This window comes from Mus musculus, chromosome 12 (assembly GCF_000001635.26).
Source record: "Mus musculus strain C57BL/6J chromosome 12, GRCm38.p6 C57BL/6J".
Taxonomy (NCBI): Eukaryota; Metazoa; Chordata; class Mammalia; order Rodentia; family Muridae; genus Mus; species Mus musculus.
Window position 1 is genome coordinate 8,496,391 of NC_000078.6, and position 144,179 is coordinate 8,640,569.

The window sequence follows — 144,179 nt, forward strand, 5'->3', positions numbered from 1 at the left end:
CTTAAGTGGGTGAAAGGTCACCACAGACAGGTTTTTCTGAGCTCACAAAAGTGCTTCAGAGTCTGAGGGAAGACAAGGAAACAGAAGCCTCCTCTTTGAAGCCTGCAACTTCAAAGGAGGCCTCCCCAGCTTGGACCCCGGGGGGTGGGGTGGGGGTGGGGCATAGAGAGGGTGGCAACCCAGCGCGAAGAGCCCAGAAAGCAAAGCTGTCAAAAGCAAAAACACACCCATGAATGAGATGGGAGAGGTTGGCACGCTTCTCTGGAAGCCTCGGAGCTGGCGGGTTTGAGCCCTCCCGTCTAGAGCAGGGTTTTAATGTGGGCTCTGAAGAGCAAACCAGCCAGTCTAGCTGGAGTACACTGCAGAAGGAAGCCTGTCTGAAATTAGGGGGCCTCAATATTGAAATCTTAAAAAAAAAAAAAAAAAAAAAAAAAAAAAAGGGTCTGCTCTAGCTTAAAGTGCCTACCTGTCAAACACTGGGTCTTTCCTGGTCCTTAGAGGAAGGCATCATGGGTTCCTTTGTAAACATTCAGGCAAAAGTTCTGTAATTAAAGAGCCAGCTCCTTATTTCAACTCCCTCCCTAGGCTCCCACTCAAGAGATACACACACACACACACACACACACACAAACCTTTCCCAGAGATACCAACTTAGTTTCTGGGAGTATTGTCTATTCCTTTGCTTGTCTGTTCTTTTTTCTCTGTGTAGCCCTGGAACCCACTCTGCATCTGTAGTCCAGGCTGGCCTATAACTCAAGAGATTTGCCTGCTTTTGCTGGGACTGAAGGCATCCGCCATCACTGCCATGCTTTCCCCATCTCTTAAATTCTAGCCTGGTCCACACATGTGATTAACCACCCCCCTAAAAACATTTTAAATAATAATAATAAAGTCATCTATGTTTAACATTCACAAACAGCAACCTTTCTTATTGTTGAAGTGAGAGTAGTAGAGCCCAGAATAAACTTCAGACACTTCTTAAAGACCTATAGATGAAGTCAAACCAAGACCTTTGTCCTCACCTAATGGGACTAAATTCACAATAATTAGTACACTCTGGGTGTCTGATGGACGACAAGCTTAGCCTCCTCCGGGAATCTGACAGGAATAACCTGGCCTCTCAGGGTCACCCAGCCCCTAAAAGGTGCCAGGCTCATGGCCATATTTACTACTATAGAGAGGCTGCAGTTACTGCCAGAAAGGACCTCCACAAGAACTCTTCCCTTACCCCCAATTCAGACATCTTCTGACACTATTAAGCCACAGGAGCTGTTTATAAATGTCATGATCATAGTCTTTTAATATTTTACATAAAAATCTGTATACACAGCTTATAGAACTCTTATGTAAACATCATAAGTTCACCATTTGTCATCTGTCAGTTTATTTAAAAAAAATAAAACAAAAACAAAACAAGACAATTTAGAAGTACCACTGGGCTGGCGGGGGGGAGAGGGGGGAGGCTTTTCTCTGCACATGGAACGTACAGAAAATTTCACACAGAAGAGACTTGTCTTGTGGGAGGGGGGGTTTAAATAGACCCCAATACCTGTTGCCTTCCTTTACCAAAACTGCGTATGCTACACAAATTTAAAGAAAAAATTCACACTGTTGACATTTTTTTTTCAAGAAAACAAAGCAAAAGTTAGTTGTTTTTGTAATCTTAGAGTCATCATAGTTTTAAAAAAACCATCAGAAGTAGATGAGGTTACAGCATACAAGTGTGGTCAGAATGCTGTCTTATGCAAATGACAAGTACACTGGGTGTCAAACAATGGGACAATTGTGCAAAGAACTCTTTCATCAACAACAAAAAGCTTCAGCGTTTAAATAAATTCAGTAACAATAGTCTCTTGAGCTGAACAATGTTCATTTGTAGGACAGGCACAAAGTTCGCTTATGGCAAAAGTGACCCCACTGCACACCCTGGATCCTCTGCCGGAGGTTCGCTGGGGGTTGGCCCAGGAGACACTGTCTGAGCTGCTTCCTCTCGACCCCAAGTCAGTTGCAAATGTCTTCCCCAGGGTGTGGAAAGATGGCCAAGTCCAGTTCATGCTTGGATGGGTGGGCGCCTGACCCAGCCTGGGAAAGGAGCTGCTCTGGGCCCTGGTCGCCCCACACACCACTAAACAATACCATTCTGCCTCCGAAAATAAAATCTGTATTTATGTAACAGCCCCATCCTCCCCCCAGCCCTCCCCTCCCGCCATTCCAGGGGTCTATGTTACAGACATGGAGCAACAGTAGTGGCTTGCTGGTTACAAGCAAACCTGCTGGGGGCGCAACCACTCTGCGTGCCCCTGGGGAAACCAGAGGCGGGGGTGGGGCAGGAGTCGGGTGGGGTGTAGGGAGTCGTACACACACACAACCACACTTTGAGGCCTGGCTCTTTAGAAAAGGATGCTCAGGAACCCCTTGGCACTCAGCAGGGTGCCCAGGCCTGTGCCACACAGCTGGACACACACAGACACTGGGAAGGGGGAGCTCGGTGCCCACGCTAATTCTCAGCGTGACCAGCCAGAGCCACCAGCAGATGTCAGGCAGTCTGGTGGTGTCCTTGGGGGCATGGGTCTCCCTTTCTCCCGGTTCGTGGGCGACCGGGCCAAGGAGGGGGAGCCACGCTGGCAAGGGCGTGAGGCAGGACGCGTCCCTCATAGCACCTTGCAGCAGTTGATGCAGCCATTCTGGGATCCGTAGCGCTTCTGCAGCGCGGCGCGCGTGGCCGTCTCAAAAACCTCGCGCACGCCCTCCTTGGTCTTGGCCGAGCACTCGAGGTAGTCATAGGCTTGGATGCGCACCGCCATGGCGCGGCCGTCATCCGTGCGCACTGGCTCCTGCTTCATGCGGGCCAGCTCCGTGCGGACATGCTCGTCGCTGCGCAGGTCTTTTTTGTTGGCCACCAGGATGATGGGCACATTGGGGCAGAAGTGCTTTACCTCGGGCACCCACTTCTCGGGGATGTTCTCGAGAGAGTCCGGGCTGTCCACCGAGAAGCACATAAGGATGACGTCGGTGTCCGGATAGGAGAGCGGCCGTAAACGATCGTAGTCCTCCTGGCCTGCCGTGTCCCACAGCGCCAGCTCCACCTGCTTGCCGTCCACCTCGATGTCCGCCACATAGTTCTCGAACACGGTGGGCACGTACACCTCGGGGAATTCGTCTTTACTGAACACGATCAGCAGGCACGTCTTGCCGCACGCGCCGTCGCCCACCACCACCAGCTTCTTGCGGATGGCCGCCATGAGCTCGCCGGGCGCGGGCAGCAGGAGGGGCCCGCGAGCGCCTCGCCGCCGTCCCGCTCCCTGTTGCTTGCCGCTCCCCGCTCTCCCGCGACTGCGCGCTGCGGGCTAGGCTCGCTAACTGCACCTGGACCCCGCGGCGGCGCGGTCTCTCGGGGCGCTCCGGTTGCCTCGGCAGGGGCGCAGGGGCATACGGTGCACTGAGTGTCGCCGCGCCGCTGCCGCGCCGCTGTGGTCCTCGGCGGTCCCGGAGCTGCGCTGCTTTGTGCGAAGTGATGGCTGATGCTGCGGACCCGGCCTAGCTTCTTTCCCGGGGCGGGTTCACTCTAGACCTAGGGTACAGGGGCGCAGACGACGACAACCGAACTGCGGTGGCAGATGCGGGCTGCGGCCCTAGCGCCCGCTATTTAAAGAGTCCGGCCACTTTCTTAATATAGCCACCCAATGGGAAGCCATAGGGCTGAGCTCATCGCTGCGGAGCTTGGCTCCGATTGGTCGCCCGCTGCAGTCCGAAGGCGGGTTCGCCTTAGCTTGATTGACTGCCCTGTCCGCGGGGCTGGGAGAGGCGTTGACTGTGGAGTCTGCGCGGCGACCCGCCCCGTGGGGTTGTGTGGCCGCCGGGTCCCCGCCTTCGTCGCAGCCTCTCTGAGTGCGACATCGTGGAGCAGGCAGCCTGGAGCCCTCCGGGTCTGGGTGGGCAGTTCCGAGACGAGCTACACTCTTGTGGGGCGTTGGCTGCTCCCAGGGCTTCAGCTTTATCTAGCTTCCGAGCGAACTACGGGTGATCAAGCATGGGGGAGGGGCGGCGCCTTTAACGTGGTTTTGTTTTCACTTAAACAGACACCGGTGCACGGTTTTGTTACCTAGCCAAGGGTTTCGTTCTTTCTTAACTTTGTTTAGATAACTAACCCCTCGTGTGCTCTGGGCCGAATTCTGACACTTACCCAGGGCAGCCTTTTCACTGAGAAAGGCTAACAGTAAATTGTGTGGGCCTGGGTGAGTCCCCTCTCGGCTTTCTCTTCAAGGCCCACACTTAGGTCTCCGGGTGAAGAAGATAAGGGGAGGAATCTAGGAGACACACAGCTGTAGGACAAAGGAAAGCGAGGTGCAGGGCACTCCGCTGAAAAAGAAAGCACCCAGCTTGGGCAGGCAACCTTCACCCAGTCCTACCACATTACATCTGATTCTCGCCCTAAAGCCAGAGAACTGCTTGAAGTACACTGTGCAAGGAAACCCATCTATCCCAACAACTCTCATGGAGCAGATGAAAAGCTTCAAGCTGGGAAAGCAGGCATGCGGCCTCGCAGGGAACTTGCCGGTGGGCACACGGTTTCTGTACAGAGGATGGAGTTTCTTCATACACACCAGGTCTTAACTCGTGAATTACCACTTCCTGCAGGAGATGACACCTCTTCCTATCTTAAAGGATTTAAGCCAGTCCACTGTAAGAAATAGGAAAGACAGAAAGCTGCAAAGGGCGTCAAAGAGGGCCTTACCCCGCCCCCAAGAGAAACTGAACAAAGAAAAAGGAGGAAAGAAAGTGGGGAAATGGCTTAACATTGCTGCGTGGGGTCCTCATGGAGGGCTAGGCTAGGGGTACCAGCTAAGAGAAAGCTTTCTCAGTGACCATGTCATGATGACCTTATGACCCATTTCTTTGTCTCTCTCTCTGGACTGTGAGTTGTCCGAGGGCCAGGATTTCCTCCCACCTGAGCATCATGAAGACCTAGCACTATGCTGGGCCCTAAAGAAGCAGTAAAAATGGTCCGTGCAGTGGTAGGCCTGCCCACCTGTAGACCCAGCCACACAGGACGCACAGGGGTTGGCCTTCCAAGTCTAGGCAGTCTGGGCAACCAAATGAGACAGAGAGAGAAAACAACGGGGAGGGGTAAATGACTTTGGGAGCTAACCCAGTTTTTCAAAAGTGGAACTTTTTAGTTCTTAACATCAGATCCTGCTATAATCAGACCAAACACAAGCAGCCAATGTTTTCACATATAATCCCCATGTTACAGTTTCTGTGTATCTGGACAGATATGATCAAGCCATAGTGTTCCATCAGTGGGGGAGAGCTGTGTTCCCTGCATTCTGGATTATCCCCACTGCAGGGCCCAGTCTCTGTTTTTCTCTGCTTTAGTTTTTCAGACCTAAGGAACTGTCACATGGTTTGGTTTGTCATTGGTTGAGGAAGTCACTTTGCACACACACACACACACACACACACACACGCACACACACACCCCACACATGCCTTTTAGGGGAAAAATCTTATCTACACATATTTTTCTCCTCGTAGTTAAACCTTTTGATTGCTGTGTTATTAGCTCTGCTCTCCGTGGTCTTAATATAGCTTGGGAATCTTGGCTATGTCCTTCAGCTTTAAATATTAAGAAAATATAAACCAGAGCTTTGTCCCGTGTGCTTCTTTCAAAGACTTAAATACAAAGAACCAGGAAGCAGGATTACGGCCACCGGCTTCCTGATTTCCAGACGTATCATACGGGGTGTTCCAAGCTCAAATCTCTATATCGAAGTAATTGCTAAAAATACAAAGTGGGCAAGTTATGCCGAAGTAAAGAAGGAGAAGAATCGAAACGGCGTTCTCTCAAAACAGGACTGGCGGCCTCAAAGACCTAGCTCACTGCTTATAGCATTAACTTTTCCAAACTTGCTGATGAGTTTTATAGTATCCCCTTGTCAGGCCCCACACCCTTCAAAGTGCACTGTCACTGCAAGGCAATGACTAGATTTAATTCTCCAAGAGTTATTAACATTCAGTGCATGAAGCCGGGCGGTGGTGGCGCACGCCTTTAATCCCAGCACTTGGGAGGCAGAGACAGGTGGATTTCTGAGTTCAAAGCCAGCCTGGTCTACAGAGTGAGTTCCAGGACAGCCAAGACTATACAGAGAAACCCTGTCTCGAAAAACCAAAAAAAAAAAAAAAAAAATTCAGTGTATGAAGGAGAACAAAGTCATACTTACCTTTCAAACCGATCTATTTCTAGTCTGCAACCTAATTTATCTGCCCTTTGTTTGTTTTGTGGGTTTTGTTGTTGTTACTGCACCTCCCTCCCCCAGGGGCGGCTGTAAATCACACCCTACTAGATCAGACCAGACACTGGAATTTTTCACTAGATTTTAGCGCCACCTTGTGGCAGTATTCATAACTTTTTTCTTTTAAAAAATATGAAAAAAGCACTTGAAATTGGCATTTGTGAATATTTTTATTTTACAATCGGTTACAGCAATACCTCTCCTGGGCATATATCCAGAAGATGTTTCAACCAACCGGTAAGAAGGACACATGCTCCACTATGTTCATAGCAGCCTTATTTATAATAGCCAGAAGCTGGAAAGAACCCAGATGCCCCTCAACAGAGGAATGGATACAGAAAATGTGGTACATTTACACAATGGAGTACTACTCAGCTATTAAAAAGAATGAATTTGGGGCTGGTGAGATGGCTCAGTGGGTAAGAGCACCCGACTGCTCTTCCAAAGGTCCGGAGTTCAAATCCCAGCAACCACATGGTGGCTCACAACCATCCGTAACGAGATCTGACTCCCTCTTCTGGAGTGTCTGAAGACAGCTACAATGTACTTACATATAATCAATAAATAAACCTTTAAAAAAAAAAGAATGAATTTATGAAATTCCTAGCCAAATGGATGGACCTGGAGGGCATCATCCTGAGTGAGGTAACCCAATCACAAAAGAACTCACACAATATGTACTCACTGATAAGTGGATATTAGCCCAGAAACTTAGAATACCCAAGATATAAGATACAATTTGCTATACGCATGAAACTCAAGAAGAACGAAGACCAAAGTGTGGACACTTTGCCCCTTCTTAGAATTGGGAACAAAACACCCATGGAAGGAGTTACAGAGACAAAGTTTGGAGCTGAGACAAAAGGATGGACCATCTAGAGACTACCATATCCGGGGATCCATCCCATAATCAGCTTCCAAACACTAACACCATTGCAGACACTATCAAGATTTTGCTGAAAGAACCCAGATATAGCTGTCTTTTGTGAGACTATGCCGGGCCTAGCAAACACAGAAGTGGATGCTCACAGTCAGCTATTGAATGGACCACAGGGCCCCCAATGGAGGAGCTAGAGAAAGTATCCAAGGAGCTAAAGGGAACTGCAACCCTATAGGTGGAACAACAATATGAACTAACCAGTACCCCCCTGGAGCTCGTGTGTCTAGCTGAATATGAATCAGAAGATGGCCTAGTCGGCCATCAGTGGAAAGAGAGGTCCATTGCAAACTTTATATGACTCAGTACAGGGGAATGCCAGGGCCAAGGAGTGGGTGGGTGGGGGAGTGGGGGGGGTGCCTGTGGGGACTTTTGGGATAGCATTGGAAATGTAAATGAAATAAATACAAATAAATAAATAAATAAGAAAGGAAGGAAGAAAGAAAGAAAGATAGAAAGAAAATTGGTTACAAGATATAAAACTCTAAAAAACACTTCACAAGAAGATTCTTTGTGATTTTTTTTTTACATTTAGTGTGCGTGCGCGCGCACGTGTGTGTGTGTGTGTGTGTGTGTGTGTGTGTGTGTGTGTGTGTGTGTGTGTGTTGCCCTCCAGCTTCTCTGTCTCTTTACTTGAGACCTAGTTTGACTTGGGGGTTTCAAAAGAGATTAGTGAACTCCTCAGAGAATCAACACAGTTAGACTATTAAACCTGGGAACTTGGACAATGGCCTTTTGGTCTGACCTCTCTCCCTGCCTAACCCAGAATCTGAGGAAAGAGCTAAAGGGCTGTGGGCTGCTCCAAAGCTGTGCTGCAGCCTCCAACCACGGGTGGCTATAGGTACTTGGAGTGTCTGTTCCTCATACCATGAAGGAATTAAATTTCTGGTGTTTAATTTTAACTAAAATATTTAAGACAGGTGTTAGAAGGTCAGAGGTATATACACAGTTGGTAGAGTGCTTGCCTAGCTCGCCAGAAGCCCTGAGTTTGAGCCCCAGAACCAAGTAAACTGGACATGGTGGTGCACATGTGTAATTCTAGGACTGGGGAGGGCAGTGAGAGCAGAGAGCAGAGAGCAGACCGGTCGCCATTGTTGAGGTCATTCTTGGCCACAGAGCAACTTCATGGCCTGGGACACGGAACTCTTTCTGTAAAGGCTTAGCAGGTGGCCATGGGATGGCTCAGTGGCCAAAAGTACGAACCATGTTTAATTCCTGGGATCCACATGATGAAAGGGGAGAGATAGCTCCCTAAAGTGGTCTTATGACAGCCAGTGGTGCACACACGCACACGCACGCACGCACGCACACACACACATACACACAAGAGTAGATAAGTAATGCCTTTTTATTTAAGGGCAGGAGAGATGGCTCTGTGGTTAAGAAAACTGGCTGCTCATCCAAAAGACCAGGGTCCAACCCCCAGCACCCACGTAACACCTCACAACTGTCAGCAATACCAGTCTCAGGGGATCCAATATTTTCACACAGACACACATGCAGGCAAAAAACCTAAAAAATTAAGTGAACCAAAAAAAAAGTTTTAAAACTTTTTTGTGTTTTGTTTTTTCAGTTTGCTATTTGTTCTTTAAAGAAAGTCAAAGTTAGTTGAAAAGAGAACGTGAACAGGAAAGCGGTCCTGCCACGTGGACTGTTTGTAAAACACTGGGAGGTGAGTCTATTTTTCTACTGGAAATTTTGTGAAATCTAAAAAACAGATTTTATTTTCAACAAAAACTTAGTAATCAAATGGAGATGTGCCATGACTATGCAGTGCACAGTGGTATCAGAGCTCGTTAACCACTGTTGCATAAGTCACATATCAAAGGGGCAACTACCCAGGACAGAGTGGAGCTACTCTTAAATAATTCAAATTTAATGTTAAATATATTTGGACACAGTATATAAATTACTTTTACTTTTTTACATTAAAAAAAAGATTTTCAGATACATCAGAAGAGAGCATTGATTTTCATTACAGATAGCTGTGAGCAACCTTGTGGTTGCTGGGAATTGAACTCAGGACCTCTGGCAGAGCAGTCAGTGCTCTTAACCACTGAGCCATCTCTCCAGCCTCCCCCACCCAACTTTTACATTTTTAATATGATAGTTTGATTCAGTGGTGTCCTGGTTTCTAAAGACACCAACTCAGGCAGTCACAGCATGTCTGGAATCCTCCTGTTTTTACCTGTAGAGTTTGCTTTAATTTGGCCCAAACTCATTGTCAGGTTCAGATACTCTTAGGGACTCTGCAGTCTAGGAGACAGGAGCTTCCTTCCCACACTCTCTTACTGCTTACCTGGTGGTGGGTGTGGTGGTGGTGGGTGTGTATGTAAATATTCATATTATGATTTAGATTTAATTTTATGTATATGAGTATTTTGCCTACAGGTATGTCTATGCATCACACACCCGTGAAGGTCAGAAGAGGACGTTAAATCACCTGGAACTGGACTTATGGAGGGTTGTGAATCTCCAACGTGGTGCTGGGAACAGAACCCTGATCCTCTGAAGTAGTGCTCTTAACTTTCTGAGCCATCTCTCTAGCCCCCAGCGTGTGTGTGTGTGTGTGTGTGTGTGTGTGTGTGTGTCTGTGTCTGTGTATACGTATACGTATACGTATACGTATACGTATACGTATACGTATACGTATACATATACATATACATATACATATACATATACATATACATATATATATATAAAGTAAAAAGTAAAGATTTGTTTTCTTTTTCTTCAGATTGTAGCTGGGGCTGGACCTAAAATTGCCACACCTAGTTTTATGTAGTGCTGGCTGATGATCAAATTCAGGGTGTATGCATTCTACCAACTGGGATGTACCCCCAACCAGAGACAGGGTCTTTTTTATGTTACCCAGGCTGGCCTTGAATCCCAAAGCTTCCTCTCTCAACATTCCAAGTTGCTGGGATTAAAAGTGTGTCCCACCATGCTGCCCTCCCTTTCATTGTTCTTTCCCCCTAGTGTGGACAGTTGAGGTTGTTTAGCTATTTTGGCTAATTTTCCTTTTCAAAGTCAGCAGATGAGGCTTTCTTGTCCTTCCCTTCTCCCCCAAACTATCTACCTTCCCTGCTTGTGAAGGTTTATAGCTCTCTAAATCTTTCCTGGGGTCCTGGGTAGTTGTCCTCCAGTGCACCCAACACATGCAAAATAAACCTACATGCTTATTTCTTCTATTGAGCTGGGTAGGCTGTGCATTTCAGCAAACCTTAAGAGGATAGAGGGAAATGGGTGGGGGAAGGAGGGAGGGAGGGAGGGAGGGAGGGAGGGAGGGAGGGAGGGAGGGAGGGAGGGAGGAAGAGAGAGAATAGCAAATGCCAATATCTTTGTTCAAGCTCAATTTTAGGAAAAAACAAACAAAGCCTGACCTCTGGATGTAGATTGTCCCCAGGAAGTCCTCTCTGAACCTCTGCCTTACCCATTTTGATTTAATAAGCATAGATTGACGGGGTGGGGTTGGGACAGGACTGTAAAGCAATTGTCTGAGACTTTACATTACGTTACAGTGTGTAAATACACAGGCGGTCAAGGATGATATCACAGATATGTGAATAAAGAACAGACAGTAAATAAAACACTAGAACCAGACCTGGAAGAGCTCCCGACTGTTTTCCCAGGGTGGGGGTGGGGGTGGGGTGGCAAATGGAACTTCTGAGACATTTGCTGTTGACATTTTTGTATAAAGTTTCTAACCAAAGCTGTCCAAGGGCAAGAGAGCAACAGCCATAGGCAGAAGAAGAAACCCCCTCTTTCCAAGGGTGAGGTTTGCCTGAGGAGAGAAGAGTCCAAGCTTTGCCTCTGAGGACTGAGGACATGGAGGAGAGGTCGGGACTTGCTGTTACCCAAGTGCATCATTACGAAATCCACCCAGCAGGCGCCTGTAGGTTCCAGGGTGTTAGCTGCAATTGCACACACATTTAGTAATTCAGCCAAGCTACAGACATGTGGTTCATCAATGCATAGCATAAAAGAAGGAGCCTCACGTCAAAAGCCAAGAGCCACTCTTTAGCCCTTCCACTTCCTAGGTCTGAAGCCCAAGCGGGTCATTCCTTGTAGGTCTTTGTAGGTTTCACCACTTCTGTTAAAAAAAAAATTAAGATAATAGGCATCTCACATCTCTACAGGCATTCTACCAGAGCATATGAGATGGTAGATAGTGGTAGCAGACTATGGGGTACTTGAAAGTGTGGTATAACAAGTCTATAGAAACTCAGAATATTTATTTGTTTGATTATTTAGTTAATTTTTAAATTTTTGGTTTGTTATTTGTTTTTTCAAGTCAGGGTTTCTCTGTGTAGCCCTGGCTGTCCTGGAACTCCCTCTGTAGACCAAGCTGGCCTCGAACTCAAGAGATCTACCTGTCTGTGCCTCCCCAGTGCTACCACACTCTGGCTAGAAATCCAGAAGTTACAAATAAAGCAGGTTACTATTCAATGAAAGCACAGATGGACCTGGCTAATTCCAACAGAGCAAGTTTGATCCTGAGCTGTGTGAAATGCACTTACATGGAGCAAGGGGGAGCTGGCCAGTCAGTCCTTCTACTGAAACACTAACTACAGTCAGTGCCTGCGAGGCCTAAGCAGGTGAAGATGCTTAGACACAAACATGGGACCCGAGTTCAGCCAGTCATGGAAGCCCAGGGAGGAAGAAGAAGAGATCCGACTCCACACAACTGTCTGCTGACAATATTCACAACAATGTGTGAATATTAATTAAAGGAACCCCAATAATAGAAGGGACTCTAGCCAGCCTGAGCGTGGCAATGGTGGCTCTGTCAGGCCTTGTTGTCCTTCTCCATTCTCTCTGCCTTAATAAAAACCATTAGATCGGATTCCTAAAGCTAGCCCCAAACGTCTATTCCCTTATTTGGCTACTTCCTCCTCCTGAGGCTGACTACCAAGGTCCACCTATCAAGGTATTTAAGTCCACCAATCAAAAGCCTCCTTTGGTTCATCACCTGATTAACATGCTCAGTTAAAGTTAAGCACCTCATGCTAACTCTGTGTTTCCCATTTTACCTTTATAAAGTGCCACTTGCCTATGGGCCACATCTGTCTCCTCTCTATCCAAAGGCAGTCCTTTATTGTGTTCTAGGACAAACACCCCTCCATGCCTCCCTTGTTCCATTTTCCTTCTTCCTCAACCCCTATCTTCGTCTTTATCTATTTGTCTTTATCTTTATTCCTGTCTTTGTTTTTTATTCCCGGTCCTTTGTTTCTCCAAGGCAAACAAATCTCCTTTGTTCTAAGAACTTGGTCTTGGAGATCCTGAGCCCATACCAATCCTTTCAATAATAAGTAAAAACTTAAAAGTAACAACAAAGTCGGGCAATGGTGGCACATGCCTTTAATCCCAGCACTTGGGAGGCAGAGGCAGGTGGATTTCTGAATTCGGGCCAGCCTGGTCTACGAGTAAGTTCCAGGACAGCCAGGGCTACACAGAGAAACCCTGTCTCATAACCTGCCCCTCCCCCCAAAAAAAGTAACAACAAAGAATCTTTTATAAAACAGAAAGATGATCTTTTTATTTTATTTTTCTTCCTCCCCTCCCTTCCTCTTCTCTTCCTTCCTAAAATTGTTTAATTTTTTTTTTTTGATTTTTCAAGACAGGGTTTCTCTGTGTAGCCCTGGCTGCCCTGGAACTCATACTATAGACCAGGCTGGCCTCGAACTCAGAGATCCACCTGCCTCTGCCTCCCAAGTACTGAGATTAAAGGCATGCGGCACCACTGCCCAGCCTTTATATATTTTTATATATTATATTTATAAATATGTATGTTTGATATTATAATTACATCATCTCTTCCTTCTCTTTGCTCACTCTTAATCCTCCCATATGCCTCTCCTTGCTCTCTGTAAAATTCATGGCCTCTTTTTTTTTATTGTTATTACATATATTTATACATATTTCTAAATATAACCTACTCAGGCAACTTGTTACTTATCTATATGTTTTCAGGGTTGACCATTTGGTATTGGATAGCACTAAGTCAAATCTTCTTTTATTTGAGTTTTAAACACTGCATTCCAAAGGCAGAAGCTGGCGGAGGTCTTAAGTAAGGGGTCGTTCCCATAGCTGACAGGTGCCTACAGTGGGGTAGAGAACCTTGTCCCAAAGGGAAACACAGAATAGAACATCAACCTCTCTCTCTCTGGTTCTTAAAAAGTGAATGATGTCATTGGCGCCTCTGCACAGGAATGATTCACCCCTGCTGCTCTCTGATGAAGTCAGAATTTTGCAGTAGGGAGGAGCTGAGTTCACAATGGATTGCCACACTCCAGTGTGTTGCCACTGAAGACGTGTCTGTGACTATTTATAGATGGAGCCTGCATTAGGAGTTAAGTGCTCAGAACCCCAGAGTCTGGGAATCAGAGAACACGTTCATGGGCTGTGCCTCGTCCTTTCCTGACACAAAACTGTGTAGCATGATTTAGCAAATGAAACTGTATTCCTAGGAAATTGTCCCAAAGAGAGGCCAAAGAAGCCTCCTAAAGACAACTTTGATGAACTTGCTTCATCTACGGAATGTGTGTTTTTTCTCATCTTGATCACAGTGTATGTCTAAAAAAACAAAAACAAAACTGAAAAGACAAGATACAGTGGAACACACCAATAACCCTAGCACCCAACGGGGCAGAGGCAGGTGGGTCATTGTGAGGTTTAGGGCAGCTTGACCGACATGGTACCTTCCAAGCCAGCCAAGGCACCAGAGGGAGACCCTGTCACAAAGAAAAAGAATCTGATGCATTTACAACGTGGAAATCTCAATGATTAACTAGGAAGTTCACTCTGTCGTGTGTTTATTGATGCCATTAAGGGTTACTAGATGCTTCCTATCTGCCAGGAATCTATTTACAGCACCTGGCTGCCACACTCTGAGGACAGTGTAACTGTCTATTCAGCTTCCGAAGTCTAACTGATAGGGCTTGAGTCTGGCAAATAGGAAACAGGTGGTAATCGTGACTCCCCTAGTTTTACCATGAATCCTTCTAGCAGGGTGTACTTAGGATTGGGACAGAGGGAGAACACAGATAGTGTGTGCTCTCAAAGGAGCTCCAGTCCAGGAAAATTCTTGCAACCAAACCTGCTACTTCCAGCTGATGGGGTAAGTGCTATAAGTTAAGTACAAGGGGAGTGGCATACAAAGGTCTGAGAAGACTCGAATAAATGACATATTGCTCTTTGGCAATCTCCATTAAACTCCACCCTCAAGCACTAGTTTCTTTGTGTAGCTCCCTCCTATAATGATTGTGAGTTTGGCCAGGAACACCAGCTTACCTCAATGGTATCTCGCCATGATTGATGCAAGCTGCAGCTTGCTGTGGTCTTGCTCTTTAGGAATAAAAAAATTTCCCCTGGAACCCACCCACCACGCTCTGAAGAAAATCAACCAGTCTTACATAGAAGCCCCGTATGGAAGAGAACTGTGACCTTGGCCATTAGCCTCAGCTGAACTAACAGCTGGTGCTGCCATCTGTGTGGGTGGAGCCACTAGAAATTTCCACCCTAAACTCCCGACCAACCCCTGGGAAGCTGAAGAACCGCCTGACTCATCAACCCACGGAGATATGAGACATGATGAGCTGTTGTTGTCTTAAGCCACAGGGTTTGGAGGTGGCTTGTTCCGCAGCACTGGATAACAAAACATGCTGAGACTTGGTATCGTGGAAGTTAGCCCGGCCAAATGGAGAACACGTGAGAGGCGTGAGATGGCACAGCGATCTGGATTCTGTATAGGAGGCTGAATAGGAGACTGGGAGTATAGGTCGGGGAGAGGCATTTACTGGAACTGGAGGTCGGCCAAGTCTAGATCAGAGCAGTTGAAGGTAAGTAAATAGTCGTCTCCAAGATTTCCTTTGATCGATAATCCAGTGATAAGCCTGGAAATGTTCCGTAGATGTGATTTATGGCAGGGTACAGCACAAAGCAGAATCAGCAGAGAGGAAAGGCATATGAGGCAAAGTCTGGGGTGATCATCTGAGACAGGAAAGGGGTTTCCTTGAGATACTTCATGCATAAACAACCCTCGCCCAGTGGCTCCCAGACACAGTTCCCACAGCAGTGAGTGGCTACAAGGCCTGTGAAACACTACTAATTGAGGCTCCTTGCACTCGGCACCCTAGGGCTCCTACCAGGGACTTGGCTACACTGCGATGCTCAAATGCTCCACCACACAGCATTCATCTAAATGCAAGAGCATTTTCTGAAAAGACAGATTAACACCAAAAGCTGCAGTCTTGGAGTAGGTTACACTCAAAACTGTAGGTGGGTCTCGTCTAGTTAGTTGAAGGCTTTCATCAGTTCCCCTTAAAAAAAGAGTAGAGTCTAACCCAAGACTGTAACACAGGATACCCACCTCGGTGTTCAGCCTGTTACTCTGCAGATTTGGAGTCAAAACTACAAAATATACTGAATTAGAAGCCTTCTAACCTGCAGCTTTTGACTTTGCTGGCCACTTAAATGTTCCCAATATCCTGTGTTCGTGTGTGTGTGTGTGTGTGTGTGTGTGTGTGTGTGTGTGTGTTTCGATTCCAGGGCCCTCTTCCTGAGTTACATGTGAGAGCCCAAAAGCATAAGAGAGCTGGATTTATATCTGTGTAGGAGTTGGAGTCACTGTCTGGAGCCCTGATGTTCCCACAGACTCAAGCCCTTCTCCCACTTCCTTCTCTCCTAACAGCATCTATCTATACAGGCTTAAACACGTCAGGATGTTAGTGGGACACAAGGACACACCTAGAATGGTATAGCCAGAAGGGACTCAGTGGGACCCCAGGCAAAGTGTGGTCCAAAGGAAAGCTAATTTTGCATGCCCTAAAAGCTTTTGGAATGCAGAGGCTCAAGCCCTAACCTATCCCTGGATCTACAAAATTGGAATACAGATTTTAACAAGATCTCCAGGCAATCTGAATATTAAAGTTAGAGAAGCACTGTCTTGCTCCCTAGTTTAATAATTTATTTTAGTCTATTGGTGGTGGTAGCCCACAGATATAATCCCAGTATTTGGAAGGCAAAGTCAAGGTCACCACAAATTTAAGTCCAGCCTGACCTACATACATAGCAAGTTCCATATCAGCCAGGGCTGCATAAAGACACTCTGTGTCATTACAAGGGAGACATTGAACTAAAGAAAAGATATTTGGTCAGAAGAGAAGGGGAACTTAATGTATTTTTATCTTATGATTCTAAAATATAAAATACAGAAAGTAATATCTGCCATCTATCGCGTTTTGCAGTTAGTTGCTGAATATTCTGTACTTTTCTCATATCACAGACATACGTTCAAAGCTCTGGTGTACCCCTTCCTCAGCCCTGCCCCTCAGAAGCTCTGTCTCTCAGAGGTGTTATTTTGTATACAGCTAAAAATACAAGTGCATCCTAAATACTTGATGGTGTTTTGATCTTCCTTCCTTCCTTCCTTTCTTCCTTCCTTTCTTTCTTTCTTTCTTTCTTTCTTTCTTTCTTTCTTTCTTTCTTTCTTTCTTTCTTGTTTTGGGTGTCTGTCTGTCTGTCTGTCTGTCTGTCTGTCTGGAGACAGGATTTCTCTATGTAATCCCCCTAGCTGTCCTGGAACTCACTCTGTAGACCAGGCTGGCCCAGAACTCACAGAGATCCCCTTGCCTCTGCCTCCCGAGTCCTGGGATTGAAGGTATGTATCATCACACCTGGTTTTAATTTTCATAGGAGTAGTGTACTTTATGTGGCTTCAACATCCTGATTCTACTCAGTGATAATCATTTTGAAGTTTAGCCACATGAATACATAAGGGTCCCATTTGGTAAATACTTATCTGTCTTCCTGGTGAAGCATTTGGGGTTTTTTTGTTTTTTGGGTTTTTTTCCTACAAAATGTGCTGCCGTGGATGGGTCAGTGTATGGACGTGTAGAGGGGCTTCTAACATTCTCAGATGCATTCCTCCCTCACTGGAAGGAGCTTTTTCTCTAACAAAAGTCCAGGGTTGCATTGCAGGTATAGGGAGTATAAGATGCTTCTGGCTTATATCTTGGGGGCTTTCATGTCCCAGGGGAGCAGATGCAGCCAGCTTCCACAAGAAAGTGACCCTTGAAGATGTCCGTACATCCTGACTCAATCAGAGTTACACAGAGACCTTGTTGAAAACTCTCTGTTCTGTTCACCTTCTTCTTTAGGTCTGTGACTGGGAACAATGACTGGAAGTTTGATGACTGACACTCAGTGTGACAGGGAGACAGTGAGGTAGCAGAGCCACTACTTGAAGAGGGGAAGTCAATTGGTCCAATGGAAATCAGGACTAACAACCCATCAAATCTTCTGGGAAACAATCCGTCCAGCAGAGCTTGCTTTCTTTCTTTCTTTCTTTCTTTCTTTCTTTCTTTCTTTCTTTCTTTCTTTCTTTCTTTCTTTCTTTCTTTCTTTCTTTCTTTCTTAACTGTTTACTCTTTAGATTTATTTATTTATTATATGTAAGTACACTGTAGCTGTCTTCAGACGCTCCAGAAGAGGGAGTCAGATTTCATTACGGGTGGTTGTGAGCCACCATGTGGTTGCTGGGATTTAAACTCCGGACCTTTGGAAGAGCAGTCAGGTGCTCTTACCCACTGAGCCATCTCACCAGCCCCAGTAGAGCTTTCTTTATTCTCCTAAATTCTACCGACCTCCTTGATGGTATCTTTTGGATCCCTTGAAAGACCAGTTTTAGCTGGGATGCTGACAAGGACAGAGGCCTAGAGGACTCTCATTCTCATGTCTGTAAGTTGGGGGCGATTGTTTTGAGTCATCTTGATCACACTTAATGTGGTCTTTCACTCTCTGGGGTGCTAACCCAACTTCTTTACTCAGTGGTCTTAAGGCAAGAGTCCAGGGGGACAAAGAGATGCCATAAGAATGCAAGAGGGTGGGACAAAGATTTCCTGTAACATCACTTCGGATTCTGTTGGCTAAGAACTGACACAAGAGCCACCTGGAACAAGGAAATTGGGGCACACCTCCTTATTGTTTAGAAGGAGCAGCAAAGAATCAGTTGCAAAGGAGAATGGATTGAAACCTTTCAGCCCTTTCAAATTTAGGTTAACATGCAAAATAACAGATTTTGCCCGGACACACCGCTATACATGCACCACTGTACTTTGTTCTCATTTATTCCCTGCTGGAGCTCCCACCCTCAATTCTGCTCTGCTCTAGCCGGTTCCCTTCCTTTTCCCAACTCATCCCACCTTATGCTTTGCAACTACTTATATTCAATTACTCTAGTTTCCGCCCCCCCCCCGCCCCTTTTAAGATCTTTTCCTCCCGTTTCATGAACTCTGTCATGGTTTGAATGAGAATGCCCCATACAGGTTCATGTACTGAATGCTTGGTTCCCAGTTGGTGAACTGTTTAGGAAGGATTAGGAGGTGTGGCTTGTCGGAGGTGTGTCACTGGGAGTGGGCTTCGTGGTCTCAAAAGTCCACATGAAGCCCAGTTTACATACACACACACACACACACACACACATTATATTTGTGTGTATATGTATATGAGTATGTCTGTGTCTGTGTGTATGTATACAGCAAATATAGAAATGATGAATCCAGTTTCTACATATGGGAGAAAACATTTGTGATTTGCTTAGCTTCACATAAACAAACAGATTTCTAGTCATATTCATCTACCTGCAAATGTCATGATTTCATTTTTCTTTATGGCTGCATACATTCCATTGTATGTATGTACCATGCTTGCTTTATCCATGTGTCTGTTGGTGGACAACTAGCTGGCTCCATTTCCTGGCTATCGTGAGTATCACAGCAGTAATCATGGAGGCATAAAACGTTTCCTGAGGCCTCATGGTAGTGGTTCACCTTGAATCCTAGCACTCAGGAGGCCGATCACATTATAGATGGTAATGAGCCACCACGTGGTTGCTGGGAATTGAAGTCAGGACCTCTGAAAGACAGTACTTTTAACCATCTCTCCAGCCCCCTGTTTTCAGGTTTTTTTTCTTTTTCTTTTTTATTAGATATTTTCTTTATTTACATTTCAAATGTTATCCCCTTTCCTAGTTTCTCCTCTGAAAATCCCCTATCCCCTCCTCCCTCCCCCTGCTCCCCAACCCACCTACTCCCGCTTCCTGGCCTTGGCATTCCCCTATACTGGGGCATAGAACCTTCACAGGACCAAGGGCCTCTCTGTTTTCAGTTTTTAGGAAACCTCCATACTGATTTTAACAGTGCATTCAGCCATCTTAAAAACAAGTTTTCAGCCGGGCGTGGTGGCACATGCCTTTAATCCCAGCACTTGGGAGGTAGAGGCAGGTGGATTTCTGAGTTTGAAGTCAGCATGGTCTACAGAGTGAGTTCCAGGACAGCCAGGGCTATATAGAGAAACCCTGTCTCAAAAAACCAAAACAAAAACAAAAACAAACAAACAAAAAAACCCAAGTTTTCACTTTTGAATGGTGTGGGCAGAGACAGAACTTTACTAGCCACCGTATAGATTCTAGCTAGGACTTTCTGTGCCATAACTGTCTTAGTTAGGGTTTCATTGCTGTGAAGTTACCATGACCAAGGCAACTCTTATAAAGGAAAACATTTCATTTAGGGCTAGCTTACAATTTTAAGAGGTTTAGTCTATTATCACTATGCCAGGAAGCATGGTACCATGCAAGAAGATATCTTGTAATGGTGCTGGAGGAGCCAAGAGTTCTACATCTTGATCCAAAGGCAGCAGAAGGAGGTTATGTACAATACAGGGCATAGTTTGAGCATATATGAGACCTTAAAGCCCACCTACATAGTGACACACTTCCTCCAACAAGGCTACACCTCTTTTTTCTTTTTTAAAGATTTATTTATTTTATGTATGTGAATACACTGTCTTCAGACACACCAGAAGAGGGCATCAGATCCCTTTACAGATGGTTGTGAGACACCATGTGGTTGCTGGGAATCAGGACCACTGGTAGAACACTCAGTACCCTTAACCACTAAGCCAACTCTCTTGCCCCCATGGCTACACCTCTTAATAGTGCCACTCCTTATGGGCCAAGCATTCCAGCTCATGAGTCTATGGGGGCCATTTCTATTCAAACCACCACAATTACCAAAATTGGTGAGGATGATAAAATTATTATCAGACTCACTTTTACCAAGGGTTGGACTTTTTCATTATTGACCATGACTACTACTACTTCTCTTAATCTGAAAACATTATTAAAAAAAAATCTACCTTCAACCTATATAAATTATTTCAATGATTATATTTAAGCACTGTGTGTATTTGATGCTTTGTGTTAGGTGTCAGGGATGTAGCAGTGAGTGAACAAACAGAGATGTGACATCTACTCTGTTGGTACTTTTATTCCATAGTACCAACTAGTAGAAAAAAGGAAGCATTAAACAAACAAACAAACAAACAAAAAAATTCCTTTGCAACGTGTTAAGTACTACAGGAGAAGGGAGGCCTGAGTAGAACACCTAGCCAGGCCTCTGGCTTGAAATGAGTGTGAAAGACTTGCTAAGGAGAGATGTGAGCTAAATGTTAAGTAATAAGTACACGTTATGAGGGAATGGGGGAGAAGAAGATTTAAAGCAGAAGAAACATTGTGTGCTGAGAAAATTAAGAAGCCTGCATGTTTTGGGGCTGAGACATAAGGGACAAAATGACTACTAGATGAGCTTAGAGAATTGGCAAATTAAAAAAAAAAAAATTCCCACAGAGTCCTGCAAAGGAGTCTGTCCTTCTCTGAGAGCAACACAAATGTGCAGGCATGCACTATAGCTAAACTATGTCTCTGCAAACTTCTTACATCATAGTCATAATCCCCAAAGTGACTCTATGGGAGGGAACCCATCTTCGTCAGGGTTCCTACTGCTGTGATGAAGCACCAGGACCAAAGGCAACCTGGGGAGGAAAGGGCTTGTTTCACTCACAGGTCCATGTAACCGTTCATTCATCATTAGAAAGCACTGAGGACAGGAACTCAGGCAGCGCAGGAGAGTTCCTGGGGGCACGAGCAGATAGAGGCCACGGAGGGGTGCTGCTCACTGGCTCGCTCCTCATGGTTTGCTCAGTCTGCTTTCTTATAGACCCCAGGACCACCAGCCCAGGGATGGCACCACCCATAATCACTGAACCCTCCCCCTATCAATCACTAACTAAGAAAATGGTCTACAGGCTTGATCTTATGGAGGCATCTTCTCAACTGAGGTACCCTCCTTTCAGAGAACTCTACCTTGTGTCAAGTTGACACAAGACAGGACCCTTATAAGGGAACACAAGTGAGGTCTTAGGATGGGGACCTGGACTCAAATGGCTAGTGTTAATAAGAAGAAATAACGGGGGGACGGGAGAGACGGTACAATGGTTAAGAGCATTAACTGATATTCTAGAAGACCGGGGTTCAAATCCCAGCACCCACATGGCAGCTCACAACCGTCTGTAACTCCAGCTCTAGGGATCTGGGACCCTCATAGAGACGTATATGCAGGCAAAATGCCAATGCACACGAAATAAAAATAAATCTTAAGAAAGAGAGACAACTAGGAAGGATAGAGAGAGAGGAAGGGTGCATGAGGGTCTAGAGGAAAGGTCGTGTGTGGGTGCAGACACAAGGCTGCTGACTGTACGACAGAGACCAATCCCAACAGTATCTCACTTTTGAACTGCCAGCCTCCAGGGCTTTGAGAAAGATTAATTTCTGTTGTTTAAGCTATTCAGTTTGTGGGTTTAGGCCCAGTTGTCCTGAGAGACTAATACAGCATGTGAAATGCTGGGATTCATGCTCCTAAGAAACTATTCTCTGTCTCATGAAGACTAGGCCCAAGGAATACTGTGACACGGGGAGAAGGCTACAAGAGAGACTTGCAGCCAGCAAAGTGGTTTGCAGCTAGCTGACAGCCATGAGGGATGCTGAGAGATGGGACAAGCATCTCTAGGAGGCAGAGCCACGGAGGAAAAGGCAGGCACAGAGGCCTGATGGATGAGAAGGACCAGGGAGGAATGGAGAATGTTCCTGTTGATGCACTTAAGATTTGGCTAGGAGGGAAAAAAAAAAGATAGTAATAGACAGAGGGGAACTGGAGAGTTTAGTTTTCTTATAAGATGAAAGTTAGTGGTGGCGCACCCCTTTAATCCCAGCACTTGGGAGGCAGAGGCAGGTGGATTTCTGAGTTCGAGGCCAGCCTGGCCTACAGAGTGAATTCCAGGACAGCCAGGACTATACAGAGAAACCCTGTCTCGGGGAAAAAAAAAAAGAAAAAGAAAAAAGAAAAAGGAAGAGTCATTGAACAGACCTGAATATAAATGTCAGGTTCTATTCGAGAAGGCAGAGGGGGAGGGGCGGGGGGAAGGGAAATGTCAGAGATATGTCACAGGTGCTTCCTGAAGGAAGGAGTAATGGATGAAAAACCACACCCTTTACACTACCATTTAGAGGCTGTCCTTCAGCCGTTATCCTCTTGGCCACCCTCTCGTGCCAAGTGACCATACCCGGAAAGCAGCTGTAGCTTGGCCTCCTTCTCTTGTGCTTCAGATCCTCCATGCAGCCATGGGCCTGAACTGAGAGAAAGGGACAGTGGGCCTTCTGGGCTACCTTGGTCCCTCTGTGCTGCTCCAACTCAGTCCCAGATAGACCTCCTCTATCCTATCAGAGGCTGCTGGGCCTGTGTGGCTACAGCCGTTAATGGTTCTGGCGGGGCTTAGTCTGCAGCGGGTAGTTTCAGCTGTGTCTCCCAGCTCAAATGTTCTGTTTCTCTTAGGGCTCAGATATATGTCAGGCATCATTTTCCAAGGATTTCCAGTCTCTACAACAGAGGGCATGCATGGCCTGGGATTTATATAAGAATCACCCCCAGATGGCTGGCCAAACTCTCCACACATACCCTTTCCCATCACAGTAGGATCTCCTGGGTCATATGATTCAGGGGCAGAAACACCTCAGGCTGCAGCCACATCCTGCCGTGGAGCCTTTGCACGCCTAGTGAATGGGCCCAGCACAGCCCTGTCAGCCATTCTGGCCCTTCTGCTAACGCGTGACTCCTGATGTCAGCCACCACCAGGAGTGGAGAGCATGCACTTTTAGTCCCCGCCCCATGGGCTGAGGCATCAGAGCTTCGGCACTGTCTCATTCCATCCTTATGACTTCTCCTTAAGGTCAGACATGTTTCGCATTTGTTTCTTCTCTCATTGCTGGATGGAATACCTTAAGGTGCCATTTAGGGGAAGAAAAAGTCTCACTAGGTCACAGTTTCACAGTGGGGTGAGCAAGGCAGGGCAAGCGGGCAAGCAGAACTGGGGGGGGCAGCGGGGGGGGGGACAAGCAGAACCCACACTATGGGGGAGGGGAGGTTGAAGGGGGTGGAGCATGGCAATCTTCACTGTGGCAGGAACGGTGAAGTTCACTGTGGCAGTTCAAGGAGTGTGAAGCAGTTACGATGTGGCTGATCGGGAAGCAGAAAAGATGAGGCTGGAATGGGCCTGGGAGAGAACCCCAACAGCCCTGTGTCAGCCAGCTAGGTAGGCCCCATCTTTAAAAAGGCTCCATAATACCCTAAAACAATGTCACCAGCTAGAGATGACGTGTTCAATATGTGAGTCTGGGGCAGCTTGCCTCAGACAGGCAGTGGTAGAACAAGTAGATGATAACACTCAATTCTAACCTGATTACCAATCTCTCTGCCTGTCTGTCTCTCTCTCTGTGTCTGTGTATCTGTCTTTTCTGTGTGTGTCTGTCTCTCTTTATGTGTGTCTCTTTTTTTGTTTCTCTCTCTGTGTCTCTTGTCCCTATTTCTTTTTCCCTGTCTCTCTGTGTCTATGTCTCTGTAAGTGTGCCTATCTCTCTGTCACTGTTCTGTCTCACTGTCTCTGATTCTGTGTGTCACTGTCTCTGTCTCTGTCTCTCTCTCTTACACACACACACACTGTCTACAGATTCTAAACAGTCTCATGGGTACACCTTGACCTAGGCATCCCATGCTCTAATCAAATTGACACAAAATGAGCATCCATGGATGATGCTTCTGCTGAGTATGACCAGGCTTGTCAGTCTCTGCTTTGGGGTGTCTGTTTCCTTCCCTGTTGAGTTGAACCCTTACCTCCTCTGTCACCACACCCTCATTACCTAGGTAAGAACACAGTGGCCATGTTTCCAGGCTGGCAAGCTGAGTCCACATCTTTGTGGCTACAACCTTGCACTGACTATCATAGGGCCACACTGTGGACCTCTCCACATCCTCTGGCCTTCTGCCCCTTTAGGACTCACAAGATAAAACTCAGAATTCTCTAGCACTAAAAACCTGATCAGCAGCTCACAAGGCCCTCCCCTTAGCTGAAGAGCTATTGGTAGTTGAAGACTGCTGGGGAAGGAAGCCATTTTCCTTTGCAAGTATGGCCACTGGTAAGTTAACAATACTCCAGTGAGTGGTCCCACACCCTGGATATTCCTATAGCACTAACTGAACTCAGAGGGGGTCAGAGGGGCGGGGCTTGTTTGCATTGTTTTTTAAAAGGAGAAAGTGAACTAAATACACCATTCATCTCTTTCTGCTTCCAGACTGTGGAAGCAATGTGACCAGCATCTAAGTTCCTGACGCCTTGACTTAACCCAGGATGAACAATACCCTAAGCCATACAACCAAACTGTAAGCTAACATAAGACCTTTCATATTTAAAAAAAAAATGCCTGTTATCACCTAAAAAGTGACTTTAATTGAGCATTGTCATTTTTATCTTACTTAGTTTTTGCTAACCTTAGCACTCCTAGCTTCCTTCTCTGTGAACTAGGGTGACGCCAGAGTCACAGGACCAGGCGGTCTTTGCCAACTGAGCAGGCCTGTGCTTTCTGAGTAGCTTCAGAAACGCTACTGCAGCCCAGGCCAGCAAAGGAGAGCAGCTGAGATAAGCAGGGAGCTGGACCGCTTCCTACTAATCCTGGAAAGGGCAGAGTCACGAGTCAGCCTCAGGGGAGGGTGGGAGATGAACACAGCTCACATTAGCCACAGCAAAGCAAGCCTCCCCGCCCCCAGTAAACAGGAAATCCTCTCCAGCCGCGACTTCCTGTTCTTCTAGACGGAGTTTGAGGATCTTCTAGGAGGATTCAGTAGACTTGGTGTTTAGCAACCTCAAGATGAGTCAGCAGCTCCCCACCTTGTCCTGTCTCAGGTTTTGCATCCCCAGCCAAGAGGAGCACCCTACAACCACTCCCCCCCCCCCCCCCCGCCCTCCCAGGGGCCCAGATCCTCAAATCTGATTGGCAGGAACAGGAGCTTTCTAGCAGGGGTGGGAGAGGTGCAGGTGGGTGGGGCCTTCAGCCTGTTCACTAGTCCCTTCAATCCACATCTTCACTCTGTCGCTTCTTCCACTCTTGCAGTTAATGTCACCTACCTGTCTCCAGTGACCTCTCGGTTCTCCATGGTCCTAAGCACTCTGGCAATGGAAGACTAGGGTACATGGGACTGTCTTATCAGGCCTCTGCCTCTTCTCCCACCTCCCTTCAGGTATCCTCCAAGTCAAGGCCAGATCAGAGCCTCAAGGGGGGGGGGGGACTGAGATCCCCGCCCCTGTGTTGGCATTTAGTCTAGGCTGCGCCCCACAGCTACTGGCAACAGCCAGGTATTCCTGACTCACTATAAAAGGGGCTGCTTGCCCTCTCCTCACTCTCTTGCCCTCTTGCTGCTGCTCCCCCTCTCTCCCCATTCACCTCCCCCTTCTCTCTTCATGTGCTCATGGTCCGCCTCCTCTCTCTCTCTCTCTCTCTCTCTCTCTCTCTCTCTCTCTCTCTCAATTCCCCTCCCCATGTTCTGAATAATCTCTTATTATGTGTGGCTGGTCCCTCAGGAGGAAGGAATGCTTCAGCATGGCCCACAGAGGCACCCCCTTCCCCAACACCATACCTCACCATTCCGTCCTTCTTTCTTATCTTTTTATAAAACATAACACCTCCTCCTGTAGACCCTCACAAGGACACACGGTAGAAGGAAAGCCAGAGCCTTCACCTAAGGAAGAAACTACTTGGATGAGAACGAGGACAGGATGCTCTTCAGGATGGTTGGGGAGGTTTTTCATTGTAGAGAAGAGAACAGCCAGAGGTGTCTGGGAGAGTCCTGACAGAACATGGCCAGCAGAATAGACTAGGCCATGGGAGGGAAGAGAGAGGGTCAGAGCAACAGAGGGAGAGAAGAGGGAGGGGCAAAGGAGGTGACTAGGAGCCAAGAGCAGAGAAAACACACACACACACACACACACACACACACACACACGGGGGGGGGGCAACCAAGAGCACAAGAGAGCTTGGCTGAGTTCCATCAGAAAGAGAAGCTGGGAGAAGGGAAGCCAAGCTCTGGCTGGAGGGGTTTTAGGGTAGGCGCAAGGGTGAGAAGTGCTGAGAGGAGCCAGGACTCTGTCACAGGTACCTGTAAGACTGAGAGCCAGGTGACCTGTGTCAGCCTTTGATGTGCCCATAGGCACCTCAGGTAGCCATTTGTTTCTTTGAGATCTGATGTCACCTTCTATCACTATTTACTGGTTGGTTTTGTGTCAACTTGACACAAGCTGGAGTTACCACAGAGAAGGGAGCCTCCCTTGAGGAAGTGCCTCCATGAGATCCAGCTGTAAGGCATTCTCTCAATTAGTGATTAGTCTACAGAGTGAGTTCCAGGACAGCCAGGTCTACACAGAGAAACCCTGTCTTGAGGGAAAAAAAAAAAAAAAAAAAGAGGGGAGGGCCCATTGTGGGTGGTGCCATCCCTGGGCTGGCAGTCCTGGGTTCTATAAGAAAACAAGCTGAGCAAGCCAGTAGAAGCAAGCCAGTAAGTAACATCCCTCCATGGCCTCAGCATCAGCTCCTGCTTCCTGACCTGCTTGAGTTCCAGTCCTGACTTCCTTTGGTGATGAACAGCAGTATGGAAGTGTAAGCCGAATAAACCCTTTCCTCCCCAACCTGCTTTTTGGTCATGATGTTTGTGCAGGAATAGAAACCCTGACTAAGACACACTACTTGCTGCTTAGAAAGCTGTTTCACTTCTTCATGATGGAGCCTCACCATTATTATATACCCTGCCTGCTACCCCAGCTGGTACACAAAGCAGTGGCCTATGGAAGGATTTTTTGGACTGTAAGTTGATCTTAGTTAAGGCTCTTCCGGTTAAGAGGTGAGGACTCAGACAGTCCACAGGATGGGGTAGGTAAAGCCTCCCTTGCTCCCTGCAAAGGGAGAGATGTGCTTGTTCATCTCTCATTCTGGCATCTTGCTCTGAGCCTGGAGCCACCTTCACCTCCCAGGAGACCTTCCCTTGTCTCCTAGAACAGACCTGCACAGTCCCAGGAGGGTCTACTTGGGCCATATGTCTGTGTAGGGACTGGGGCAGTCTGTTGAGAAGCCACTTCTAGAGGTGCATACCTAGAGAGCTGGGAAGCAGGTCTGTCCCCAGGTCTGTCCCCAGGTGAGCAGGTCTTTTCCCTAGGGGAATAGTGTGCTGAGACGGTGCCACTGTGCCATGGTAGTTTTTGCCAACAGCATGGCTGTCTATGTAATTAGCATCAGAAGACATCTGACACGTTTCTCCAGTTCTGGTTGCCCTTGGGATAAATGTCCTGGTAGCTGGGGACGCAGGTTTTTGGATCCAGACGTCTGATTCAACTTCTGCTTCTAGCACTCTCTATTGTTTGACATTGGGTAGGTTGCTTTAACCCCTCAGGCCCTCAGTCTGTGACAATTAAGTGATTCGATACATGAAAGGCATGAAGAAGCATGCCTGGTGTGGGTACTTCATAAATCTTACTTACTTTTATTACCTGGGAATAGTGCCTGGGCATATCTGTCAGTATGACCTGAGAAATAATGCCTGGGAATCACACTATAAGAAATTCCTGGAACACAAAACAAAACAAACAAAACCCTGCTCTCCATTTACCCTCACCTCAATTTCCTCTGAGAAATTGTGCCTTCAGGGACTTAGTAACAACTGGCTGAGTTCTGTGGAAGCCTTGAGCATTATAGAAGTTGACAAGCGAGTCTTTCTGAGAAGCTCACTGCCAAACAAGGACACAGTTGACCAAAGATATCGTTGGACTGCTATGTGGACTGCAGTGTATAGAAGCTGTATCCATCAATGATCTCTAGAAGAACAGAACCAACAGAGTGAACACATAAAAGGGAGAGTCACTAGATCGGCTTGCACAGCACAGGCTAGGAGGTCCAGCCCAGGGCTGTCTGCATTCTGGAGAGTCTGAAAACCCAGCAGCTCTTCCATGAAGCTTCATGTCTCAGCTGTCCCAATCTGGCACTGAAAGCCTGGGGGATGCCTGCATTGCCTACATTTGAAGACTGAGGAAGCTGGCTGGGTTCTGGTGTCAGCAAAGACAGTAGCAGCTACAAAGTAGATGCACTCACCAGCAGGGAGCAAAGGTGAGCAGGCAAAGAAGAGCACTGCTTTTCCCTCCAACCTCTTCAATCTGGACCACTGCCAGGAGGTGCTGCCCACTCTAGAGGAGGGCTGACTACACTCAGTTAAGCATTCCAGGAAATACTCTCACAGACACGCCCAGAAGTGTGTCTCTTAGTTGATTCCAGATCCAGTCATGTTGACAGCTGAGATGAACCATTACAGATCCAATGCACATGTCTGAGCAGATCTGCTTGGTCCACAGAAAGCTGACTGGAAGAAATGTAGCCTGTACTAAGGCCTAGAGGATGGGCAGGTATTCCCCAAACAAGGGTGGTGGGCAGGGCACAGTGCTGGTCTGAGACACACCCTCTCCACTTGATACCTATTCCTTAAGAGCCTGGATTGTTTATTAGATGTTAAGTTCAGTGAAAAGCTTTTAATTTGTTTGTTTGCTTGCTTGCTTGCTCGCTTACTTTTTGGAGACAGGACTTACTATGTAACTATGTGACAGTGTACTCATGTGTGTAAATATAAAGTAAATTAAGTCTTTAAAAAAAATAAGCCATGAACATCAACACTGACCCCTGCCACTGCATAGCCATGGACCCAGACATGGCCCTCAGTGGCAGCTCAAGCTGAGATGTCACCATGACCCCAGGTGGTGGGCCTAGTCACTCACAGCAGGCCCTTCCTCTCCACCCTTGGTCTCCAATTCCATCTCTCTTCATAATGATCAGCTGCCCCACTTCTTTTTCCCTCCCATCTGTCCACCACATACTCACACATTGTGATGGCTCTCGCCGCAGGCTGGCCATATGTCTGGTGGGCTCCTGGGTGACATCCTCCTGCAAGCAGGTGTCTATGGCCCACCTATGCCAAGTGCTAGAGTGCAGTTCTGTGGTTGGCATGGCAGTCCACAGGTCTGTCTCCATCCTCCCGTACTTCACTGTGTGGTGGTAGACTGGGCTCTGTTTGTCTAAGGCTCACCCTTGCCATAGGGTGAAGGGCAGGTCCGTGAATGGCTTTCCCCACCTGCACCACATAGCACGGCAGAATGCAGGTAGATCTCAGCCTTCCTTCTCTCTTGCCATGCTACCTGGATTTGAAGTGATTTGGGTTTTATGGTGTTGGGGCATAAAACAGCTTTGACCACCAAGCCAGGTATCAAGCTAGGATAAACAAAAGTCTTCCATCTGCTCTGCTCCTAACTGGTATAAGAACAACACCAACAAGATGTCTCTTTGCCCATTGTCAGGGGAGATGAAATTTGTTTTGTTTTGTTTTGTTTTGTTTTGTTTTGTTTTGTTTTGTTTTGTTTTGCAAGACAGGGTTTCTGTGTAGTCCTGGCTGTCCTAGAACTCACTCTGTAGACCAGGCTGGCCTTGAACTCAGAAATCCACCTGCCTCTGCCTCCCGAGTGCTGGGATTAAAGGCGTGTGCCACCACGCCTGGCTGGGAGATGAATTTTTAACCTTGTTCTTCAACTTCTAAGTCTTGCTTATGAGGAGCTAGAGATCAAATCAAGGGCTTCAAACATGTTAGACAAGTACTCTATGCACCTCAAATCCCATTAGGAGTTTTTAGGAATGCCTATAGGATATCTATATCTATTTCAAAGTGGATGCTGCCTGTACTAGTTATTGTGAGAGGCTCGGCGTTACACCTCAGAATCACAACCTGCTTGTAACATCTGCATGTCTGGCTCACTCCCTCTTGCACACTGGTGCCCCACCCCCACCCCAAAGAGGAGATGGTGATGGATCAGAGATATCCTGTTGTGGGGTTCATTTAAATCCAACACAACTCAAGCACCAGGTCAGTGGAGAGACAAAAATGTATTGTCACCAAGCCACTACTGATTGATTAGGGCTGCAAAACAGACTCAGGAGCTAAACTACAACCCTGAGGAAATGCTGTGCAGCATATTTTTTAAATGAATCTATGAAGCAAGGGGGAACAGGGTGGGCTGTAGCATTGTCCAATCATATTTTGACATAAGGGGTTGAGCAAGGGAATTTCTATCAATCAAGATTGGAGTTGGTTCCTGGGCCTGGGGACATGAACTTAGTTTGACCCTGGCAGCAAGATGCAGTTGTCCTTGAGATGTACGGACTCAGACAACTGCTGCCTTACAAGTTGTCCCTGCGGTGTCTGGACTTGGACAATGTTTCCTTACAACAGAAGCTGTTAAGCTATTGGGAAGTCCCCAGCTCTCCTAGGGTCTGGGACCTTGAATTTAGTTTCTCCCAATGATTAAATGAAGCCCCAAAACCAAATGGTTAATACTTAGAAGAAGTTTCTTTTGCTTGATTCCAGCATTGTGGGGAAGGAGAACAGAGAAGGCGAGTTTGTCAGTGTGGTTTCATGACCAACTCTGCAGGTGATGGCCACCTGCTGCTCAACAGCCCTGGCACCTGTGAGACTCAATCACAAATGAGAACTGCACCTACTTCAGATATCATTTGCAACCCACAAGGTTGCCTGATACTTCACCAAATGAACTACAAATCAAGAGTTCCACAATCCCTAACTTTCAGCTTGATAATTTGTTACAATGGCTTACAGAACCCAGGAAAACAGCTTTTTGCATTTACCAGTTCATTATAAAGGATGTAAATGGGACTAGCATGTGGCTCAGTTGGTAGTGTGCTTGCCTCGCATGCCCAAGGCCTTGGGTTCGATCCCCAGCACTGCATGAATTGGTGTGGTGGTATACTTCTGTAATTCCAGCAGCTTGGACCAAACTCTGTGTCAGAACTGAATCAAACTGTTGAACTTTTCTGACTGATCTCTACTGTGAAACAAGTTTATGGGGTAAGCAGTGGTTGTAATGAGAATGTGCGTGATTGATAGGCTCAGATTATTGAACATTACGTGCCCTTGGTGGAGCTATTCCTGTAGGTTTGGGAGGTGTGGACTTGCTGGAGGAAGTGTGTCACTAGGGGCAGGCTTTGAAGTTTCAAAAGTCTCACACCATTCCAGCTGTGCTCTCTGTCACATGCTTGAAGTTCAAAATGCAAATTCTCAGCTGTGGTAGTCATCATGTCTGCCTGCTGCCACACTTCCCTGCCATCGTGGTGATGGACTTTTCCTATCCCGTGGAACCATAAGCCTAAATAAAGTTTCTATATGTTGCCTTGGTCATGGTGTTTTATCACACCAACAGAAAAGTAATAAACGTCTTGTATGCAAGGTGCACTAAAGCCATACATGAGTTGCTTAAATCCAGTTTTCAGGAGAAACTAAAAGATGTCCTCTGCCCCTTTCTTTTGAGTCACCCACCCCCTAGATGCCCTCAGAAGCTACACTCTCACTAACATTCTAGGTGCCTGTCAATCTTCATCTCCCGCATTCATCCCAGGATAGCGAGGTTTCTGCCCTCTGCTCTCTCTCTTTATTTTTATAATCATATTAGCTTTTATGGGAGCTATTCCAGCTCTTTGTCCTTTCTCCTGGAAATATATCTGTCTTTCCTTTTTCTCAAAGTCAATAATCAATCCCTCCTTCCTAGCAATACATCTACTGTTTATTGCACTGTTCAAGCAAATAGGCAGCTTCAAGCCATAACTTAAGTTTTCCCAAACGAGAAGAATTACCATAGACAAATTTCATCTAATTGCCAGAAATAGATAGGTACCCACTCAGACTCACCAGAGTCAATTGTTCCAGAAAATTGACAGCATTATGTTTGCCTAAGTATACATGATGCCTTGGATCCAGCTTTGACAAATAGAAGGAAGAGGAGAAAGAGGAGTAGGAGGAAGAGAAAGAGGAGAAAGAAGAGGAGGAGGAGGAAGAGAAGGACAAGGAAAAGAAGGATGTAAAACGCAAGGAATACCATCAAGTAGAAGATTATAGGACAAAAATCAAATCTTTCAGATCCTGCCTCCCCACTCTTCAGCACCATATCATTTTTTTAAGTATATCTCATCATATACCATCCTCATTCTTCATGCCATACTGGCTTTCTCTACTTCTCTGCCCACTTGATACAAGTGTCCCCATATTAATCCCAAGATATGCAAATCTTCAGCTCAAGCAACCTCAGAGGCCAAGTAAGACTACAGGATTCCAATGACAGAAACCCAAAGAAGAAATGCATTCCATGCTGTCCACTTAGGCTACAAATAGCAACTAAATGTCTGCCTGCAACTAGCACATTCCTTTGTGAAACCAGGTGGTACCTGTGTCAAAGGAGCAAGCTTTATAGAAATGGGATAGTGTCCTGGTAGATATTCCCAAACTTCGAAGCAGCTGTACTATAGCACTAAGTGCTTATTAGAATTATGTATAGTTGATCTGCAGAGAACCGTAGGAAGAGTGGGGTCTGCAGTAAAGAGGGCAGTCAGAACCTATCAGACCACCCAGTCAATGATCTTTAGTGGTTGGAGCAACTTCCAGGAGCAGCTGGAGATGCATAGTGGCCGTTTGTATACACTTGAACTGACACTGGAAGTGGAAAAGCAGGAAGTACACCGGGAAGCCACTGAGCACGAACAGGAAGATGTATAGGAATTCTATCTGCGGGTGGTCAATGATGGGTGCCAACACCAGGTAGAGAGACACCAGGAGCATGATGGCAGGGATGAAGGTGGGAACCTGCAAAGGGCACAAAGAAGTTATTTGATCCCTGAACCTGGAATGATGAGGGTGTCACTGAGTCCTGTCCTTCCTATCTACCTCTCATTTATTTCCACCTGCCACAAGTGCCTCTCCTCCAGTATCTCCTAGAATGCCAGGCTGGGCCAGGGGAGCCTCCCCTGGGCTATAGGGAGCTCTTTAAGAAGCAGAGTCTGGAACCTAGCATTGGTCTCTCTCTGTGCTATGTGGCCTCAGCGTTTGTTTTCCATCTTTCCCCTTCATGGCCCTCCAGAAGAGAAATAAATGGCCAGTACCCCTCACCACCCACCCAAATTGTGCAATGTCCTACAAAATGTAATGGCAATAGCAGCCATTGATATATGCCTTGTCTAGGCTGGCAGTTCTCAACCTGCAGGTCTCGACCCCTTTGTGGGGGTCACATATTAGATATCCTGCATATCAGGTATTTACATTATGATTCAATAACTAGCGAAATTGCAGTTATGAAGTAGCAATAAAAACAATTTTATGACTGGTGGTCACCACAACATGCAGAACTGTATTAAAGGGTTGCCGCATTAGGAAGGTTGAGAAGCACTGGCCTGGCCTTGAGGAAGGTGACTATCCTGAAAGTTACCTTGTAAGTGTGGGGGAGATTCTTTGTCTTTATTCGCAAATACAGAAGACAGGCAAAGGTAGTTCCATAGGTGAGCCAGGACAGGAAGCTGCATCGAGAAGTGGTAAAGGTAGATGAGGCCTCTTGGACGGGACTTGCCTGCATCAGGACAAAATACTCAAAGACAACAAGGAGCATTTGGTCTTCTCTAGGAGAGCCAAGGATTGCTGTAAAGATCGCCTGGTGGTTAGAGCGCTTGCTGCTCTCACAGAGGACTCGGGTTTGGTTCCCAACACCCATATGGTGGCTCACAAACATCCTTAACACCAATTTCATGAGATCTGACTACTCCTGCTGACCTCTGTGAGAACCAGGCACGAATGTGGCACACAAACATACATGCAGACATAACACACGTAAAATAAAGTTGACAAATCCTAATTAAAATTTTAAAAAGCTTAAAGATGACCCAGTGAGTCACAAAACAAAAAGACATGAAATTAGGATAAGAACTTGGTAGAAGAAAAGAGTGTGGCTTATGAGAGAGGGAGGATAGGAGAGAGTAGAGGGATGAGTGTGGCCAGAATATATACTATATACTATATGCTATATGCTATATGCTATATACTATATACTATATACTATACACTATACACTATACACTATACACTATACACTACACACTACACACTACACACTACACACTACACACTACACATTATATATTATATACTATACACTACACACTACACTACATGCTACATGCTACATACTTACACTATACACTATATACTATAGTCCATATACCATATACTATATATTACATAATACATACTATCATATAATATTATGTATTGTATATTATGTATTATATATTATGTATCATATATTATATATGAGATTGTCAAAGAATAACTGCTTCTTGCCTTTTAAACTAAAATCAAATTTGAAACTGTCAAACAGTTTATTAATTTTTAAAATAAAATATTTTGAAAAGGAGAATACGGTGGACTCTCAAGGAGGCCTGTGCTCATTGGAAGGGCATCTCACTGGAAATAGAGTTCTTCTCCCAACCCACCCTTCCTTTATGGTTGGTGACATTACATGTAAGCTGCTAAACACCCAATAAGCTCTTGCCTCTGTCCTTTCCAAGGTCTATAGTTTGAGTGGTTGCCACTATTCTGAGGGTCTGGTGAAATGACTCAGTCAGTAAGGAGCTTGCTGCCCAAGCACAAAGACCTGAGTCCACTCTCCAGAACCCTGTGGGAGAGCCAGGTGTGGTGCTATGGCTTTGGAATCCCAGCACTGCGAGGGAGAGAGAAGTGGATACCTGGGACTCGCTGGCTAGCCAGCCTAACCTATTAGGCTAGTTTCACACTTGCCCATAAGTTCCAAATTGGAAATATTGCCCTAAGTTCTAGGCCAACTTGGTCTATGTAGCATGTTCTAGACCAGTCAGAGCTACATAGTGAGATGCTATATGTGCTAACTAGTTTTATGTCAACTTGACACAAGCTAGAATTAGCTGAAAGGAGGGAACCTTAAATGAGACAATTTCTTAGTAAGATCAGGCTGTGGGGCATTTTCTTAATTAGTGATTGGTGGAAAGGGCTCAGCCCATTATGGGTGGTACCATTCCTGGGCAGGTGATCCTGGTTCTATAAATGATGCTTTTATTTCCTCAGATAATGAGATGAGATGAGAGCTGTATCCAAGCTGGGCAAATACCCAGCTTGGGCTGAGCCTAGAGCATTTCCTTCTCTGTTCTAACTATCCCTAGGCCTGGAAGCTTCTAGTCTGTGTACAATCTAATCTTCCATACTAACTGATTCAATCTGACTTCTTTCTGCTTCTGCCTGAATCACTCTACTTGGCCTCATACTAACTTTGGAAATACATTCTAATCTGACTCCTTCTTGTTCTCTGGCTTGTTCTGTCTTCCTTTGTCTCTAGCTTGTTCTCTGCAATCAGTCTTTCTAAAACTGCTATACCACACCACACCACACCACACCACACCACACCACACACCACACCCTTCTCTCCCTCTCACTGCTCTTCAGTAGCTTCTCTTTCCTGTGTTGTTCTCTTGTGAGTTGGACATATCCCATCTCCAACTCATTCTGTCAAATCTTTCTTTATCACTTTGTCTGCCCCTCAATTAGATGTCATTTTCAAATGTGGCTGCTTCCTACTATAAACTAACCTTACCTTCATTGTTAGGGATTAAAGGCGTGTACTAAGGACATATCTATATTCTAGCCATCTCATACTTTAATCCAGGGTGTGTATGCATTCTGGCTGGATCATGTAGACCTAGAGGATCTAGGATCCTCTTTGGATGTGATCGTTTGCCAGAACAGCCATGTCACTGGATTAAAATTCCTCTGCATGGTTCTATAAGAAAGAAAGCAGGCTGAACAAGTCATGATGAGCAAGCCAGTAAGCAGCACCCCTCCATGGCTTCTGCATCAGTTCCTCTCTCCAGGTTCCTGTCCCGTGTGATTTTCTTTCCTGACTTTCTTCATTAATGGTCTACGATGTTGAAGTATGACCCAAATAATACCCTTTCTTCTCCAACTTGCTTTTGGTTATGGTGTTTCATTTCAGCAATAGAAACCCTAACTAGGACATTGAGTTTTTAAAAATGTAAATGGCATATAAGAAATGACATCCAGGTTTGGTCCCCTGTCCTCCACATACACATATGCACGAGTACACACACACACACACACACACACACCTGCATACACATGAATATATAGACAAATTTTATCTAACTTGGCAGGCAAGGTCCAGAACAAGCTGTCCCTTGAGGTGATCAGGACCGTAAAGTATTAGGTCCTAACTCAATGGGTCACCCCAGGATTCTTGCTCTGTACTGAGACATTTTGGCCACATTCTCCAGTCTCTACCTGAAGACACCCACACCCTCAGACCCATAGCAGATTAGATTTTGTTATTACCATATAATGATTTCCGTCTTTCTCGTGGGAAAATATGAAAATAAACCATTATTTGTGACTTTCTGTTCCCAACAGCCACACCAAACACTGAGCGAATGAACGACCTGTTCTAGATTAGACAACAGAGCAATAGAACGAGTGATGCCTGAGAAATTACTAAAATACCCTCCGTACCCAGGTACTATGCTCATCTGATAGTTGAAGAATCAGCCCTGCTTCAGATGAGCTTAGAAATTTACAAATGGGTATCACAAGCCTGTGATTTCTGTCTGGAGGAAAATATTAAAAAGAGTCAGAGCATCCCCTTCCTATGGTTACATCATTCTCTGTACCTAAACAGCTTGCTGTGAATCTACACTGATTTCTGAAGAATTATATGGTACAGAGTCCAGAGCACTGGCTCAGTCTACAAGGGGGAAAAAAATCGTACCGTACCCAAGGGCTCTCCAGCAGTACAATGCCTACATGCCCTTTAACATCATCTTAGGAGCAGAATGGAGGACTAAGAAAAAAAATGATAGCAGCAGCAGCCCAGCCTTAGCGTGTGTGTGTGTGTGTGTGTGTGTGTGTTTGTGTGTGTAGATAAATGGTAGATAGAATAGATAGATAGATAGATAGATAGATAGATAGATAGATAGATAGATAGACAGACAGGCAGGCAGGCAGACAGACAGATGTTATTTGGGTGTAAAATAATGCCCCCACAAGTTCATGTCTTTGAAACATCTGGAGTTGCTGTTTTAGGAGATTATCAAGAGGTAGGGGGATGGAGGCTCAATGAAAATATGGGTCCCTGGGGGAGGGGAAGGCCTTTAGATTTATAACATCCAGCTTCTTGTCCTCTCTCTGGCTCCCAGTCCACTGAGATATAAGCAAGCAGCTACACAGACCTCTCATCACATCCTCCACACATTCCCATTCCCATGCCTCTCCATCACATTGGTCTGTACTCTACATGTGCCAAAACAAATCCTTCCTCTTTTAAGTTGTTTCTTGTCGAGTATTTGATTGCTATGATGAGAAAATTTGTGTGTGTGTGTGTCTGTGTGTGTGTGTGTCTGTGTGTGTGTACGTACATGCATGCGTATGCACTTGCACATAGGCATTCCAGAAGACAACACATACATTCATATGTGCAACTTTGTACATATAAGGGTATATAGATACATAAATATACATATACATACACATACTCATATACATATGTCTAGGACACAGATATCAGCCTGTGAAATCTCACTCACCTTAAGAGGTTCACAAAGGTGCTGAAGTTTCCCGGGATGACCAGCAGTAAAGCCACAGCCGTGGTGAAGATCTGGGCTGGGGCTGGTGTCAGTCGATTCACGTGAATCATGGACATAAGCTGCGGCTGGAAAGTGCAGTTGGTGTGAGAGAGGCTATTGAGAAGCCATAGGAAGTAGCCTGTGCCCTGTCACGCTCTGGACACCAGTGTGCCCAATCTGGTGGTCATTAGTACCGTGGCTTCCAGGGGATGGGCTTCCTTGGGTTGCTATAGTACCCAGGATTAATTATCCTAAAATACTGTCTCCCTCTCTTTGCGACTCGTGATGGGAATGTAGTTCTCAACCTTTGATGTAGACTAGACTCTGTCACTCAATTCATCCAATAAAACATGAGCACAAGTGACAAGCAAGGGCTTTCCATGTGTTCATCTGTTTTATCTGACAACTTGAACCCCTGACTCCTGAATTAATCAAGAAACACTCTCCAGCAGCTACCTTTGCTTTGGCCTGGATACTTAAAATATGAAGAGTCATTCCAAAATAAGAATGACCAAAACAAACAGGGCTACAAGTAACACAAGAATCAACAATTCAACTATTACCTCAAGCCACTGGGATGTGGGGTTGTCTGTTATTCAATAGTATTATTACAGTAACCACTAACACAGGGGCAAAGAGCCTCTGAGGGAAAGGCCACTATGTGTACTTTGGCCCCCTCCCTGTGGCCTCTGTACTCTTGCTGTACACAAATAGACTTTATCACTCATATCTTTCAACCCACAGAAGAGGACCATGACTGCCCTACAACCTGGAAGTGATTATGAATACGTTAGAGAGGTACTGCATGGAATGTCCCCATTCATAGAAGAAAGGAGGGTCACATCTGATTGGGAAAGCCCAGGCTTGGGCTAAAAGCTCAGGTAGAAGAAGGTATAGGGGAAAGTTGTCTCGGCCCCTTTTGCAGCACTCACCACCTTATGTGACCCCACTTCTTACCATGTGACCTTCTCTCGCAGCTGCATAGCACACGCGGCTGCCGCTGAAGAACCCCCCATTGACAGTGCCAAATGTTGAAAGAGCAACAGCCAAGGGCACCAGCCAGGCCCAGGACCCCAGAACTCGGTCCCTAGAACAACAGAGGGATCAATGGCAAGAACCCTAGCAGTAACTTTGAAAGTGACCAGAAGGAAACAGAAAACAAGGCATTTAAAGGCAAGTTCAAATCCACGTAGGAGCGCTATCCTTCCCTGTCCATAATGTCTATCTAGGGCCCAGGCGGTGTACCACGTGACTCACTCACCCCCAGATCACAGCTATGGCATCAGAGGAGAGGATCTCTGAGGGTGACATAACCAGCAGGTAACTGATATTGACCAGGACATACAGGATGGTGACCAGGGGGACGGCAGTCATCACTGCCCACAGCAGGTTCTGCTGCAGGGTCAGGGAGAAGAGGGCAAAGGTTAGTCAGTGAGGTCGTTCTAGGCCTTCAGAACAAACTCAGAACTATGCTATGCACAGGGTACTGGCCAGACCCTGGGGGTTGGAAGCTCTGTGTTCCTCCACCGTGAGGTCATGATTCCATGCATGGGCACAGAAAGACAGATGTGTGGGAACTGACAAGAGGTTGGCAGACAGCAGTAGACATACAGAGGGAACAGTGGTGGCATCACCAAAGCTTCCAGGATGAAGAGGGCCGTCACTGGGACTCTCTCTGAGGCTTGGAAATGGCTCAGGGAGATGTGAAGAGGATTTTTTTTTTTAACAAAAGAAAACAGAAGAGAAAGAAAGCTAAAGACCTCACTAGTGTGCTTTGCCATACATAGTATTTGCCCCTCCTGGGAACATCCACTTCTGATTAGCATAGCGGCCTTAAAGAAAGGACAGTTTCCAGAGCTTTCTGCCAGGACTGAGCTCTGCTCATAGAAATTCTTAAAAGTGGAGAGGGACACTGAGAACAAGGCGGCCATCCCGACCTAGCTCAGCTCTTGGCAGTCAGCCTCAGTGTTGATGCTGTCTCCTTCCCTGTGTACCCTGGTACAGTGGCAGGCTCTGTCCTTTCTGCCCTCTGCAGAGCCGTGCCGGGACTCCAGTCTCCTCTCCCAGGAGGTCTTATTTGACTGTTCTGCTGTGTCGGTCCGGTCCACCCTCCCAAGAGGACTATATTGCAAACTAGGGAACATAAAGCAAGCAGGATAGCAACTCTTGTATGTGAGTTCTCCCAGCCCCCTCCAGCCTGAAAATCTGGGACTCCAAAGGAGTTCAAAGGAAAGTTGCCTTGAGCACAGAAGAGGTATAGCAACTACTGCTTTGCCACCCAGGGTGTGGAATGTGGCTCTGCCTAGGCTCACACAAGTCTGCCTGTAGCCAAGGTGTTCTCGTTCTCACGGGCTTTATTGGGATGGCCCTGGCACAGTGAGCACCCAGTATGCATGACCCAACCTCACAGGTAGTCAGGGCAAGAGACACTTTTAAATCTAACCTCTTTCCCAGGTAATGAGCCATGACAACAGTAGAGCCCTGGGTTGGCTCAAAGACATGTTTCTGGCCACTATAGCACACAAAGAATGAGGTCTTCTGATTTCATTCTGAGGGTCCTGAATTCTTCATTCAAACCGTAAGGAGTCTGCATGGTAAGGGTGATCCTGACTTGGTAAAGTTTCTGTAGTTGCTTTGGTGCAGGAGAGGAGAATAAGAAATAAATATACCCTTTCTCTACCCTTCAGAGCAAGTTAAGGAAAAATTTTAAATACTTTGCATTTTGGCTTTGAAACCCCTATCAAGAAAGTCCCAGCTCTGGCAGAGATCATCAAGCCATGGACCATGTGACCCAATACTGTCAATGAATTTTTATTGAAACACAGCTGTGTTCCTGTATTTATCTACAGAAGTTTTCCTGCTACCACAACAGTATGAGTAGTTGCAACAGGAACTAATGAATAGAGGGCCTGAAATCCCAACTCTTGGATCCTTTCTAGAAAAGCTTTTACTTCCTTCAGTTTGAGGGACCCTACTCCTTCGACCTACTGGGAAAGCCCATGGTCTGGCTTGAGAAAGCGGGCTCTACTGCTGAGACAACCCTAAGCATGTGCTACCCATGTACTTGAGAACTTCCCAAGCCGTCTGCCAAGAGTGTACCAATGAATCCTCAGAGCCTGAGGAGTAACTCGGAGCACTTGTTACAACAGTCCCTTTTCACACACAAAGAATTAGGAGAACAAAATTATATGCAAGAAATTAAAAATCACCAGGCATGGTGATATACTCCTGTAATCTCCCGTAAAGACAGGAGGAGTAGAAGTTTAAGGGCATTCTTAGTCACAGAACACGTTCAAGGCCCACCAGGCCTACAACGAGACTCTTGTCTCAAAGAAAAAATAATAATAAAAATAAGAATTAGTCCCTAGGACTTGTAGGCATGCTCTCCCCCTCTCCCTCTCCCTCTCCCTCTCCCTCTCCCTCTCCCTCTACCTCTCCCTCTCCCTCTTCCCCCTCCCCCTCCCCCTCCCCCTCTCTCCTGCCTGTCTCTCCCTTGTCTGTTTCTGTCTCTGCTTTGTTTGTTTCTATCTCTCACTTGTCTTTGTTTCTCTTTCCTCTGTCTCCATCTGTCCCCCACACCCTGTTCTTGTGCTTCTCTCTCCAAGGTGCCCTTCTCTTCTCAATCGCTCCCTCCCCTCCAGTGAGCCTTTGCCAAATCTCTGAAAGCCAAAGTGCCCCTAAGCCAGCCCATCGGGGACAGCAGGGACAGCAGAAGACTTGCAGTTCCCATTCTGTGAGATTTTGAAATTCCTGCAAGGGAAGAAGAAAACAAACAACATCTCAGAAAATATATTTATGGCAAAGATCAGCATGTTAGTCACTGAAGATCCAAATGCCACAGCTGAGTCCTAGGTAGCCCTGAAGACCGGCTAGCACAATGGTTATCCAGGCTAGCTCACAGGTAAGGTGAGGAGGTATGACTGGTTTGTTCCCCATGCCAAAGTGGCTCCCAGGCTTCAGAAACTATGAAGTATCTACTGCAATGTTCTGGAGGAAACCATCCAGGAGGTGGCCAACAGAATCAATAAGAGTGCTGACAGTATGAGTTCAAAATAATTCCCCTCTTGCAGACTTCAGTATTCCCCTGCAAAAAAGAAAAAGTGGGGTGTTGATAGTTAACCTAAGAGGCAGAAAGATGAAACCACAGGTATGATGCTATAAAGTACTCTGCTTATTAAGAAGCCATAGTTAAAATCCCCTAAACTACTCAAGGCAGATGGGCTGCCATACAAGTCCTACGAGCACAGCAAGAGAACCTTGATTCCCATTAGATTGTTCACGACTCAGTTATTTGAGTAGTTGGAACGTCAATTCCCGAAGCTGCAAATGGTCAGAGGTTCACCCACAGAAAAGCACACTAAACTCACCTTTGGATTCTTGAGCTCCTCTATCACTGTGTTGATATTACTCCAGCCATCAAAGGACCACAGCCCCTGGTAGAAAGCCATGCCAATGCGCCCTGCCTGCTGTGTTGTGTTGTGGAAGGCAAACAGCAGGGATTCTGTGGAAGCATGGCCCTGCATCAGCACCACAGCCCCACCCACTACAATGACTAGCAGCGAGAACACTTTGGCAGTCGTGCACACGTTCATCAGCACAGTGGACATCCGTGAGCTCCAGAAATTGATCAAAAGCAGCAGCAGGATGCAAGAAGAAGCCACAATCTTGACTATGACCTGAGGGAGCGAGGAGCAGCCTGGGTAAAAGGGAGCCAGTACATACTCAGCGAAACTCAGCGAAACCGCAGTGATGCCGGCTGGTCTGCCTACCAGAACGTATACGTAGATGACCAGGAAGGCAGGTAGAGAGCCAAAGGTTCGCAAAATGTAGGCATAATCTCCCCCAGACTCAGGAACCAGGCTGCCCAGTTCAGCATAGCACAGGGCACCCAGCATGGCCAGGAGTCCACAGGTTGCCCAGACAATAAGACTGGCTCCAGGACTGCCTATGTAAACCAAGACCCCTTGTGGTGACATGAAGATGCCAGAACCAATCATACAGCCAGCGGTCATGGACACTGCACTCCACAGACCAATCTCCCTCTTCAGCATCAGCCCCGCTGTCCCACTGCCCTGCTCTTGCCCCGCGGGCTTGTTGCTGCCATCTTTCTCCTCACTTCGCTCCATTTCGAGACTTCAGCAGACACTGCCTCTGGTTGTTGACAGGTACAGGCTCTGGTACCTAATGTTCGTGGGTTTCCCGAAGGCATTAATGATTACAGTGCTGGAGGGAGTCCAAACTGAAGGGCAAAGATCCAGGGCGTGGTTTAGAAGGAGCTGATCAAGCGAGTGGTTCACCTCAAGCCTCAGCACAGACTATCTATTGGAGCCACGGGTCAGTGTAACTCAAGAAAGGTCCGGGAGAGAAGGGGTCAGAATCGCTATGGACATGTTGGGTGTGGCTCAGTGACAGGGTGTTTGTTCGGCATGTGCAAGTTCCATCCCCAGCACAGCAGATCAGAGAGAGGGAAGAAAGGAAGTGGGGAGAGAGCAAGAGGAAGAGAGGAAGGGAAGGAGGGAGAGAGGGAAGGAAGAAATTTCTCTTGTCCAGTCCCACAGCAACATTGTTAAATGACACCTGGGTGAGTGTTCTATGTAGGCATGAGGACAGCCAAGCCTCTTCCTTCCTCGAACATCTTCTCCCCCTCCTCCAACCCCCACTGTTCCCTTCTGCCTCTGGCATCTCCCTTCTCCCTTCACGTCACAGGTAGAGCTTGTACTCTTAGCCACTTCCTTCCTTCTTGCCAAGGAACAAATGCCATCCTATCTCTTCACCAGGCCTTCTGGTTCTTCTTTGAACTAGGCTTTATGCAACTGGCTTTAAGACTGTATTGGAATCCTTGTTTCCTGGTAGACTTCCTAAAGATGTTTCAGACTCCCCCAGGTGGTAAATAAACCTGCCTCCATGCATACTAACTAAAGCATAAATTGACAGAGCACATATTTTTAGGATGAGAGTACTAATTTCAAATCCCAGATCTACAGCCTCAAAGTTGTGTGAGAGATTGAACTTCATCTTACTCGCCCATCAGTTAGTGGAGGCTAGCTTGTAGAGATCCTTGAAAATTAACAATCTGAAATAGTTTGGACAGTGTATGAAGCAAAGTAAGTATTTCATCAATGTGGTCACATCCCTTACTCTCTGGACAACTTTCATTAGTTCCACTGGGGAAAAGAGGGATTGGTGTTAAAACCAGGAAGATAAAATATTCAAAGGATATATGTATTTTCATATGTTTGTGTGTGTATATATGTATATATGTGTGTGTGTGTCTATGTAATTAATATTAAATTATATTTAACAAGATTAAATTTCTCCGATCTATGAATAACATTTATTTCAGGATATTGTGTCTAGCTTTTTATTGATCACCCTTTTCCTTTAAAAACACAGTAATAGAACCTTTGGTAATGCTGTTACAGTAAAGGTAAGAAGAACTTACTGGAATTTCGGGTAAAGATGTTGACTCCATAAGTAGGCATAAAGGTACTTAGAGTTTTCTATCAGGCTTCTCTAGCTCAAGCTAGCCACATGAACAACTTGGATCTCAGGAATGTGTCAGTACCAGGACGGTCTCAGTTAGGGTTTTACTGCTGTGAGCAGATACCATGGCCAAGGCAACTCTTATAAGATCAACATTTAATTGAGGTTGGCTTAGAGGTTCAGTCCATTATCATCAAGGCAGGAGCATGGCAGCATCCAGGCAGACATGGTGCAGGAGAAGCTGAGAGGTTTACATCTTCATCTGAAGGCTTCTAGGAGAAAACTGACTTCCAGGCAGCTAGGATAAGGGTCTTAAAGCCCACACCCACAGTGTCACACCTACTACAACAAGGCCACACCTCTTAATAGTGCCACTCCCTGGGCCGAGTATATACAAACCATCACAAGGACCTTAACTGTCATGGCTCTTGAGTGTCCCTCTTACGTTTCACGTCTGTTGCAAGGATAACCTCCAAGACATAGACATAGTATTTTTTAGAGTGGCTTACAGGTTGTGGTCCAGTTAATCTAATAATGGCTGTCTATCAATGGAAAGTCTAAGAATCAGTAGTTGTTCAGTCCACAATGCTGATGTCTCAGTTGGTCTTTGGTATATACCAAAATCTTGAAGAAGTAAACTCTAATAGTGAAGTGATGGATTTGCCATTGGGAGCAAGAGCAAGCAGGCAATGAACAAGAACATCCCTCTTCCACGCCCCTTATATAGGCTGCCAGCAGAAGGAGTGGCCCAGATTTAAGGTGGTTTTCCCACCTCAAAAGATCCAGATTTAGAGTTGGTCCAGTTGCATGAGTTTTGATTAACTCCAAATGTATTCAAGTTGACATCATCAAGACTAGCCACCATGAGCCCCAAGCTGTGAGCACTAATAGTAGAAAGCTACCACCCTGTGTTGGTACCCATAGGAAAGAGAACTTGAAGCTGACCTCTGTATGGAGCAGTGACTTCAATGACCATTGAACTTGTGGGGGATTGTTTTTTTTATAATAACCTGTATATACTATATAAGTTTCACTGGGTCATTTCTTTTTGAATAGTCTATCAATATTCTCCTATCGGTCTTTTGGATAATCATCTCATCCAGGATTCTTTTTAAATAATCTCTGAAGCATTTTTGAAAATCTAGTAATTTGGATGGCCATTCCAACAAAAATCTGAACTTTCTTTTTTTGGATATACCAAGTTACTATTAGACTCCAAGGTTTTTATAGGGATTTCCTTCAACTCCTTCTCTGCCCAGTTGTACGATCATTTAGCCAGCCAGTCACACATCCTATGGAATCTTGCCAACAACGCCAAACGCTGAAGCACAGCCCGTGGATGCCTGGCAATCGGGAAATCCACCCAAGATTTGTCTTTAAATGTGCTCGGTGTATTCACACAAATTTTCCTTATAATATCATGCTAATATAAAAGTTAAACAGACGCCTCACCAAGCAGGGAACAGTTAGTTGGACAGAAAATGCAGCTACAAGTTCCCTGGAGAATCTTCTCCAGTTGAGGGGGCTTCCAAAGCTTGCAGTTTCAACCCACATCCACTGTGAAGTCCTTCAGCTCTGACAGGTGGAGACGATAGCAGTGGTGTAGCTCCAGAAGGTCTTTGAGAGTGTTGGCCAGCAACTAGGGCTGACAAGTAGCCATGTGTGAGCCAGTGACAGTGCCAGAAGCTCAACAGCCACTGAAGCCAGGGCCACACAGAGAGGCCAATCTCACGTTCTCTTGACAATGCTATCAACGCAGAGGCTAGAGAGGCGATTTTCAGAAGCATAGCAGTGAGATCTAGAGACCATTTCCAAAGTTCCAATGTTTGTATCATTTTCTGGGTGATAGTATAACAGGGCCACAGTCCTTTGGTAAGGCCCTAAGACCTTAGCACAACTCAACTCAGGAGCAAACAAAATGACGTCACAGGAAGGCATCACATGAATTCTCATGCAGTGTGCTATTCTTTTTCTCATTGTCAGATTGTTTTGTCTGAGATAAACTCTCACTATGCGTAACCCAGGCTAGCCTCGGACTCACACTCCCCCGCCTTGACTACCCGATGACAGGTCTGTACCATTAAGCCTGGCATAACAGCACTATCCTGTGGAAATAGCTCATATTTATATAAAGTAATAAGTGGATGAATTGAATGTAGCATATCTGTATAGTGGAATGTAACTTATGCATAAAAAGTATGAAGCGAGGATTCATGAAACTACATGGACAAACTTTACAGCTTCGTTTATCCTAAAGGAAAGAAGTCAGACACAGGGACTGAGGATACAGCCCAGCTGACAGTCACCGTCTAGCAAGCACGAATCTCCGGGCTCTGCCCCAAGTACCATATAAAACCAGACAGGGTGGCACACACCTGTAATCCCAGCACATGTGAGGTTGGGAGTTCAAGGGCATCCTTGGCTACACAGTTAGTTTAAAGCCAGCCTGGCTGCATGAGATTCTGTTTAAAAAACAAACAAACCAAACATCAAACAAGCAGGAAGTAAAGACTTAAAGGCTTCATAGTATCATGGCTTCCTTTATAAAAGGCGTCTGGGATGGATAAGCCCGGAAAAACAATATGGATTTGAATCAATGCATTTTCTTTGGGAGAGAGTAATAAGAATCTTCTAGCGTTGGCTACTGTTATGGCTGTACACATTATGAATATAATATTTTAAAGTACATTGGAGTCGATCTAGCTCAATAGTAAATTAGGAATAAAGTTTTTGCCCAGAATGTGTGAATCTGGGTTCAGTTCCTGGAAATGTAACACAAACTGAAAACAAACAAACAAACAGAAAAACAAACAAAAAAAAACCCTCTGAACTTAAACTGAAACCGCTATGTTATATATATTTTACTTCAATTTTTTTTAATTAAAAAGAAGATGGCGTGTGGGCTTGCCAGATGACTTAGAAGTTAAAAGCCCTCATTATTAAAGGACCCAGATTCAATTCTTAACACCCACACGATGGCTCACAACTCTCTGTAACTCCAGTTCCGGTCCAGTATCCTCTTCTAATCTTTGAGGGCACCAAGTACCCATGTGGTACACATACATGAATATAAGCAAACATTCATACACATGAAATAAACAAATCCAAACAAACATACTGGGCCATCAAAATAGCTCAACCTGCAATCAAGACTGAAGCGCTGAGTCCAGTCTCCAGGACCCACATGGCAGGGAAAGAACTGGCTCTCTCATGGTGTCCTCTGATTTCCACATTAACACTGTGGTACAAGCAAGCCCTCCCCATACATAAATAAAGAATTGAAAGTAATTTTTGAGGGCTTGGAGAGATGGCTCTGCAGCCTGGGTTCAATTCCCAGCCCCCACATGGCAGCTCACGATTGCCTGTAACTCCATTTCCGGGGGTATCTGACACCTTCGCACAGTCATACATGAGGGCAAAACACCAGTGCACATAAACTAAGAAGTATTTATAAAAATAAAGTAATTTTTGAAATGTTTTAAGGACTAGCAACAGGATTTTGAAAGGGTCTGTGTAAGCTAGGGATTCATGTTGACTACTTGGGCGTTCGCCTGTCTTTGCAGAGACTTGGATTTCATTCCCCAGCATCACACAAAAGCACCCAGGAGAAGCAGCATAAGAAGGTGGAAGGAACAGAGGAGGGTTAAAAGTTCAAGGTCATCCTCAGCTTCCTAGTGGCTCAAGGCCAACCTGGTATACTTGAGACTTTACCTCCCAGAGCAAAGCTAAGCAAAGCCACCTGTCCGAACGCCATGCTGCTGCATTCTGTCCGTTTCAAAGCCAGTCTTCCTCACTTTCCCTAAGTCGAGCAGCGGGAAGCGCACACTTCCCTGGCTCTCCCTACTAGCCCAAAGGCCCAGCGATGCTTTACTTATGTTTTTTAAGATCTATTTATTTATTACATGTAAGTACACTGTAGCTGTCTTCAGACACCCCAGAAGAGGGCACCAGATCTTATTACGGATGGTTGTGAGCCACCATGTGGTTGCTAGGATTTGAACTCAGGACCTTTGGAAGAGCAGTTGGTGCTCTTAACCGCTGAGCCATCTCTCCATCCCCTGGGGATGCTTTATGCTGCTCTTGGAGTAGGCTTTCCTGCTCCAAATGTCAGTCAACTGCTCCCCAGCTCAATAAGTACAGAGCCAAACCAGGCAGTGACTTTTCTAGAGAACACCGGTAGCTGCCTTGACTTATACCAGGAAGTGATAGTCACTCAGTGCCCAAAATTGCAATGCAGGGGATACACGAGACACTGTTTTAAAATGCATTTTTTAAATCTACAGTACAATAGCTAAACATTAACCCAAACAGGAATCACGATGTATCCCATGCTGAGCACCCACAATGCTGGCAGATTCCTGAAGATGAACTGACCCAACGCTATCTTCTTAACTGTGGTGACCTGAAGCTCAAAGCACAGCAGAGGGGAGCAAGTCAGAGACTTGATTATAACACCAGCCCGCTCTGAGTGGTGGTGACTCAGCAGCCTCCCTACACAGCTAAGTGAGGGTGCTGAAATGTTCCTCCAAGATTCTCCCCAAAACTGTATCCAGGCAACTGGGCCCTGGGTGACTGTGTAGCAGTACAGGGATGAAAAGTCTTAGTGAGAAGGACAAAGGACACTGTTTTATATCTGGGATCTCTCAACTCAATAATGACCCTTGCCACCTGGACTCTAGATGTCACATACCCCCTCACCCCCACCCTTAATTGCCATTCAGTGACTGGCAGACTTTACAGGTGGGCCTTAGTAGTCTTCCTTCTGTGAAGCATGCTTGCCCTCACTGTTCCTAATATCCAAACCCAGACTTCAGCCATAGCCATGCAGCCGGGAGCTTCAGCTGACTGCCCGCAGGAAAGGCACCACACTGCCCTTCTCCTGGCAGCACACTGACATTCCAGACAGCCACCAAGCACATCCCCTATGGCAAGATTAAGGCCATCCAAACCTGGGGCCCTGGGGAAAGAATGTCCAGGATGCTGTTGAAGCCAGTGACTTGTATCAAAGTCCCTGGACCCCTCCTCAGACCCCCTGTCCAGGGGCTTGCTCTCTAAGCACAAACAGGGCAATCCTTCCCTGAGTGGACCACGGCTGTGTGGCTATGGTGGGGGTAGGGAGAGGCTGCTGCTGAGGCCTTCAACAAGTTGTCAGGTCCAAAGGAAACTCCATTTCCTCAGATTCCAAAAGGCAGAAGAGCAAACGGCTATCCCTGGTGCTTGTTTGCAAAATGCTGGCCTCCAGGCCCCTTCAGTATCACAAGTACCTGATACACATTTCAGAGTCCACACTGGCTGGCACCCTAGCACTCCTCCCTTCCTCCTCTCCTCCCCTCCTCTAAACCATGCAGCTCATGGGCTCCTTCCCACCAAACTATTCATTCTCCTTATAATCCTGCCATGCCTTTTCTCTATTTTGCTCTCCCAGTCTCCCTCCCTCGCTCTGTCTCCCTCCTTCTCCTTTCTCTACTCCATTGTTCTGTCTCTGTCTCTCTGTCTACCTGACTCCTGCTTCTCTCATGACTAGGTCCAGTCTGCTGGTCTACTCCTTTCTCTGTCTGGACTCTCCCAGGTGCCTCTGCTTGTTCTTTCTCATGGCTGCAGTAAAAACCTTTCCACGTAACCACACACGGTCATGCTATCTGTTCATACGCTGAGCTTCCCAAAGCATTGTTCTAGGATTTTCTTCACACACGACCTCCCAACCAGATTCTGCCACTTCTGTCTTACTCACTTGGGAAATTCAGCCACTCTGGCCCTGACTGTGCCTTCAGAAATGGTCCTGACTACTCAGATACCTCTGCTGTGGCCTCTGGTCACAAAGGGCCTTTCAGAAGTTACCTGGCCCACAAGTCCCCTGGTGAAGTGGCATGGAGCAGCTCGTGGGAAGGAGTTGGGCTTTTGAGACTCTGCATCACGGTGAACTCCTTTCAGAAATGTCCCGGACACCGAGTCGGGCTATAGCTAAATTGGTAGAGCACCTAGCTAGCAGGCACAAGTTTACATCTCTAGCGTGGGATAAACTGCCAATGGCCAGTATCTATTGTTCCAACACTTGAGAGGTAGAGACAGGAGGATCAGAAGTTCAAGGTCACAGTGAGTTCGTAGCCAGGCCTGGGATATTTGAGAGTCTATTAAAGGGGGTGGGGTGGGGGATGGCAAATGGAGGCAAATTGATCTCTGTGAGTTCAAGGCCAGCCTGATTTTCATAGTGAGTTCCAGGCTGCCCAAGGCTAGAGAAACCTTTCCTAAAAATAAATAGACTAGAGCATTGTAAGATATTCTGGCTACAAATCACTTAACTCCTATCTCTTGAGTTTCGCGGCCCTCAGCCCTGAAGAGCCCGAGAAAGTGATTGTCCAATCACAGGCACTGAGAAGGTCCCATCTTCCTGTCAGGCAGAAATAACTGCCTGCAGTGTTTCTCAATTTAGAAGGCAGAAAGAGGGAAACTGCTTTTCTACCCCCTTTCCTAAACACAAAATCTCCTGCCACATAGGTCGCTATAACAACAGGAGAGTCCTGGGAGGGAAGAGGCCCCAGAAGTTCAGCATTTCCTTGATCCCCACAAGAGGGCAGCTAACAAACTGACTCTGCGTGACTGCTGGAACCGAGGCTGTGAGATGTCGCCCTCTAGTGGACATAGAGGGATCAGACAGATGGAGGAGAGCACAAGAGATGGGTTGCAAAGAAGGCTGGAGACATCCGGTCGTCAACATTCCCATTCCTGGGCCTATCCTGCTTCTCCCCCGCAGCCAGGCTTCTCACCGTGCCTTAGTCCCTGGAGTTCATCATCTTGGGCGGTGACCAACACCCTCACCCGCCCTGACCAAGCTCTGGCCAGGCTGGAAATTCGTGAACTTGCGGGTTCTTGCTTGTTCCAACCTATCTGTACCTCTAGAGGAGCTGCCTGCTGGTCACCTCAGATGTCAATTTCTCTTGATTCCAAATCCCATCAATTCTTCTGGCTGCCATTGCACCATTGTGGGATTTTGTTTGTTTTGTTTCTGTTTTGTTTGCTAGATCTATATTTCTGTCCCTGACCTCTCTCTAGAGCAGCAATTCTCAACCTGAGAGTCTCTACCGCTTTGGGGGTTGGGTCAAATGATCCTTTCACAGGGGTCCCATGTGAGATATCCTGCATATTGGATATTTACATTATTACTCATAATAGTAACAAAATTACTGTTATGAAGAAGCAACAAAAATAATTTTATGCTCGGGGTCACGTTTCATGAAGAATTAAAGGGTCTCAGCTTTAGGAAGGTGGAGAACATCCACCTTGGGGCTTCAGACCTATCTGTTCAGCTGCTGACTGATGCCCGTCTGCCAGCTCCTCAAACACTGCCACCTCAGCATATTCAATCTAGAGCTCATGGCCCTCCTCAGTCCCTCTCCTGCCCTGGAAGCCCCCCAGGTTTCCTTGATATGGGAGACCCTGGCATGGGTCATCAGGGGCAGCCTTGGGAATGAGAAATCTTGTGCTCCAAGGGTGAAGTTCTGGCTAGAAAAGAGTTCGAAGCTGTTGGTTTCCCCTGGGGCAGAGAGGCACTTCCCCAAAGTTATTTTCCCTGTCTTCTTAACGAAGTCTTTATCCAATGACTGAGCTCCATGGGACCCTGCCACAAAACAACAACAACAAACACACACATACACACACACACACACACACACATACAACTAAAACCCAAAACCCTCATTTATAAATATAAAAACATAATTGTTTTTGTTCCTTCTTTTTGGGGCTGTTGTTGTTGTTGATTCATTTTGGTTTTTTGTTTGTTTGTTTTGTTGAGACAAGGTTTCTCTGTGTAGCCCTGGCTGTCCTGGAACTCACTCTATAGACCAGCCTGTCCTCAAGCTCAGAGATCCATGTGCCTCTGCCTCCCAAGTGCTGGGATTAAAGATGTGTGCCACCACTGTCTAGCCCCATATAATTTCTTAACATAGCATTAAAAATGAAATCCAACAGTGTATTTATCTAATTTTATCAAGACAAAGGTTTGTCTCGCTAATGCAATGGCATCTAACTTTCAGAAAGCTTATTCACATTATTTACCACAATATGAAATATAACAGTGTGATGAAGTTCTAGGTTAGATTCCCAACAGAATATACACATCACACCAGAGGGGGGTGGGGAGAGAGAGAGAGAGAGAGAGAGAGAGAGAGAGAGAGAAGCAAAGAAAAGAAAGGTTAATCTGTTTATAGCAACAAGTGCCTGTAATCTCCAGGGACCCAAGATAAGAGGATCAGATCAAGGCCAATCTTACCTACACAGCAAGACCTTATCTCAAAATACCCTTGGTGTGAGTGCATGTGAGTGTGTGTGTGTGTGTATGTGTGTGTGTGTGTGTGTGTGTGTGTGTGCATGTGTGTGTGTGTAATATTAACAAATTAAAAAGAAAAAAGTCAGTAGTTGCCAGGAAAAAAATTGCTAGAATTCAATACAAATAATAAAACCTAGAAGTAACTGAGAAAAATTGTTTGAACTGCATGATTTAAGTCCACAAAAATCTCAGGTGTCACCCTATATACTAATCAACCTAAAAGTCAAATTGAGGCCCATCAAGAGTCAGAACAAGGGTTGACCGGAACCAAAATGTAGACAGCCACTGGGGAAGAAATACAACCCCAGTGGCTGAGAGTGCGTGCTCCTGAAATGGAATGGGAGGGGCTAGAGTTGCTGAGGTTGTTTTTCCTTTACACTAATTAAGAACAAGAGGGAGGTTGCAGCAGCCAGCACAGGATGCTTACTGGATGTCTTCCACCACACTTAGCTCCAGGTGAGAAGTGAGAGGAGCAGGAAAAGGCTTTCCCGGGTGTTTGTGGGTATCTGTATGGCACAGGAAGTCTGCAGAGACTGGAGCCCATGTCTCATGTTTTCCCCATGGCTAAAGAATTCTGTGACTTCATTCTTATGACATTTCATAATACTTTCTCATTTCTGCCCTTCAGTTAACATAAAGAGGGATGGTTAATCGGGTACAATCATTTTGAAAAATCTTTCCCCGGAATCACTGATGATCAGCAGATGGTTTGGCATGGTGGGGGGCTAAGAACTAGAGTCCCGTGTCGCTAGGGAGGTTCATTTCTAGACGTCTATGTCCCATGTAGGAGGAGATGAGGAGACTATAGCTAGGAGGCTGGGACCAAATCCTGGGTAGCCACAGGGAACTCTCATGAGCACCCACTCATGATTAAACTGTGTCATTACTTAAGTGATCTGATAGCTAAGCAACTTTAAAAAAAATTGTTTGTTTTATGTATGTGAGTACATTGTAGCTGTCTTCAGACACACCAGAAGAGGACATGGGATCCCATTACAGATGGTTGTGAGTCGCCACATGGTTGCTGGGAATTGAACTCAGTACCTCTGGGACAGCAGTCAATGCTTTTAACTGCTGAGCCATCTCTCCAGCCCACATTTGCACTTTAAATGTATGAATGACTCTTCAACAAAATAAGGCATAAAACTTACAATATTGTCATGCACTCATGGTGTCAGAAATGTCAATAAGATATTTGTGTGTCTTTCTACAATGGCACCATTTGAGTAATAATCAATTCACTAAGTAGGTGGTCTCACTAGCAGCAATTTGCTAAGTAATCACACTTTCTTTGCTAGTCAGGCCAAGGGAAACACAATTTTCTTATTCCACTTTCTTTATTTTGAGTCAGGGTCTCACTATTTAGCCCTGGCTAGCATGGAACTCACTATATAAATTAGGCTAGTCTCCACCTCCTAGAGTTATGCCTGACTCTGCTTCCCTACTGCTGAGATTAAATGTTAATTTTAGCTCCCAGATCACAAGCCATAAAGTATGCAAATACATATACTCTCAGAAAAAAGAAAAGAAAAGAAAAAAGAAACCAGAGCTAGCAATGTTGAGAGACAAAAGCAATGCATTCATATCATTCTAAGGGAGGACAAGGGAACCAAGCGTCCTTGGTAATGTCTTCTAGAGTACTGCATAGATTCTAGATTGTACAGAGAAAGGTCAGAAGGGGGAAGAATGAGACCCATGGGGTAACCACCCTGCTGTCTTCTGGCTGATCATTATCTCAGGGTTCATCTGGCAGAGGTTTTGTTTTGTTTTGTTTTGTTTTGTTTTGTTTTGTTTTGTTTTGGAGACAGGGTTTCTCTGTGTAGCCCTGGCTGTCCTGGAACTCACTTTGTAGATCAGGCTAGCCTAGAACTCAGAAATCTGCCTGCCTCTGCCTCCCAAGTGCTGGGATTAAAGGCATGCTCCACCACCACCTGGCTAGAGGTATTGTTAATAAGAAAATTGCTATTGCCTTCAGGGTAGTTGGGCCCTTGTCTCATGTTGCTTATACGTCTGCACTATTGTTACTGGAATCCTAGATGCCGGCAGGAAAGACCAACTCAAAGCAGAGGATACGTGCAAAATGGAAGCAAAGATGCTAAGCTTTCATCCTGTTTCTAGCTACGGGGCTGGGGGGTTGAGAGGGTGGGGTGGGCATCTGCAAGCTGGAGGAGGAACAGAGAGAGATTCCAGCCAGGGCCTTTCACAGCCTGGGTTTGTACTCCACTAACAGACATTCTGACTGCTAAAGTTTAATACGGAGAAAGGCCTCTTGCAAAACCCTAAGATTCCTGTTGCCTGTGGGAGGCTAAAAGGATTGCTTTCTGTGTATTTGTTTCTATGTTGGTTTTTGGCTTTGAGGTGGTGCCTTGCAATATAGTCCCAGCTGACTGTGAACCCTGCCTTAGCTTCCGAGTGTTGGATTATAGGCATATACAGCCATACTCAATCTTTTTATTCATAGGACTACGTTGTTGTTGTTGTTGTTGTTGTTGAAAAGGAAGGTAAAGAGGGAAAACCACAGTATTCCATCTGGGTTATCAACATGTCATGGCTCCAGGTGCAGGAATCAAATCTTTGCCACAGGGACTAAAGTACTGATCCTAGCATTGATCTATGAAGCAACGTCGGCAAGGCGGGGAAAGGTATAATGTTGCAAGCAATTCCCTCCACTCACCTCCTCCTAACAGATGCAAAGCTATCGTGCTCTGGGGGAAAATAAAGAGTGGAAAGAAGCTAATGACTTGCAGTGAAGACAGAGACCACTGAGGCCATTCTCCAAGCATCGTCCTCTGGAACAAAAACAAACAAAACAAGGGGCGTTAACTGGGGAAATATATATATTCATATACTGAAGACATTTCTTCTCGGGTAGAGGGGGCATACCCTGAGCATGCTCAGTTCCAGTTCATGGACCACATATTCAAAACAACAATAAAGACAAGCTTATACGTGGAATGTTCATGTTGCAATGTGCAATGTTTCCACCATAGGTCACCTGAGCAGAATGAGTCAGAGTGGCTCAGAGTTTGGGCTGGTTCCGTCTAAGTTTCACAGAATTTTCTTGCTTGGTGGTGGAGACTTTGACAGGGCGTGATCAGTCATGTAAAGAGGTGGGAGTTTCTACTCCTGTGAGTACCTATGAGTTTGTCCCTAAAGGATCCCCCTGGCAGCTAATTGTAGCCTCAGAAGATCTTCAGTTCAGAGATAATCCTAAACTTTTTTTGTTTTGATTTAAAGAGTTGATCTTTCTTTGTGTTGCATTTAGAAGCTGTGCAGACAGAGCTGAAATTCATGGTCAACTTCAGTTACATACTGAGTTCCAGGTCAGCCTGGGCTGTGAGAGAGCTAGACTCAGGAGAGAAGGTGAAAGAGAGAGAAAGGGGGGAGGGGGGCTGGAGTGACAGCTTAGGTGCTGCTCAGTCATGAAGATCGGCGTTCAGATCCCAGCACATGTTAACACATGCTTCCCAACACTAAAGAAATGTAAAAAGTACTTTAAAAAGAAAGTAAAAGCTGGGAGATGGTGGTGCACACCTTTAGTTCCCAACACTTGGGAGGCAGGCGGATCTATGTGAGTTCAAGGCCAGCTAGGTCTATACAGTGAGTTCCAGGACAGCCAGGGGCTGCAAAGAGAAACAGTGTCTCTCTCTCTCTCTCTCTCTCTGTGTGTGTGTGTGTGTGTGTGTGTGTGTGTGTGTCTTTGCCTGTATGTTCATGTCAGAACCATAAGTTAATGGCTGAAAGCTTGTCTACTTTTTTTTTAAGGAAAAAAAGATTTATTTATTTATTTATTTATTTATTTATTTATTTATTTATTATATGTAAGTACACTGTAGCTGTCTTCAGACACACCAGAAGAGGGTGTCAGATCTCTTTACAAATGGTTGTGAGCCACCATGTAGTTGCTGGGATTTGAACTCATGACCTTTGGAAGAACGGTCAGTGCTCTTAACCACTGATCCATCTCTCCAGCCAAAAACCCTGTCTTGAAAATAACAACAACAACAACAGCAACAACAACAAAAAAATCCCAAAATCAAAAACAAAAGAAAACCCCAAAACAACTCAAATGGTCTAAGTATTACCACTGGATGTTAGATTCCAAAAGAAAGCAGACAATGAGGGCCAAGTAGGGGCTAAAAGTTTTGAGCAGATGGGGTTGTCTACATGGGACCAAGTACCTAAGGGTTTAGGAAATGTGTCATCAGATTCTGTTCTATGGCAAAGCAGACTTGGGAGAAACATTTAGGGGAATGTTTTAATTGACTAAGACCACAGCTATGGGTGCATGAGCAAAATGTCTAGTATTTCTGAGTAAGAAATCGACTCTATGTGATATACTTTGAAAGTATCTGAAAAAATAAACCGTAAGGAACCCTGCGGTGGCCACTCCTAGCCTCACGCGACCTCTCCCCCTTGAGCACATAGGTGTTGCCTGTAGAGCCAGCTAGAGTTTTCAGGGAAGATGATGACCCCTAAAAGGAAGGCTCTTAAGGTGGTTCCTGTCAGTCACACTCCTTCAAGAGGTCCCAAGCTTAGTCCATGTGTGTGGCTCAGAGTGCAGCGTGTGAGGCTTGCTCCTCCAGGTCTCCTCGCCTTAGAGATTCTTTTACGTGTCTTGGAAATCCAGTTTCCAGGTCTTGATGTGCATCTTCCAGATGAGCTGAAAGGTCCCTAAAAAAAAAATTCTCCTGGGAGAACCTATATAACTCTGCATGTCACAGACCGAAGTCCCAATACTTTCACCGAGACTCTTGATCAGCCTTTTAGTCTTGATACAGCTGTGTATTCTCATGGTTTTGGTTGCTTGGTTTGGAAGGACATGGAGAGAAAGTTTTTCTTTTTTCTTTCTTTTAAAAAGGTGTATTTACTTTATTTGTATATATGAGTGTCTTTGCCTGAGTGCATGTATGTATGATGTATGATGCCCATGGAAGCGAGAAGAGAATGTCACATCCCCTGGAACTGGAGTTACAGATGGTTGTGAGCCACCATGTGGGTGTTGGGATTTGAACCTGGGTCCTGGGTAAGAGCAATAAGTCCTTTAAAACTCTGAGCCATCTCTTCAGCCCTAAGGACTTCACTTTTTTTATTTTATTTTATTTTTTGGTTTGGTTTGGGTATTTGGGAGTTTTGTTTAGTTTTTAGACAGGGTCTCTCTAGGTAGCTGTGGCTGGTCTGTGACTTTGTATGTCATCCTGGTTGCAGCTTTTCAGTGACCCTTCTGCCTCTGTTTCCCAAGTATTGACATTGTAAACATAAGCCACCCAACCCACCTAGATCAATCTTTCTTCATTCCTTCCTTTCTTCCTCCTTTCTTTCCTTTTCTTTCTTTCTTTCTTTCTTTCTTTCTTTCTTTCTTTCTTTCTTTCTCTCTTTCTTTCAGACAGGCCTTTATTATATAGCCCCAGTGATCTGGAATTTACTGTGTAGATCAGATTGATCATACTAACAGAGATCCACCTGCCTCTGCCTCCCAAGTGCTAGGATTAAAGGCATGCACCACACCCCAGTCTCTCTCTCTCTCTCTCTCTCTCTCTCTCTCTCTCTCTCTCTCTCTCTCTCTCACACACACACACACACACACACACACACACACACACACACCACAACAAGCAATTGTAACTTATAAAGTGCTTATACTGACTCAATCCCAGGACTTTACTGGAAACCAACCCTGAGCCTGTCTGAGCCTCAGTAAGAAGCAGTACTTATCCTACACACAGATGCTTAGACTGGGCCTAATCCTCACAGAAGATCATAAAGTAGCTCTTTAATCAGTCTCAGGCCGGGCAGTGGTGGTGCACGCCTTTAATCCCAGCACTCGGGAGGCAAAGGCAGGCAGATTTCTGAGTTTGAGGCCAGCCTGGTCTACAAAGTGAGTTCCAGGACAGCCAGGGCTATACAGAGAAACCCTGTCTTGAAAAAAAAAAAAAAGTTGTCCCCTGCTGCACACACAAACACACACACACACACACACACACACACACACACACATAGAGTAAATAAAATTTTAAATCAGTCTCAGACAAATACCTGGGAGACCTGAGATCCTGAGGGGATTCAGGCCTGGCTTCTGAATGGGCTCGGAATGGGAAGAGAACACAGGGTTTCATCACTATCCTGTCAATATCCCAGCCAAGGCTAAAGAGAGCCGCCAGGGAAGTGAAGAAAGACCCTTTGGAGTCCCTTATCAGGCAACTGGTTTGACCTTACCTTTGGAAACCCTCAGGGCTGGGCCCCTCCCTCCTAGTCAGCAATCTAAAAAACAAAGGACAGGAGGAACAGGGTTTAATAACTAGATTTAAAAGACTGGGACTGAGTCATGTCTCTGGCACTGGAGGAAGACATGACACCCTGGACTTCTCAGAGGGTTATTAATGGATAACTTTCTAACCCTGACTCCAGGAGTCACAAATCTTATGAGATTACCACCTAGCAGATTTTTCTGATTGATAAAGATCAAAGTCATACCATTGCTCCCTCCTGGCAGCTCAGTCAGAGTCAGCAGTCAATCATGTGGACAGAGCAAAGCTCTCCAGGAAAGGCCACTCATTCTAGATGCCCCTTAGAAAACACACAAATGCCCATAGAGAACGTTGGTCCACGCAGTGGTCTCTCAGGCGGTTGTGTGCACTCTGGGTGTACACCCTCCTCTGCTTTATGATAAACTCTGTTTTACCCTGGGATCTGCTGATCTCATCTGAATTCTTCTCACAGAGAAAACAGAGGATGAAGTATGTAAAAGAAGATCCACTTTATGATAGTCACAAAATATATCACCCTAAAACGCAAGTTGAGGCCCACTCTGAGTATGTGAAGAGAGACTGTACTGGAGCCAAAATGAGGTTGGGATCCTGGGAAGAAAACGTGAACTCTACATACTCAAAATAAGCATTCTTATATAGAGAGCCCAAGACAGCTGGGATTTATTGATTAAATGAAGGGGGCAGGGTGGGAATGTATCTCAGACAGAGTGCTAGCCTAGCATGTACAAAGCCCTGTTATTGAACAACAGGAACAAAGAACATGAGAGATGTTAGAGAAACCAGTCATTATAGTGACATGGGGACACTAAGAGCAGTACAAGGCACTGGTTGTGTACCTGTTATCTACTTTATTGGTCCTGGAGGATGGCAGTAAGCAGGAAGAGCTTGTTCCAGGAGTCCTTAGTAACCTTCAGTGTCAGGGAGTCTGCACAGACTGGCTGTGCTGGGTCAGTAACTCAAGTGACTTTGATCTGATCATTCATGTTTTTTCTAGGCTAAAGAATGTTGTGACCTCATCCATGTGATGCTTTGCATCATGTTTCATACATGGCAGAGCCAGAGGCTCAACAGGTGAAGAGCTTGCTTCCCAGGCCTGGCAGTCGAGTTCCACCCCTAGAACCCGGGTGAAAAAGAAAAGAGAACTGACGCCACAAAGTCGTCTTCTCATCTCACACATCTGCGGTACACACATGAACACACACACTCTCTCACATCACATCCTCATGTACACACTCTCTCTCACACACACAGACAGATACACTCACACACATACACACACACTCACACACATACACACACACTCACACACATACACACACACTCACACATATACACACACACTTACACACTCACTTAGACAGACACACATTCACACACAGAGACACACAAATACACACACTCACATGCACCCTCACACATAGACACACTCACACATATACATACTCACACACACTCATACACACAGACACACTCTCACATACACAGACACACACACTCACAAACACAGACACATACATGCACACAATTACACACACACAGATACATACTCTCACTCACACATAGACACACATACTCATACATTTACACACACATTTACACACACATTCATACAATAATAAGTAATTTTAAAAATAATTAATAATGTTTAAAAATAATAAATGAAAACTACAAACCATAATAATAAATGTGAGAGTTAAGAATGAGGTAAGATGGGTGCTGGAGAGATGGCTCAGTGGTTAGGAACACTGAGTGTTCTTCCAGAGGTCCTGAGTTCAATTCCCACCAACCACATGGTAGCTCACAACGAAAGCTGTAAAATGATCAGATGCCCTCTTCTGTTGTGTCTGAAGACAGTTACAGTGTACTTATATACATAAAATAAATAAATAATTCTTTTTTAAAAAAAAAGATAAGGAGTCACTGGGCATCATGGCAAATACCTATAATTATAGAACTTGGGATGTGGAGAGAGAGAGAGAGAGAGAGAGAGAGAGAGAGAGAGAGAGAGAGAGAGAGAGAGAATAGAGTAGAACATCTGCCACTTAGTCATTGAGGACTGGCATTCAGATCCTCTTTCCTATGTGACAATCAAGGCATCAAGGAAAGTTGAGACAGGAAATCACTGAAGCTTTCAAGCTTCCAGTTTAGCCAAGAAGACATGAACCCCAGGTTCAGGGAGAGACCCTGCTTCAAAGGCAAAAGAGAAGTTGACCTTTTTTGGCCTCTACGTACACACATGCATACATACCTGCACACACACATGCGCAGAGATATATAAATATGATAAGTAAATAAGTAAATAAATGTCTTAAAAACAAAACAAATCCTCTTAAGGGCTGGGCATGGTGGTCCATGAGCATTAGTCCCAGCACATGGATGCAGAGACAGTCAGATCACCTGAGTTGGATTCCCAAAGTCCACATGGTAGAGAGAACAGACTCCATAAAGTTGCCCTCTGACCTTCACAGGCAAGCCGCAGTGTAGGTGCCCACACATGCTTCCCGGCCAGTGGACTAGCCCAACAAGTTCAAGGCCAGATCAGGAATGTTAACCCCAAAGCTGGGAGCCCATCAGCCTCCCTGTCTTTCTTCCAACTGACCAACCCTACACTGGGGAAGGGAGAACTCTCAAAGACCCTTAAAACCTCCAGTACCCAAAGATAAATCATGTTTTGGCTTGGGAAGTCTGCTCTGCAGAGGGGCTGTCTCTCTCTCTCTGTCTCTGTCTCTGTCTCTGTCTGCCTGCCTCTGTGTGTGTGTGTGTGTGTGTGTGTGTGTTCTCATCCTTAATGAAAGCCTTTCTTTATTAGCTTCTGTCTGCTATGTCTGAAATTGTCTCTGCTGCTACTTGATGCACTGAAGATTCATCCTACCTGTTATTTTTTTTTAATTCCAGAGGAAAAAGAACCTTAGGAAGACCCCTAGGCAGAAACACTTTATAGCTTTATTTCCCTATGTTTCTATTTTAAAAACATTTTTATTTGTGTGTGTGTGTCCCTCAGAAGCCAGAAAAGGATGTCTGTTTCCCTGGGACTAGCAAGAGTTACAGGCAGTTGTGAGCTGCCCAAGTTCCTTAGGTCCTCTTGAAGAGATGGAGGGAGGGAGGGAGGGAGGGAGGGAGGGAGGGAGGGAGGGAGGGAGGAAGAGAGAGGGAGGGGATGTGAGGGAACTGGAAGAAGAGAGGGGAGAAGAGAGGGTAAGGGGGAGGGGAGAAAGTTTAACTTGATTGTTTTCTAAGCATGTGGGAGGTCTAGTACCTAAGAAACACTTCCCAGAATCATTGTGAGTACCTTAAAAATCTATTATTAGTTGCATGGGGAAAAAAAAAAAACACAGTCAAGGCTTGTTTCCAAATATTAAAGGATGAAGGGATAGTTTCTCCTGAAAAAATTAAAAAATAGTTGAGATTTTGGAATGGTTAAGATGTGTGTGTATGTGTGTGTTCAGGAGTACACGCACATGTGCATGCATGAATGTGGAGGGAAAGCCAGTGTGTTGTTGCTTAGACATTAGGCCTTTTCAGGGAACCCTAGAGCTCCTTGTGTCTCGTCCTACAAGCCCTGGGCTTGCAAGTGTATGCAGCCCTGCGTGTGTTTTCACACGGATGCTGGGACTTGAACCCAGTTCTTCATGCGCTCAGAGCAAGCACTTTACCAGCTCAGCCTTCCTAGCCTCCAAAGCAGTGATTGTCAACATGGGGGTCGTGATCCCTTAGGGCCGCAGATCAGATATTTACCATCCATCACAGTAGCACCATCACAGTTATCAGAATGATTGTATGACTGGGGGCCGCCACGGCATGAGGAGCTGTGTTACAGGGTCTCCGTATTAGGAAGGTTGAGAACCACTGTTCCCAATGCTTTAATTATTAATGTTCAAATGCGCTTCCATCTGCTTGCCAAAATAGCTGTGCGTGAGGACAGCTAACCCCAAAGCAATGAATCTTATAACTCACACTGAAACTCAAGTCCAGTGGTCCATTTCATTTCAAATTCAGTGTAGAAAATGATGCTTCGGTTACATAATGAAAACTGCAATAGTGCAGGCAGATAGTGAATGAGTGTCCTGTGGGAAGAGAAAAAGAGCTCAGTGTATGGCTTCAGCTCAGTTTTCACAAGGAACTAAGTGACTTGGAGAAAATGGTTGTCCCTTTCAGGACCTCGTTGTCCTCAACTGAAAAGTCAGGGTAACGATTTTGAGGTTACAGGAACAATGTGTCCTTTGAGGAGTTAAGGAGCAGTGTGTAAGAACTGCCCAGCACATAGTAGGTGCTCAATAAATCCTGTGAGGAAAACTAGCCCAGTGCCTAGGTGAAGGAGGCACACAACATAAAACCAGTCATTTCTTAAGTACCTTTATCTGAAATAGTTTCTCACATTATCATCCAGTTCTAATCTAAACCTATAATGAGCTCTAAGAGGGTAAACCAGATTAAACGAAACAGAAAATCAAATGAATATACAAAATTAAATACAAGAAGAAATTCTTAAGACTATGTGAGTTTTGACCAAATTGAATTTATCTAGCAGAGCTCAAAACCCAGCCAACAGAAGCAGCACTGACAACTTCCCCTTTCTCTTCCTGGCTGGGCCCTTTGGCACTCCTGTCTACTGGCACCTGGACCCAAGGATTTATCAATCTCTGATTCCACACCTCTGGCGTCTGCACAGGTGGCGGTCTGTTCTCCCACCAGGAAGCACATGGAGAGCTGGCTGGCTGGTGGGCTTCAATGCCCACACTGAGAACTATTAGTCAATTAGCAACTGCAAACAATGCTAGAACTCCCATTCTCTCATTTTACATTCATTGGCTAGAACTCTCTTCGAGATAGCATTTCTTCTGTCTATGTTATATCACCTAACACTATAGCATGCCCAGTGAAGAACACAAGCAGAATGTAGAGCTTGAGTCTCCCAGTATGATAGCTACATGATATTACTACGAATTGACAAATTTGAGCAAATCTTTGATGATTCAGGCTGCCATTAAAATCAGATTCCTCCCGTGTTCCTAGAGCAGCCTCTGTGTTTTATGGCAGCGGCTAATCCTTCATGGCCCTTTTATTCCTATCTCACGTCACTAATTGGAGTTGGCTAGCAATGCTAATCCTTACTAACAGTACCTCGATAAAACATATACGGACCCCAACTATATTTGTTTTCGCTAAAGAAAAGGGTAAGTCTTACAGACACAGAAAACACAGAATCAAAAGCTTTGTCTAAGTTGTACTCACAAAAACCTAAAAACACCCATAATAAACTTCCTTTACTGAACATAAACAACCTTTAAGGAGTAAAAATACAAGCCAGCCAGCCAGCCAGCCAGCAGAGGGAGTACAAGCTACCTTCTGAACACAACTTCCCAAGGTCTGTTTGGCTATTGGGAAAGTCCCTGATAATATTTGGAGAAGGAAGATACCTAGAACAAGACAGGACAGATCTGTGCTACACTGTTGTCTGTTGGATGCAAAGAGCTACCCAATTCTTAAGGAAGGATGAGCCCAGCATGGGAAGAAGTGAGTGCCTGCTTTCCTCAGCATCTCACCTCAGCCCCAAACCCATGGATGGATGTCCGTATCACAGTCCAGAGCTGTCTTGGATGATTTAGAAAGTGAGCAATAGAACAGCTCATTTCTCACAAACTAATTAAAAGGAGACTCCCAGAGGTTACAAGGCTTCCCCAAAGTCATATGAATTGGAAGGTAGAGATGAAACAGTCATCTTCTCATGGCACCTTAGTCAACGCCAACCTTCACTAAGGAAAGAGGACAAAAAGCATTTGGTAGTTTGTCTGCTTCTCTTCAGCGAATAATGACTCAGTGAGATGGTCAGCACAGAGCATCCGAGCACACTCCGAGCTCTGTACAGGATTTCCTCCTGGGTTGGTGCTTTAATTTCCAATCAGTCTGAATCAATAACGTATGGTTGTCAGGGCCATTGTTGGCTCTAGCAGTTTCTTGTCTCAACCCCACAGCTCATAGAGCATGGGGCTCGGGGTCAGAGGCAAGGGTTTGGGGTTGGGCCTTTCTGTGTTTGCACAATGGGACAAGTCAATTTCTCTTCCGTATCAGTGAGCTCTGGACTAAACTGATCTATCAAGTGTCGTGGACAAATGACAATGGACAATATTTGTAAGCTGCAGTGTATACTGAATTCCATTCACACAGTCCTGCGGGAGGCTGGACCCATCCTCAGCGAGCATGCCACAGCTCCCGCTGTTTGCAACAGATACGTGCATTTCTCGGGGATGACAACAACTACAGAGAAAGCCAGCTGGGGGGGGGGGCTCATTCCGGGGGCCTTTGAGGCCGATTATTTCTTTTCCTTTTGTCTGTATCTCTTAGAAAAAGTAAGATGAGGCAGCGCTGGAAAAAAAGTTCAAATTGATCCACGGTCAATGGACTCAGGGTTGCGCATCAAATTCAAAACACACTTTGGGATTGCGGAACAACATCCAGCTTTCCCAAAGGCTGATGACAATGGAGGAAAAGGTCTGTGAAGATTCCGTCATCATTTCAACAAGATTTAAATTGATGTGGAGACAAACTGCTTTTTGTTTTAAATGGTGAAAACATTTTCCCTGGAGACACAGGTTGAATAATAAGGGTTTCTCAGTGGTGCCCGTAAATGAACAAGTTCTACTCTGGCTGTCAGTGAGCTTAACGGGCACAGGTTGTCATTCGCATGTTCTTGGCCTTTATTCTGTGAATCTACTCCATCCCACAACCAACAGAAGGGCCTCCTAATGCCTCTTCTTTCCCAGGCCAACAGCCTTTAACTCGGGGGCAAGGCTTTCATCATTCCTGAGTGCGCTGAGACACCGAGTCGGCTGAGCTCATTTAGCCCAGTGGAGTACGGAGTCAATGAAGTCAAAGCCATTGACTCAGCCTTTATTCAATCTCGCTACCCCCATCCTCCTATGTGTTAACTAAATGCATCCCCATTGAACATATCCCGACTGGCACTGTAAATCCATTAGTCACTAGAACAAAAGGGTAGGTTGGATACGGATGGAGACAGACTGACTGTCCTGAAATCCTATCTCTGGCATTCTATAGCTCTGTGAACTTGGGGAGATTACTTAATTTCCTTGTCATAAAATAAGACTTAATATAGCCACTACTTCTGGGATTTTATATGATTTAATAAAACTATCCATATAAAGTGTTTCCCATGGTAGCCACATACAAAAAAAAAAAAAAAAAACCTTAGTAGATGTTAATTTTATTACAAGTTATTGCTATAGATATTGTTGCCTTTATTACTATTGCAGGAAGTGCAATCTGAAGCCACATGAAAACCATACTGAGAACCCCACATAACTGGGTATTTGTTGTGTGTTGGATTCCTTCGGGGTTGGTACGTGCTGGCTCTGAAACTCAGATCTCTAAGAGCATTGGCACATGTGAAATTAGCTTACCCTCCCAAAAACACCAGGAAGACAGTGAAGCTTTTTGCTTTTCTCAAAGTCAATTCATGTACCACACAGTTAAATACTCAACACAACTGGGTTGCAGTAAGCAGGGACCCCTGAGTGCCCACTGTGCCCTTTATCTGCTGAAGATGTCTAGTTGCAAAGCTAAAACAGATATTTAAGAGTTCTTTGTAGAGTCAGTTGCGTTAGATGATGTTTGACTGGGGCGCACATGTGAAGGAGTGTTTTCCTGAAGTGAACACTGGAGAAAGACTAAGGCAGACTTGTAAAGGAACATTGCACTGAAGCAGACACAGGAGAGAGATGTTCTGCTAAGGTAAGCACGAGAAAGGACACTTGATGAAGGATTCTTTCCTAACCACACGAATGTATCGGTCCGCCTTACATTGTGTAGTTTGTCGGGACTCTGCAAACTCAGGCTGATTGGACGCATGTGCTGAGGCAAGGCACATGGAGGACACGTGATGTTTGGAGGGTATAAATAGGACTCAACGGAGTGACAGAGACAGAGATTGGCTTGCTGGTACAGCTAGCTGTGCAATGCCTGTTCATTGATCTTCACTTCCCTGAGAGAGGCACAGCCAAGGACTTCTCTTGCTGTCCCTCCTGGTACTTCCTGCTCACTCGAGCCAAGGCAGAGGCCTGGTTGTCTCTGACAGATAGTGCCACCACTGCTGATTCCTGTTTGCTATGCTGACTCTACTGAACTGGACTATTGATGTATCTGTGTTTTCAAGTTGATCGAGCTGCCCCTGCAAATCTGGAAACTGAACTGCTGATTTCCAGATAATACAGATGGGAGTTGCTCCAGGTAGCCTTTCAAAACAGATCTACTCCCTGCCCCATCCTTTCTTTCCCACAACTTCTGGTGGGTGGTGGGCTAAAAAGGAAGTTAAAGCATTTAAGAACCATCATTAAAAATAAGGTTTGAAAAAAACTAAAACTAAAAATCTTTCACAAAATTCAAGGCATGAAAACAATGGTCATTTCCTTAACTGATTGTGGCCATTTTGTCTTTTCCAGTCAAGAGAAAATGAGAGCTAGGTTAAAACTGTTTCTATTTTGCTTTCTTTTCTTTTTTCTTTCTCAAAATAAAACTCCTAATTTTATATTGGGAAAATCAAACAAACGATAGAATAATTTCTTGGTCAAGATCTGTAGGAGGTGGTTCTGATGCTGTCCTGTTCCCCAGTTGGTTCTTGATCTGTCAGTAAAGAAAGCCATGGGTCAATTGTTGGGTGGAAGGGGCAGGTGGGACTTCCAGGTCCCAGGAGGAGGCAAGGAAATGCAAGGGAGGAGAGGAGGAGTTTCTGCCAAGCTTTGGGGGAAGAAGAAGCCAACAGTCATGTGAGGTCTCAGGAGGAGGTGGGGCTTGGTGGGACTAGCCACTGAAGTTTAGGGCAGGTAGGAACAGAGAAGATAAAAATATTATTAAGCACACGCTTTTCTAGGTGGGAGATAGTAACACCCAGCAATCGTGTCCTAAAACAAGTTGAAAAGGAGCAAACTGTGTATGTGTCTTTTAGCTATGGATTCAAGGCAAGCTGAGAGGGGGCTGATAACACAGCCACTTTCCCAGAGTAAAGGCCTTAGCATAAAAGTACATACAACAAAGATGAATACCAATCGATGTCTATTTCAGATCATCCCATTCTAAATGTCAAGTGCCCATTTACATAGCCTAAATGTAGCCACCAGTTATTTTTCTCTCTCTAACTTGAGTGTGGAACCTCACTGAGCAAAGCTTAATACACATGGAAAGAGAGAATAGTCCAACTATTTCTATACACTTGAGCAAAAGTAATAATAATAATAACAACAACAACTGAAGTGGGGCAGTCATTATTAGTTTAACTTAAAATGTAGCTTCTGTCCTCTCCTTGTCTCCATATCCCAGGCCAAAGCTCCAGCAGAGGCCCCCTGCTACACCATCTTACACAGAACCCTAGGTAAGACCCACCAGCCCACAGATGTGCAACACTTCCTTAGAGCCTGCCCAGCTTTTCCCAACAGCACCCCCACCTTGTCTCCATATCCTGTCCTACAACTCCAGCAGAATCAGGAAATAATCAAACTGAGGTCTGAAATCAATAAAATAAAAACAAAGACAAGACAGAGAATCAATGAAGCAAAGAGTTGGTTCTTTGAGAAACCCAATAAGATAGATAAACCTTTATCCAAATTAACTAAAAGGCAGAGAAAAAATATCTAAATTAAAAAAAAAAACAAAAAATGACAGATACCAAGGAAATCCAAAGAATCATTTAGTCATACTTAAAAAACCTGTACTCCACAAAACTGGAATATTTAAAAGAATAGGTAATTTTCTTTCTTTCTTCCTTTCTTTCTTCCTTTCTTTCTTCCTTTCTTTCTTTCTTTCTTTCTTTCTTTCTTTCTTTCTTCCTTCCTTCCTTCCTTCCTTCCTTCCTTTCTTTCTTTCTTTCTTTCTTTCTTTCTTTCTTTCTTTCTTTCTTTCTTTCTTTCTTTCTTTCCTTCTTTCTTATATGTAAGTACACTGTAGCTGTCCTCAGACACTCCAGAAAAGGGCATCAGATCTCATTACGGATGGTTGTGAGCCACCATATGGTTGCTGGGATTTGAACTCATGACCTTTGGAAGAACAGTCAGTGCTCTTACCTGCTGAGTCATCTCACCAGCCTGTAATTTTCTTGAGATGCCACTTACCAAAGTTAAATCAAGATCAAATTTAAAAATGTAAATAGACCTATAACACATAAGAAAATAAAATCAGTCAGTTCAGGGCCAGTTGTTTTAGCACAAAATTCTACCAGACTTTCAAAGATCTGATGTCAATACTCCACAAATAATTCCACAAAAATAGAAACAGAAGGAATATTGCCAAATTCATTTTATGAAAACAGTCACCTGATAACATGTTCCACACAAACACTCCACAAAGAAAGAAAATTACAACCAATTTCCCTCATGAACATAGATGCTAAAATACTCAATAAAATACTCACAAACTAAATCCAAGAACACACCTAAATGATCATCTACCATGATCAAGTAGGCTTCATCGCAGAGATGCTGGGATGGTTCAACATAGAAAATCTGTCAGTGTAATCCACCATATAAACAAACTGAAGGAAAACAAAACAAAACACATGGCCATCTGATTAGATGCTGAAAAACCTTCGACAAAATACAATACCCCTTCATGATAAAAGGCTTAGGAAAGGAGGAGGAAAGGAAGGACGGAAGGAAGGATTTAGTTGATTCCTAATGGTACTTTGCTGTACTTGTAGACTGGAGCCTAGCTTAATCATCATCAGAGAGGCTGCATGCATCAACTCATGGGAACAAATGCAGAGACTCACAGCCAAACATTAGGTGGAGCTCAGGAAATCCCTAGAGTGGGGATGGAAGGACTTTTGGAGCCAGAGGGGTCAAGAACACTACAAGAGAACCCATACAACCAACTATCCTGGGCTTTATGGCCTCACAGAAATTGAATTGACAGTCAAGGAGCCTGCATGGCTCTGACCTAGGTTCTCTGCATATATGTTGTGTAGCTCGGTCTCCTTGTGGAACTCCTAACAGTAGAAACAGGGGCTGTCTCGGACTCTTTTGCTGTTTTTGGAACATTTCCCTCCTTTTGGGTTGCCTCATCCAACCTTAGTATGAGTAGGTGCCTCGTTTCATTGCAACTTGATATGCCATGTTTGGTGGCTATCCCTGGGAGGCCTTTCCTTTTCTGAAGGGAAACAAAGGAGAAGTGGATTTGCAGGAGAGGAAAGGGGAGGGACTGGGAGGTGAGGAAGGAGGGAAGACTGCAGTTGGGATGCATATATGAGACATACACATATAGTTTTCTAGACAACTCCCTTGGAGATTTTCATTTGATAAGCATGTGACATACTTAGATGTTCGTTTCCATTGGTAAGTCTCTATCTAATGCTCATGAGCTGATAAGAGTAACCATAGCAGGCATTTTGTTTTTGCTGGCAAATCTCTTCTGATTTCTGGGAAGAGCTTAGAATTCCTTTCCTAAACTGCTCAGCTTGACTATTGACAGCTCCAGGTAGCTAAGACTGATCCACTAGCTTCATGGTGTTGCTGAGATCTGGATTTTTGGGGGTTTCTGCAAACTTGTATTATGGCACCTAATCACGAGAGCATTGAGAAATGGAGCATTGCAGAAGAGAGCAAGTCAGGAGAGGCACGACCTCATGAAAGAAATCCATGACCTCATAAAGAGCGGTCCACATCACGCTCCAAGCTGGCTCGCTGCTTGTTCTGTGTACGAACACAGCAAGAAGACGATGTCCTGATCTTGATCTTCTCAACACCTCAAACTGCAAGCGATAAAAATCTGTCATCTGCAAGCTACTTATTCTTTTTTTTTAATCTTTTTTTATTATTATTGGGTATTTATTTCATTTACATTTCCAATGCTATCCCAAAAGTCTCTCACACCCTCCCCCACCCACTCCCCCACCCACCCACTCCCACTTCTTGGCCCTGGCATTCCCCTGTACTGAGGCATATAAAGTTTGCATGACCAATGGGCCTCTCTTTCCACTGATGGCCGACTAGGGCATCTTCTGATTCATATGCAGCTAGAGACATGAGCTCCAGGGGGTACTGGTTAGTTCATATTGTTGTTCCACCTATAGGATTGCAGATCCCTTTAGCTCCTTGGGTACTTTCTCTAGCTCCTCCATTGGGGGCCCTGTGATCCATCCAATAGCTGACTGTCAAGCTACTTATTCTAAGGAATTCTTTTTACAGTAACTCGAAGAGACCGAGGGGCTTTGTTCCACTCTATTCAGTCACTGACATGAGGCACTCAGCTCTGATCACATGAACTCAACTGATATGCTGTGAAGAACATTGGGAACAGATGATCTGAGTTTAGGAAAATCTGACTACTTAAGGAAGAAGCCACTGTAGAGAAAGAATAAATTAAGAAAAAACAGAGAAGGGAAACAATCCAGATGGCCACAATTTCAATTCTTAGTTTTCTGTGTTTCTGTTTCCAGGAAAAGCACAATTTCAAAATGAAAGTAGACAATGGAAACATGACTGAATGTTCAAATCTTCACGTGGAAATAGAGATTTAACAAAATATAATCCACTAGTATTGTTTGTTTGGTTGGTTGGTTTTGTTTTTGTTTACTAAGTAAGGCATAAGAAACTATGGTGCTCAGGCTTGCAATAAGATTGAAGCCTATTATGATTTTTACAAAGTTGATCAAACAAAATAATATCATTTAAAATAAAATGACCAACTTGACTCTAAAATACTATACTTCAGGTACAACTGGTATAACTATTTGAGAGAAGAGTACAAGTTTTAAGCCATCTCAATCTTTAAATTGGGGGAATAATCACTCTGACTTCTCTCTGTAAGAAATCAACATTTTCTAGAGCCTGGACAGTTTTCCATGCATGGCATTACCATTCAATCAATAAATACTAACTAGGCACAAATAGACTCACCTATTAGAGAGCAGAGAATAGAATTCTAAAATTACTTTAGTATATATATGTTGAGAAAAATAAGATAAAAGAATTTCACTGAACTAAAAATAGAAAAAATAAGTGTACAGAAATTATAGAATTGAAAAATGTAAAATTTTGGATAAGGACTACAGCAATGCTTTATATGCCCCAGTACAGGGGAATGCCAGGGCCAAGAAGCGGGAGTGGGTGGGTAGGGGAGCAGGGTGGAGGGAGGGTATAGGGAAATTTCAGGATAGCATTTGAAATGTATATAAAGAAAATATCTAATAAAAAACCGTGGTAAATCCAAAAAAAAAAAAAAAGAAAAAAAAAGAAAAGAAAAAGAAAAAGAAAAGAATACAGCAATGAATAAGCTTGACACAGTCAAAAAGAGAATTGGTGAACTGGAAGATATGTTAGTAGAAATGTCTTCTGACCAGAGTCACATTAGTCTAAAATAAGGAAAAATGCAGAAAATAGTGTATGACATTAGATGGAAGTGCATATATTATGATACAACCATAAAAGGGAAATGAAATGAAGCATGAGCAATAATTAAAGGATAGTGGCTGAAACTGCGGAAGGAGATACTTAAAAATGGCATTGAACTAAGAGTTAAGCTAGTGCCTAAGTAAAATCTTCACCCCCACTGACTAGCATTCACGATATAGGGGGAATCTCTACATGCTACCAGAAGAGAAAAGTAACCATCTATCTATAACCCTGCCACTTACAAGCAGGGACCACTGCAAACATAACTGGTGCACTAATGACACAAATGTCATGGTAGTAACCAACAACTTTCTGGTGGAATTTAAGGCTCACTTTACAAGGTAAAACACATCCCTGACGGTGCTAAAGTAGCCAAGAACCTGAGATTATATAGGCAATGAGCCCAGGAGAAAAGCTACTAAAATGTTTCTATTCTGCTAAAAGAATATAGCAATAAAATAGCTACTAATTGCTATATCCCTAGATCAGTGCATCACTCAGCCCTCACAAGAGAAGCTTCCTCTTGCAGTAGATAGGAACTAACACAGAGACCCACAACTAGACAAAGCACAGAGAGTGAAAGACTTTGGAGAATTCCTTCCTAAATGAGATGTCTTCATCAAACCACTCCACTCAAGGCTATAAGGAAGAGGAGGCAGAAAGACTATAGGAACCAGAAGTGATGGAGGATTCCAAGGATATTGTGTCTTACAGACACAATGGGATTGATGTACACATAAACTCAAAGAAACTGTGACAGTAGGCATAAGACCTTCACTGGTCTAAGCCAGATGAAGTTCAAACACTAGGAAGGGGAATTAGACACTGGGTCCCTCTTCTAACCATGAAACTTATTTGAAATTGATACCTGCCAAAGAAGAGAAAATTGATTACTGGCTATATCAACCACACTCCATGGCAGGGCCCTTGCTCAGAAGTTATTGGCCAACAAAGAAGGAACGTGTGTGTGTGTGTGTGTGTGTGTGTGTGTGTGTGTGTGTGTGCTTTTTGTATTGTTTTGTTTTGTTTTTTTGTCTTATTGGCTTTTGCTTGTTTTTTATTTTTATTTTTGTGGATTTTTTTTAAAGATAGAGAGATGGAGTTAGATAAAGAGATGTGGATTGTGATAGAGATAAAGAGAGAGAGAATACAGAATTGGGTGGATAGATCAGGAGGGAAGATCTGGGAGGAGTTGGAGGAGGGAAAAAACATTCTCAAAATATTCTGTATGAAAAAAATATTCAAAGTGACTAAAGATCTTCCAAAACTCTCAAAAGACATGCAAAGGTTTATTTCTACCGTAAGTCATGTTGAGGCTTGGCTTCCTATGTAATGGCACTGAGAGGTAAGGTCTAGTGAAATATATTTGGATGAGGGGCTAGAGAGCTCATGAATAAATTAGTGGCTTTGAAAGCAGGTCACAGAATTTAGTCTCCATTTCTTTTACACACTTCCACAAATCTCCCATTTTCTATCACGAGCTGAAGCACCATGACACCTTTCCCTTTCCTAGAAACTAAGATGCTAGCAACTAATCTTGGACTTCTAGCTTTCAGACCATGAGCAAAATAAATTTATTTTTACCCAGGCTCAATTGTTTTGTTATAGTATCAACAGTAAATGGACCAGGAAGACCTTAAGCTACATAGTCAAGAAACTCTATAAAGCCTAAACAGGATACATGCAAAGAAATCACATCAGACACCTGATAGCAGAAGTGATGAAAATCATGAAAAAAACAGATTCTTGGTTTGTTTGGTTTGGTTTGGTTTGGTTTGGTTTGGTTTGGTTTGGTTTGATTTGGTTTGTTTAGGGTGTAGTATGTGTGAGTTTGAGGCAGGGTCAGAGGGATGTGTTTTCTGGGGGTAAAAGTTGGGTTGTGCTTTCATAACCAGTGCTTTTATACACTAGCCATCTTACTAACGGAATAATCAAGAAACATTGTGTAATCTTAGTGAAATCAGTGAGATTCATGTTAATTTGAATTTCCTAACCTCATGTCTTCTCCCAAATTTCAGTAGCCTTAAAGACCAACCGTCTTACCATCAAAGTGAAAGACAGAAACCTGAGAGCCATGGACAGTACGAGTCCAGAGCTTTGCCAAGCCACCAAACCTGCTGTCATTGTCTGACCTGCTTTGGCAATTTCCTATGGACCTCACTGGATTGGTCTGTCTATCTATCTATCTATCTATCTATCTATCTATCTATCTATCTATTTTTTCTTTCTTTTCTCACTTTTCTTTGCTTATTGTGATCATTTTGCCCACAATGAATTTGTCAAAAGGTTAAACAAAAATAGTTGCTTAGCAACGCCAGCAACAGCAACAAGAAACACTGCAAACAAGAACCATCAAGCCAAAACGGTTCCTAAGAAACCCTTGATCTTGGGCCCCTTTAATTCCAGCACATGGGAGGCAGAGGCAGGTGGGACTCTGAGTTCAAAGCCATCATGGTCTATAGAGTGACTCACTGGATAAGAGTACATAGAGAAACCCCATCTAAAAAAGCCAAAACAAACAAAACCCGGAGAATTAGGGGCAGGGATGAGAACAGTGTGATAGCAGAAAGGTAGTATCAGTAAAGCATCATAGTGCACACAGCAGGATGATCACAGTGCACACAGTGAGATGTGCAGAAGGAGGAGGGCAAGGGGATATAAGGGGTGCTGGAGGAAATAATGGCAGCAGATTTCCCAAAAATGGTGAAAACCATTAATGAGACATCTAAGAAACACAATGAAGTCCAAGCAAAATGGAGACAGCTACAGGCAGACATAAGGACTAGTGAAGCCAGGGGTGGGGGTGAGGGTGGTGGGGTGACTCATCACACACAGAGGAACCTCAAAGTTATGTATTGCTAATTTCTCAATGGAAACCATGAAAACCAGAAATCATGAGGTGAGGCATTCAAAGCACTAAAACGATAAGCCCAAGCACAAGTTCACTGCAGGCAGACCCCCTTTAAAATGAATTCTCAGAGTGTCCTTTAGGTGGAAATAAAAGAACACAAAAAAACAGTTGTAACCTCCCCCCAACCCCCGCCTCAGCCTGAAACCTGGTTGCTCAGGTTTCACTGTTAGCAAGAAGAGAGCATCAGGGTGGAACCTGCCGCCTTATCGTTCTGCCACTCCCACTGCTGCTGCCTGCCGCCTAGCTGTTCCGGAGCCAAACACGTGGTCACCTGAAACTGGACTCCAGGATGATTTGGTGGGAATGGGCCCCTCCCCCTTCTTCATAACCCAGTGCACTGAATAGTAAAATTGAGCTTTGATCAGAATGTGGTTGTCTTAGCTCCGTTCTTTCTCTTGTCCGTCCAGTTCCTTTTCTTTCAGCTCGAGTCTGCCATCTCAGCCATACCCTGTTCCTCAAGAGCCGCTGGATGGCACACAACAGTTTGGCACCTGAACAGGGACCTGAAGAATGGCAGAAGGACGCTGAGAGAACGCTGTCCATGTGGAGCTCCATGGGAAAAGCAAATGGTCTTCGTATGGGGCACCAGAGCAACAAACAGGTACATGCTAGCGCTAGCTTAAAACTTCATTTTTTAAAGTGTAGCTGAGGGTGTGGTAGGATACGAACTAAGCTTGAGTCGGCGCTTAACCCAACACTGGTTCTGCTTTGGTCAGCAGCGTATTAATCGGAACTAGAAACTGGAATCAGGCAGTTGTCCCCAGATTTCAGGAGCTGTTTCAGGCGAGAGAAGGTAGGGTTTGAAGTTAAAATTAGGCTTCAGAAGTTGACTAATGAGCTTCAGGAGCTAAAAAGGATGTCAGAAGCGGGGAAGAGTAACTCTTCAGAAGTTCACCAGGTGCCACTAGAAAGAGCTGTGAGTCAGGCTCGTGGGAGAGGACAGAATACATCTGATATGCTAGCCTTTCCTGTGGTCGAGGTAGTTGATCAGCAAGATACTAGGGTCAGACATTACCAGACTTTGGATTTCAAGTTGATAAAGGAGTTAAAAAACGGCTGTTGTGCAATATGACCCTTCAGCCCCATTCACTCAAGCATTACTGGATACGGTCGTGGAGTCGCACTTAACCCCCCTAGATTGGAAGACTCTTTGTAAGGCTACCCTGTCAGGAGGAGATTTTTTGCTTTGAGATTCTGAATGGCGAGACGCCAGTAAAACAAAAAAACAAAACAAAACAAAAAAAAACCTGCCGCTTTAAATGCTCAGGCTGGTAATTTAGACTGGGATTGCAGCATGCTTTTAAGAGAGGGTCCATATGAGAGACAGACAAATCAAATGGATTTTCCCATTACAGTATATACACAGCTCGTGGCAGCTGCGCGCCGTGCTTGGGGACTGTTACCAGTTAAAGGATATTGGTGGAAGTTTAGCTAGCATTTGGCAGAGTTCTGGTGAGCCTTACCAAAACTGTGGACAGGCTTTTGATTTCAGCTAGTAGAATCCTTAAAAAGTCGGACACGGGAAGTCCTTTCGTTATACAATTGGCTTATGAGAATGCTAACGCAATGTGCCCAGCTGCGATTCAACCGCATAAGGGACAGACAGATTTGGCAGGATATGTCCGTCTTTGCGCAGACATCGGGCCATCTTGCGCAATTTCGCAGGGGACCCACGTACAAACAATGTTCTCACGGAAACAAGGAAATAATGCATGTTTTTAAATATAAAAGTTTAGATCATTTTAAAAGTAATTGTCCTAAGAACAAAGGTGCTGAGAATGGGCAAACAGGCCGTGCCCCAAAAATTTGTCCCCGGTGCAAAAGGCGCCACCACTAGGCCAGGGAGTGCAAGTCTAAACCAGGCATTCTAAGCCGCCCAGTGCTGGGAAACAAAAAAAGGGATCAGCCCCAGACCCTGACTTACTCAAAGAAAACAGCTTATAGGGCTATAAATCTGCTGCCCAGCCAAAAAGATCAGTTTTTGAGCTTGTCAGGTCAAACCCAGGAAATACAAGACTGGACCTCTATTCCACCATCCATAGTATTAACCCCAGAAATGAGAGTCCAAACTCTGCCTACCGGAGTCTTTGGACAGCTACCTGTAGAAACCTGTGGCTTTCCTTTAGGATGAAGCAGTTCTATTGTAAAAGGCCTGCAGATATATCCAGGTGTTATAAATAATAATTATGAGGGAAAAATTAAAATCATAGCTGCTTCCCCTCATGGTGTTATAACTGTACCTGCTAATCAGAGAATTGTTCAACTTACTTTAATCCCTTTACATCAGTCACCCTATAGATTCTTTTAAAATGAGAGAGGACAAAGTAGCTTTGACTCCTCTGATGTGAATTGGGTTCAATCTATTACTAATCAGAGACCTAACCTTAAATTTACATTTGATGGAAGAAGCTTTGAAGGATTAATAGATACTGGGGCCGATGTAATGATTATAAGAGGTCAGGACTGGCCCTCAAACTGGTCCTTGACTGATTCCTTAACTCACCTTCAAGGAATTGGGTACGCTAGTAACCCAAAACGTAGTTCCAAATTGCTAACCTGGAGAGATGGGGATGGAAAAATCAGGAAAAATCCTGCCGTATGTTGTGTTAAATTTGCCTGTAACTCTGTGGGGAAGAGATCTGTTGTCACAGATGGGCATTATAATGTACAGTTCTAAGGAGATGGTGACTAAGCAGACATTCAGACAGGGACCTCTGCCTGGTCATAGACTAAAAAAGAAGAGACTAGGAATTAAGACTTTTGAGGATCCTAAACCTTACTCTAACACAAGAGGTTTAAAGTATTTTCAGTAGCAGCCACTATCTTGCCTGCATCCAACGCCGAAAAAATCCAATGGCTTAATGATATTCCAGTGTGGGTAGATCAGTGGTCTTTACCTAAAGAAAAAATAGAAGCCGCTTCTTCGCTAGTGCAAGAGCAGTTGAAAGCCAGACATTTGGTGGAGTCTTATTCTCCTTGAAATACACCAATTTTCATTATCAAGAAGAAATCGGATAAATAGAAACTGTTACAAGATTTTTAAAATGTTAATGAGATTATGGTACCTATGAGATCTTTACAACCGGGGCTTCCCTCCCCAATAGCCATTCCTAAGGCATATTATAAAATTGTGATAAATCTAAAAGATTGTTTCTTTACCATCCCTTAGCATCCAAAGGATTGTGAAAGATTTGCTTTTAGTGTTCCTTCTGTAAATTTTAAGAAACCTATGAAGAGATATCAATGGACAGTTCTCCCGCAGGGGATGGCTAATAGTCCCACCTTATGCCAGAGATTTGTGGCACAGGCCATTCAGCCTGTGAGACAACAACGGCCAAAGATTTACATAATTCATTTCATAGACGATGTTTTAATGGCAGAAAAAGACCCCCAAGATTTGCTTTTGTGTTATAAAGACTTACAAAAAGCCTTAGCTGAAAAAGGGTTGCAAATAGCTTCTGAAAAGATACAAACTCAGGACCCTTATAATTATTTGGGTTTTAGACTCACTGAGCAAGCTGTTTTTCCCCCAGAAGATAGTTATTCGTAGAGATAACTTAAGAACCTTGAATGATTTTCAAAAATTGTTAGGTGATATTAATTGGCTTCGCCCCTATTTAAAGCTTACTACAGGGGAGTTGAAACCTTTATTTGATATTCTTAAAGGGAGTTCTGATCCTACTTCCCCTAGATCCCTAACCTCAGAAAGATTGCTGGCCTTACAGCTAGTGGAAAAAGCTATTGAAGAACAATTTGTCACTTATATAGATTACTCCTTGCCGTTGCATCTGTTAATTTTTAATACGACTCATGTGCCTATGAGACTGCTATGGCAAAAATTCCCTATCATGTGGATACATTCGAGGATTTCTCCTAAACATAATATCTTGCCATATCACAAAGCAGTGGCCCAGATGATTATCACTAGAAGAAAACAGGCATTAACTTATTTCGGCAAAGAGCCAGATATTATTGTTCAGCCTTACAGCATCAGTCAGGACACTTGGCTGAAACAGCATAATACAGATTGGTTGCTTGCCCAAATAGGGTTTAATGGAACTATAGACAGCCACTAACCCCAAGAGAGGTTGATAAAATTTTTAAATGTACATGAGGTGATATTTCCTAAAATTACTTCCTTACAGCCTTTGTATAATGCTCTATTGATTTTTACTGATGGCTCCTCTAAAGGGCAAGCTGGATATCTTATTAATAATCACCAAGTTATCATAGAGACTCCTGGCCTTTTGGCTCAGTTAGCCGAATTAACAGCAGTACTGAAGGTCTTTCAGTCTGTGCATGAGGCTTTTAATATCTTTACTGATAGTTTAGATGTTGCACAATCAGTACCCTTATTAGAGACCTGTGGTACGTTTAACTTTAATACGCCGTCAGGATCCTTATTTTCAAAATTGCAAAACATCATTCTTGCCCGGAAAAATCCGTTTTATATTGGCCACATACGATCTCACTCTGGTCTTCCTGGACCTTTAGCTGAAGGCAATGATTGCATTGACAGAGCTCTAATAGGAGAAGCCTTAATTTCAGGTCCTGTTGCTTTGGCCAAACGTGATCATGGAAAGTTTCATCTCTCTAGCCATACCTTAAGGCTCTGACATAAGATCACTAAGGAGCAAGCAAGAATGATTGTAAAACAATGTCCTAAATGTATTACATTATCTCCAGTGCCACATTTAGGAGTCAATCCTAGAGGTCTTGAAGGAAGATGGAATATTGTAACTTGTTTAGGAGCCCACGGCCCCGGCCTGGGACTGAGAACAAAGCAGAACAGCCCCCAGGCATGCCAGGGCAGGGCTGTTGTTAAGGCATTCCTAAGAACATCTTGGCTGTAAAGATGAAAAGGTATTCAAGGACAAATAGGGCTACATTATCTGGGTCGACACCATCTGGCCGGAACCCCCCCCCCTCAATCCGAGGACAAGCAGGGCTATCTTGTCTGAGTCAGCACCACCCAGCCGGAACCTCCCCTCTGTCTATTACCCCTTGGTGCCGGGTAAAGCCATACATCAATTGGTTACTGGTTGTTATGTGAACAAAGATAAGCCCCCAGCCCACAGGAACAAAGCCCTGATGCCCCTTTTTGCTGACCTGTAATCTTTCTGTTAAAGAACCAATCTCGTGCCTTTGTCAAAATTCCTTGTACTCCTAGCCCTTTGCTTCTTTATTTTTTTTTATTAGGTATTTAGCTCATTTACATTTCCAATGCTATAACAAAAGTCCCCCATACCCACCCACCCCCACTCCCCTACCCGCCCACTCCCCCTTTTTGGCCCTGGCGTTCCCCTGTTCTGGGGCATATAAAGTTTGCGTGTCCAATGGGCCTCTCTTTCCGGTGATGGCCGACTAGGCGATCTTTTGATATATATGCAGCTAGAGTCAAGAGCTCCAGGGTACTGGTTAGTTCATAATGTTGATCCACCTATAGGGTTGCAGATCCCTTTAGCTCCTTGGGTACTTTCTCTAGCTCCTCCATTGGGAGCCCTGTGATCCATCCATTAGCTGACTGTGAGCATCCACTTCTGTGTTTGCTAGGCCCCGGCATAGTCTCACAAGAGACAGCTACATCTGGGTCCTTTCGATAAAATCTTGCTAGTGTATGCAATGGTGTCAGCGTTTGGATGCTGATTATGGGGTGGATCCCTGGATATGGCAGTCTCTACATGGTCCATCCTTTCATCTCAGCTCCAAACTTTGTCTCTGTAACTCCTTCCAAGGGTGTTTTGTTCCCTCTTCTAAGGAGGGGCATAGTGTCCATACTTCAGTCTTCATTTTTCTTGAGTTTCATGTGTTTAGGAAATTGAATCTTATATCTTGGGTATCCTAGGTTTTGGGCTAATATCCACTTATCAGTGAGTACATATTGTGTGAGTTCCTTTATGAATGTGTTACCTCACTCAGGATGATGCCCTCCAGGTCCATCCATTTGGCTAGGAATTTCATAAATTCATTCTTTTTAATAGCTGAGTAGTACTCCATTGTGTAGATGTACCACATTTTCTGTATCCATTCCTCTGTTGAGGGGCATCTGGGTTCTTTCCAGCTTCTGGCTATTATAAATAAGGCTGCTATGAACATAGTGGAGCATGTGTCCTTCTTACCAGTTGGGGTATCTTCTGGATATATGCCCAGGAGAGGTATTACTGGATCCTCCGGTAGTACTATGTCCAATTTTCTGAGGAACTGCCAGACGGATTTCCAGAGTGGTTGTACAAGCCTGCAATCCCACCAACAATGGAGGAGTGTTCCTCTTTCTCCACATCCTCCCCAGCAACTGCTGTCACCTGAATTTTTGATCTTAGCCATTCTGACTGGTGTGAGGTGGAATCTCAGGGTTGTTTTGATTTGCATTTCCCTGATGATTAAGGATGTTGAACATTTTTTCAGGTGCTTCTCTGCCATTCGGTATTCCTCAGGTGAGAATTCTTTGTTCAGTTCTGAGCCCCATTTTTAAATGGGGTTATTTGATTTTCTGAAGTCCACCTTCTTGAGTTCTTTATATATGTTGGATATTAGTCCCCTATCTGATTTAGGATAGGTAAAGATCCTTTCCCAATCTGTTGGTGGTCTTTTTGTCTTATTGACCATGTCTTTTGCCTTGCAGAAACTTTGGAGTTTCATTAGGTCCCATTTGTCAATTCTTGATCTTACAGCACAAGCCATTGCTGTTCTGTTCAGGAATTTTTCCCCTGTGCCCATATCTTCAAGGCTTTTCCCCACTTTCTCCTCTATAAGTTTCAGTGTCTCTGGTTTTATGTGAAGTTCTTTGATCCATTTAGATTTGACCTTAGTACAAGGAGATAAGTATGGATCGATTCGCATTCTTCTACATGATAACAACCAGTTGTGCCAGCACCAATTGTTGAAAATGCTGTCTTTCTTCCACTGGATGGTTTTAGCTCCCTTGTCGAAGATCAAGTGACCATAGGTGTGTGGGTTCATTTCTGGGTCTTCAATTCTATTCCATTGGTCTACTTGTCTGTCTCTATACCAGTACCATGCAGTTTTTACCACAATTGCTCTGTAGTAAAGCTTTAGGTCAGGCATGGTGATTCCACCAGAGGTTCTTTTATCCTTGAGAAGACTTTTTGCTATCCTAGGTTTTTTGTTATTCCAGATGAATTTGCAAATTGCTCCTTCTAATTCGTTGAAGAATTGAGTTGGAATTTTGATGGGGATTGCATTGAATCTGTAGATTGCTTTTGGTAAGATAGCCATTTTTACAATGTTGATCCTGCCAATCCATGAGCATGGGAGATCTTTCCATCTTCTGAGATCTTCTTTAATTTCTTTCTTCAGAGACTTGAAGTTTTTATCATACAGATCTTTCACTTCCTTAGTTAGAGTCACGCCGAGATATTTTATATTATTTGTGACTATTGAGAAGGGTGTTGTTTCCCTAATTTCTTTCTCAGCCTGTTTATTCTTTGTGTAGAGAAAGGCCATTGACTTGTTTGAGTTAATTTTATATCCAGCTACTTCACCGAAGCTGTTTATCAGGTTTAGGAGTTCTCTGGTGGAATTTTTAGGGTCAGTTATATATACTATCATATCATCTGCAAAAAGTGATATTTTGACTTCCTCCTTTCCAATTTGTATCCCCTTGATCTCCTTTTGTTGTCGAATTGCTCTGGCTAATACTTCAAGTACTATGTTGAAAAGGTAGGGAGAAAGTGGGCAGCCTTGTCTAGTCCCTGATTTTAGTGGGATTGCTTCCAGCTTCTCTCCATTTACTTTGATGTTGGCTACTGGTTTGCTGTAGATTGCTTTTATCATGTTTAGGTATGGGCCTTGAATTCCTGATCTTTCCAGAACTTTTATCATGAATGGGTGTTGGATCTTGTCAAATGCTTTTTCTGCATCTAACGAGATGATCATGTGGTTTTTGTCTTTGAGTTTGTTTATATAATGGATTACATTGATGGATTTTCGTATATTAAACCATCCCTGCATCCCTGGAATAAAACCTACTTGGTCAGGATGGATGATTGCTTTAATGTGTTCTTGGATTCGGTTAGCGAGAATTTTATTGAGGATTTTTGCATCAATATTCATAAGAGAAACTGGTCTGAAGTTCTCTATCTTTGTTGGATCTTTCTGTGGTTTAGGTATCAGAGTAATAGTGGCTTCATAAAATGAGTTGGGTAGAGTACCTTCTACTTCTATCTTGTGAAAAAGTTTGTGCAGAACTGGAATTAGATCTTCTTTGAAGGTCTGATAGAACTCTGCACTAAACCCGTCTGGTCCTGGGCTTTTTTTGGCTGGGAGACTATTTATAACTGCTTCTATTTCTTTAGGGGATATGGGACTGTTTAGAAGGTCAACTTGATCCTGATTCAACTTTGGTACCTGGTATCTGTCCAGAAATTTGTCCATTTCGTCCAGGTTTTCCAGTTTTGTTGAGTATAGCCTTTTGTAGAAGGATCTGATGGTGTTTTGGATTTCTTCAGGATCTGTTGTTATGTCTCCCTTTTCAGTTCTGATTTTGTTAATTAGCATTTTGTCCCTGTGCCCTCTAGTGAGTCTAGCTAAGGGTTTATCTATCTTGTTGATTTTCTCAAAGAACCAACTCCTCGTTTGGTTAATTCTTTGAATAGTTCTTCTTGTTTCCACTTGGTTGATTTCACCCCTGAGTTTGATTATTTCCTGCCGTCTACTCCTCTTGGGTGAATTTGCTTCCTTTTTTTCTAGAGCTTTTAGATGTGTTGTCAAGCTGCTAGTATGTGCTCTCTCCCGTTTCTTCTTGGAGGCACTCAGAGCTATGAGTTTCCCTCTTAGAAATGCTTTCATTGTGTCCCAAAGGTTTGGGTGCGTTGTGGCTTCATTTTCATTAAACTCTAAAAAGTCTTTAATTTCTTTCTTTATTCCTTCCTTGACCAAGGTATCATTGAGAAGAGTGTTGTTCAGTTTCCACGTGAGTGCTGGCTTTCTGTTATTTTTTTTGTTATTGAAGATCAGCCTTAGTGCATGGTGATCTGATAGGATACATGGGACAATTTCAATATTTTTGAATCTGTTGAGGCCTGTTTTGTGACCTATTATGTGGTCAATTTTGGAGAAGGTACCATGAGGTGCTGAGAAGAAGGTATATCCTTTTGTTTTAGGATAAAATGTTCTGTAGATATCTGTCAGATCCATTTGTTTCATCACTTCTGTTAGTTTCAGTGTGTCCCTGTTTAGTTTCTGTTTCCATGATCTGTCCATTGGTGAAAGTGGTGTGTTGAAGTCTCCCACTATTATTGTGTGAGGTGCAATGTGTGCTTTGAGCTTTACTAAAGTTTCTTTAATGAATGTGGCTGCCCTTGTATTTGGAGCATAGATATTCAGAATTGAAAGTTCCTCTTGGAGGATTTTACCTTTGATGAGAACGAAGTGCCCCTCCTTGTCTTTTTTGATGATTTTGGGTTGGAAGTCAATCTTATCAGATATTAGGATGGCTACTCCAGCTTGTTTCTTCATACCATTTGTTTGGAAAATTGTTTTCCAGCCTTTCATTCTGAGGTAGTGTCTATCTTTTTCTCTGAGATGTGTCTCCTGTAAACAGCAAAATGTTGGGTCTTGTTTGTGTAGCCAGTTTGTTAGTCTATGTCTTTTTATTGGGGAGTTGAGACCATTGATGTTAAGAGATATTAAGGAAAAGTAATTGTTGCTTCCTGTTATTTTTGTTGTTAAAGTTGGCATTCTGTTCTTGTGGCTGTCTTCTTTTAGGTTTGTTGAGGGATTACCTTCTTGTTTTTTCTAGGGCATTGTTCCCGTTCTTGTATTGGTTTTTTTCTGTTATTAACCTTTGAAGGGCTGGATTCGTGGAGAGATAATGTGTGAATTTGGTTTTGTCGTGGAATACTTTGGTTTCTCCATCTATGGTAATTGAGAGTTTGGCTGGGTATAGTAGCCTGGGGTGGAATTTGTGTTCTCTTAGTGTCTGTATAACATCTGTCCAGGCTCTTCTGGCTTTCATAGTCTCTGGTGAAAAATCTGGTGTAATTCTGATAGGCTTGCCTTTGTATGTTACTTGACCTTTTTCCCTTACTGCTTTTAGTATTCTATCTTTATTTAGTGCATTTGTTGTTCTGATTATTATGTGTCGGGAGGAATTTCTTTTCTGGTCCAGTCTATTTGGAGTTCTGTAGGCTTCTTGTATGTTCATGGGTATCTCTTTCTTTATATTTGGGAAGTTTTCTTCAATAATTTTGTTGAAGATGTTTGCTGGTCCTTTGAATTGAAAATCTTCATTCTCATCCACTCCTATTATCCGTCGGTTTGGTCTTCTCATTGTGTCCTGGATTTCCTGGATATTTTGAGTTAGGATCTTTTTGCCTTTTCCATTTTCTTTGATTGTTGTGCCGATGTTCTCTATGGAATCTTCTGTACCTGAGATTCTCTCTTCCATCTCTTGTATTCTGTTGCTGATGCTCAAATCTATGGTTCCAGATTTCTTTCCTAGGGTTTCTATCTCCAGTGTTGCCTCACTTTGAGTTTTCTTTATTGTGTCTACTTCCCTTTTTAGGTCTAGTATGGTTTTGTTCATTTCCATCACCTGTTTGTATGTTTTTTCCTCTTTTTCTGTAAGGACTTCTACCTGTTTGATTGTGTTTTCCTGTTTTTCTTTAAGGAGTTGTAACTCTTTAGCAGTATTCTCCTGTATTTCTTTAAGTGATTTATTAAAGTCCTTGTTGATGTCCTCTACCATCATCATGAGATATGCTTTTAAATCTAGGTCTAGGTTTTCAGGTGTGTTGGGGTGCCCTGGACTGGGCGAAGTGGGAGTGCTGGGTTCTGATGATGGTGAGTGGTCTTGGTTCCTGTTAGTAGGATTCCTACGTTTACCTTTCGCCATCTGGTAATCTCTGGGGTTAGTAGTTATAGTTGACTCTGTTTAGAGATTGTTCTTCTGGTGATTCTGTTACCGTCTCTCCGCAGACCTGGGAGACAGATTCTCTCCTCTGAGTTTCAGTGCTCAGAGCACTCTCTGCTGGCAAGCTCTCTTACAGGGAAGGTGCGTAGATATCTTGTTTTTGGACTGAAGAATAGAAAATTACTGGCCTCTTGTGAAAACATGAATTTTTTACCTCGGAGCCCACCCCCTCCCATCTAGAGATTGTTCCCAGAACACTCCTAAACTTTTCACCCCAAAACTCCTCACCCTAAAGTTCGAACCCTCCCAACTAAAAACTGTTCCAAGAACATTTTTGAGATAAAGGCCTCCTAGAACAACCTCAAAATGAACCAGGTACTCCTTAGTTACGTAGGTTCCTTGATAGGACATGACTCCTTAGTTACATAGATTCCTTTGGCAGAACTCCCTAGTGATGTAAACTTGTACTTTCCCTGCCCAGTTCTCCCCCTTTGAGTTTTACTATATAAGCCTGTAAAAAATTTTTGCTGACCGTCGAGACTCCTCTACCCTGTGCAAAGGTGTATGAGTTTCGACCCCAGAGCTCTGTGTGCTTTCTGTTGCTGCTTTATTTCGACCCCAGAGCTCTGGTCTGTGTGCTTTCATGTTGTTGCTACTTTATTAAATCTTACCTTCTACATTTTATGTATGGTCTCAGTGTCTTCTTGGGTACGCGGCTGTCCCGGGACTTAAGTGTCTGAGGGAGGGTCTCCCTTCGGGGGTCTTTCATTTGGTGCATTGGCCGGGAACTCGAGGGTCTTTCATTTGGTGCATTGGCCGGGAAACAGCGCGACCACCCAGAGGTCCTAGACCCACTTAGAGGTAAGATTCTTTGTTCTGTTTTGGTCTGATGTCTGTGTTCTGATGTCTGTGTTCTGTTTCTAAGTCTGGTGCGATCGCAGTTTCAGTTTTGCGGACGCTCAGTGAGACCGCGCTCCGAGAGGGAGTGCGGGGTGGATAAGGATAGACGTGTCCAGGTGTCCACCGTCCGTTCACCCTGGGAGACGTCCCAGGAGGAACAGGGGAGGATCAGGGACGCCTGGTGGACCCCTTTGAAGGCCAAGAGACCATTTGGGGTTGCGAGATCGTGGGTTAGAGTCCCACCTCGTGCCCAGTTGCGAGATCGTGGATTCGAGTCCCACCTCGTGTTTTGTTGCGAGATCGTGGGTTTGAGTCCCACCTCGCACCTTGTTGCGAGACCGTGGGTTCGAGTCCCACCTCGCGTCTGGTCACGGGATCGTGGGTTCGAGTCCCACCTCGTGCAGAGGGTCTCAATCGGCCGGCCTTGGAGAGGCCATCTGATTCTTCTGGTTTCTTTTTTGTCTTAGTCTCGTGTCCGCTCTTGTTGTGACTACTGTTTTTCTAAAAATGGGACAATCTGTGTTCACTCCCCTTTCTCTGACTCTGGAGCATTGGAAGGAGGTGCGGGTCAGAGCCCACAACCAGTCGGTGGAGGTCAGAAAGGGTCAGTGGCAGACCTTTTGCGCCTCCGAGTGGCCAACGTTTGGAGTAGGCTGGCCACCTAAGGGTGCTTTTGACTTGTCACTAATCGCCGCCGTCAGGCAAATTGTTTTTCAGGAGGAAGGGAGTCGATGTGGAATCCGACCCCGTCAGGAAATAGCGTTTGGCTTGGCTGGTTGTACAAGTCCAGGCGTGGACGAGTGTGCTTAGAGATACTGGTGTCTTCTTTTTCTCTGTTGCTATCTTGTTTTTGTTTGTGGTTTTTGTCATGAGACACAGACACTGTACGTCAGAGGTAAAGTGAGATCCCTCCCTGTCTGTATGTCTGTGTGTCTGTGTGTCTTGTTCACTTGTGTGTCCTCCATTGGACCACCTTCTGATTCTGTTTTGTTTTTGGTTTGTCTGGTTTCAGGTCTGGTCTTGGTCCCAAGGAGTTGACTGATTATCTTGGTTTGGTTTTAGGCCGGTCTCAGGTTCTGGGGCCTTCCCATGGAGACAGGTCCATTTGGGTTGGTCATAGTGACAGTAAGCTTCTCTGAAAATCGCATGTAAGATGCCCTGTATTGGTCTTGCTTGTGTTTGTCATTTCTGTGGTACTGTGATTCTATAGTGGTTGCCTGAAAAACGGTTTCTGTGTGTGTCTTTTTTGTCTCTTTGTGTTCGGACTTGGACTGATGACTGACGACTGTTTTTAAGTTATGCCTTCTGAAATAAGCCTAAAAATCCTGTCAGATCCCTATGCTGACCACTTCCTTTCAGATCAACAGCTGCCCTGCCTCCCACTCCAACTCCAGAGAGCAGCCAGCGGGTCACAGTGGTCCCGCCCATGGACCTGGAGCCTAGGGAAAAATGAGCTCGGAAATCCGGAGCAAATGAGGAGTGGTCCCTGAGAAGTCAGTGGCCCTGGATGTTGTGGCTGCTGAAGAAAAAAAGAAGAGGAGGCTGTTCGAGTAACCGGCCAAGAGCGCTGCAGGTTCCCAGGCAGCTTCTCATTCCCCTGTCCCTCCCATCCCGTCTCTTGTTAACAGAAAAACTGCTTTCACTTTAAGATAAGTGCCGGTTGCAGCCAGCTGTGAGAGCTGCACTCCCGTCTCTGCTCTAAAGTTCCCTCTTCTCAGAAGGTGGCACCACCCTGAGTTGCTGGCAGTGAGTCTGTTCCAAGTTCCAGTGAGGGAGGCATCCACCCACTTGGGGCTTCTGTCCAAGGTAAGGAGCACCTGTGAGTCTAACTGCCAGGCTCTGATGGGGGTCTCGTCTCTGTGGGACTAGAAAGTCCCAACAATCTGACCAAGGTAATAAGAGTCAGACAAGAAAAAGAGTTAAAGAAACATGAGGCTGACAAAGACAGAAACCAGAGTCAGAATCAGAGCTGTGCTGTGAGACAAAAAAATAAGAAAAATGAAATGTTGGCCACAAAAGTCAGGAAAATTAAAAAACTTAGATAGTACCTGGCAACAAAAGAAAGCTTTTGGCTGAAGATCAATGTGTTTAAGAGATAACAAAAGGGGTGCTAATACAGAAGCTGAGTCCTTAAAAGAGTCCGGTGGCCTACCTGTTGAAGCAGCTAGAAAAAGAGACTGTGTTTCATATTCCTCCACCGACCAGTGCAAAACAAGCTAAAAAGTTCCTGGGCACTGCGGGCTTTTACAGATTGTAGATTCCAGGTTTTGCTGAGTTAAAGAGATAAACAGCCCTTCGTATATAAAAAAGAGAACAATCTTACATGGCCTTGGATGCTCTTAAGACTGCCCTGATGTTATCCCCAGCTATGGGACTCCTAGATGTGACTGAGAACAAAGGTATTGCTAAAAGAAGTTCTTACTCAGAGATTGGGACCCTGGAAAAGACCTGTGGCATACTTATAAAAAATTAGACCTGGTGGCTGTAGGATGGCCTGCTTGTCTGCACATAGTGGCTTCTGGTCAAGGACGCAGATAAATTGACTCTGAGACAAAACTTGGCACATGTCCTAGAAAGTGTGGTTCAGCCCCCATGATCGATGGCTGACTAACGCTCTTAAAAGCATTATCCAACTGTTCCCCTGACCGATGGACACATTGTCAGAGCTTTGACTGAACGAGTGACCTTCGCTCCCCCTGCTATCCTCGATCTCACTACTGCCTGAGACTTCACCTACTCATCATTGTGCTGACATTCTGGCAGAAGGAACTCATACTCGAAATGATCTGAAGGATCAGATCAGCCTTGGCCTGAGAGTTCGAGCTGGTACACGGATGGCAGTAGCCTCGAGGTTAAGGGTAAGCGGAAGGCGGGGACAGCAGTGCAGTGGTGGACAGAAAGCAAGTGATCTAGGCCAGCAGCCTCCCTAAAGGGACTTCAGCCCAGAAAGCTAAACTTGTGGCTTTAATACAAGCTCTATATATACAGACAAAGAGAGCTGTTGACATCTGCAGAGAAAGACCTAAGATGCTGTGGCTAAAAGAAATCAGATGGCAAATCTAACCGCCCAGGCATCCTAAAGAGCAATGATCCTGACAGTCTGAAGACTATCAAGTTATAGACAAATTAAGACTGGTAAAAAAAACCCTGTATAAAATAGTAAAAACTGAAGAAAGAAAACTAGTCCTCTCATGAAAAGACAGACCTGACATCTACTGAAAAATAGACTTTACTGGAAAAAATATGTGTATGAATACCTTCTAGTTTTTGTGAACGTTCTCAAGATGGATAAAAGCGTTTCCTTGTAAAACTGAGACTGCTCAGATAGTCATCAAGAAGATTATTAAAAATTTTCCAAGGTTCGGAGTGCCAAAAGCAATAGTGTCAGATAATGGTCCTGCCTTTGTTGCCCAGGTAAGTCAGGGTGTGGCCAAGTATTTAGAGGTCAAATAAAAATTGTATTATGTGTACAGACCTCAGAACTCAGGACAGATAAAAATAATGAATAAAACTCTAAACAGACCTTGACAAAATTAATCCTAGAGACTGGCACAGACTTACTTGGTGCCCCTTCCCCTTGCCCTATTGAAAACTGAGAATACTCCCTCTTGATTCAGTTTTACTCTTTTTGAGATCCTTTATGGGGCTCCAGTGCCCATCACTGTCTTAAATGATGTGTTTATAATAATGATCTATATGTTAAGTTAAAAGGCTTGCAGGTGGTGCAGAAAGAAGTCTGGTCACAACTGGCTACAGTGAACGAGCCAGGTACCCCAAGGACAACTCACCAGTTCCAGCCAGAGATCTGATCTACGTACACCTGCGTCATGCTGAGACCCTCAAGCCTCACTAAAAGGGTCCCTGCCTAGTTCTGTTTACTAATCTGCCTTATTCTGTTTCTGTTCCCATGTTAAAGATAGAGTAAATGCAGTATTCTCCACATAGAGATATAGATTTCTGAAATTCTAAGATTAGAATTACTTACAAGAAGAAGTGGGGAATGAAGAATAGAAAATTACTGGCCTCTTGTGAAAACATGAATTTTTTACCTCGGAGCCCACCCCCTCCCATCTAGAGATTGTTCCCAGAACACTCCTAAACTTTTCACCCCAAAACTCCTCACCCTAAAGTTCGAACCCTCCCAACTAAAAACTGTTCCAAGAACATTTTTGAGATAAAGGCCTCCTAGAACAACCTCAAAATGAACCAGGTACTCCTTAGTTACGTAGGTTCCTTGATAGGACATGACTCCTTAGTTACATAGATTCCTTTGGCAGAACTCCCTAGTGATGTAAACTTGTACTTTCCCTGCCCAGTTCTCCCCCTTTGAGTTTTACTATATAAGCCTGTAAAAAATTTTTGCTGACCGTCGAGACTCCTCTACCCTGTGCAAAGGTGTATGAGTTTCGACCCCAGAGCTCTGTGTGCTTTCTGTTGCTGCTTTATTTCGACCCCAGAGCTCTGGTCTGTGTGCTTTCATGTTGTTGCTACTTTATTAAATCTTACCTTCTACATTTTATGTATGGTCTCAGTGTCTTCTTGGGTACGCGGCTGTCCCGGGACTTAAGTGTCTGAGGGAGGGTCTCCCTTCGGGGGTCTTTCATTTGGTGCATTGGCCGGGAACTCGAGGGTCTTTCAGGACCTCCTCCTGGTCGAAGAAGAAGGCCCAAAACAGGGCCTTTCTCAGAAGCTGTGTTGCTTTGGCAGTTCCCAGAAGCTGTCAGCTTCTGTGGTGCAGACTCTCACCTGTGCAGACTAAATTCCTAAGCTCCAGGGAGTCCTGGAACCAAGATGGCGACCGCTGCTCCTGAGGCTGAGGTCGCCTCCCGAGCCAGGCGGACACCTGTCCTCTGGTCCGGACGGTGGCCGGCTGTCTGCAGCCTGCAAAGGGTACTGCCTCAGCGGCTCTGTGCTTCCGCCTGTCCCAGAAGCTGTCCGGTTCTCTGGCGCACCCTCTAACCTGTTCAGACTAATTTCCTAGGTCCCACAGAGTCCCGGAACCCAGATGGCGACCGCTGCTGCTGAGGCTGAGGCCGCCTCCCAAGCCAGGCGGACACCTGTCCTCTGGTCCGGACGGTGGCCGGCTGTCTGCGGCCCGCCAAGGGTGCTGCCTCAGCAGCTCTCCCTTTGCTTCTTTAAAAACCCCTAGCTTCTGAGCCCCGGAGTCGACTCCCCTGCCTCCTGCGAGAAGTACGTGTCGGCCCGGAGCTCTGCCAATAAAGCCTCGTGTGTCTTGCAACAAGAGAGGATTCTTGTGTTCATGGGTGCTTCCTGTCCCTGGACTAGAGTGGGGGTCCCCATATTTGGGGTCCAACAGTCTTATGCCTAATCATATTTGGCAAATGGATATAACTCATTATGCGGAATTTGGAAAATTAAAATATATACATGTTTGTATTGATACTTGTTCAGGATTTCTTTTTGCTTCTCTGCATACAGGAGAAGCTTCTAAAAATGTAATTGATCATTGCCTCAAGCCTTTAAGGCCATGGGATTGTCTAAACTTATTAAGACAGATAATGGGCCATCCTATTCTAGTAAAATTTTTATTTCATTCTGTAAAGAATTCGGTATCAAACATAAAACTGGAATTCCTTATAACCTCATGGGACAAGGAATAGTTGAACGTGCTCATTGCACCTCAAAGAATTGTCAAAACAGGGGCAGTTATATCCCCCAAAGTCACCAAAGGCACATCTTGCCTTTGCCTTATTTGTTCTAAATTTTTTGCAAACTGATATTAAAGGTCAGTCTGCAGCGGATCGCCACTGGCATCCAGTTACTTCTAGTTCTTATGCATCGGTAAAATGGAAGGACCCACTAACTAAGGAATGGAAGGGTCCAGATCCGGTTCTAATCTGGGGAAGGGGCTCGGTCTGTGTTTTTTCACGAGAAGAAGATGGAGCGTGATGGCTGCCCGAGAGATTAATTCGTCATCTGGACACAGATCCTGAATCTTCTTGTAAGTATCACTCTGAGGGCTAAAAATTCCTCTTTTACCTAAAAATCATTTGGGAACACAGGCTCCCAAAAAAGCTGTGGTTTTCTTGCAACTCTCAGAGCCAGCTCCCCCACAAGGAGGCTGGAGACTGAGCTTGAGCCTTGCTAATTTGCAACTGAATAAAGTACCTGGACTTCCCCAAAAGAAGTTTTGCATTTTTACTTTCTCATTGTCTGGGTCTTGTTTTTCAAGCAGGTCAATCAACGCCCTTCAGCCTGACTACAGGGTGCGTGCATCCCACCCCCAAGAGTGTGCAGGTGGCAGCTACTAATTTTCATTCTAAAGGCATTCCAGCACGTATTGTGGCTTCTGGTCTGATTTGGGATTAAGGTTTGCTATCAGGGCTAGAAAGGCAAAAATTTATTAAAGTTGGGGAGGGGGGGTGGCCATGAAAAGAGAGTCGGTGAAGCACCTGTCTTAGGCCTTTGTGCACCCATGTCCAGCACCTCAGTAACTAGGCCTTTTCAGGTCCTAGGTGGGCAAGGGCCCTGTTTTAGGCTAATGCAGGTTGCAACCACTCCCAGCATCACATCTTATTCCAATGACTTAATCAGGCCACTGGTAGTCATGATGAGTGCCCAGGCAGTGGACCCACAATAATTCTGTCATTGGGTCACCTTGCAGCCAATAGGCGGCGTGCATCTGGCTCGTGGCACCACAAGATCCCATCATTGGTAACTCCACAGCTTATGGCCCTCAGCCACTATAAGATCTGGAGGTCACCCCCTCCATCATTGTTGTTTCCACAGCTTATGGAACCAAGAAGGCTCTGTTTCTGCAGCAAGGGTGGAAAACTGAAGGCCAACGGCTACCCTCTCTGCATCGTTGGAAGAGAGGTCTTTGGCTGAGTCTTGGATGTCTAGTCAATGGTAGTGGACTGCAACTGTTTTGTTTAAGGCAGAATCAATCTGTGACTTAATAAAGCTGCTTATTTGATTGAAGGTCCAAGGGCTAAAGGAGACAAAGAGGAGTAGTCCCAACACAGGTCCCAAGAAGGGGAGGAGAAAAGGCAAAGCCCCATTCCAAAAACTCCACATGGGGCTATCAAAAAGCTTTTTATGTCTCTCCTCTAACTTCTCTTGGTGTTTTCTAATTCTCTCTCTAACTATGCCTTATTTTTCTTGCAGGACCAGGCAAATACCCCCCTTATCTGCAGTCAAAAGATCAAGCCCTCTTCTGTTTTGGAGAACAACTTCGGCAAGGGAGTCTACCTGATCCTGAATATCTTTTTTTTTTTTCCTTCGAGACAGGGTTTCTCTGTGTAGCTCTGGCTGTCCTGGAACTCACTCTGTAGACCAGGCTGACCTCAAACTCAGAAATCCACCTGCCTCTGCCTCCCAAGTGCTGGGATTAAAGGTGTGCGCCACCACGCCCGGCCCTGAATATCTTTTATAGACTCATATATCATATTAACATCAGAGATCAACTGTAAGGAAAGCTTCTTGTATGAGTCTATGGCTACCCCTAACCCTGCAGTTCTGGATGCAAGAGTGCTAGTTATGCAGAGCCCTACCAGTAGGGAAATGAATTGGAGTGCCCTTTTATGTCGAGGGACAAAAGTATCAAAGCTAGGAAGGGGAACGGGTTCATCACCAGGGAGAATATCAATATCGGGGATGAGCAGGGCAGGGGCGCAGAGTCCCATCCAATTTATGGGCAGGAAGGGATAAGCCATATTATCTCCACAAACGAAAACTTTGCGGGGGGGCGGGGGAAGGAGACAAGCAGCCTGGGAGGAATTAACTATAGTAGAGCAATAGGTAAAGAAGGCAATACCAAGATCAACATCGAAGGAATTATTTTGCGTAGGGCTCCAAAAACAAAGAGAGGTATTAAACTCAGTAGGCTGAACCTTTAAAGGTTTTGTAAAACTGCAATTATGTAAGGTGGGGGAAGGTGGATCAGAGGTGTTGAGCAATGGAAAGGCCAAAGGCCACATCACCCTTAAGCCCAAACATAACCAGCAATCCTCAGTGAGTGTAGGATTGGTGGAATTCAGTACTTTGTGAGTAGCTTCAATAATATCCATGGTCTGTGGGTCCAACTCTACCTCTTTTGGCACTATCTTGGCAAGGGGTTGTATTCTAGCTTGGGGAACAAATTCTCTACCTGATGTTGAATGGTCAACTGAACCCTTTCTTCTCTAACCATGTCTGTTGGGCCTCTGCCATCTGAGACATGAATAGGAGCACCACAGGGCCAGCAGGCTTGTTCACCCATGGGGGCTAGGCAGGAGGTGCCTGCATATTTATTGAGGTCCAATTCCCCCCACCCCTAAGGAGCCTGTGGAGTATTTATAGGGAATGGCAGTAAAATACTTGAGGCCATTATGAAAGCAGGTTGTGACCTGCTTCTAACAACCAGAATGCATTTGGGAAACAAAATTACATTTGGCAGGGCAGGTGCCATTGGGTCCCACAGGGATGGGCTTTGGTTTATCTCTGCAGACCCACCATCCCTGTGCCCCACTTGTAAGTGAAGCACTCCACTGTAGAGTAGCGATCTGGTTGCCACAGTCCACCATAAATGAGGATCCACCAGAGAGTGTCAAGGGCCCATTATGATTGCCCCTACATGACTGGCAGGGCTTGCCATAAATGCCAGTCAGAAAAATCAGTCTATCTGTGGGTTGGTCGAATCCAGCTCTGACCACAGCCAGGGAAGCCAAGGTGAATGTAAAGATCCAAATCACCATCTGGAAGAGAGAAAAGGGGGGGGGGCTTTCTCAGGGCTTTTCTTCCCTGGATGAGTTATATGGTTTTATTAGGCGCTCTGGGAGCCATCTAGCATTTTGAGCTCCTGAATCATAAATGCAAGCATGTCCTTTGCCCCATATAAGGACCAGATCTGGACCCTGCCATTCGTTGGACAAGGGATCTCTCCACATGGCTTGTGCATAATTGTTGGCAGTTGAAGGGTATCAAAGGCGATCTGCCACAGACTTGCCTACAGTGTCATATGTAAGAAAATTTAAGACAAATAGTGCATGATTCAAGAGGGTCTTGAAGTTGCCAGATTGGGGATATAGAATTCCTCCCCCAGACTGCAATTTAAAGAGCATATTTTTAAGGGTTTGATGAGTCCTTTCTACAATGCCTTGGCCTTGGGGGTTATAGGGAATGCCAGTAATATGTTTGATGCCCATTTGAGCACAAACCTGTTTAAAGCAGGAACTAGCATATCCCAGGCCATTACATGTCTTGAGGCTCTCGGGTTGTGGAGAGAACATGACTGACAACATGTTTAGTGACCTCCCCCATCTGTAAAGATGCACAGATGAAACCACGAAAAGTATCAACAGAGACATGGATATATTTTAACTTTCCGAAGGGGGCATAGTGGGTGACATCCATCTGCCACAACTCACCAGAAATTAGCCCGTGGGGGTTGACTCCCACATGTGGCTCAGGTAAAAGGGTCAGGCAGCCCTTACACTGCCGAACAATTTGTTGTGCCTGTTCTCGGGTGATGGAAAATTTAAGTCTCAAGGTATGGGCATTAAGATGATGTAAATCATGGGCCTGTTGAGCCACAGTGAGAGGACTGGTAGACAAGGCAGATGCCACTACCTGGATAGCCTGATCAACTATGTCGTTGCCTTCAGACAGCGGCCCAGGTAGGCCAGAATGAGCACGAATATGGCCGACAAAAAAAGGAAAATTGCGGGCAAGGATAAGTTTTTGAAGTTTAGCAAACAACGGGGAAGCATTGGTTGAGGGGCGAATATATGGAACAGTTCCTAGAAGAGGAACTGAGGTGGCCACATAAGCGCTATCTGTATACAAGTTAAAAGGGGTTTCAGGCAAGAGTTCAAACACCCTAACAATAGCTGCCAGTTCAACAAGCTGAGCCAAGGAAGTCTGTCATAAAACATGAGACCTCTCCACCAATGCTGAAGGCAGCCATACCTGAGGAGGATCCGTCAGTAAAGGCTACCACAGCCCCAGCAATCAGGTCTGGCTTTGTTCTCTTTGGGAAAACCACAGGTGTCCTATGTAGGAATTGAACTAGTTTATCAGCGGGATAATGGTTATCGATCACACCTTGGAAGGAGGTGCAATTAACTGCCCAGTCATCATTATTTCGAATTAGTCACTGAACCTGGGAGGCATCATAGGGGAGAACAATAATATCAGGATCTTTGGCAAAAAAGCCTAAGGGCAGCTTCTCTGCCAAGATGCAGAATATGGGCAACCAGCTGAGGATATGTGGCTAGCACCCTAGAGGGAGAAGCCGGCAAATGGACCCAAAACAGAGGTTTAAGTTGCCACAGAAGACCAGTGGGAGAAAAGGGAGTAGGGAAAACAAGGAACTGGAAGGGAAGATCTGGGGAGAAATATCCAATGTTTTGTTCATTGGTGGCCTGTTCTACCTTGGCCAATGATATTTGTGCCTCATGGGTCAGAGTATGTGGGGAGGATGGATCTGAGTCCCCTCGCAAAATGTCGAACAAAGGTTTTAACTCCCCTGTTGTAAGTTTCAAATAAGGGCGGAGCCAGTTAATATCTCCTGACAGACGTTGAAAATCATTGAGAGTCTGTAAGGAATCTCGTCTTAACTGAACTCCTGGGAGAGAACCTTATTAGGGAACAATTCAAAGCCCAAGAATAAATGAGGGGTGAATCTGAACTTTCTCAGGAGAGATCTGGAATCCCCAACTCTGGAGGGCATTAAGTTTTTGGCCAGCACAATAAAGTTGGCCCTCATCGGGGCCCACAAGAAGAATGTCATCTGTATAATGTATAATATATAAGTCAGGGTAAGACATCCTGAAAGGGTCAATTGTTTGAACCACATACTTTTGGCAAAGGGTGGGACTATTGGCCATGCCTTGAGGGAGAACCCTCCACTGAAAATGGGGGGGGGGGGGCGACACAATTGACTATGGGGAGGCTAAATGCAAAGCGTTTGCGATCTTCAGGGTGAAGAGGAATGGAAAAGAAGCAATCTTTTAAGTCAATGACTAATTTGACATGTCCCCTGGGAATAGCCACTGGAGAGAGAAGCCCAGGATGAAAAGCCTCCATGGGGACCATGGTCTTATTGACCACTCTAAGATCTTGTAACAGTCACCATTTGCCACTTCGCTTTCATATGATGAATACTGGGGTATTCCAAGGTGATGTGGAAGGCTCGATATGCCCAGCAGCCAACTGTTCCTGCACCAACTGTATGGCCGCTGACAGCTTTTCAGTGGGGAGGGACCATTGGTCAATCCAGACAGGGGAGTCATCTTTCCATGTAATCTTGTCTGCCTGGCATGCAGGGGGAGCAGTGGTCCTTAGGAAAAATGGGTATTATAGCCTAAACCTGCACAATCCACCTTGGGGGTGGCCTCTATTGGTGTAGGCCTCCCTTGGCTGTTTTTATCTAGTCCCTGTCCAGGGAGATAGCCCTGGGAAAGCATTTGTTGAGCAATAACTGCGTTGGGACTGCACATAAAGACTTTCATTTGAGAGAGAATATCTCTTCCCAAAGGTTAACAGGTAGGCCAGGAACAACGAAGGACTGAATGGAGCCAGAATTTCCCTCATTGTCTTCCCCAGTCAGCAGCTTTGAGCTCTGGAGAGTATTTTTTGATTGTCCAATTGCCTGCAAGTGGGTTAAAGAGGCTTGCAACGGCCAGGCGGTGGGCCAGGCACTCTGTGAGATTACAGTGGAATCAGCAGCGCCTGAGTCTAAGAGGCCCTCAAAGCTCTTGCCATTTTTCTTAAGGCGGAGTGTAGGGTGGTCCCTGGTAATTGCCTGGACCCAGTAAAGATATGATGAGCCTGGCTGCGAGGAGCCACGCTGTGCGCCTATCGCTGGGTGGGAGGTATCTAGAGGCAGAGACAGAGCTCGCGCTAGGCGTTGCCCTTTTAATATTGATACCGGGCCTGGAGGGGCACTAACTAAAAATCTTAATTTCTCCGGTATAATCATTATCTACTAGAGAGGGGTGAACCATAAGTCCCTTTAAGGTGGTGAAGGCACGGCCCAGAATTAAAAAATAAGTATTAGGTGGAGGAGGCCCCAAGACCCCAGTGGAAAGGATTTGGAAACCATCCTCAGGTGCTAGTATTGAGTCGGCAGGGGCACACAAGTCCAGTCCTGCGCTACCTGGTGTGGCTCTGTAGAGACTAGGGGCTGGTTTGGCTGGTTTGGCTGCAGGCTGTTCCTCGTGGCCAGAAGAAATGAGATGGGTTGGGGGCCCCCGGGGCTGGCCCCGCCATCCGTTTCCCTGAAGGGGAGGCAGAAGATTTCCAGAGATGTCTGTTTTAGATTTACAGGCACTAGCCCAATGTTTGCCCTTCCGGCACCATGGGCAGGGGGTGTTGGGAGGTGCAAGGTGGGGGGCAGCAGACCCCCCTGAAGGCTGGGGGACTTTAGTGAAAGGAGATGACAAGGGACACTGGCAGGAAAAATGCCCAGGCTGGCCACATTTAAAACAGCTTTTCTGTGGGCCAGTCTGCTGAAGAGCTGCACCAATAGCCATGACAGGCTGAAGCGCTGCGCCTATCGCAAGGTGGACTGTTTGAGACATCTTATGGGTAAAGGTATCCACATCACGGCAGAGACGAATCATTTCATTAAGGTCTCTGTCCCTAATTTTACCACGCAAGACAGCCTTACGGGCCGAATTAGCATTCTCATAAGCCAATTGTTCAATAAGCTTATTGTCTGAATCCTCATGACCTAGGGTCCTCTCTACAGCCTCAAGTAGACGACTCACAAACTCACTATAGTCTTCTTGGGCCCCTTGAATAACTTTAGTTAAGGGCGTGATAACCAAGCCTTTTGCTGGAATTGCTCGCCAAGCAGTAAGCGCTGGGTTGGCAGTTTGAGCCAGGAGACCGACAGGGAGGTGTCCCTGCCATGCCTCTGCTGCATATTTACCTTGACCACTAAGTCTCTCAAAGGTCCAGGAGGCACAGGGCGCGAGAAGGGTCTTCTGATTAGTTACTGCAATAGACTGACAACGATCAAGGAAGTCAGCTTTCCATGAAGGAAATTACAGGAATTGCCTGTGGGTCAAAACAGATTGAACTACCCTAATCCATTCACCAGGAAGCAGATGCCCGCCTCCTGGAATCAAGTCGAGAACAGAAAGAGTGTAAGGAGCATTGGGCCCTGTTTTAGTTAGGGTTTTACTGCTGTGAACAGACACTGAAGGAAGATAAAATATTGTAACTTGTGAGTTGTTTAGGAACCCACGGCCCCGGCCTGGGACTGAGAACAAAGCAGAACAGCCCCCAGGCATGCCAGGGCAGGGCTGTTGTTAAGGCATTCCTAAGAACATCTTGACTGTAAAGATAAAAAGGTATGCAAGGACCAGCAGGGCTATATTATCTAAGTCAACACCATCTGGCCAGAACCTCCCCTCTGTCTATTGCCCCTTGGCGCCGGGTAAAGTCATACATCAACTGGTTGCTCTGTAAACAAAGATAAGCCCCCAGCCCACAGGAACAAAGTTCTGATGCCCTTTCTGTTAATGTTTGAATAAGCCAATAGTGTGTCGCTATGCCCCTTACCCCATAAAAACCCCTAGCTTTCAAGCCTCGTGGCCGACGTGTGGGATGCATGTCAGTCCGGAGCTCCGTAATTAAACGTCCTCATGTAATTACATCAAGAGATGGTCCTTCGTGATTTTTTGGGTGCATGCCAAATCGGGAGATGGGTGGGGGTTTCCCCACTAGGTTCTATCAACACCATGACCAATGTTAAGTCTTATAAAAACAACATTTAATTAGGGCTAGCTTACAGGTTCAGAGGTTCAGTACATTATCATCAAGGTGGGAGCATGGCAGTATCCAGGCAGGCATGGCACAGGCAGAGCTGAGAGTTCTACATCTCCATCCAAAGGCTGCTAGTGAAAGACTGACTTCCAGGCAACTGGGGTGAGAGTCTTAAGCCCACACCCACAGTGACACACCTACTGCAACCAGGTCACACCTATTCCAACAAGGCCACACCTTCAGATGGTGCCACTCCCTGGTCCAAGAATATACAAACCATCACAGGCCCATACATTTGTACTGCAGTGTTAACCTCCCTCAGATCTTTAAAGTGAAGCCTGTGGAATTCTGTCCGCTGGGCAGGAGCAGGCATTTGCTCCTCAGCCTCACTTTCTGTTTTGCTCTCTTCCCCCACTGGCAGCTCTGCCCTCATTACCAGACTCAGCTGAGAGGTCGTCATCAGTAGGCACTGCCATCCTAGCTGAGGGTACAATTTCTGTGGAGGCAGATTCAGCTTGGGCGGTTGAAGGGGGGTGGTCCTCCACAGTGGAAGTGGGAAGGTCATAGCTGGCAGCTCCCGTGGTGCAGATAATTACAGGGAAAGCCAGCGTTTTAGATTTTATGCCCAGAGGAATTTTCTTTTTTGGGGCCACCCAAGGCTGTGGCTGGGGGAGGGGCAAGGATCATTTCCTTAAGGGATGCCTGCAGCGCAGCGAGTTCTGTAAAAGGTGGTTGTACTGTTTCTGGAGTTGTAAAACTTCTTGTAACCCTGTGACTTGAGATGCAAGTTTGTCTCTGGCATCTATTAAGAGTGGGGAACGGGCAATGTTGGAGGCCAGGGAGCGGGTTCGCAGATTAACAGAAGGTAGGTAGGAAGCCCTTGTTGAGGGGCTGAAGCGCACGGAGACCAGTCCAGCTTATGAGGACGAACCACCTCTTCCTCCAAAGTGTCTGCATCCCCAGGACCTAGAGGACCCTCAGCCAAGAGTTTTTTAAAGACTGGATTGGTCAGTGGCATATCTGTACGAGAGGGATCCACTGGGAGAGGGGGATAAAGAGAAGCCTGTGGGGCTTCAGGCATGTCTGTAATTATTGAAGTAGGTTTCTCAGTGGGGAGAGAGCTCACTGAAGCCACCCGAAACAAGGGGCCAAGGGGCGGAGACGGTATTCCGCAACTGACAAACGTTGCTGCTTCTGAGGATCATCAACCGCACTTTCTACTACATCACAAATGAGTCCCCAATAAGTGAACTTTCTACTACATCATGAATGAGTCCCCAATAAGTGAAAACATTTGCAGGGACAGCATTGGGCCCTTCCTGGCCCATATTTCATTTAATTCTTGACCTACCCTTCGCCATTTTTTATGATGTATCTCTGCCCCATCAATTATAAACCAGGGACAAGCCTGATCTATAAAAATAAAAAAGTTTATCAAATCTTTTTTCTTAACTCGAACTCCCCTTTCCCTGAGTGAAGCTTTCAGGTCTCTGATGAAGTCTGCTTCCTTCGACAGTTTAGTTCCCGTTTCTTAGCGGAGAGGAATTACTCACCGAGGATGGCTTCTCCTATGAGCGGTAGGAACATTCCTCTGAAAGACCCCCGAAGGGAGACCCTCACTCAAATCTCGGGAAGGCGTGCACCCAGTGAGACGCTGAGACCGAACTTGCTGTAACCACACCAGGCTTTAATGGCATACAAGCAACAAAGGAGTGCTCAATCCAGCATGCTGGGGTCAAAACTCATACACCACACAGTGGTAGAGGAGTCCGACCCCAGCCTAAACTTTTCACAGGCTTATAAAGGCAAAAAACCATAAACCAAAAGGGGAGGAGTAGAAAGAATTGGCATGGTTATCAGCGGGGTGATTACAAGTTAACAGGGTAGTACGTGCCAGCTAAGGCGTAGGGAGGCACAAGGGCCTGGGACTTATCGAGGTCAGCAGACATCTGGTTAATGTATGATTTATGGTGGGATAGAGGGAGGCGCCGCCCAGGAGGTGCCATCCTGCCAGATGGCCATTCAGTCAGCCCTGATAGCCCTGGCCAGTTCCTGCATTCTTTTCTTTATCTTTTATGGCCGGAAATTCCCAGCTATAAGGTGGGTCCGGCTGTGCCTGGACTCGCCTGAGCCTGTTCTTCACAACATTTAGCCCTGAATTTTTGAACTTAGATTCCACAATACTATAGGGCTCAAAATTATAAATTTTACTCTTCACCTCAAACAACTTATTCTAGTCGCGAGGAAATTCTCTTGGAGCTAGTCTCCATTGTCCCCGCCGGGCAAAGGTCCATGCCTTGAACCCCACATTTTGGGCGCCACCTGTCCCATCCAGCAGGACTTAGTTATTCCGTGGGTCGAGGAGGACCGAGGCCTGCAAGAGAAACGGGTGGAGAAAGGGAAGCGAGACCAAGCAGAGAGTTGTCAAGGTCTGTTTAATGGAGGCTAAGAGCCTGTTTATAAGCACACAATGAGAAAAAATAGGGAGGGGTCAAGGGGGTATAATAAAATACAGAGAAAGGGATGGACATCTGGGGCAGATGCTGATTGCAGGCTTCAAACATCTTGCAGCTTCTCTTGGAATGTCGGCCTTAAAACAGTCCTGGGCAGCCTTCAAACATTCTGCAGTTTATCTTGGAGTGTCAGCCCTAACTAAACAGTCCCAGGCAGCCATCAAACATCTTGTAGCTTATCTTGGAGTGCCATAAACAGTCCCAGGCACCAAACGGAGACATGGAGGAGGAGGTGAAGCTGGCTTTATCTAAGCAGTTCTAGGCACTAAGTGGATACATGAAGGAGGGAGTGAAGCTGGCAGTCCCAGGCGCCAGGTGGAGACAATGAAGGAGGGGGTGACATAATTCCCATCAAAGGGTCAGCCGGATCTTCAGGGTAAGAGTTGTTGCGGGTCTAGTTTCCCACAGTTTGGTCTCTCACAATTCTCTGGATCTGAAATCAAAAATAAGCCGAAAATCAAAAGGACGGGTAAAGTTATAAACAGTAAATACACAGAAAGAGAGGGGAAAGAGAGAAGTGTAATCAGTATGCTAGAATGGCTATGCTAACATCTGACAAATTAGCCCTTCGTTTTTTGATTTTTTTTTTTTTTTTTCATGTTGCTGTAATAGACGACCCGACAAAAGCAACTTCCGGGAGACAGTTTATTCAGGTCCACAGTGTGAGGTTCATACCACAATGGAGGGGAAATCAAGGCGGCAGGAGCGAAAAGTTGTGGTCTCTTTGTCCACATCAAGAAACAGCAATGAAAATTCCCCAGTGCCTAGCAACCTTTCTGTGTGCAATTCACACTGTGGACTTCCCAGCATCCTTTGCCCGGGGAATAGCTCTATCCACAGTTAAGACCCGTCTTCCAGCAGCGACACAACCTGCCACTGGCATACCCAGAGGCCCATCTCCGAGGTGATTCTAGAGTCTCTCAAGCTGACAATATTGAACATTACAGATTTTAAAGCAAATTCTGTTATTAGAGAGAACATTATAATGATAAATGGCTTGTCCATGAGAGCATTAACAATAATGAGCACATCTGTCTCTAATGGGAGGACTTCAAAATCAGAAGAAACTAAGGTTGGAAAAAATATATAATTTCACCACACTACTTTGGGTCTTTAGTAGCTGACTTTCATGCATAAGAACCAAGACAAATATCAACTAAAGAAACAGAAGTCAAAACCATGAACTAAATAGACCTAGCAATCATTTACATAACTTTCCACAAACAGTAGAGAAGAATTGTCTTCTCAAGTGTGCAGGAGAGTCTCAGAACAGACCATAGGTTAGGCCATAAATGTGACTGACTACACTTAAAAGACCACAGTAGTACAAAATATGACCTCTGATTACAATGGATTAAAATTAGAAACCAAAGACAAACAGATATTTGGGTAAATTAAACAGTGTTCCAACTAACTACTGAGTCAAAAAAGAAATGGCAATACTTACATATTACTTGAAGATTAGTTAAAATAGAGTAAAAACATATCAAAATTTAATGAAACGAAGCCAAAGCAAAGCTATTTATGAGTGAATAAATGTCTGTATTTTAGAAAGAGTAAGAAACCTCAAATCAATAGCCTAACTTTATACTTTGAGGAGCTGGAAAAAAAGAGGAAAAAAAAGCCTAAATGCAAAGGAAGCAGAAAGAAGGAAGTAGTCATAATTAAAGGTGTGTGTGTGTATACATATACATATATGTGTTGTTACACACATGCACGTATTATATACATATATATCAACACAAATTATCACCAGTAAAACTGGCAAACCTTTCACTACATAGGCTATGAGAGAGAAAGAAGACCCAGATTACCAAGGAGTGAGAGAGAGAGGGCCTCATCCCACTACAGAGCCTCTGAACAGAAAGGCATAAGGACCCTCGAGGAGCGCTACATACAACAAACGGGCTGGTTTTCTTCAACAAGTGCCTTGACATAGAAAAACTACAAAACTGACTCAAAAAAGAAGTAAAACACTCAAATCAACTTAGAACAATTAAAGAAATGCAACCAGTGGGGAAAATAATCCCCCAGAACAGTTGGCTTCTTTGATGAGTTCCCTCCTATATTAAAGAAATAATAATAATACCAAGTTTTAAAAATAGAATATTCAGAAAGATATAGACTAGAAGCAAATATTTTCTGTCTTATTCTGTGAGGCCAGTATTATGCTGCTACCCAAAACAAAAAGACATAATAAAACAAAACAAAACAAAACTCCTCCATGAGGCACCTGCAAACTAAATCCTACAAATCTTAATTGATGAGTTAGTGGAATTTACTCAAGATGGTTAAATCAAACCATGTAAGAAGACCATGTCATTATTAAGAGAATAAATGACAAAGTGCATCTCACCTAGTACAAACACAGTGTTTGGTGGCAACTCGGAGTGCCCCATAAAAAGCACTCGACAAACTCAGTGCAGTGAAGAACTGGCACCTGTACCCAAAGAAAGGCTTAATAGAGATTTAAAGTCTGAGTCTCTCACTGAGAAAACTTAAAAGGTAGCAGCCCGTCAACACTGTAGGGTCTTTGCTACAGATTTTATTCTGACCACAGGAGGGGCCATTGGAGAAATCATTAAAGGAGTTAGTGGGTTATGATATTGTTCCTTTTTGCAAAATGTGTTCCACGTGCTACAAGATATTCTGTTAGAATCCATGCAAACTGAAGCTGAGGACAGAGGATTTCTCCTATAGACATAAGGTTTGGGGGTAAAGATTCAGGCATCCAGACTAAATCAGCAGCTGCGGGAGCTGAAAGATGATATTTTAAAATATCTTTCTGTGTGAGACCAAATGTAGAAAGGAATGATCATGGTGGTCATTCAGATATTTAGCTGAGCAACTGTAGCAATAACAGAGCCATGATACCAAACAAAACATCTACTGGGGCAATTATTTAGTGTCCATGTGCATCTCTCAAATATAAACTTAAGAGGAAAAATCTGAAGATTAAAGATGAAGTCAGAGTTGAATATAAAGATTTTAAAAGAACATGTTACCATTACGAATACTATGTAAAAACCATGTGACAAAGAGGACTAACTTGGAAAACCATATAAACTGAGGAAGGATGGCAGCCCAGGAGAGAGCCTCAGCATTCAGGGAGAAGAGAGATCACAGTGTAGAGTAAGAAGAAGAAGAAAGAAGGAAGCTGGATATACTGTTCATGATGGCTTTCAACCCAATTACCTCAAGAAGGAAGTGATGATGGACTCTATTGAATGTCATCAGGATGGCGAGCATGATAAGTCATCAGTGTTTGGAATACAGTAAATGTTTGAAACTTTGGACAGTGGAAAGTCAAAGAAGTTGTAACATCAGATCTTTAAATAAAGCAAAATAGGAAGGAATGTGAGTTGAAAAAGTGATAACAACAGTCTATTGGTGTGCTCGAGGTGCCATACATGTACACGTTGTGTGACTTAAACAACAGAGACATTATTAGCTCATGGTTCTGGAAGCTAGACACCCAAGCTCAAGATAACATCAGAGTTGGCTTTCAGGGGCCTCTTTTCTGGGTTGTAGATGGCTGCTCCTTTGCTGGATATTCACATAGGTTTTTTTTCTGTGCATGTGGTGCCATGTACGAATTTTAGTATTCAACCTGGGCTCCTGTATGTGTTGGAAAAGCAGTGCACCATTGACTTACTGTCCAGTCCTCTTCCTCTTATTAAAAGGACTCCACTCCATCCGATTGAGACCTCCACCCTTGTGAGCTCATTTCACTCCATTATCTCACTAAATATCCTAGAGACTGTCTCCAAATACAGTCTCAATGATGGTGTAGTTTACTGTTTACTGTTTCAGTATTTGAGTAAAGGATAAAATTGAGTCTCTATCTTAGCTACTTTTTTGTCACTGTGGCAACAATATATGACCCAAACAACTTGAGGAAGGAAATATTTATTATGACTCCTGATTTAGAGGGTTTGAGTCATTATGATGGGGGTAGGTATGACTGATCTCCGAATATGATGGCAGGAACGCAAGGTGGAAGCTGTTCATATCACTGTGGAACAAGAAGCAGAACGAGGACAAGAGAAGTCAAAGGCCAGGTATAACATTCAAAGCTCAACCCCAGTGACCTACTCCTATCAACTGTGTAATATCCCCTGAAGATATCACAGCCTCCAAAAACAGCACCATCAGCTGAACAAGTGTTCCAAACATGAGCCTGGGCTTTGTAGTCAAACCATAACAGTCCATAAAAACATGAAACTCTTGAGAACTCCTTAAATACAAGTTCTGTAAAATGGAGACAAATGAGATCGCTAAGGAAGTATGGATATGAGCAGGGGTGAGTGTAGAAATGAAGTTCCTGGAAAGGATCTGGGCTACAATGGAGGTCCTTGGGCAGCTTGCCTTTGGCCTGGATCAAGACACACTATCCATAGCAATGAGAAGGAAGTGAGAGAGGAAGCCCAAAGTTGCAGGCTGGTAACTTTCTTGGGATAATGAGGTAGTTCCTGATTAATATCCCTATTTTCCTCATAAATAGAAGGGAAACTTACTCTCAGTGGTAAGCATGACAGAGAGGCTGGGTATATGGAAGCTTCAAAGAGAAGATGCAAAATGGCTACTTAGGGAAATATGATGGTAAACTATTATGAAAATATGTTTGGATTCTGGACATGTTGAGTGCCCGCATAAGGTTTGTGTGTACAGACCTTAAAAAGGGAGCCGAGTTACACAGTCAGTTGTTTTCCTCTGCTATTTCATTTGTTCAGATTCAGGCACAGAGTAAGCAGCCCAGCAGGTTTGGCCCAGGTAATGATCTAAGTCTAGCCAAGAAATATAGATGAAGAATAAAGACAGATATAAGATCGAAATCACTGAAATATCAACTTTTCTAAGCAGTTCCTCTGAGTCAGTGAGTGGGTAAAGGTGCTTGCCAGCAAACCTTGCAATCTGAGATCAATCCTTTGGATCCACATGGTTGAAGGAGAGAATTGACTTCTGAAAGTTGTCGTCTTACTTCCGTGCATGTGCTGTGGCACAGGTGCCTACATAGCATACATAAAATAAGTAAAGTAAAACAAATTTAAAAAATAATTAGTCAGTCAATTGATGGTCTGGGGAGATGGCACGGGGCATAAAGTGCTTGTTCCTCAAGTAAGAAGACCTGAGTTATGGTCCCCAGAAGCCATATTAAAAGCCAGGCATGATGATCCATGGCTATGATTTCATATGGTTGGGGGACAGAGATGAGGATCTCAGGGGCTTGAGAACCATTTGAGACACTTAGTGAACTCCACAGTCAATGAAAGGCCGCATCGAAAAAAAAAAAAAAGATTTCACATGGTCTCCCTCATTTATGGACTCTACTTTCAATCTTTACATTTTGTTGCTTAACTTGGAATATGGGAGCCAGGAAACTAGAAAATGGCCATTGTCATGGAGGAAACAAGCACTTAAGGAAGGGAGATACTGGTCATAGAAGGAGGAAAAGGGAATACAAAGAGGAGAAACCTTAACTGGGGAGGAGGACGGGAGGGTAGAGCAAAGGAATGGGTCAGGGGAAGGGTAACTAATGTAGGATGCTTGAAAAATCCACATGAAATCATACTCCTTCCAAGTTGTGTGTGTGTGTGTGTGTGTGTGTGTGTGTGTCTGTTTGTGTGTGTAGAGACAGAGAGACAGAGACAGAGAGAAGCAGAGTCATGATATATAGGTACAGGATAAAGCACCTCCCAGAAGCTATAGTTACTTAACAAATATCCCTCCAGGTTCTTAGTAAGGGGCTACTCAGATTATTTTCCAAAGCAATATAGGCTATTTCCACTGCTCTTGTTCATCCTTCAGAGCTTGACAGTAAGATCCTACTGCTAAAGACACCTGATACTTGTATCACACACACAGAGCTCAAGCTGATGCTGATGTGGGAGCTTTCCTCTCACTGGCTGCTTTATCCACTGTCAGAGGTGCTCTGCATACTGCTGTGAAAGAAAACTCAGCAACAGTCTTAACCCACTTTAAACCATGTGAGCTACAGTAATGATTTGCCAGGCAAGATACGCCATTAGTGCAATAGTGGCTTGAATATTATATGTGTCACCAACAGATTTCGAGTTGGATTTAAGGCTCACTCTACAAGAGAATATTCATGTTAGTACTCTAAGATTTAGTAGCTGAAGACGCCATAGTCCCTAGAAGTAAACCCACTACTATTACTTTGATAAAGGTACACAGAATTAAAATGCCTTCTAAATACTTATCCTTAATTGCAAAGATTAGTACACCTCTCATCCCCCGTTAAGAGTAGCTTCATTTGATACAAAGACTCACTATTGGTCAATGTGCAGAAAATAATCTACTGTGGAGTGTTTGTCCCTAAATGGGACATATGTTTCATACTCCTGCCTCTCAAGACTCAGGGAACACCATGGGAGAAGGGGTAGGATGACTGTAAGAGCCAGATGTCAAGATGGACTACTATGAAATATTCTCTGGATACAGGAGAGCCATTAGATCTCTGAACTCACACAACTTGTGCTTGCCTACAAATATCTGCAAATCAAGCTGGTCAACATTCCAGCATAGATGGGAGAGGGACCCAGCTATTGGAGTTGATGGTTGCTAGGGAGGGAAGAATCCATTTTGTTTTCTGTTTTTTTTGTTTGTTTGTTTGTTTTCAGAAGTACGGCACCTCATAAGTTACCTATGCTCCTCCAGCAGACGACCCAGTATCTATGTGCACATGGGCAGCATGAATTGGGTCATAAAGAAAAAGAGGAGAAGGAGAAGTAGTAGATGAAAGAGCAGGATATTCCAGGAGAAGTCTGAAGAAGACTCGGGATGGATACAATCAAAATATATAGCATAAATGTATAAAACTCTAAGAGAGTAAAAATTAATTTTTTAAAGTGAAGAGAGAAAGACACCTGATGTTTATCTCTGGCCTGCACATGTTCAAGCCTGTGGTATGTGCACGAATGAGCTTGCACACACACACACACACACACACACACACACACACACACACATCAATTTCTGTTGGGGGTTGGTCTAGTGCTGCTATGTATTCAAATGCTAAATACTGTCCTCCAAGATTTGCTTACACTTCCATGAGCACATGGAACAAAATGATGTTGTATAAATTTTACTCTCCAGTCTTCTCTGACTGGTTAAATAAAAGAAGCTAAAGCCAATTAATGGGAAGAACAGAGTTAGGCGTTCAGCTACCAGGCTATGGATGTCAGGTAGGAACCACAAGGAAAAAGTTAGAGGAAGAAGAGGGAAGAAGAAGGAGAAAGAAGACAGAGAGAACCAGAGGTCTCTGATAGACACAATGGACCAGAAATATGTGGCCGAGTCAAGTGCCCCTGAGGACTGACTGGTGGAGCAAAAATAACCCAGTTGAGACACAAACAGCAAGTACTTGAATAGCTTGGCTGGGAAGATACCATGCTCTACAGTGTGCATCCCTCATATAACATGGTCTACAGTGTGCCTCACAGACACCAAGTTCTACAGTGTGCCTCCCTCAGATACCATGCTCTACAATGTGCACCCCTCATATAACATGGTCTACAGTGTGCCTTACAGACACCAAGTTCTACAGTGTGCCTCCCTCAGATACCATGCTCTACAGTGTGCCTCCTTCAGGTAACATGCTCTACAGTGTGCCTCCCTCAGATAAAATGTTCTACAGTGTTCCTCACAGACACCATGCTCTACAGTGTGCATCCCTCATATACTATGTTCTACAGTGTGCCTCCCTCAGATACCATGTTCTATAATGGCTTCCCTAAGATACCATGCTCTAGAGTGTGCATCCCTCATACCATGTGCTACAGCGTGACTCCACAGACACCATGCTCTACAGTGCGCCTCCCTCCTATACCATGTTCTACAGTGTGCCTCCCCAGATACCATGCCCTACAGTGTGCCTCCCTCAGATACCATACTCTACAGTGTGATTCCCTGAGATAACATGTTCTACAGTGTGACTCCACAGACACCATGCTCAACAGTATGCCTCCCTCAAATACCACGTCCTACAGTGTGCCTCCCTCAGATAACATGTTCTACAGTGTGCCTCACAGACACCATGTTCTACACTGTGCCTCCCTAGATACCTTGTTCTACAGTGTGCCTGCTTAGATACTATGCTCTATAGTGTCCCTCCCTCAGATACCATGCTCTACAGTGTGCCTCCCTCAGATACCATGCTCTACAGTGTGCATCCCTCATATTCCATGTTCTACAGTGTGCCTCCACAGACACCATGCTCTAGAGTGTGCCTCCCTCAGATAACATGTTTTACAGTATACCTTCCTCAGATACCATCTTCTACAGTGTGCCTCCCTTAGATAACATATTCTACAGAGTGCCTCCTTCAGATACCATCTTCTACAGTGTGCCTGCTCAGATACCATGCTCTACGTGTGACTCCCTCAGATACAGTGTTCTACAGTGTGCCTCCCTTAGATAACATGTTCTGCAGTGTGCCTCCCTCAGATACCATGCTCTACAGTGTGCATCCCTCATATTCCATGTTCTACAGTGTGCCTCCCATAGATACCTTGCTCTACAGTGTACCTCCCTCAGATAACATGTTCTACCGTGTGACTCCCTCAGAAACCATGCTCTACAGTGCCTCCACAGACATCATGCTCTACAGTGTGCCTCCCTCAGATAACATGTTCTACAGTGTGCCTCCCTCAGATAACATGTTCTACAGTGTGTGTCAATCATATACCATGCTCTACAGTGAGCCTCCCTCAGATACCATGCCCTACAGTGTGCCTCCCTCAGATACCATGCTCTACAGTGTGCCTCCCTCAGATACCATGCTCTACAGTGTGCCTCCCTCATATAACATGTTCTAAAGTGTGCCTCCCTCAGATACAATGTTTTACATTGTGCCTCCCTCAGATACCATGCCCTACAGTGTGCCTCCCTCAGATACCATGCTCTACAGTGTGCCTCCCTCAGATACCATGCTCTACAGTGTGCCTCCCTCATATAACATGTTCTAAAGTGTGCCTCCCTCAGATACAATGTTTTACATTGTGCCTCCCTCAGAGAACATGTTCTACCGTGTGCCTCCCTCAGATACCATGATATACAGTGTGCCTCACAGACACCATGCTCTACAGTGTGTCTCCTACAAATACCGTGTTCTACCCTGTGCCTCACAGACATCATGTTCTACAGTGTACCTCCCTAAAATACCATGTTCTACAATGTGCCTGCTCAGATACCATGCTCTACAGTGTCCCTCCCTCAGATACCATGCACTCCAGTGTGCGTCCTTCATATACCACATTCTACAGTGTGCCTCCACAGACACTGCTCTACAGTGTGATTCCCTGAGATAACATGTTGTAGTTTGACTCCACCGACACCATGCTCTACAGTGTGTCTCCCTCAGATACCATGCTCTAAACTGTGCCTCCCTCAGATAACATGTTCTACAGTCTGCCTCACAGACACTATGCTCTACAGTGTGCGTCAGTCAGATACCATGTTCTACAGTGTGCCTCCACAGACACCATGCTCTATAGTGTGCCTCCCTCAGATAACATGTTCTACCGTGTGCCTCCTTCAGATACCATGTTCTACAGTGTGCCTCCCTCAGATAACATGCTCTACAGTGTGCCTCCCTCAGATACTGTAGTGGCTATTCCTGGTTGTCAACTTGACTATATTTGGAATGAAGTACAATCCAGAATTGGAAGGCTCACCAGTGACCCTTATCTGGAGGCTTGAAGATAGAAGTTTCTGATCTGGATCTTGGTATGGAGATCTTGAGCCATAGTGGCTATGGATTCCAGAAGATTAAATCTCCGAGTTCAAGGAACACACCTTCAATCTGGGCTACACCTTCTGCTGGAGACAATATAAGGACATTGGAAGAAGGGAGTCTAGCTCTTGCTCCTTCGCCTGCTTGCTGTGTGAGAGTGAGTAACTGCTAGATCCTTGGACTTCCATTCACAGCTGCGACTGAACCATTGTTGGGAATTGGGCTGCAGACTGTAAGTCATCAATAAATTCCTTTAATATAGAGACTATCCGTAAGTTCTGTGACTCTAGAGAACCCTGACTAATACAGAAGTTGGTACCCAGAGTGGTTCTAGAGTAACAGAAGTACAAGGATGAATCTTTTAAAATACTGGAATTGGCTTGTTGATCCACCAGCACTTTTAACTACTGAAACCTCTCCAGATTCTCTCCCTCCTGGGAGCTCAGAGAATTTTGAAGACCCATGGTTGAAACTATATTTCAAACTTAAAGAAGCTAATGCCCTTGATTTTCTTAATGAATTAGGTGATTCAGTGCACAAAGCTTTCTACAAGATGGGGAAAAAAATCAGAAAATGATTTTACTGGCTGGCTGCTCTTAGTATCTGGGGAAAAAATGATGAATGAAAGGAAGGAGTTGTGTGATAAAATCGAAAGGCTCCAGACACAAGTAAACGATCTAAAAGTTGCTAAGTGTGTCCTTGAAGAGAATCTTCTCTCTTGCAGCAATAGAGCTCAAGTTGCAGAAAATCAAACTGAAACCCTCATTGTAAGGTTGGCTGAACTACAGCGAAAATTCAAGTCTCAGCCTCAGAGTGTGTCAACAGTTAAACTAAGGGCACTAATTGGCAAAGAATGGGATCCTATAACACGGGACGGGGATGTGTGGGAAGACCATGTTGAAGCTGAGAATTTTGAATCTTCAGATTCTCAAGGGTTTGTCCCACCTAAGGAAGTAGTAACCTCAGCCCCACCCCTTGAAATAATGCCTTCCCCACATGAGGAAATTAATTTTGCAGAGTCTGATAAACCAGCAATGACTTTCACTACTGATGTTTCTCAAGGCCCACCAATAGTTTCTTTTAGACCTGTAACCAGACTCAAAGCAAAGCAGGCTCCTAGAGGGGAGGTAGAAAGTGTAGTCCATGAGGAAATTCGTTACACTACTAAGGAGCTTAATGAGTTTGCTAATTCATTCAAGCAGAAACCTGGTGAATATGTGTGGGAATGGATTTTAAGGGTGTGGGATAAGGGTAGAAGGAACATAAAATTAGAGCAGGCTGAGTTTATTGACATGGGTCCTCTGAGTAGAGATTCTAGGTTTAATAAGGAAGCTCGCATAGTTAAAAAAGGTGTCAAAAGTTTGTTTGAATGGTTGGTTGCGTTGTTTATCAAAAGATGACCTACTGGAAATGACTTGGAGATGCCTGATATTCCGTGGCTTAGTGTTGATGAAGGGATTTTAAGACTTAGGGAAATTGCAATGCTAGAGTGGATATATTGTGTAAAGCCTAATTGTCCACAATGGGAAGGTCCAGAAGATATGCCCTTCACCAGCTCTATAAGACGCAAATTGGTGAGAGGGGCACCAGCACATTTGAAGGGTTTTGTTCTTTCCCTTTTCCTTGTGCCAGATCTTAGCATTGGAGATGCTTCTGCTCAATTAGATGAATTAAATTCACTGGGTTTAGTTGGATTCCGAGGTAACAAGGGCCAGGTGGCAGCATTGAATCGCCGGAGACAAGGTGATCCTAGTTATTATAATGGACAGCGTAGACAAAAGAATGTTTATAATAACATACCCAATAATGGTCAGCACAGGAGAGGTGAAATTTATAATGGCATGACTCGCTTGGACCTTTGGTACTGGCTAATCAATCATGGTATTTCCAGGAATGAAATACATAGGAAGCCTACTGCATATTTGTTTGATCTGTATAAGCAGAAAAATTCTCAAACAAATGAAAGAAAGGCTACATTAGATCGTGGTAAACAGCAATCTCGGCCAGTGAATCAATTTCCAGATTTGAGCCAGTTTGCAGATCCGGAACCCCTTGAGTGAAGGGGTGGCCAGGTTCCGCTGAGAAAGGATCTTGATAAGACACCCAAAGGTTTTGCTGTTACCCTTTCTCCAGTTCTTCCCCAGAGGGACCTACGGCCTTTTACAAGGGTAACTGTACACTGGGGAAAAGGAAATAATCAGACTTTTCGGGGTCTGCTGGATACTGGTTCTGAGTTGACACTGATCCCAGGAGTGCTACGCACTCTGGTGGGGTCAGTTTGACAAGCGGGAGCTTGGAAGCTGGCTGTGAGGAAAAGAGTTTCAAGGAAACTCCCTCCTGGAGTCTGGCGATCCCCCTATCCCATAAAATTAATTTTCCACTCCCGCGTTAGTCTAGTGTATGGATCCATGTGCCCTCTATTAAGCATTGCCCTATTATAAGTGCCTTTTAAGATTGAATTCTGACATAGCTAAAGCCTCTCCCAGCGTTCCAAGATCCCAGTTAACAGCAAGGTAGTTTAACCTATTCAGTAACTAATTAAGTATTACAATAAAACGGCCATTAACTCAATTGGTCTGCAGAAAGAGCCTGGGAATCTCACTGAGATAAAAATCTTTAGTACAGGCTACATTCCATGCCAAGAGCAAATTGATATACTATCCTGATATATGGGGAATTCTCCAGACAAGATAAGGTTTTACAAGGCCTAGGAATTTAGGGGTCCGTGACACTACATTATTCTTGAGGCCTGTCAAGAGTTAAAACCCCCTGGTGCTATTAACACTAAAGTGTGAAATTCTTGCCTGGCATTAGGCTGATCCTAGGCAGGGCTGGTAATCTCTATTGTAAACATTTATCTAGTTCCTGCAAATTCCTTTCTTGCTTGTATCTGGTAAATTTCAGTGTACCTTGTCTTATTGTGATTTGTAGCTCCTGGTAATTCTCTGTAATATAAAATAGTCTAATGCTCGACCTGACATTACATACAGATTCTACACAACCTCTCCTGTGTGTGTCTGTTTGTCAATTTAATCCTACGCTTTGCCCACCTGCCCGATAGACCCGTTCCACGAAGACACAGGGACCCAGAGGGTCTGCTGCACAGGAGATCCCAAGAAACATTGTGGCCCTCCAGTTAAAGTAGGGGCTTATGGAGGGCAGGTGATTAATGGAGTTTTGACTGATGTCCGACTCACAGTAGGTCTAGTAGGTCCCCGGACACATCCTGTGGTGATTTCCCCAGTTCCAGAACGTATAATTGGGATAGATATACTCAGAAATTGGCAGAATTCTCATATTGGTTCCCTGAACTGTAGAGTGAGGGCTATTATGGTTGGAAAGGCCAAATGGAAGCCTTTAGAGTTGCCTCTGCCAAAGAAAATAGTGAATCAAAAACAGTATCGTATTCCTGGAGGAATTGCAGAAATTACTGCCACTATCAAGGACTTGAAAGATGCAGGGGTGGTGGTCCCCACCACATCTCCGTTTAACTCTCCTATCTGGCCAGTGCAGAAAACAGATGGATCATGGAGAATGACAGTTGATTATCGAAAACTAAATCAGGTAGTAACTCCAATTGCAGCTGCTGTACCAGATGTAGTTTCATTACTTGAGCAAATTAACACATCTCCTGGCACCTGGTATGCGGCTATTGATCTGGCAAATGCCTTCTTCTCAGTACCTGTCCATAAGGACCACCAGAAGCAATTTGCTTTCAGTTGGCAAGGCCAACAGTATACCTTCACAGTTTTGCCTCAAGGATATATTAACTCTCCTGCCCTGTGTCATAATTTAGTTAGAAGGGATCTTGATCGTTTGGATCTTCCACAAAATATCACATTGGTGCACTATATTGATGACATTATGCTGATTGGACCAAGTGAGCAGGAAGTAGCAACCACTTTGGACTCATTGGTAACACATATGTGTATCAGAGGATGGGAAATAAATCCAACCAAAATTCAAGGACCATCTACCTCAGTGAAATTCTTAGGAGTCCAGTGGTGTGGGGCATGCAGAAATATTCCTTCTAAGGTGAAAGATAAGTTATTGCACCTGGCCCCTCCTACAACCAAGAAAGAAGCACAATGTTTAGTGCGTCTATTTGGATTCTGGAGATAACACATCCCTCACTTGGGTGTGTTACTTAGGCCTATTTACCAAGTGACTCGGAAAGCTGCTAGCTTTGTGTGGGGCCTGGAACAGGAGAAGGCCCTTCAACAGGTCCAGGCTGCTGTGCAGGCTGCTCTACCACTTGGACCATATGACCCAGCAGACCCAATGGTACTTGAGGTGTCTGTGGCTGATAGAGATGCTGTTTGGAGCCTCTGGCAGGCCCCTGTAGGTGAGTCACAGAAAAGACCTTTGGGATTTTGGAGCAAAGCTCTACCATCATCTGCAGACAACTATTCTCCCTTTGAAAAACAGCTCTTGGCCTGCTATTGGGCCTTAGTGAAAACTGAACGTTTGACAATAGGACACCAAGCTACTATGCGACCTGAATTACCCATCATGAGCTGGGTACTATCAGACCCTGCAAGTCATAAAGTGGGACTCGCACAGCAGCAGTCTATTATCAAATGGAAGTGGTATATACCTGATTGGGCCAAAGCAGGTCCTGCAGGCACAAGCAAGTTACATGAAGAAGTTGCTCAAATGCCTATGGTTTCTACTCCTGTTACAATGCCATCTGCTGCCAAACATGTGCCTATAGCCTCATGGGGTGTTCCCTATGATCGACTGACCGAAGAGGAGAAGACTAGGGCCTGGTTTACTGATGGCTCTGCACGTTGTGCAGGAACCACCCAGAAGTGGACAGCTGCAGCATTACAACCCCTTTCTGGGACAACCCTGAAAGACACAGGTGAAGGGAAATCTTCACAGTGGGCAGGACTTCGGGCAGTACACATGGTATTACAGTTTGTTTGCAAGAAGAAATGGCCAGATGTACGATTATTCACTGACTCATGGGCTGTAGCCAATGGATTGGCTGGATGGTCAGGGACTTGAAAAGATCACAATTGGAAAATTGGTGAGAAAGACATCTGGGGAAGAAGTATGTGGATAGATCTCTCCAAATGGGCAAAGGATGTGAAGATATTTGTGTCCCATGTAAATGCTCACCAAAAGGTGACTTCAGCCGAGGAGTTCAATAATCAAGTGGATAAAATGACCCGTTCTGTGGACAGTCAGCCTCTCACCAGCCATCCCTGTCATTGCTCAATGGGCACATGAACAAAGTGGCCATGGTGGTCGAGATGGAGGTTATGCTTGGGCTCAGCAACACGGGCTTCCACTCACCAAGGCTGACCTGGCTACAGCTGCTGCTGATTGCCAGATCTGGCAACAGCAGAAACCAACACTGAGCCCCAGATATGGCACCATTCCTCGAAGTGACCAGCCAGCAACCTGGTGGTAGGTTGACTACATTGGACCACTTCCTTCGTGGAAAGGACAACGTTTTGTTCTTACTGGAGTAGATACTTATTCTGGTTATGGATTTGCCTTTCCTGCACGTAATGCCTCTGCTAAAACCACCATTCAAGGACTGACAGAATGCCTTTTCTATCGTCATGGTATTCCACACAGTATTGCTTCTGACCAAGGAACTCATTTCACAGCCAGAGAAGTATGACAGTGGGCCCACGATCATGGAATTCACTGGTCTTACCACGTTCCCCATCATCCTGAAGCAGCTGGTCTGATAGAAAGATGGAATGGCCTTTTGAAGATGCAGTTACAGCGCCAATTAGGTGGTAATAGCTTGGAAGGCTGGGGTAGAGTTCTTCAGAAGGCAGTATATGCTTTGAATCAGTGCTCAATATATGGTGCAGTTTCACCCATAGCCAGGATTCATGGGTCCAGGAATCAAGGAGTGACCCTCTAGGAAAATTTTTGCTTCCTGTCTCCATAACTCTAGGTTCTGCTGGCTTAGAAGTTTTGGCTCCAGAGAGGGGAGTGCTCCTACCAGGAGCTACAACAAACATTCCATTGAACTGGAAGCTCAGACTTCCCCCTGGTCATTTTGGGCTTCTAATGCCCTTAAACCAACAGGCTAAAAAAGGAATAACAGTGTTAGGAGGGGTTATAGATCCAGATTACCATGGGGAAATTGGATTACCTCTTCACAATGGAGGTAAGCAAGATTATGTCTGGAATGTAGGAGATCCCTTAGGGTGTCTCTTAGTACTACCATGTCCTGTGATTAAAGTCAATGGGAAACTACAACAGCCTAATCCAAGCAGGATGACAAAGGACGCATCAGGAATGAAGGTATGGGTCAATCCTCCAGGAAAAGAGCCAAGACCTGCTGAGGTGCTGGCTGAAGGTGAAGGAAATACAGAATGGGTAGTAGAGGAAGGTAGTTCTGCAACGTAACCAGTTGCAGACACGAGGATTATAAAGTAATATGAATGCCCCATTGTAAATTTACAAATGCGTTTGCGATTGTATGAGGAATAGTTATATCGTGTTAGGCGTATTCACAACCTTGTTATTGTTTCATGTGAACATGAGATATTATTTGTGTCAAGTTGACAAGGGGTGGATTGTAGTGGCTATTCCTGGTTGTCAACTTGACTATATTTGGAATGAAGTACAATCCAGAATTGGAAGGCTCACCAGTGATCCTTATCTGGAGGCTTGAAGATAGAAGTTTCTGATCTGGATCTTGGTATGGAGATCTTGAGCCATAGTGGCTATGAATTCCAGAAGATTAAATCTCTGAGTTCAAGGAACACACCTTTAATCTGGGCTACACCTTCTGCTGGAGACAATATAATGACATTGGAAGAAGGGAGTCTGGCTCTGGCTCCTTCGCCTGCTTGCTGTGTGAGACTGAGTAACTGCTAGATCCTTGGACTTCCATTCACAGCTGCGACTGAACCATTGTTGGGAATTGGGCTGCCGACTGTAAGTCATCAATAAATTCTTTTACTATATAGGGACTATCCGTAAGTTCTGTGACTCTAGAGAACCATGACTAATACAAATACCATGCTCTCAGGTGTGCCTCCCTCAGATACCATGCTCTACATGTGACTCCCTCAGATATAATGTTCTACAGTGTGACTCCACAGACACCTAAAAAAATCCTAGAATCTTTAAACAAACACTAAAAGAGCCCTAAAAAGCTAAAATAAAGAAACCCTAAAATACTTAATATACACTTTTTTTTAAAAAAATCCTAAAATTCTAAAAAAAAAAAAACCCAAGAACTCTAAGACCCTAAAAAATTCTAAAACCCTAAAAGAAAAGTCCTAAAATTCTATAAAACCTCAAGAACCCTAAAAAGACCCTAAAACCCTTAAAACCATTTAAAAAATATCAACAACAGCAAAAAAACAAAACAAAACAAAAAACAAAAAAAACCAAACCTATGGCCCTAAAAAAATCACCATAAAAACACTGAGAAAACCCTAAAATCATTTTTAAGTGAAAGAACCCTTTTTAAAAAACCCATAAAATCCTTAATTAAAACTTTTTAAAAACCTTTAAAAAAACCCTAAAATTCTAAAAAAAAAACCTCAAGAATTCCATATTTTTAAAAACCCAAGAATTCTATATTTTTAAAAGACCCTAACACAACCTAAAATAAAAAAAAAAAACTCTAGAATCCTAAAAAGACACTAAAAACCCCTAAAACCCTAAAAAATAACCCTATAATGCTAAAAAAGGTTCTTGAACCCTAAAAAAAATCATAAAACTATAAAAAACCCTAAAGCCAAAAAATGCTAACAAAAAAAAAAACTCTAGAATCCTAAAAAGACACTAAAAACCCCTAAAACCCTAAAAAATAACCCTATAATGCTAAAAAAAAGTTCTTGAACCCTAAAAAAATCATAAAACTATAAAAAACCCTAAAGCCAAAAAAATGCTAACAAACAAAAAATGTAAAATTAAAAAAATGAAATTTAAAATACTAAAAGACCCTAAAATCCTATAAAAAAACGAAAAAAAACCTTAAAACACTAAAAAATCCCTATAATTCTGAAAAACTCAAGAACATTAAAAAGTCCACTAAAAAAAAATCTCTAAAACCATAAAAAACCTAAAATCCTTTAAAAAAACACTAAATATACATCAAAATCCTGAAACCTCAAAAAAATCCCTAAAACACTCTAAAAAAATACCTACAAAACCTTTAAACCCTAAATAAAAACCTGAAACCCTAAAAAGAATCCTAACCCCCTAAAAAAAAACTAAAATTCTAAAAACACTCAAAAACCTAAAAAAAGACCCTAAAAACCCCAAAACCCTAAAAAAAAAAAAACCTGTAACTGTGAAAAAAAAGACTTGAAAAAAAATTTTTAAATCCTTTTTAAAAGAATCCTGAAAAGACCCTAAAAAACCCTGAAAACTTTAAAAAAAGAAAACCTTAAAGATTCAAAAAAAATCAACAAAAACCTTTAAAAAAAATTCTAAAATTCTAAAAAAAAAAACCCTAAAGAAACTAAAACCCTTAAAAAAAAAAAACAAAAAACAAACAAACAAAAAAACCCTAAAATTCTTTAAAAGAAAGAAAGAAAGAAAGAAAGAAAGAAAGAAAGAAAGAAAGAAAGAAAAAAACTTCTAGAACTCTAAAAAGACCCAAAAAACGCTAAAATCCTGGGGGGGACGGGACGACGGGACACTAAGGCCTTTAAAAAAAAATCTCCAAAAACACTGAAAAAAAAAAAAAAACTCTAAAATCATTTAAAAACACTAAAAGAATCCTAAAACCTTAAGACCTAAAACCCTTAAAACCCCTAAAATCCTTAAACAAACCCTTAAAAAGCCCTAAAAAGCTAAAAATAACTTTAAAATACTTAATAAGCATATTTTTTTAAGAAGAAAACACAAGGCCTCTAAAAAGACCCTAGAAAATTCTAAAACCCTAAAAAAAAAATCCTAAAACTCTACAACTCTAGAACCCTAAAAAAACCCTTAAAAACCATAACTCCCCCCCCCAAAACAAACAAACAAACAAACAAACAAAAACCCTATGGCCTTAAAAAAAATCGCAAAAACATTGAAAAAAAACCCTAAAATCATTTTAAAACCATAAAAGAACCCTAAAAAATGTCTTAACAAAAAACAAAACAAAACAAAAAATGCCAGGCGTGGTGGCGCACGCCTTTAATCCCAGCACTCGGGAGGCAGAGGCAGGCAGATTTCTGAGATCAAGGCCAGCCTGGTCTACAAAGTGAGTTCCAGGACAGCCAGGGCTATACAGAGAAACCCTGTCTCGAAAAACCAAAAAAAAAAAAAAAAAAAAAAAAAAAAACCCTAAAATCCTTAATTAAAAATTTTTTAAACCCTAAAACCCTTTAAAAAAAAAAACAAAACCCTAAATTCTAGAAAATCCTCAAGAACAGTAAAAAATAAACCCCAAAAAAACCCTTAAAAAATCCCTAAAATCCTCTAAAAACCCTAAAAATACATCAAAACACTGAAACACAAAAAACCCTAAAACCCTCTTTTAAAATTACCTACAAAACCCTAAAACCCTAAATAGAAACCTGAAACCCTAAAAAGAATCCTAAACCCCTAAAAAAAAAAAAAAAAATAAAACCTAAAATTCTAAAAAAAAACCCCACAAAAACCTAAAACCCTAAAAAAAAAAAAACTAAAGCATTAAAAAAAAAACACATAAAACCTAAAAAAATCCTAAAATTCTTTAAAAACTCTAAAAGACCCTAAAACCCTAAAATACCTTAAAGTTCTAGAAGAAATCAAGAACCTTCAAAAAACCCTAAAAATAAACCTCAAAAAAACATAAGGCCCTAAAACACAAAAAACCCAAAATCTTTTTTAAACCAGAAAAAAAAAAAAAAAAAACTATACCCCCCAAAAAACTTATACCCTACAAAAAACCTGAAACCCTACTACTAAACAGTAAAACCCGAAAGAAAAAAAAAAAAACCCAAATAACCTAAAATCCTTAATAAAACCAAAAAAATCCTAAAACACGAAAAAAAACCTAAAATTCTACAAAATAAAAATCCTGAAGAAGCTGGGCATGGTGGCGCACGCCTTTAGTCCCAGCACTTGGGAGGCAGAGGCAGGCGGATTTCTGAGTTCGAGGCCAGCCTGGTCTACAAAGTGAGTTCCAGGACAGCCAGGACTATACAGAGAAACCTTGTCTTGAAAACCCCCCCACAAAAAAAAACCCTGAAGAACTCAAAAAACAACCATAAAAATCCCTAAAACCCTAAATAAAAACCCTAAAACTTTAAGAAAACAAAAACAAAAACCCTATAAAACTCTAAAATCCTTAAAATAATTATTACATTATAAATCATAATTTCTTACTATATTATATATTATAATGCTTGTTATTATTACATTATTATATATTACACATACAGACACATATAGGTCTCAGCCAGGACCTCTGTGAAAGGGTCACATGACCCCCATGGGCAGTGGTCGCAGGCTGAGAACCCGTGTCCTGGGCTGGATGTATTCTTTCTATAGAGGCATGTTCAGGCCCAACACTGTGGTGTGTGAGTGGAGTTTCAGCTGGTTCAAGCCTCGACTGGGCTACACAACAAATTCAAAGCTGCTGGGGTCTAGAGGGAGATCCTGGCTTGGGAGGAGAGCATAAGCAATTTGGGTTGTCTGTCACCCTGCTCATTTGCAAACATCTGCATGCATTTGCAAGGATTCGTGGACTTCCCATCCTCTCACTCCCATCCACTCAGTCATTTCCATCCTCCCAACCTCATCTGCATAGTCACAGCTCATTTGCATACCTCTCATTTGCATATGTGCCACGACCATGGGTGTTCATAGCTCATTTGCATACAGTTGACGTTGAAATTTAAATTGCTCACATCTGCATACGTGTGCCTCATATGCATACACACATGTACACATTTAACTATATACTATTTATTACTATATTTTAATTATTTCATTATATACCGTACATTCATACTGTATTATATATTATAATGTTTGTTATTATTATATTATTATATATTACAGTTCATACCTGGACTGTATGTTACTTATTGTTATAACTATTATGCTTATATAATTTATTACTGCATTATACACTATATGTTACTATTTTCATTGTCGTTATACTAGTATATATAATAACTTATTGAACTAATGTGTTATTTATTATTTTTAAAATAATAATAATTAAAATAATAAATTAATAAACTAACTATTAATAATTTTTAATTATTTGTATGCATATGAGCTATGAATATTCGTGAACACGGGGGCATATGCAAATGAGATGTATTCAAACTTATGCAAATGAGCAGATTCTCGTGAGGAGGCAGATCCAACACATATGCATGCGTGTATGCAAATATATGCAATCGAGCCACATTATGCAAATTAAATCTCCATATTGTTATTTATTATTTTTAATTACTACATTATTATATATCATAATTTCTTACTACATTATATATTATAATTTTGTTGTTATTATATATTACAGTATATTACTGTACTCTTGCGCGCGCTCAACTGGCCAGGAAGAACGACGCTGCAACAGGATCCTTCTGCACACGTTTATTGGGAGAGCTTGATTGTAGAGGCGAAAAGACTTCGAGCCCAGAGCTGGTGCTGCTTTTATAGGCCTAGGAGGGGCGTGTCTCACACCCGGATTGGTTATGCACTAAGCCTCATTTGCATGTTCCTCATCTGATTGGCTACTCTCTCTCAGTACCTTACAGAACCTCATTATCATACCTCATTTGCATGTCTCACATCTGATTGGTTATACTCTCAGTACCTTACAGAACCTCATTATCATGCCTGGGCCAGGCAGTGTCTTTGCAAAAAACTTTACTGCATATGTACACATTGGTTGTTTGTCCAATCTTATGCGTGGTGGCCAGCAGTAGTCAGTGCCACTCTGCAACGGCACATGTGGCTTCCCACATCTCCCCCTGTTTGTTTTAATAAAATGAGGCTGGACTAGGCCTGTGCAATTATGCCCATCCGCCGTGGCTCCTGTTTTAGGTCGTTCCTCTAATGTCACAGCCTTACCCGTCATAGGGTAACCCTATCGCCACCGGGCCCCACGTCTTAGGTTGGACTGTGCATGAGGAAAGTTGCCCGTCTCTGGATACCGCAGTGCTGTGTGACAATAACTGCTAAATGACCTAGGGCGAACTCTGCAAAAGAGGCCAGCCAAAAAATGAATTAGTGGGGAAATCATGATCACCCTATTGATGAGCAAGGGCTGATCAATGATCGTTGAGTCTCTCTCATCTAATCTCATGCTGACTAATTCTTGAGCATAGATAACCAAATTTCAGGGGAGGAGCCGTTTTCAATAGCTAAAAGTGCCTGAGTTATAATCACCTTGTCACGTTTTTGTTGAGTTCTGAATTTGCATACCAATCAGAGCATGAACACCAGTCCACAGCATATGGCAGCACCAAACAAAATCATTCCCACCCATTCCTTAAAGTAAGAAAAAGCAGAGGTAAGCCAAGAGGTAAAGTCTCCAAGGGTCACTGGTTCCACTCTGGTCCCATTAAGGTTCAGCATCTGCATCTGCAGCCTCATCTGCAACCTTTCCAGCTCCTGCGACCAGTTCCCCTTCAGGTAATTCGATAGGTCTGTACTTTTAATAAAAGAATTATTAATATACCTATTGGGAGTAATGCATACATGCGATGTGGATGCCACACAACTCATTTGTATGACATCCATCATCTGTTCCATGTCATGTTGTAAAATATCCACTCTCTGATTCACTAACATTAACCCTGAGGTGATATGAGAATCCACCCTTTGCAGGGTAAGCAATGCCTCAGACGTTTTTTCTGCTATCTGACTTATAGTGTCAACAGTATTAATTTGATCTGCCCAATTAGAGATAATCTTTTTCTTAAAAAATATACAGGGTGTAAAAGGTTTATCCACATTATGCACAAAGCATAATGTATAATTTAAATGAAAACTAGTACTCTTATACACCCGTGGCTCTTGAGGAGTTTGTCGTGCATAAGGCACATCCAAAAAACATTCCTTTGCAAAAAACAAAGGCTAGGTAGAAGAATTGGAATGTACCGGTAAAGGTACTGGCCATGATCTTACTATGGCCCATAAAGGTATACTTATCCTGGTTTCAATCATCAGGAGCAGGAGAATCATCTTGGGGTTCATCTTGCTCTTTCAGGGTCCTTGTCAGTCGCGTCGGGACCCAAAGTGGATTTTCTTCACCCTGTGGAAAAACACAAATAGCTCCCCGGGACCTGATTAAGATAGGATCCGGGCCATACCATTTATTATCAAGGACATTTTTCCATTTGACCATTTCATTGGGCGATTGAGGCCATTGTCCATGCCTTTCAGCTGGTGATCTTCCAGCATCATCTAATTTTAGAAAATTAAGAGTAAATATTGCAAGGGATAGAGCCATCTTTGGCGTCATAGCCTCTATTTCCCCTTTCTGTTTTTGCAAATATTGTTTCAGAGTGCGGTGGGCTCTCTCAATGATGCCTTGGCCCTGTGGATTATAGGGCAATCCAGTAATATGTTTTACTTGCATTTGTTTGCAAAATTGGCTAAATTTAGAAGAAGTATATGCAGGACCATTATCTGTCTTTAACACTAGGGGCTTGCCCCATGCAGCCCAAGCCTCTAAGCAGTGAGATATGACATGAACTGCTTTTTCCCCTGTCAAGGGAGAGGCATGTAGGACACCAGAACTGGTATCGATAGATACATGTACATATTGTAATTTCCCAAAAGATGGGATATGCGTGACGTCCATTTGCCAAACATCTAGGGGTCGCAATCCGCGAGGATTAACACCCACGGAAGGTGCATTAATAAATTCTACACATTTACCACACTGTAGGACAATATCTCGGGCTTCTGTTCGTGTGAGCTTAAATTTTTGTTGTAATGTAGAAGCAGGGACATGATAAAGCTGATGAAAATTCTTAGCACTTTCTATAGAACTTTGTGATAGGAAAACCATGTCTCTGGTGGCTGAGTCAGCAATTGCATTTCCCTTAACCATAGGTCCAGGTAATGATGTATGTGCTCTAATATGTTGAATATAAAAGGGATGCTCACGCATCAAAATACAATTTTGTATTTTCCTCAAAATTTCAGATACTGGACTAGACTGCTTAAAATTTCCGGTAGTCTCTAATGCTAGAACCGCATTAACTACATAAACAGAATCAGAGATAATATTTATGGGCATAGGAAATCTTTTAAAAACTTCTAAAACCACCAAACATTCTACCAATTGAGGGGCTCCTGGTGTAAATTGCAACCTTACAGCCTTTTCATTGATTACATAACTTCCAATTCCTGTTTTTGATCCATCTGTATAAATATCAATGGCTCCCTTTATAGGGGTATTAGCCGTTACCTTTGGAAATATTACTGGATGTAATAACATAAAATGTAATAACGGATGTTTAGGATAATGATTATCAATTAAACCAGAATAACTGCATTTAAGAATGGCCCATTCATCTATAGTAGCACACAGTATTTGCATTTGTGCGACAGTATAAGGGACAATTATGCTATCAGGCATTTTTCCAAAGTGAGTAATTGAAGTTTTTATCCCTTTGTGGGCCATATTTGCTACCATGGTGGGATAATGCTCTATAGTCTTATTAGGGGATATATGTGGATGTATCCATACTAAAGGACCATTTTGCCATAACACAGCAGTTGGCAAATTTATGGTTCTTAATATGCATAGGTACAAAGGTTCTTGCTCATTTATACGAGTTAACTGTGCTGTTTGGATCGCCTTTTCCACTTTCCTAAGAACATCAGAAGCCTCAGGTGTTAATTGTCTCAATGAGGTAATATGTGAGTCTCCTTCTAAAATTTGAAATAAAGGTTTTAATTCCGAAGTAGGGATCCTTAAATAAGGTCTAATCCAATTTATATCTCCTAATAATTTTTGAAAATCATTTAATGTCTTTAGATGATCTTTTCTTATACTAATCTTTTGTGGGGTGACACATCGTAAAGTAATAGTGGCTCCTAAAAAATGACTAACATTAGACTGCTGTACTTTTTCTGGTGCAATAATCAAGCCATTATTTTTTAAAGTTTCATTAAGCAAGCCATAAGCTTGCTGTATACTTTCTTCTTCAGGTCCACAAATCACTATATCGTCCATATAATGACAAATTTTTAAGGAGGGGAAACCATCCCTAACCGGTTGCAAAGCTTTTCCTACATATAACTGACATATTATAGGGCTATTTGCCATTCCTTGGGGTAATACCCGCCATTGGTACCTTTTATCAGGCTCCATATGATTAATAGAAAGCAAGGTAAATGCAAATCTAGGTTTATCTTTCTTATTTAATGGAATGGAAAAGAAACAATCCTTAATATCTACTACTATAATTCTCCAATCCTTAGGTAGAGCTGAGAGTAGGGGGAGTCCTCTTTGTACAGGACCCATAACTTGCATTTGTGCATTAATGGCTCTTAGGTCATGTAACAATCTCCATTTACCTGACTTCTTCTTTACAACGAAAATAGGGGTGTTCCAGGGTGATTGAGTGGGTTCCACATGTCCCAGGTCTAATAGTTTTTGTACTAATTCTTTAGCTGCTTTTAACTTCTCAGAGGGTAAAGGCCACTGAGGCACCCACACCGTGTCCTCCGTACGCCATGGAATGGGCAAAGGCTCCTCAGTGGCCCCTAGAAAAAACTCAGCCCTTTCTTATCTACTTTTTCTGTGGCTTTAACTGGTGAAATTCTACCTTGTAAGTTTTTTCCAAGACCTAGTCCAGGTATATATCCCATTCCTTTCATCATTTCCTTGCTTTTCTGAGAGTAATCATTAGTCAATATAAAGTTCATGGCTGACAACACATCTCTTCCCCATAAGTTTACAGGTAAAGGGAGTACATAAGGTTGAAAAAGCCCTGTTCTTCCTTCTTTATCTTTCCATTGTAAGGATTTTGCACTTATAGTTGGGGTAGCCTCATATCCTAGTCCTTGTAAGCTATGTGACGATTGATTAACAGGCCAAGAAGCGGGCCACCAATTACTGGATATAATGCTTTTATCTGCTCCTGTATCCATTATACCTTGAAAGGTTTTTCCTTCTATTTGTAATTGTAAAGTGGGACGATTATCCAAATCTAAAGATATGTAGGCCACATTCGTTCCTGTAGAACCGAGTCCCTTATCCCCTCGGGAATCCTGGCTACTAGGGAACATGTTATGCAAACTAGGAAGAATCAGTAATTGAGCAATGCGATCTCCAGGAGAAATGGCTACAATACCTCGGGGTGCAGAACACATAATCTTAACTTGTCCCTCATAATCTGAGTCTATAACTCCGGGATGTATCATCAATCCTTTCAAAGCAGAAGAGGACCTACCCAACAGTAGGCCCACTGTATCCTTTGGTAAGGGACCTCTAAAGTCTGATGAAATAGGTTGGCACCCCATTTGAGGTGTAAGAATTACTCTGGAGGTGGCACAGATGTCCAATCCTGCTGAACCCGGAGTGGCTCTCCTCGGTCTCTGGGTGGCCTCATGGACACTGTGGTCTGAAATGCCCCATACATTTGGGGGCCCTGGGGACGGGGGCCCCTCACCCCGTTTTTTGGCTGTTGCACTTTAAACTGAGGTATTGGCCTTCCTTTTATATCTCTGACTGATCTACATTCATTTGCCCAATGTCTTCCTTTCCCACATTTTGGGCAAGTACCTGGTTCTGTCTTTTCAAACCTACTCTTTCTACCCTTTGTACACTGCTTTTGCATATGACCTGTTTGTCCACAATTATAGCAGGTTATTTCTTTTGCTTGCGCCATCAAAACTGCGGCAGCCAGCCCTGCATTTGAAAGAGGTCATCCTATTTCTCTACAGGCTTTCATCCATGCTTGTAGCCCTTTCCCTTTCCATGGTGTGATAGCATTTCTGCATTCTTTGGTACATTGCTCATAAACTAATTGTTCAATTAATGGCATTGCGGCCTCAGCATCACCAAATATACGTCCTGCCGCTTCCATCATGCGAGCCACAAATTCAGAGAACGGCTCATTAGTTCCCTGAATAATTTTTGTCAAGTTACCAGATACCTCTCCTCTATTAGGCAATGCTTTCCAAGCTTTCACTGCTGCCTGATTAATTTGATCATAGACCTGCACTGGGTATCCTAATTGATTGTTTGTCCATATACCCTGACCTGTAAGCATTTCAAAGCTCCATGCTTGTTGCCCTGCAGTAGCATTAGCACGGGCCTGACTCAAACACAGATCATGCCATATAGACTTCCAATCTAGATACTGTCCCATCGTAAGACATGCCTTTACCACACTCATCCAGTCAAAAGGAGTCATGGCATTGTGAGCCAATCTATCAATTTGGGACTGAGTAAATGAGGCATTAACTCCATAGGTCCTTACTGACTCTGCTAGCTCTTTTACTTGTTTATGCGATATTGGTTCATAATATCGCTGTTGAGCATGATCCTGAAAAACAGGAAAAGCCTGACATATTTTTTGCAACCCTTTAGGAGTGCAAAAAGAGTGACCATTGCCAATTGCTTTCTTATCTGCATAAGGCGGAGTAGGTGGGGGAGCACTGAAACTCCTCCCTATTGGACCAGATCTTTCTGCCTCATACTCCGCAGCAGCCTCCTTCAAATCTTCCTCCTCTCCTGTTGATAATTCGGAATCCTCTGAGCTAGACAATTCTAACGACTCAGAGTCCTCGAGAGGAGGGTAAATTGACTTAGTTTTCTGCTTTTTACTATTTTTTATACTATTTTTTGTATCTTTACATTTTGGGAGTTGACAATTAAAGCCATGATATAAGATCAAGGCAAGAAAGATAGCAACCCCAGCAACAATTATCAGATCTATTTCGTAGGAGAGCATGCCTCTCACATTAATTTCTTTCTACTTACCGGTACCGCCGTTCCTCAGCTGAAGAGTTCTGAATCCACTCCGGATCCTTCTCAGCAGTCTGTTTTGCAGGAACACTTCATTACCACCATTCCCCAGCTGAAGAGTTCTGAATCCACGCTGGATCCTTCTCAGCAGTCTGTTTTGCGGGAACCTTTATTAACTGCTCCTTCCCCGTGATGCAGTTCTGAATCCTCCCTGTAGCAGGGGGTCTTCGCTCGTGCCTGAAGATGTTTCTTGTCCCGGGTTTTCGGCACCACTTCTTGCGCGCGCTCGACTGGCCAGGAAGAACGACGCTGCAACAGGATCCTTCTGCACACGTTTATTGGGAGAGCTTGATTGTAGAGGCGAAAAGACTTCGAGCCCAGAGCTGGTGCTGCTTTTATAGGCCTAGGAGGGGCGTGTCTCACACCCGGATTGGTTATGCACTAAGCCTCATTTGCATGTTCCTCATCTGATTGGCTACTCTCTCTCAGTACCTTACAGAACCTCATTATCATACCTCATTTGCATGTCTCACATCTGATTGGTTATACTCTCAGTACCTTACAGAACCTCATTATCATGCCTGGGCCAGGCAGTGTCTTTGCAAAAAACTTTACTGCATATGTACACATTGGTTGTTTGTCCAATCTTATGCGTGGTGGCCAGCAGTAGTCAGTGCCACTCTGCAACGGCACATGTGGCTTCCCACACTGTACTGTATGTTTTAATCATTATTTTAATTATTATGTATATTATATATTATAATTTATTAATGCATGTCGTAGTCAGGGTTTCTATTCCTGCACAAACATCATGACCAAGAAGCAGGTTGGGGAGGAAAGGGTTTATTCAGCTTACACTTCCATACTGCTGTTCATCACCAAAGGAAGTCAGGACTGGAACTCAAGCAGGTCAGGAAGCAGGAACTGATACAGAGACCATGGAGGAATGTTACTTACTGGCTTGCTTCCACCTGGCTTGCTCAGCCTGCTTTCTTATAGAACCAAGACTACCAGCCCAGAGATGGTTTCACCCATGAGGGGCCTTTCCCCCTTGATCACTAATTGAGAAAATGCCTTACAGCTGGATCTCATGGAGGCATCTCCCCAACTGAAGCTCCTTTCTCTGTGATAACTCCAGCTGTGTCAAGTTGACACACAAAACCAGCCAATACAATTGACCCCTTGTCAACTCATGATCTTCTGGACTCCTCCAAGGGCTTGGGTCACTTCTCCAGCCATGCCCTTTGTAGCACACACCTTGTCTTCTAGGCTCCAGCTGCCTGTACTCCACTGCTGCTGCTGTTCTTGGTGGTCATCTCATGGTACTGGCATCTTCACAACACTGCTGTCTTCTGCTGGAACTAGGCTTCACCTACAGCCTCTCATAAGGCTCTCTTCATGGTGCCAAGCCTCAACAAAGGAGTTGCATGACCCCTTCTGTCCTGGGCCATCAATTGCAACTGAGGCTGCACCTTCACCAATGGCCTTCCATGGCCTCTCACAGTGCAGAGCCTCAGCTGCTCTGCATGACCCTTTCATGCCTTCAAAACCAGTACCACCTGAGTGACTCTTACACTTTACCAAGTCCAGACACAGCACAAGGTACAACCTTGGCTATCTCTGAAACACAGCCTCTGTGCTCTCAGAAAGCACTTCCCAGAAGAGGTCACCTCAATAATGCTGGTCTCTTTTTAATCACCACTAATTTCTTAGCTCCAGCTAACCAGCATCAATAGTCCCAGTAATGCAAAGGTTTTGCTTTAGTAGTTCTGGTATCTTGTTAATCACAGCTGATTCTTCAGCCCCAGCTAACCAGAACCACAGAATCTTCCCAATCAAAACAGCAATGGCCCTGAAAAGAGTCTTTAATTTTCCCTCTGAAATTTCACAAGCCAGACCTCCATCTTCTGCAGTGTTCTCAACATTATCATCCAAGCTCCTACACAATATCTGACAGAGCTCTTAACAACGAATGGATCTTCAAGCCCAACGTTCCAAAGTCCTTCCACGGTCCTCCCCAAAGCATGGTCAGGTTGTCACAGGAATACCCAACTATGCTGGTACCAAATTGTCTTAATCAGGGTTTCTATTCCTGCACAAACATCATGACCAAGAAGCAGTTTGGGCAGCAGAGGGTTTATCTGGTTTAAGGCTGTGGATCCCCAAAGGAGATCAAAACTGGAAGTCAGGGAGCATGCCAGAGAGCAGGAGCTGATGCAGAGGCCATGGGGGGATGGGACCGGCTGGCTGGCCTGCTTCCCCTGTCTTGCTCAGCCTGCTCTCTTACAGAACCCACAACCCCCAGCCCAGGCATGACAAGGGCCCAGCTCTCCCTCTCGGTCCCTCATGGAGAAAATGCCCCCCACACAGCTGGATCTCGTGGGTGCAGCGGCAGGCCCTGCCCCAGCCGCAGACCCTTTCTCTGTGATCACTCCAGCCCGTGTCCAGTTGACACAAAACCAGCCAGTACAATATACATATATGTGTATATACCTAAACATACATACATATATATATGTATATATACACATATACCTATACATATCTTTACATGTACATATCTGTATATATACATATATATATACACACACACACACACACACACATATGTATTATACATATATATACACATATACCCGGCCACGCCTTCTCCAGCTAAGCCCTGCCCACTCACAGCAAACCTTGCCCTTTAGGCTTGGCCCCAACCTCTGCGAACTTAAAATCCAAAAAAAACTTAAAACCCTTAAAAAAAAAGTCTAAAAAACCCTAAACCCTAAAAAAACCCTAAGAATCTAAAATGAAAAATTCTAAAAAAAAACCCTCTAGAACACTAAAAAAAACCCTAAAAATAACATAAGACCCTAGACCCCCCAAAAACTAAAACACTTAAAAAGCCCTAAAAAAACTAAAAAACGAAAAAAAACTGAAACTCGTAAAAAAAAACCCTAAACCCCTATAAGCCTGAAACATAAAGACACTTAAATACTAAAAAAATCATAAAATCTTGAAATAAGCCTAAAACCCTAAAAAAAGCCCTAAAAACTTTTAAAACTCTTCAAGAACCCTAAAAACATACCCTAAAAAACCATTAAAAACCCCAAGACCCTAAAACCAAAAACCCCCCAAAATTCATGAAAACCCTAAAACACTTTAAAAATTTAAAAACCTAAAAGAAAACATGAATCCTAAAAAATACTAAAACTTACAAAACAAAAAAACCTACTAATACCCTGTAAGAACCCAAAAAAAACCCTACATTCATAAAAGAAAAAAAAAGCCTTAAAAAACTCTAAAAACACCCTAAAACACTAAAAAACAACCCTTAAATTCTAAAAAATCCATAAAAACCTAAAAATAAACCTAAAGCCTTTTAAAATTTTCAAAAACCATAAAAAACCCTAAAATCGTTTTCAAAGTCCTAAAAAAACTAAAACAATTAAAAAACCTTAAAACAGTTTTTAAAACTCTTTTTAAAAAAACCCTAAATTTCAAAAAAAAAAAACTTCTTAAGACACAGAAACACAAAAACAAAACTCTAAGACCTATAATAATTTAAAACACTAGCCCAAAACTGTACAATGAACCTAAAACCCTAGGGAAAAAAAAAAAACCCTGAAACCCTAAATCTCTAAAAACAAAAGAACAAAAACAAAAACAAACAAACAAAAAACGCTAAAACCTTGGAAAAACCCTAAATTTCTTTAAAAAAAAAATCTAGAACCCTAAAAAAAAAAATCCCTAAAAAAACATTTTAAAAAACCTAAGAGCCTGAATCACCCCCAAAAAATCCCTAAGACCTTTTTAAAAACCCTAAAACCCTAATACCTACAATCCTAAAAAAAAAAAACCTAAGACACTGAATCTTAAAAATATTCTTTAATTCAAAAAAATCTAAAACCCAAAAAAACCCTAAAATTCTAAAAAAAAACCTCTTATACAGTAAAAAAAAAATCATAAATAACAATAAAAACCCTAAGACCCTAAGAATGTAAAATAAACCCTGAAACACTAAAACAAAAAACAAAAAACAAACAAAAAACAAACACTAAAACACTAAAAAACAAACAAACAAAAAACAAACCCTAAAACACTAAAAAACAAACAAACAAAAACACTAAAAAAAACTTCTAAATTTTTTTTTAAAAAACTCTAGAAACCTAAAAAAAATCCAAAAAACCAAAAATAACCCTAAAGCTTTTATAAAAAAAACCCTAAATCCCTAAAATGCTAGAAAAAAACCCAAAAAGCCTTTTTAAAGAATATGTAAAAAACTCTAAAATCATAAAATACTAAAATACTAAAACACCCAAAAATCCTTTTAAAAAAACCAAAAAACCCTAAATCACTAAAAAAAAAATACCCTGTAATAATGAACCACTCAAGAACACTAAAAAGACCACAAAAAAATCCCTAAAACCATAAAAACCTAAAAACCTTTAAAAGAAAAAAGAAAACTAAAAAGACATCACAACCCTGAAAACCCTCCCAAAAACCCTAAAACCCTTCTAAAAAATACCTACAAAACTTTAAAACCCTAAATAAGTATCAGAAACCCTAAAAGAATCCTAAACCCCTAAAAAACCGTAAAATTCTAAAAAAAAAACCTCAAAAACCCTAAAAAGACCCTAAAAATCCTAAAAGCCTAAACAAAGAACCTGAAACTGTTTAAAAAACAAAACAAAACAAAACCCTGAAGCTTTAAAAAATCAACAAGAACCCTAAAAAAAAAACTCTAGAATTAAAAAAAAACAACTTAAAGAACCTAAGACCCTAAAAAAAAAAAACTAAAATTATAAAAAAACAAATTCTAGAACACTAAAAAGACCCAGAAAACCCTAAAACCAAAGAAAAGGAAAAAAAAGAACCCTAAGGCCTTAAAAAAAAAAACTCCAACAATGAAAAAAAACCCTAAAATCATTAAAAAAAAAACATAAAGAACTCTAGAACCTAAAAAAAACCCAAAACCCTTAAAAACTCTAAAATTTTTAAACAAACCCTAAAAAAGCCGTAAAAAGATTTAAAAAAAAAAAAAACTTTAAATTACTTAATAAACAATTTTTGAAAAAACCCTAAAATTCTTACAAAAAGAAAACACAAGAACTCTAAAAAGACCCTAAAAAAATTCTAAAACCCTAAAAAAAAACCCTGAAACTCTACAACTCTAGAACCCTAAAAACCATTAAAAAACAAACAAACAAACAAAACCCAACCCCTGTGGCCTTAAAAAAAAACCACCAAGAACACTAAAAAAACCACCTAAATCATTTAAAAAACCCTAAAAGAACCCTAAAAAGCTTTTAATAAAACCCTAAAATCCTTAATAAACACTAAAAAAATCCCTAAAACCCTAAGATTCTAAAAGAAAACTCAAGAACAGTAAAAAGACCCAAAAAAAAATCTAAAACTCTAAAAAAAGCCTAAAATTCGTTAAAAACCCTAAAAATACATCAAAACTGTGAAACACACAAAAAAAACCTAAAACCCTCTAAAAAATACCTACAAAACCCTAAAACCCTAAATAAAAACCTGAAACCCTAAAAAAAATCCTAAACCCCTAAAAAAACCCAAAATTCTAAAAAAAAAAAAAATCAAGAACCATAAAAAGACTCTAAAAACCCTAAATCCTAAAAAAAAAAAAAAAAAAAAAAAAAAAAAAAAAAAAAAAAAAAAACACGGAAAACTTAAAAAATCAAGAACCTTAAAAAAAAAAAAACTAAAAATAAACATCAAAAAACAGTAAGACCCTAAAACACAAAAAAACACAAAAACTTTTTTTAAACCATAAAAAACACTAAAACCTTAAATAAAAACCCTAAGGCCTTCAAAAATCACCCCCCACAAAACCCTACAAACTCTAAAATAATTAAAACACACTAAAAGAACCTCAAAAAAAGAAAACCTTAAAAAACCCTAGAAAAAACCCTAAACAAACATTAAAAGATCCCTAAAAAGCAAAACAAAACAAAACAAAACAAAACCCTAAAATGTTGTTTGTTGTTGTTGTTGTTTCAAGACAGGGTTTCTCTGTATAGCCCTGGCTGTCCTGGAACTCACTCTGTAGACCAGGCTGGCCTCGAACTCAGAAATCTGCCTGCCTCTGCCTCCTCTGGGATTAAAGGCGTGGGCCACAACTGTCCAGCAACCCTAAAATACTTAATAAACACTTTATAAAATAACCTAAAATTAAAAAACAAAATAAAACAAAACAAAAAACCAAGAACTCTAATAAGACCCTAAAAAAATTCTAAAACCCTAAAAAAATGCCCTCAAATTCTACAAAACCTCAAGAACCCTAAAAAGACCCTAAAAATTATAAAACCATAAAAAGAAAAAACCCAAACCCTATGGCATTAAAAAATCGCCCAAAACACTGAGAAAACCCTAAAATCGTTTTTTAAATGAAAGAACCCTTTAAAAAAATCCTAAAATCCTTAATAAAAACTTTAGAAACCCTAAAAACAAAACTAAAATTCTAAAAAAAAACTCTCAAGAACTCCAAAAAATTTTTAAAAGCCCTAAAACCTTAAAACAACCAAAATAATAAAATCTCTAGAACCCTAAAAAGACACTAAAAACCCCTAAATCCCAAAAAATCCTTCTAGAACCCTAAAAAGCCATAAAACTGTAAAAAAAAAAAAACCTAGAGACCAAAAAATCTCAAAAAACATTAAAAAACATTAAATTCGTAAAAAAAACCATAAACGATCCCTAAATTTCCAAAACACCCTAAAATCCTTTTTAAAAAAAAAAAAACCTAAAAAAATATATATATAATTCTGAAAAACTCAAGAACACTGAAAAGACCCAAAAAAAATCCCTAAAACCATATAAAAACTAAAATCTTTAAAAAAAAAAAAAACTAAAAAATACATCAAAACCCTGAAACCCCCCAAAAACCCTAAAAACTCTTTTAAAAAATACCTTCAAAACCTTTAAACCCCAAATAAAAAAGTGAAATCCTAAAAAGAATCCTAAACTCCTAAAAAACTCTAAAGTACTTAAAAAAAAACTCAAAAACCCTAAAGACTCTAAAAACCCTAATACTTTTTTTAAAAAGACCCTGAAACCGTTAAAAAAAACCTAAAAACTTTTTTAAAAAAAGCCATTAAAAATCCCTTTTTTAAAAACCTTTAGATACCCTAAAAACTTAAAAAAGAAAACCTTGAAGCTTTAAAAAAAATCAACAAAAACCCTAAAAAAAAAAACTATGAAATTCTAAAAAAAAAATAATCTAAAAGAACTTAAAACACTAAAAACAAAATCCCAAAAATCTAAAAAAAAAAAACCAAAAACACAAAAAACAAAAAACTTCTAGAACCCTAAAAAGACCCAGAAAACACTAAAACCCTAAAGAAAAACCTAAAGCATTTAAAGAAACACACACACACACACACACACACACACACACACAAAACCTAAAAAAATCCTAAAATCCTTTAAAACCCCTAAAAGACCTTAAAACCCTAAAATACCTTAAAATCTAGAAGAAATCAAGAACCATCAAAAAACCCTAAAAATAAACCTCAAAAAAAAACTAAGTCCCTAAAACACAAAAAACCCAAATATTTTTTTAAAACCATAAAAAACCTAAAACCCTACATAAAAACCTTAAGGCCTTCAAAAATCCCCACCAAAACCATAAAAACTCTAAAATACTAAAAAAACACCCTAAAAGAAACCTAAAACCTTAAAAAAAGAAAACCCTAAAAAACCCTAGTATCTTTAAACAAACACTAAAAGATCCCAAAAAAGCTAAAAACAAAAACAAAAAACAAAAAAAAAAACAACAACAAAAATAAACACTAAAATACGTTTGGTTTTTTTTTTTGTTTTTTTTTTTTTTTTTTTGTATTTTGAGATAGGGTTTCTCTGTGTAGCCCTTGCTGTCCTGGAACTCACTCTGTAGACCAGGCTGGCCTCAAACTCAGAAATCTGCCTGCCTCTGCCTCCCGAGTGCTGGGATTAAAGGTGTGAGCCACAAACCCTAAATAATTAAACAAACCCTAAAAGAGCCATAAAAAGCTCAAAAAAATCTTTAAAATACTTATTAAACATTTTTTAAAACCCTAAAATTGTAAAAAAGAAAAAAAAAAGAAAGAAAACACGAGAACACTAAAAAGACCCTAAAAAATTCTAAAACCCTAAAAAAGAAAAAAAAATCCTGAAACTCTACAACAACCCTAGAACACTAAAAAGACCATAAAAAACATAAAAAAAAAAAAAGGTGTCTGGCTGACCCTAACACCCTGTTTTCCAATAGGCATTGGAGGACCTGTGAAAAGCAATGAACCCTGCTGGTCTGTTCACTTTCCTACCACTGCAAACTTTGAGTGTTGTCTGTGTCTCTGTATGGGACGTGCACACAGTGGGTCCACGTCAGTTGTGATCCGGGTGGCGCTCAGGTTACCAATCAGTAATCAATGCAACTCCAGTTCCTTGCTGTTCACAAAAGTCAAGATTGTGTGATATGGGATTCCAGTCATATATACATATACATATACACATATACATACACATGTTTATAAATATATTAATACATATATATACACATATACATATATACCTATACAAAGACATATATACCTGTGCATATGCATTTATATACATATAACTATACATACATATATGTATACACACACACACATACATACATACATACATTCTTTAGTTACATATAAATATATAGGTATGTTTATAACATATACCTATATATACATATACTCACATATATATTATATACATATATATGTGCATATATATGCATATATATACATACCTATACCTATATATACATGTACTTATATATGTATATACAGTCACATATACATATATGCCCATATATATATATAAATATAAAACATATGCATACATGCATAAATACATGTACGTAGACATATATATGCATGTGTATGCATATATATGTGCATACCTAAACATATATACAGATACACATGTATGCGTATACTTTTATATTACACCATATATAGTGTATACATCACATCATATATAATGTATACATCATGGATACGCACAGGGCACTGACATGGCGGGTGCCAAGCTCATATATAATGTATGTATATATGTATATATTTATACATATTTTATATATTTTAATTTCATTAATTATAAATATATATTTATAGTATATGAAACATATTTCATATATATTTATATAAAAATATTTATAAATATAAAATGTATATAAATTAAACATATAATATATTACATACTTTAATATATATCATATATAATTATATATATTGTTATATATACATTATATAAGATAATTATATCTAATATATACATAAACATAAATATATACTTAAACTATTTATGTTATTTACATTATATCTAATATATTATAGATATATATATGCAATATGTATATTAATATTGATAAATATATGATATATACATAAATTTCAATATATAAGTGAACATATGTGAATGTATGTGTAAGTTTAAGGGTTTGTATAAAAACTGATAAATATAAAAAGACAAATGTTTACCTATAAACCATACATTATAATCCATAGACATAATATAGATTCAGGAAGTGACTCCACCGTGACAGGACGTGGCCATACCATGACCAGACATGAGAATACTGGGATAGGAAGTGGCTGCACAGTGACAGGAAGTGATTATACCCTGACCGGAAGTGACCATGTTGTCACATGAAGCGACCACACCATGACCAGAAGGGACTGGAAGTGACCGTGTCGTCACAGGAAGTGGCTACAGCATGACCAGAAGTGACCGTATCATAACTGGAAGTGGCCGTAACATCAGGATTTTCTTCCTGTTTTTGTTGTTTCTCAGCGTCGGTATGGTTTTGGAGTAGGCAAACCTGCCTGAGTCGTACAGAGCATCGAGGCCGAGGCACCAGGTGTTGGGAACCGCTGTGCTGTGCAGTGGGCCTTGCTTGGACTTATCTTGTATAAAATTATTTTATTATATATTAGATATATGTTATATTATATATCATTTTTAAATATATATTTTATTATATATTACTCATGTATATATACACATTATATATTATATATTTTCTGCTATTATATTGTAATATACTGTCCTTCATGTTACATACACTACATATTATCACACGTTACAGATCACTTTTATTATATAAAAAAACTTTTTAAAAAGTATTCAGAAGTACAAACTCTGGACCGCGGACGCAGCCATCCAGAAAAATATAAATTTGAAGTTAAAATTTAAAATATTATTATTATTACTATTATTATCATTATTATTTTAAATGTGAAAAATTGTTATAAAAGCATATGTTGTACTATATATTATTATCATGTTATATATTACGTTCCTTAGTGTTATCGCATCCTTATATACTGTGTCTCGCTTGGTGTCTGCTGACCCCTAACACCCTGTTTTCCATTTTATATTCCTGCACAAACATGACCAAGAAGCACTTGGAGAAGAAAGGTTTTATTCAGCTTAGTCTTTCACATTGCTGTTCATCACCAAAGGAAGTCAGGACTGGAACTCAAGCAGGTCAGGAAGCAGGAGCTGATGCACAGGCCATGGAGGGATGTTCTTTACTGGCTTGCCTCCCCTGGCTTGCTCAGCCTGCTCTCTTATAGAAGCCAAGATTACCAGCCCAGAGATGGTCCCACCCACAAGGGGCCTTTCCCCCTTGATCACTAATTGAGAAAATGCCTTACAGCTGGATCTCATGGAGGCATTTCCTCAGCTGAAGCTCCTCTCTCTGTGACAACTCCAGCCTGTGTCAAGTTGACACACAAAACCAGCCAATACAATTGACCCCTTGTCAACTTGACACACAAACACATCCCTAGTAAGCCTCAACCCTTAGTTCTTAAAAAGTCCCACAATCTTTACATATTAAAAGTTCAATCCTCTAAAAATATCCAATATCTTTTAAAATCTAAAGTCTTTACAATTAAGTCTCTTAACTGTGGGATCCACTAAAATACTTCCTTCCCTCACATGTACACATATATAGCAGCAGCACACCGCGGTGCCTAAAACCTGTGGTCAGTTTTTTATGTTGGCAGCGCAGGGGGGCGGGAAGGGATGAAAGCAGGTGTGACACTGAGGCAGGGGGATTCCCTTGAGTAAGGACGAAGCTGAGGCAGGGGGATGACATGGTGATGTAGCCACCCTCTCAATCTGCCTGTCAATCACCAGCTCCGCCCACTCAGCTGTGCTCACCAATCAGAAAAAAAACTCAGCTGGGCGGTGGTGGCCCACGCCTTTCATCCCAGCACTTGGGAGGCAGAGGCAGGCGGAATTTCTGAGTTAAAGGCCAGCCTGGTCTACAGAGTGAGTTCTAGGACAGTAGGGCTATACAGAGAAACCCTGCCTCAAGAAAAAACAAAAACAAAAAACAAACACACACACACACACACACACACACACACTCTCTCTCTCTCTCTCTCTCTCTCTCTCTCTTTCTCACAAAAAGGGGAGCATTGCAGTGACAACCTTTCGCCACCAGGTGGCAGGCCAGAGCATCTGTCTCAGGGTTAAGCCCAGAGACACCAAGTATGGGGAAAACCAACATTATGGACTGGTGAGATGGCTCAGTGGTTAAGAGCACTGACTGCTCTTCTGAAGTCCTGAGTTCAAATCCCAGCAACCACATGGTGGCTCACAACCATCCATAAAGAGATCTGACACCCCTCTTCTGGTGCATCTGAAGACAGCTAGAGTGTAGTTAGATATAATAATAAATAAATCTTAAAAAAACCAAAATATAGAGAAATAGATAGATGGATAAATAAATAAATATTAAACATTCAAAAATTAAAAATAAAAAATAATTAGAAAAAATAACAACCCAGTCTCAAAAAAAAAAAAAAAAACAAAAAAGAAAGAAAAAAAAAGGATTTTTCTTTTGATAGGGGACTAATATCCAATATATACAAAGAGCTCAAGAAGCTAGACTCCAGAAATTCAAATAATCCCATTAAAAAATGGGGTTCAGAGCTAAACAAAGAATTCTCACCTGAGGAATATCGAATGGCTGAGAAGCACCTGAAAAGGTGTTCAACATCCTTAATCATCAGGGAAATGCAAATCAAAACAACCCTGAGATTCCACCTCACACCAGTCAGAATGGCTAAGATCAAAAATTCAGGTGACAGCAGATGCTGGCGAGGATGTGGAGAAAGAGGAACACTCCTCCATTGTTGGTGGGATTGCAAGCTTGTACAAGCACTCTGGAAGTCAGTCTGGAAGATCCTCAGAAAATTGGACATAGTACTGCCGGTAGATCCAGCAATGCCTCTCCTGGGCATATACCCAGAAGAAGTTCCAACTGGTAATAAGAACACATGCTCCACTATGTTCATAGCAGCCTTATTTATAATAGCCAGAAGCTGGAAAGAACCCAGATGTCCCTCAACAGAAGAATGGATACAGAAAATGTGGTACATGTACACAATGGAGTATTACTCAGCTATTAAAAACAATGGATTTATGAAAGTCTTGGACAAATGGATGTATCTGGAGGATATCATCCTTAGTGAGGTAACCCAATCACAAAAGAAGTCATTAGGTAGGCACTCACTGATAAGTGGATATTAGCCCAGAAACATAGAACACCCAAGATACAATTTGCAAAACACAAGAAAATCAAGCAGAGGGAAGACCAATGGGTGGATACTTCATTTCTCCTTAGATTGGGAACAAAATACTAAAAGGAGTTACAGAGACAAAGTTTGGCGCTAAGACGAAAGGATGGACCATCCAGAGACTACCCCACCTGGGGATCCATCCCACAATCAGCCACCAAACCCAAACACTATTGCACAATGCCTGATAGATTTTGCTGAAAGGACCCTGTTATAGCTGTCTTATATGAGGCTATGTCAGTGCATGGCAAATACAGAAGTGGATGCTCACAGTCATCTATAAGATGGAACACAGGGCCCCCAATGAAGAAGCTAGAGTAAGCACCCAAGGAGCTGAAGGGGTCTGCACCCCTATAGGTGGAACAACAATAGAACTAACCAGTACCCCCAGAGCTCATATCTCCAGCTGCATATGTAGCAGAAGATGGCCTAGTCGGCCATCACTGGGAAGAGAGGCCCCTTGGTATTGCAAACTTTATATACCCCAATACAGGGAAGAACCGGGAGTGGGAAGGTAGGGGAGCAGGG

General features: G+C 43.3%; 2 protein-coding genes, 1 long non-coding RNA gene and 1 other non-coding gene across 12 annotated transcripts; 1 reads left to right on the forward strand and 3 right to left on the reverse strand.

The window, feature by feature from the left end:
- Nucleotides 1-1,270: 1,270 nt before the first annotated feature.
- Nucleotides 1,271-3,619, reverse strand: Rhob (ras homolog family member B). Its single transcript, NM_007483.3, has one exon. The coding sequence runs from the start codon at nucleotides 3,240-3,242 to the stop codon at nucleotides 2,652-2,654; it is 591 nt and encodes a 196-aa protein (NP_031509.1). The 5' UTR covers nucleotides 3,243-3,619; the 3' UTR covers nucleotides 1,271-2,651.
- An 11,153-nt stretch (nucleotides 3,620-14,772) lies between these two features.
- 5033421B08Rik lies at nucleotides 14,773-91,677 on the forward strand. 3 transcript variants are annotated; one of them, XR_872469.3, is made up of 4 exons: nucleotides 14,773-15,074; nucleotides 24,755-24,842; nucleotides 75,820-76,013; nucleotides 88,545-91,677. It is a non-coding gene; the product is annotated as an RIKEN cDNA 5033421B08 gene (long non-coding RNA). The 3 variants fall into 3 exon arrangements; XR_001780546.2 differs by lacking the exon at nucleotides 14,773-15,074 and adding an exon at nucleotides 22,547-23,355 and having other exon boundaries at nucleotides 88,545-88,584; XR_872470.2 differs by lacking the exon at nucleotides 24,755-24,842 and having other exon boundaries at nucleotides 14,774-15,074; nucleotides 88,545-88,584.
- LOC115488071 lies at nucleotides 29,707-29,846 on the reverse strand. The gene has a single exon (XR_003950340.1). It is a non-coding gene; the product is annotated as a small nucleolar RNA SNORA48 (small nucleolar RNA).
- Slc7a15 (solute carrier family 7 (cationic amino acid transporter, y+ system), member 15) lies at nucleotides 32,091-102,676 on the reverse strand. 7 transcript variants are annotated; one of them, NM_177802.3, is made up of 7 exons: nucleotides 102,455-102,676; nucleotides 55,513-55,627; nucleotides 39,291-39,424; nucleotides 38,987-39,116; nucleotides 37,991-38,115; nucleotides 33,805-33,892; nucleotides 32,093-33,185 (listed from the first exon to the last, which is right to left on the reverse strand). In NM_177802.3, exons 3-7 carry the CDS (start codon nucleotides 39,401-39,403, stop codon nucleotides 32,955-32,957), a joined length of 687 nt encoding a protein of 228 aa, NP_808470.1. In that variant the 5' UTR covers nucleotides 39,404-39,424; nucleotides 55,513-55,627; nucleotides 102,455-102,676; the 3' UTR covers nucleotides 32,093-32,954. The 7 variants fall into 7 exon arrangements, with proteins under 7 accessions (XP_006515182.1, XP_011242178.1, NP_808470.1 ...); XM_006515119.4 differs by lacking the exons at nucleotides 55,513-55,627; nucleotides 102,455-102,676 and adding an exon at nucleotides 40,473-40,704 and having other exon boundaries at nucleotides 32,091-33,185; NM_001038660.2 differs by lacking the exons at nucleotides 55,513-55,627; nucleotides 102,455-102,676 and adding an exon at nucleotides 42,397-43,176.
- Nucleotides 102,677-144,179: the final 41,503 nt, after the last annotated feature.

Bases quoted from the DNA above. Each gene is read 5' to 3' on its own strand.
- Rhob (NM_007483.3), bottom strand. From the start codon at position 3,242: ATGGCGGCCATCCGCAAGAAGCTGGTGGTGGTGGGCGACGGCGCGTGC.
- Slc7a15 (NM_001038660.2), bottom strand. From the start codon at position 43,155: ATGGAGCGAAGTGAGGAGAAAGATGGCAGCAACAAGCCCGCGGGGCAA. The intron at 39,425-42,396 runs GTGAGTTTAGTG...CTGACCCTGCAG, and splicing joins AGGAGCTCAAGAATCCAAAG to CAGAACCTGCTGTGGGCAGT. The intron at 33,893-37,990 runs GTGAGTGAGATT...TTCTCGATGCAG, and splicing joins ACCTTTGTGAACCTCTTAAG to CTTCCTGTCCTGGCTCACCT.